At 37.8% G+C, this 144,179-nt stretch overlaps 3 protein-coding genes and 2 long non-coding RNA genes across 6 annotated transcripts; 2 read left to right on the forward strand and 3 right to left on the reverse strand.

The window, feature by feature from the left end:
• Window positions 1-6,237: 6,237 nt before the first annotated feature.
• On the reverse strand, window positions 6,238-67,910 carry LOC127555678 (selenoprotein N-like). 2 transcript variants are annotated; one of them, XM_051988186.1, is made up of 12 exons: window positions 67,692-67,910; window positions 24,355-24,640; window positions 23,916-24,061; window positions 20,490-20,702; window positions 19,615-19,739; window positions 16,298-16,435; window positions 15,252-15,327; window positions 10,116-10,304; window positions 9,159-9,264; window positions 8,833-8,945; window positions 8,623-8,721; window positions 6,238-7,428 (listed from the first exon to the last, which is right to left on the reverse strand). In XM_051988186.1, the coding sequence occupies exons 2-12, from the start codon at window positions 24,437-24,439 to the stop codon at window positions 7,261-7,263; spliced, it is 1,458 nt and encodes a 485-aa protein (XP_051844146.1). In that variant the 5' UTR covers window positions 24,440-24,640; window positions 67,692-67,910; the 3' UTR covers window positions 6,238-7,260. The 2 variants fall into 2 exon arrangements, with proteins under 2 accessions (XP_051844146.1, XP_051844144.1); XM_051988184.1 differs by lacking the exon at window positions 67,692-67,910 and adding an exon at window positions 24,812-25,121 and having other exon boundaries at window positions 24,355-24,466.
• Window positions 7,884-10,032, forward strand: LOC127555681 (uncharacterized). The gene is made up of 3 exons (XR_007952259.1): window positions 7,884-8,523; window positions 9,093-9,251; window positions 9,691-10,032. It is a non-coding gene; the product is annotated as an uncharacterized LOC127555681 (long non-coding RNA).
• Window positions 49,352-68,038, reverse strand: LOC127555680 (selenoprotein N-like). The gene is made up of 12 exons (XM_051988188.1): window positions 67,853-68,038; window positions 67,404-67,515; window positions 66,968-67,113; window positions 63,301-63,516; window positions 62,611-62,735; window positions 60,096-60,233; window positions 59,018-59,093; window positions 53,038-53,226; window positions 51,884-51,989; window positions 51,558-51,670; window positions 51,348-51,446; window positions 49,352-50,501 (listed from the first exon to the last, which is right to left on the reverse strand). Exons 1-12 carry the CDS (start codon window positions 68,036-68,038, stop codon window positions 50,334-50,336), a joined length of 1,674 nt encoding a protein of 557 aa, XP_051844148.1. The 3' UTR covers window positions 49,352-50,333.
• LOC127555682 (uncharacterized) lies at window positions 51,084-52,091 on the forward strand. The gene is made up of 2 exons (XR_007952260.1): window positions 51,084-51,248; window positions 51,818-52,091. It is a non-coding gene; the product is annotated as an uncharacterized LOC127555682 (long non-coding RNA).
• Window positions 68,039-80,254: 12,216 nt separating the features above from the next.
• LOC127555679 (selenoprotein N-like) lies at window positions 80,255-82,143 on the reverse strand. Its single transcript, XM_051988187.1, has 2 exons — window positions 81,229-82,143; window positions 80,255-80,756 (listed from the first exon to the last, which is right to left on the reverse strand). The coding sequence occupies exons 1-2, from the start codon at window positions 81,583-81,585 to the stop codon at window positions 80,622-80,624; spliced, it is 492 nt and encodes a 163-aa protein (XP_051844147.1). The 5' UTR covers window positions 81,586-82,143; the 3' UTR covers window positions 80,255-80,621.
• Window positions 82,144-144,179: the final 62,036 nt, after the last annotated feature.

Below are 144,179 nucleotides of genomic sequence, written 5' to 3' on the forward strand. Positions count from 1 at the left end.
GGGTAAGGTGAGTCACAAAAGCAATTTGGGAAGTTACTTGTATAGCAATTCCAATTGTATTTCATCTCTGATCAAATCCAAAGCTTCTGGACAGTATTTTTATGGCTGTCCAAATGGGTTTCTGGGATGACAAAGGGACATGTTGATGGGTACATTTCTCTATCTCCACCACTACCAGATCACGCTCAATCATTATTTCACTATTCCTTTGGTTCTCTGCTCTATTCACTTATTAGAGGCAATCTCAAAAGCGCTGAGGATTTACAGGTTGACATTACTTTTCAAAGATATCTCAATTTATGATTCCTGTTATTACCAATTAGATAGAATTCAAGAAAACAAAAAGCATTTTTTCTTTTCCAAGTGTATTGGATCCATTGTGGGTTTGCTATGAACTAATCCAGCAATTCTGGATTAGTTCATATTTGGAACTATTTGGAACCTCCAAAAAAACCCCCACTAAATTTTTATACCTTTTGGACCCAATAGTCCAACTATTGAGCGCCAAAATAGCTCCTAATGCTTTGATTTCATTTTCTTTGATTGTAAATTCATCTTTTTCATTTTTGATACTGGCAATTTGATTTTCTTTTGCTCAATGACATATTTTTATTGCCCTCCCAACATACAGCTCTTAATTTTATTTACTATTTTTTAAAATTTCAATTCTGTTAATCTCTTTGGTCTTCAGATTTTATATTTTGCTTTTGAGCGTGTTCAATTTTTCTAATTTTCTTTTAGTTGCATGCCCAATTCATTGACCTGCTCTTCTTTTGATGTATTTAAAAATATAAATTTTCCCATTAGTACTATTTTGGATGCATCCCACAAACTTTGATATGTTGTCTAGATTGTTGTCATGACATTTAATGCATTTATTGTTTCTATGATTGGTTCTTTGACCCAACCATTCTTTGGATTAAATTTTTTAGTTTTCAATTAATTTTTCTCCTGAGAGGCAACTGGATTTAAGTAACTTGCCCAGAGTCACTCAGCTAGTAAGAGTTAAGTGTCTAAGACTGGTTTTGAATTCAAGTCCTCTTGATTCTAAGGCTGATGCTTTATCCACTTTGCCATCTAGCTGCCCCTCTCCCCAATTAATTTTTAATCTATACTTCAAAAGCTCTTTACTGCATATAATTTTAATTGCATTATGGTCAAGAGAAAAAATCCATTTAATATTTCTGCTTTTCTGAATTTGTGAGAATTTCATGCCCTAGGGTGGTTTTTTTGTGTGTTTTGTAGATGCTATGCACAGCTGAGTATTAGGCATATTTACTTTTCTCATTACTTTCCTGCATTACCTCCATTCAGTATTTTCTATCATATCTAATTTTTCTAAAATTTTATTTGATGGGGTGCAGCTTTTAGGAAAATATAGCAGTGATCCTAAGATCCCCTGACCTTAAATTTTTATTGTTCTAACAATCTAATGATTCTAAAGTCTTTTAGTCTTGGGATACTCCTACAAATGTTGCTGACAGTCAGATAATCTGCTGGTCAGTGATAACCAAGTTCCTGAAACAACAGTGAATAGATCACCCCTCAAACCTATCTGTAAGCCATAGAATTAGCAAATAAGTTATGTGAACCTCTGTTCTACTTTTGTCCTATAAATTTATCTTCTTTCTCTTGGTTCTTTGTTAAATTCTTTTGGAACTTAGCTCGCTTCAACTGGTGTTACAGTTACAATAAACTTTGCCCCTTGACTTGGAGATTGGTTCAAGCCTGAAAATTCTTTTGGGGTCTCTTTTGAATCTCAACATTATTCATTTCCTTAACTTTTTAAATAAAATTTATCAAGGTCTGAGAAGGGCAAATTGAGGTCTTTTCTTCCCCTTTGTTTCCTTCTATACTTCATTTAACTTTCCTTTAAGAATTTAGAGACTATGCCATTTAGTGCATATGTGTTTAGTTTATCAAAACTGTATGTCTTTTAGCAAAATATAGTTTTCCTATTTGTCTTTTAGATGTTTTTGCTTTTGAGATCATGATTGTTACCCCAGTCTTTTTTTTTTTTTTTTTTTTTTTTTTTTTTATGTCTGCTTTGCATTCTGTGTTCTCTGTTAAAAATTAGCAAGCTTGTGAGAGGTAAGGATACAGCTCTGTGTTGCTGATTTGGAAAAGATCAGGTTGAATTGTTGGAATTGCTGGAATTCATAGTATAATTCTTTTAGACTGACTTTAAATTTAATTTTAATTTAAATTTAACTTTAAATTGCTATGTGTTAAAATTGGAAACTTAATTGGTTGTGACACAGATTGGTTCTGTTCTACCTAAATTGATTTAGTAACGCGTTCCTTCTGAGATTGTAGAACTCGGATTTGGTTTGTTATCTAGTACCCTGAATGTTATTGGAATATAAATTTCCAAAAAAAATGAAATAAAAATGACATTTCTGTGGATCTAGAGCAGGCTAACAAGTCTGCAGAAATTAAATTAAATTACAGAACTGTTAAAATCATTAGCAGATTCTGGGATTTTAAATTGAGTTGGTCTATTCTTTTTAAGTAGGTCTGTTTTACATGATTAAAAGCCTTTTGAGGGAAACTTTTGAAGGGAAAAAAACCCTCTTTCCCCCAAAAAACCAAAACCAAAAAAAAAAAAAAAACCCAAAAAACAACCCTCTGGCTTTTTCTAAGCTTTTCAGGTTTGTGGAATCGATCTTGGCTAAGGAGGTATTCTTGGCTGACCTGAATTCTTCTTGGGTCTGCACTGGTGCCCCAATGTCTTTGACATGGGCCCCCTCTCAGCATTTCTGGCATAAACAGTGAGATAGTCACTGGGTCACAGACTCGTAGCCAGACACCTGGGTCCAAATTTCTCCAACCCTCTTCCCCCAGGATCTTAAGAGTCTGCCAATTTCTTAAAACTCTGTGGTAGGACTTGAAAGGACAGTTTTCTACCCCTTTAAGTTTGGGGCTGTGTTTAAATTGGAATTCTGATTCTGAAATTGAATGGGATAGTTACTATTAATTTGTGCATACTAATATTGGGAACTTATTTATTCTGGTATAAGACTTTAGAAATGTATTGTTACTAGAAATTTAAATCTGTATTTGATTTTAAGTTAAAATTTTTGATTCTCTGGTAACTTACCTAAAGAGGTCACATGTTTGTAAATCCTAATTTAATCCTAAAATGCTATGTTGCTTTCTAAATTATATATTAATTTGTAAACATCTCATGAGCTGTACTTTAACATTTTGTCAGCCCAGCTGGATATGTGATACAAATTTTGTGAAATTTGATCCAAAGCTATTTAGAATATTAATCTTAAGGTTTGTCTTGCTTTCTCCCTTTAAATAAAAGCAAGAAAATTTGCTGTATGGGGATATGTGTAATTGAAGAACAAATTGTATCTAAAATGTAACATTTCTAAGATAAACAAGGTATTGAGATGTCCCTCTGAAGGAATGTAGCCTGGCTCCAAAATAGGTTTTAATGAAATGACACGTTTGGGGAAATATAGGGGGAAGTGGGGGGAAACTTTCCCCTGAACTCTGCTTTAAGAGGGTAAGTAGAATAACAAATTATACCTAAATATGGATTGGTAGAGATTTTTCAGATAAATGGAACACATTTTACTTCTAAAGTTTTATAAAAAATAATGGGGAGGAATTGTAAATTGAGGGGCAATTCCATACATCTGTACATCTGACCTTATCTGGAAAAGTGGAAAGAAATCAGATTCTTAAGAAACTGATTACTAAATTGATATTAGAGACTAACTTGCCTTGGGCCAAATGTTTGTCTATGGCTTTGTTAAATTAGAACTGTTCCCAAAAGTGATCTGGGAGTTTCCCCATGTGAGACTGGTTTATTTGGGAGGAGAAAGGGAAAGCCCATCTTTTGAAAAAAAAGTTTTAAGTTTTTAAGGAATTATATACTGGCTGTGTCCTCATCCTTTTTGAGCTGTTAGGAAACAGGGATTGCTAACCTGTGGAGTTTGCAGTTTGCAAGAGAATGAGCACTAAGTCCTGGAAGAAGCTGAGTGGGAAGGACCTTACCAGATATTACAGATAACTAAGATTGTAGTCTGTAGGCTTTGAACACCAGGCTTACAAGACCTGTGGAGGAACCTCAAGAATGGATTGTTAAGGACAACTTATAACCTTTAAAATTGACTTTGCAATTAGGAATGTTTTGGTGAGAGGTGTGAATATTTGTGCTTTGTGGAATTTAATATTGGTGTTGTACCTGTTATATTTCCAAAAAAGTTTATAGGGACTCAATTGGAGGAAGTTGAATGAACATCTTTTAGCATGAATATTCTGATAAAAGTTTTATGTGAAATTAGGATATTCTATATTGTGTTGTTTAATTGGTTGTATTGAGTCATCTTAAAGTTGTACCCATTTAAAAGGACTTGTGAATAATAGTTTGACTTTGTCCCTTTGAAAATGTATAAACTGACAATATGCAATTTATCATTTTCCTATGTATTGAGCATTTTAAAAACAAAATGATTTGTGTAATGTTTAAATTAAAACCATCTACCTAGGTATGAACAATAAGCTGTGAATTTTCTAGGATGAATCTCTGTTATCAATGTAAGGTCAGAGTCAATATCTATGTAGAATATGTGATCCTTGCGAGCTAAATTCACCTAAAACTGTAATTAAATTTGAGATAAAATCTCTTAGGACTGTAGCTGATATTTGGAATTTTAAATTCAAGATATTGTCTAATGGATCAAGCCAGTGATCCCTCATCTAAAAGGAATATGACACAGACTACTCAGAAGAAAGTGATCTTGAATTGTTACAGGTGGAGATTAGTTTATCTGGCCAAGAGTTGGGAGGACATTCTTGGCCTCCACTTAAGAGTGGGATCTTTCTGATTTAAGTTTCCCAGTAGTGTTCCTTTGACTAAGAACCCACATGATTATTTCTGAGTCTGGCAATTAGCCAAAGATGCTTTATTCTGTCATGTGTTCTCAGGCTGAGGCCTGAAGGACCAGTTATTGATTATAATCATGTCCCTGCTTTTTCCTCTTTAGAAAATTTCTATAATCAGGAGAAGTGTTCAGTAGATGTAAGATCTTGCAGTTTCCCATCTAAAAATGTGGTCATTATATCCTAAATAAGTATTTGACCTAGTCATCTACTGCTAGATATATCTGTTTTAGCATTTTTGTTGCTTTTGTGATGGGCATTTTAATTTGTGAAGGTTATCTTCTCTAATTACTGGGGATATAACTGGTTGAGATGATAGGTAATCCTGCTACCTGAGCCCGAGAAGAAAACTGGGATTATAAAACTCCATTCAGGAGATGTCTGTGGAAGGCTATCCTCATAACACTTAGTGGGGTCCTCCTATTCCCAATCTGTATTATGCAGGTGATTAGAATGAAGGGCAAGGAAGGGAGGAAATTATCTGATTTATAACTAATATTCCCATGAGAGAAGGCTGTTTCCGGAGAAAATACTTTTGCCTTGGCAAAAGATATAAAGACATCAGAAAATTAGCACATGTCTGATTCAAACTTGGACCTCACCTTTTAACTTTAAACCCTTCGTAGTTTTAGTTTGGAGAAGCCTGTTGGAGACAGGCTTTATGGTTTCTCCTAATAGTCCTCAATGGAGTTATGTCTCCCGTATGCCACCACTAATTACCAATATGGCTTAGAAAACTGTCCAAAATGATTAATAAGGTAGTAGCTATAGTCATGGGATTAGCACAGTTGATGTTGCTCAAGAGACAAGGGTGAGAACCATAGTCTCGGGGGATAGGTCAGACCCTGAAGTGAAGTTAACCAGAAAGTAAAAAGAAGCTTTCAACTGATGAGAGGGGGAGGGGGAGAAATTGAAGTGAACTGTGAAATCTGTCTCATAAGATGGAGACTGTGTTCTAAAAATTGACTGAAGGTCAGCTGTGCTCCAGCACAACTTTTTCTCCAGAAACTGTGTGGTTTTCAAAGAACTAGATCTTGTAGCCCTTTTCTTTGTCAGACTTTAGCCTCATTTTGGCATTGCAACACCCATAGAAGGTAATTTAGTAATTCTAAAGATATTGTTGTCATTTATCACTTAGAATTTAAGGTCATTTGTCTTGATTAATCAAGGCAAAGATCAAGCCTATAGGGAGCATTATCCTAGACCCATATATAATCATTTTTTGCTTACTATACCTTTTTTCTTCTTGTCTTACTGCTTGTTGGGAGGGAGATGCTCTTCTTTCTCACAAGATTGTAATAAAATTCCTTTCTGCTTTTACCTTGAGAAATTTTGATTTATTTGAACTGGTGGTCTTTGTCCCATACATGGGAACACATAATTCTTGCCATCAAAGAATTCAATGTGAATGAAATAAAATTCTCTTGAGAGGGATTATCAGTTCTGACCATGAAAATTGCAATGTTTCTATTGATGTATAAGTCCCTAACCAGATCTTACAAAAAGAGAGGAAGTTGCCAGCCAGAGAAAAGCAACCAGGCTATTTACTAGGACAGACATTTTATACTTGGAGGAAAGGTATTTATCTCTTAATTGGTCAAAGAAAGTGTGGAAAAATGATGGCAGGGAACTTACTCCATAACATCTCTTCCCACAAAAAAAGACTGCTTTAAAGTCCTGACCAAGAGAAAAGAGAACTTTCTCCTCCAGTTGAGACTGTGAAGACATTAAGCTTGATCCATCTGGGATTTAAGATCCAGCCATCATAAAGCACAGTCACTGGAAGGAAATAGAATCTCTTTCTCCTACTCAGTGGAGCTATCAAAAATTATCTTCAAACTGTGTGGAATATTTAATTAATTATATTTCACATTTACATAATGAGGTTGCAGATATGTCCTGGTCTTGGTCACTTCTTTGTGGATGCATTAGAGGTGGCCCAGAGGAAGGTTGGAGAATGAGGTTATTACCAAGAAGCAAAAGATAATTTGGTTCTATGCTCCCTTAAAAAAACAAACAAACATTGCTGGCTTCTAAACTCTTAGGGAGGTTACAGCAACCTTATGTCACATGGCCAGAAGGAACTCTGCTACTTTTAGGCACTATCATCAGGATCCTGAAATTGCAGGAGAGATCCTGAAACATGGAATCTTTGGTCACTATTTCGTATTTCAAAGGGAATGATATTGGCTGCTTTTTAGTAGAAAGAGAATCAGTGACCTTGAAATGAACTAAAGACCACTTTGACTTTAGGGTCACATCTACATTTCTTGTTGTATAGGTAGGGAAATGTCAGCTCTGATGATTGGAAGAATCTTGCTTGATTAGAGAATCAAGTCCCCAATTCCCATAGTCTGGGCTTTAGGGCTGGAGAAAGACCTGAGCTCTGAGGAGTCCTTCTCTCAGGAATTCTTCATAGATCTCTGGAGATTTCAAGGACATAGGAGAATAGAAGGCTATGACTTTTTCATTTTCCTGGTGTCCCGGAGGAGTCTTGAACAAGAAATCATTAGCATGGATGTTGTTGACCTAGGAAAAAGATGAGGGGTGAGGGTGAAAGAGAGATAGGAAGGGAGAAAGAGAAGGGAAGACAGGAGAGACTGAGGAAGGGAGGAAAAGGGAAAGGGGAGAGGAAAAGGGAGAAGGAGAAAGATAGGGAGAGGGAGAAGGAGAGGGGGAGGGAGAAGAAGGGAGGGGGAGAGAGAGAAGAGAGAGAGAGAGTGAGAGAGAGAGAGCGAGAGAGAGAGAGAGAGAGAGAGAGAGAGAGAGAAGGGAGGGATAGAGGGAGGGAAGAGAAGGAAGGAAGGAAGGAGGAAGGGAAGGAAGAAGGAAGGAAGGGAAGGAAGAAGAAGGGAGGGAAGGAAGGAAGAAGGGAAGGAAGAAGGAAGGAAGGAAGGGAAAGAAGGAAGGAAGGGAAGGAAGAAGGGAGGGAAGGAAGAAGAAGGGAGGGAGGGAAGAAGAACGGAGGGAGGGAGAGAGGAGAGAGAGAGGGGAAAGAGGGAAGGGAAAGAAGGGAGGGAAGGGGAAAGGACTCTGCCAGCACCACAGGATTTAGTTCCCAAGTCAGAGGAAGGAATTGAAAGAGATTGGCCAGAGCTCAGGGAAAAGAAACCCTTCTAGTTTTTCCTCATTCAATAATACTGTATTTGTTGCCAGAGTAATTCCCTAAAACATCTCTCACAGGTTTCCCTGCTCAATGCCCAATTTATCTGGTCTTCTTTTTTAAATATGATAAGAGTGAAAAACACTAAATTCACTCAGACTTGGGTTTTCAGTTTTCTATCTAACCCACACTATAATTAGCTTTTTTACTGTAGACAATTTGCTTAATTTCATGTCTCTTCTCTAAAGCATTTTGCAAACCTTAAAGAACTATAAAATGTACTCATCACTAGATCCCACTGAAATTGTTTACAATCTCTCCTCCTGTTAACAATCCTTCCATACCAGGCCCAGTCTTCATGGTTCCCTGCAGAGGTCATATTCATTGCTACTTTGGCTCCTGCGACATCTTTGTCTGGATGATTATATCTCAGTTTCATCTATGAAAAGCTACCACCCTTTGAAGGCCTAGATCAAAGTCTCACTGCTTGTATAGGACCAGCATTCTTTTCTACATAATAGGTACTAGAACAAATTCTCTTTTGGGAAGGGGGGGTGGTAGAATGGTCTCCGCTGAGTCAGCAGAGGTTAGGGGAAGGTAGGTTGGGATGAGACACAAACCACTGTTCCATTGGGTAGGCAGACCAGTGATTCTACAGGGAACTCGTATTTCTCCAAATGCAGTTGAGCCAGCTTCTTATAGAATTCATTCTCTTCATTCTGAGAGGAAGTCACAGTTGGAGAGGGGCCCTGTTATTCCATTTCTTGGACTTGAGGCACTTCCAGAAAATTCTCTCAGAAGTCCAGCTCCCTCCCTCCCTTTATATTTACCAGTATCTTTTCTAAGTCCTCAAAAAGAGACCAAGTGCTGATGAATCTCTCATTAAGGAGGGTGAGGATTGATGAATTTTTCAGGACAATATTCCGAAGAGTGTGCCCTGAACCTGTTCAAAGGAAAGTTATTTAGGGAAAATAGCTTGAAATAATAGTAGTCTGTAATATTGGGGGACAGTTGTAATATCTATTTTCCTTTTGAAACCCAGCATAGAAAGCCCTTACTTGCCCACTGAATTCCCCATCCCTCCATCTAGGGCATATGGTATGAGACCACCAACTTTCACCCTTAACTCTACCAGGAATTGGCCAAGATTCCTCACCTCAGCAAGACTGGTCATCTAGAGCTCCCCACAAAATGACTGAATGCACCAGCTTCTTCTCAGCTCTAGCTCTGTCAAAAGCTTTGGTGAAAGGTAAATACTGGACCTGAGGAAACAGCCAGCACAGAGGGAAAGGCTGAGGTCTGCTTGAATGCAGGGATGGGGAGTGGTTATACTTGATTCTAATACAGGTTGGGAGCAAGATGGGTAGAGTGAGGCAAAATCCACCCTCCTATCACAAGAACTCTGTTTAACTATGTTATGTCTCTAGTTCCTTTCCATGGTAAAGCCGCCACAGAGCTCTGAAAGGCAAATACATCATTAGGAACTCCTGCCAGGGTCAGATTGTATGGTGGGAGAAACAATATGAACTTCTCAGTCTCTTAAGGCCTTCCACAATCTGATTCAGATCTCTCCTTTTCTCTTTAATTGCTATCATCTCTTTATATGCATTTTATCTTAGACAGACTGGTATCTGTCAATCACATTACTAATGCTTGAACTCAGTATCCTATCTTCTGCCTCTGTCTAGTTGGATCAACTTTCCTTCAAGTCCAAAGGCATCGTTCCATCATATCTATCTCCAGGAATCTTTGCTGCTCACCTCAAGTATCATCTCTTCTGTGGCATCTTCCCCAGACCCATCAGTAGTCAATATTCCCTCCCCTCTCAAATGATCTGTATTTACTTATTTGTGAATAATTTACATCTTCCAATGCAACATTAGCTTCTTGAAGGCAAGGACTGCTTCGTTTTTGTCTCTGGATCTCCAGTACCTAGCCCAAAGCCTTCCACATAGTAGGCACTCAAAAAGTAGGCTGAATTGAATTGAACCCTAAGAACCTCAACTCCTCACACTCAATCTCTTCCTATAACAATGTTCCCCTCAAGATCTTTGTTTTAGCTAGGAGCACCAAACTGGAAAAGGCTACCTTTCCTCTCTTTAAAACTCCTCACCTTCTTGAAGTCATACATAGCTCTTTCTAGCTGCTGGGCAGCTTCTTCCCTGCTCAGCTCCTGCTGCCACAGAATATCCTCCATTTTAAACTGGACAGCCTCCTCTGAGGGCAGACAGCTGCCAGTTTCATTACTCTTCTCATCCTGGATGCTAGATGGCATTGAAGGGCCAGAGGCCTCTAGCTCCATCTGGGAAGAAAGGACAGGGAGAGCTTAGTCATCTCAAGGAATTCTTTGGATTATGGACCATTTTTAAGGACCTGAGAAGGGACATGGGAGATACAGCTTTCCAAAATTTGCACTTTTGGTCCCGTGAATAAGTTTTTATGTAGAGAAAAACCCAGTTCTAAAGTTATAAATAGCAACATGTCTGTCAATTTGCAAATATGTGATTTCTTATTTTAAGGAAGAAAGGATATGCATGGTTTAGTGCAAACTTAATTGCTCTAGTAGAGTAGAGCTTAAACTTTCCCACTCTTGATCCCTTTTTGCCTGAAGAATTTTTATTGAACCCTGTATTTATAGGCATATAAAATAATTATGTAAACCACACATTTACTGATAATAGATCATATTTTTTGCCTTCCTTATTCTAATTACATTACTCCACATGGGATCGCAACCCACAGTTTAAGAAAATTTCTACCAGAAGATGGTGGGCTTGGAGTGGTATTTTCCTGCGAAAAAAAGAGTATAACCTTCATTGCATCAGCAATGGTAAGAAATAATTCAGATTTCTGTTTTTTGCCTCCTTTGAAGCTCCATTCTCACTGAAACCCCAATTTTTAAAAGTAGAGACTATGACAGCTATAGAGGTACAAAGGAAGTTGCTGAAGGAGGGAAATCACATCTCAGGAAGGGGCATTTGAGGTGTATATTTTGCCAACTTTTGGCTTACATGGGAATATTAAGCGTGGGTCCATTTGCTTTTAGTCTCAGAAGATTTAGGATATAAGTCCCCTCTTCACAATAGTTGTGAGACAGCTACAGATGATTAGTAACATATCAGAGAGTGGGGAGATTTTAATTATAAACTATACCTCTTATTATGGAAATTTGTGAGGGAAGAATATTTTGTGTCATGTCTCTGGGAATGGAGCAGTATGAAGAAAAAGTTATAAAGACAACACAATGGTAATACTCCACTCTCCAAAATAGTTTAATGTTAAACAGAGTCTAGCTAGAAGACTTGGGTATGATTTTATTACATTTGGGTGATCTCAAACGAAGAATGGAAGGATGATATAGAAGAATACACTGAAAAAAGGAGGAAAGAGAAAAATAATGGGTAAGATTATTTCTCATAAGTGGGACATATAAGAGTTTACACAAATGATTATACAACCATTGAGTGTGGAGTGGGTAGAAAACTCAAACTTTATTCTCTCATCTGAATTTGTAAGAATAGAAATACTCATATAGTTGGATTTCCTTCAGCAAAGTAGGAAGAAAAGGGGTTAAGAAAGAGGGGGAATAAGAGGGAGAAAAGATTAAGGGAGGCAGTACTTAGAAGAGAGACTCTTAAGAAGGGACAGTTAAAAAGAGAAGGATAGTATAAGAGAATAAAATGAAGACAGGTACACAGCAGTATAAATATGAATGTGAAGGGTGTGAGCTTATTCCTAAAATGGAAGAGGATAGCAGAATGGATTGAAAAACCGGAATCTGACAATGTTGTTTACAAGAAATATTGAAACAGAAAAATACACACAGAATTAAAATAAAGGGCTGGAGGAGAATCTATTATTCTTCAGCTGAAGTAAAAAAAAACAAAAACAAAAACAGGTTTAATAATCATGATCTCAGATAAACAGCAAAAACAGACCTAATTAAAGACAAATAGGGAAGATCCATTTTGCTAAAAGGTACAATAAATAACATATCAATATTGAACATATATATAACAAATAGCATAGGATCTAAATTCTTAAAGGAATGATACATGAGTTACAGGAAGATGAAATAGAAATTAAAACTATAGTAATGAAGGATCTCAATTTATTTTTCTTACCTATCTCATACATCTAATACAAAAAAATAAGTTATGGAGATGAATAAAATTTTAGAAAAGGTCCATATAATTGACACTAGGAAAATACTGAATGGGAATAGAAACAAATATCTGATAATCAATGCATGCCATCTTCACAAAAAGTGACCATTAGAAATGTAGGTGATACTCATTAGTTGGGGAATAGCTGAAGAAGTTATGGGATATGAATATGCTGTATGAAATGATGAGAGGAGTTCAAAAGAACCTAAGAATAATTTCACGAACTGATACAAAGTGAAGAGAGCAGAGAATAGATACAATAGTATCAATATTGCAAAAACAACTTTGAAAGACTCTAGAATTCTAATCAACCCAATGACATTTCCAAAGGACTTGGATGAAATATCCTATTACCTTGAAATGGAGGGTTGATAAGATTCAGAGTATAGCCAAACATATTCTTCTCTTTTACATTATTTTTAGGAACATGGCTAGTAAGGGAAATTTTTTTGCAAAACTATATTTTTTAAATTATTTTTTGCTGAGGCAATTGGGGTTAAATGATTTGCACAGGGTCACATAGCTAGGAAGTTTTAAGTGTCTGAGGTCAGATTTGAACTCAGGTCCTCCTGACTTCAGGGCTGATGCTCTATCCATTTTGCCATCTAGCTGCCCCAACTATATATATTTTTAATGAGTTTTTGTTTTTCTTGACTTTTCAATGAGTGAAAGGAGAGGAGAAGAGAATTTGGACTGAAAATAAAAATGAATCAAAAAAAGTTTTCAATACCTTAAAAGTTTCTGATTTCATTAGTGTGGTTACCTTCTCTAATCTGGCAATGAGTACTCAACTGGCAGCCTTAGCAAGCATTGGTTCCTTCTATGCCATTGACCAGAAGAGCACTTCAAAGTAGATAATGTGGGTATTTTATGTATTGCAGTAAGGTTTACAAAATGTTTTGCATGCTCTTATTTGTCCCACAAAAACTTGGTTGGTTGGACTTAATATTTTCCCCCCTTTTATAGATGAGGAAACAAAAAGGTTAGGTTATGATTTCCCTAAATCCACATAGCAAACAGGCAATTTAAACCAGGACTTCTGACTTCTTTTGTTACAAAGCCTTCCAAAGGAAGAAAGGGCAAAAATGCCAAAATCTGTACTGTGACAGTTAGTACACAGGCAAGTTAAAATAGAGTGATATCAAAACATACAGCTTTTTTTTTTTTTTCATTTGAAAGCTTCATCCTGAGATGAGAGTGGAGCCCAAAGTAATAAATAATTGCATGCTGCATGTTTTTCTATTGACTTCCCACAAATCCCAGGATTCACTTGTTTGTTTATACATTATATTACCCTGATAGAATGTATCTTTGTATCCCAAATTCCCAGCACATATAAGGCGGGTAGATAGTATAGTGGATGAGGACCTGGACTTGGAGTCAGGAAGACCTAAGTATGAAACTGTCTAAGACATTGGCTAGCTACGTGAGCTTGGGTGAGACACTTCTGCCTTTCTTAGCTTTACCTCAATTTCTGCAACTGTTAAGTGAGAATAAAAATGGCATTATATCCTAGTGTTACTGAGGTTCAAATAGAATCAACATATGAAAAGCACCTTGAAAATTGTAAAAGTGTTATATAAATCTTAGCTGTTACTATTATTATTAACAACAACCACTAATGCTCTTTAGGCTGGATGGTTAAGATTAGTATAAGACTTTAAGAGATCTGAATCTCTCACTGGCTCAGTTTAATGAGATGTAATCATGTCCAAGGCATCAAGGATTGATTCTCTCCCTGAAGAAATGGGATAAGGGTTGCTGATCTTCATACATCTAATAAGAAGAAAGTACTTCACACATATTGCCTCATTTCATGCTCATAAAACATCTGGGAAGCAGATACTACAAAAAAATCTCCATTTTACCAATGGAAACTGAGGCTCCACAGTAAGGTTCAGACACTTACCCAAGGATAATTTGCAAATGACAAAGCCAGGACTTGAGCCTCAGATTTTTTTGGACTTTTTACCCACGACCCATGGCAGAGCATGTCCTACTAGTTAGCCAACAATCCCTGACTGGGGAACATCCTAGAGCTCCTGGTAGAAAGGCTTTAGAAGGCAGTCTGGTCTGGAGTGGAAAGAACACTATCCAAGGACAGGTTTGCACTCTACCTCTGCTGCCCAAAAGTTCATCTCTGACAAATCTATTTAACTTCTCTTTGGGCCTTAGTTTCCACAGTGCTAATACAACTTCCAGGTCAGATCCTGGGAGTGGGCAGTTTCCAGAGAGTAGATGAACCAACATCACCACAGCTATGATTTGCCTGGACCAGTTTTCTTAATATGAAGAATGGTACGGGAAGAGTCCTAGTCAGAGCACCTGGGCTGAACTCCTGAATCCCATTCCACTTCTCTATGTGACTATGGTAAAGCCACTTAGCCTGTCAGTCTGTTTCCTCTTCTCTACATGGGGATAGCAGCATTTAAATTACTCACCTCACACGGTTTTAGTGGGTCCAGACTTATAAAAATGGGCCATTCTTATTCACAATTATTCCTAATGTTCAACTGCGCTTCTACAGGCTAAGGCTGTGGAGCCCTATGCTTTGTCATCCCTCTGCATCCATAAGGGGAAAGCTGGCAGGGAATCTCTAGCCTCACCCTCCAGTCCTAATCATACTAGATTTGGAGTAGCATAACTAGGGAAACACTCCTAAAAGTTAGGATGGGAATATAATGATAGGAGACTAGTGAGAAAACTCGTGCTATATCTGGTTCAAGTGTTAGATATAAGTGATGTGAAAGAGGAAGTTTAATCAGACCATTCAGTCTTACTGTCAGAACTTTTAATCACCCATCCTGCCCCCTCCCACAACACCTCTCTAATTCCCTCCTTATTCCCTAAATCCTGCCCTTGCTTCCTTCCTCATTTCCCCTCTGACTTTAAAAAAGTTCATGACAACCTGAAGCACATTGCTTAATCATATTTGGTTTAGTTTATGAGCTATTTCATTTAATAAATAGCATCCTATGTCCTGTGATGTCTTCTGAGTTTTGCACATCTCGAACTACTTCTTACCTAGTAACATGAAAATTCATTTATATTATACTACTTCTTAAGGACAAAGTCAGACATACCTGAGGGAGATAACCAAGATCCACATGTGGATTCAGTAGGGGCCCATGCAACCACTGCAAACCCACGTTCAGAGACCTGATGAGAGAAGTGGTATGCTGGGAAAGGATTGCATGTTGGGGATAGAGCACTGATAGGTCAGATTCACTCATACAATGGAATCAGAGCTGTATCAGGAATATTTTCATTTGGGATAAAAATAGTTGAGGGAAGAAGGGAGGTAGGGTAGGTAGCTTTGAGGACAACCTGGTGTAATGGGGAGAAGGGATGACATTTCCCAAATAGTAATGGGGGAGGCCCTTTCCCCCACTTTTCCTTGTTTCCCACAAATCTGAATGGGGAAAGAGTTGAAGATGACAGCTAGGGAAATACTGTTAGCTGGAGGAATAGCACCAAGAATGGAGACATTAAAATGTACAGGAAGGGATTATCAGAATAGAGGGGATGCACAAACATTTTTTAAAGAAAGTAATACTTCAATAGGAAGGAAGAGGGAGATTGAAAGGCTAGATTAGAACAAAACCAGGGACTGAGCTATGTTCCCTTGTTATCCTGAGGATGAACAGTGAGTGAAAAGTGGGTACATGGGGCTTTGGGTTAAAATATGGTTATGAAAGATTTACTTGCTATGTACTCCCCCCATCTAAGTTTTCTGAGGTCAAGTTCTGAGTGTGGGAACCCTTTAGATCTTACAGATTTTGGGTTAGAGCTAGAGGATTAGAGGGCATCTCTCCTGTTCTCAATCAATTTTTGAGTACAGATTGTGAGGAGCATTAGGCCTTCCCACCTAGGTATAAGGATAGGTTGGTGCTGTCAAGCAATCCTTTGCTTTTTGGGGTCCCAATATAATGCAAGTTATTTATCTGGGATTGTAAACACTATTTCCCCCTTAATTTATTGGCTTTCCACTTTATTGGCTCTGAGGACAGGAAAAAGGGGAACTGAAAGAGATGTTGACAATAGTTGTCCTCTAGGCCTTAAGCCAGAGCCTCAAACTCCACTAAAAGGACATGTATCTGATGGGGCCCTCTCTACCACAGAATCCTACCTTTCATTAGGTACAAAGAGCTTGAAGTCCTGGACATGGTTGCTATTTTTGGAGAGGATGATGTGTCCAGTGAACTGGCTTGGACAGAACCAGAAAGGGTAGTGGAGTGGTTGGTTGAGTTGGAATTCTGCATGAATCCTGTGGGCAGAAGAGAAAGAGAAGAGAGCAAGCAATGTTTCCCTCCAGGTGCGAGAATGGGAATAATAACACAAGAATTCACTAAGCCTCAGTTTATTTGTAAAATAAATGGATAGAACTTCAACTCCACAACCTCTTAAGGACCTGTCCAATTTGAAATCTTTATACTGTGACCATTGGGCTTCACAGAATTCAGAAGGTTTTGATAAATCAGTAGAAGAAAGGAGCTTGGAGAACCTGAAGAGCATAAAAGGAGAGAGTACCCAATGAAACAAGGAGGAGGAAGACCACTGGAAATGAGAAATAACATCAGGAGGAGGGGGCTTTTAGGAACAAAGAGAGGGAAAGAAGGAAGGAGGGAGGGAGAGATGAAAAGGGAGATGTGCACACAGTCACACACAGAGAGAAAATGCAGGGAGTCATCTCCACCTGCTGGTAGGAAGAATATATTGAGTATTTAACACCATTCAGCCTATGAAGCAATTGGATGATGACCCAATCTTAGTGTTCAGGCACCAAGGGCCAGGTCAGTGGGTGTTGTACCAGACAATCCCAGATTTCTTCAGGCCAATCACTTCCACTTAGTCTCTCGAAGAGCAAATAACGAGGGGCAAAATAGATGAATCCTGGCTTTTCCGCACAACCTTCCACTTCTCTGGGCCCATATGAGCAGCAAAAAGATTTCTACTGACTTTTGACTTTCTCCAAGGTCATCAGTGATCTGTTCACTGGTAAAGCCAGTGACTTCTCATTCATCCTGAATCCTCTCTGAATTATCTGTTGCCCACTCCTTCCTCTTGGATACTCTTCCTTCCTAGGTGGTTGTGATTCTTATGTTGGTCTGACTTCCTGCTCTTTCTCAGTTTTTTTGTTAAGATTACTGTGCATGAATACCTCCCACCTTTGAGGTATTGAGTGCACCACAAGCTTCTTTTCTGGGCCCTCTTTTACTTTGTTTCCTTCTTTTATTATCTCATCTACTCGCAATGATCATCTCTATACAAATGACTCTTGAATCTTTCAAATAAGTTCCAGTTTGTTATCACCATCTTCTTGCTAGACATTTCCACCTTGGTGCTCCATAAACATATATCCCACAGACTTAACATGTCCAAAGTTCTCAGTATTATCTTTTCTCTTAAACCCATTTCTCCAAACTTTCCTACTCTTTTAAGGAAACTACCATCCTTGCAGTCTACTAGGTTTGAATCATATAGCATCACTTCACCTGCCCTGATCCAATCAATTGTAAATTTTATTTCCATATTATCACTGGTACCTATATACATTCCTCCACTCACATGGCCATTACCTCAGTTGAAGCCTGCATCACCTCTTGCCTGCACCACTACAATGGCCTTGTAGGTCTCCCTGCCTCCAGACTTATTAGTCCATACTTTATACTCAATTGATATTTGTAAGACACAGATCTGACCATATCACTGTCACGGTCAAGAAGCTTTTTCAGTAGCTTTTTTTTCCAGGATAAAACATAATCTCTTTTGTATTTGGTATTTAAAGCCTTCTACATACTAACTCCTGACTTTAAAAAATTTTTTTAAATTTACAAAACATATGAATGGGTAATTCTTCAACACTGACTCTTGCAAAACCTTGTGTTCAAATTTTTCCTTCCTTCTCCTCCTTCCTCTTCTAGATATACATGTTAAATATGTTGAAATATATGTTAAATCCAATATATGTATACATATTTATAGTTATTTTGCTGTATAAGAAAAATTAAATCAAAAAGGAAAAAAAACTAGAAAATAAAATACAAGCAAACGGCAAAAAGAGTGAAAATGCTATGTTGTGATCCATAATCAGTACCCACAATCCTCTCTATGGGTGTAGATGGCTCTTTCCATCACAAGATCATTGGAATTGGCCTGAATCATCTCATTGTTGGAAAGAGTCATGTCCATCAAAATTGATCATCATATAATCTTCTTGTTGCCGTGTATAATGATTTTCTGGTTCTGCTCATTTCACTCGGCATCAGTTCATGTAAGTCTCTCCAGGCTCTCTGTATTCATCCTGCTGGGTCATTTTTTACAGAACAATAATATTCCATAACATTCACATATCATAATTTATTCAGCCATTCCCCAATTAATGGGCATCCATTCAGTTTCCAGTCTCTTGCCACTACAAACAGGACTGCCACAAACATTTTTGCACATGTGGGTCCCTTTTTCTCCTTTAAGATATTTCTGGGATATAAGCCCAGTAGTAACACTGCACAGTTTGATAACTTTTTGAGCATAGTTCCAAATCACTCTCCAGAATGGCTGGATCTGTTCACAATTCCACCAACAATGTATCAGAGTCCCAGTTTTCCCACATTCTCTATAGCATTTCATCATTATCTTTTCTTGTCACCTTAGCCAATCTGAGAGGTGTGTTCTATCGGACTTTTTAGACTAACTGCACATTACTTATCCCTATATGCTTTACACTGCACCAAAAGAAACTTATTGATATTACATCCTATCTTTTACATCTAGTCCTTTGTTCAAACTGTATCCTATACCTGGAAAATTTTCTCTCCTCATTATCAGCTGATGAAATTCCTAGTTCACTTATAAATATAAGTTGCTTAGAAGGGATGTGGGTTGATACTTCTACAATACTCCTTTGCAATGGTGGGAGATCTGCAGAGGTGGTATGTCGAACATATTTTTAGACTTTTTATATGTACTGATCAGTTTTGCCTATTTTTAAAATTTTCTTTAGAAATATTTGTTATATGGGGTGGCTTTCTGACAGGAATGGGATACTGGGAGAGGTTTTGGTCATGTAAAGAATGTCCATGAATTTATTTTTCTTTCAGGGATAGTTCAAGTGCTACCTTCTACAAAAGGTAGATCCATTGACTTATTTAACATTTTTTCTGTTTCCCTTGCCCCTTATAGACTTTAAGATCATTGAAATAAAGTATTGTTTCATTTTTGTGTTTCTATTATCAGCACTTAACACTGTACCCAGAACATAGTAGACATTTAATGCTTGTTGAATTGAAGTGGTTGGGATGATCTCCAAAAGAGATAATCTATGATAACTGGAGCAGACAGCTGCTTTGCATTCTACAATCATTCCGATTCCCTGTTGTATAAGGCTATAGTTTTGCCTCTTTTCTTCTTACTTGCACAGGAAAGCCAAAGGTAGGAAATACTCACCTAAAAGTAACAGTGTAGTAGGAGTCACTTATGGCTGTAAGGCAAGCCACTGTGCCTTGGGGTCCGAAGCGAGTCTTCACAAAGGGCCTTGGATGGAACATGCTTAACAATTTGTGGATGATGACCTGTGGGAAGGAAGAGCCTACTTCATCTGGACCCTTTCTCCTCCTGGATTTGACAAGAGAAAAATGACTACAATGATACATTTGTACTAGATGAGGATGAATTTGTTTCCCCTTCCCATTTTTCAATAGATTGAAGAGATTATTCTGAAAGACTTTTGATATTTCTTTCTTCCCTTGATCCTTGAGCTGTGGAAACCATCTGAATCTAAGGCACCAAATCCTTGAGAATTGTTGAAGAACCAAGCTCAGGAGAAGACCTGGGTAGTGTGGAAGTAGGGAAACTGTTATTTTGATACTAAGGGAAGGGGATTCCTGGAGTTTGAGCCTGAAACATCAGTGGGGAAGAGGGAAGAATGTGGAGGAAACAGTAAATAGGTAACGTCAGGCCTGAACAACAGAATGAGCATCTAAGTTGAGAAGGAATTCAATCTGATCAAGGCCGGGGAGAAATAAGGTCTGAATCTTTAGATCAAATTTAAGGCAAAGTGCTACATAGTGGCTCTGGAACACTTTTATGTTTGGGGAAATAGAGGTTTAAAATGCATTGGGATATGCCTATAATAGGAAAATTAGCTTGGAAGATAGACTGAATTGAATTATTTCAGCCCTTATCCATTAAATTATTCCTCCAAATCTCACACAATCCAATCTAATTCAGCCCACCTTCTCCAAATTTTATTTCCCAGCTATAAAGTAAAATATTGGCTATAGAACTTGGTTTCAACACAGGGTCCAAGGTTCCTTCCTTACCTCCTTGCCTTTGGGAGGTGGTGGATAGAAGCGGTTGTCAGAGAGGTATACACCTGTAGTAAGCACTGTGTCTGGAATGATCCACCAGACTTCACCCAGCTCCATGTCATTCCTTGGGGGCAGGAAAGCTTTGAATTGGCTGGCAGAGAACACATTGGATGATAGTGCAGGGTTTGTCCAGTTTTTTAGCCCAGAAAGAATAATGTCAGAAATCTGGAGAAGAGCAATAAGTAGAGAATGATGAACTAGGATCCAGTTGAGATCAGGCCTTTGAGATTCTCCTGAAAAGAGGTACAGAACATTTGTGTTCTCCAGAGCATAGATCTACATGAAAGGAAATAAAGGACTAGAGGAAGCCTTATTTCTTTAATTAGTTGGAGAACCCTGATGTCCTCTGGCACTGATGCTATTTGACCACATGAAGATACCAGCTCCTATCACTTCATGCCTGGACTGTTGTCAATAGCCTACTGCTTGGTTTCCCTGCTTCAAGTGTCTTTCCATTCAGCTGTCAAAATTATGTTCCTAAAGAACAGATCTGACCATGTCACTATATCCTGTCCCCAACACCTTTCTTTCTGACCATTTAAACCCCAGTGGTTCCCTTTTACCTCAAGGATCAAATATAAAATCTGCTGTTTGGTTTTCAAAGCTCTTCATAATTTGTCTCCTTTCTACCTTTCTAGTCTTCTTGTACCTTACTCCCCTGAACATAATCTAAGATCCAGTGACACTGGCTTCCTATTCCTGAAACATAAGATCTTCCTACTTTGGGTTGTCCCCTTACGTCTAGAACTCTCTCCCTTCTCTTCACCTCCTGGCTTCCTTCAAAACTCAACTAAAGTTCCTTCTTCTGCATGGTTTCTTCAGTCCTCCTTAATCTTAATGCCCTTCTTCTGAGATTATCTTCAATTTATCCTGTTTGTGCCTAATTGTATTAGTTTTCTTAACTAGATTGGGAGCTCCTGGAGAGGAATGACTGGCTTTGTTGGGAGTGTGGGATGGGATGTAGGAGTTTTCTCTTTATCTCTAGCCTTTGGCACTGGGCCTGGAATATAGCAATTGCCTAATGCTTATTGACTTGACACAATGTGCTTTGTAAACCTTAAAATACTGTATACCTTGCAATCATTATTATTATTTGTAAAGAGACCAGCAATTCTGCTGTTAACTGAAAAAGGAACTAGAGTTGGTTAGATCCTTTCAGTCTTGTCCCCAATTTTTTATGGGGACACAATGGAACCTCCTAATATTACCTTAGCCTCATAGTCCCCCTTTGTATTTTGGCCAAAGGGAATTTCTGGATGATTTGAAGATTTGCAAACTGCCAGCCATGGGTATGACAGGACAGAAAACATTTTCTAATCCTAAATCACAGAGGACTCTGGGATCAGGGAGCAACAGCCCAACAAGTGAAAAACCCTTAATCTTATTTTGCTGGCTTTTGCTACCCACAGTAACCCTAGGTTAGTCTTGTCCTAAAATAGCTGAACTCTCCCTTTGGAAGCGAAGTTGTTGGAGTAGGTTCTCCAAACCTAATGCTCTTTCCAGCATCTCATGAACAAGGTAAAAAAAAAAAAAGTGAATCTATACAATTTACTATAAAAAAATGTTGAGAGATAGTAGATAAGATGCAAAGAAAATGCTAGAAAAGGGAGGCAGGCCAGGGGATTACTGAAATCTTGGAGGACAATTCATTTTAGCAGTTTCTGAAAGAATGGATAGATTTCAACATCTAGAGATTTAACATTTAACAAGAACAAAGAGAAGAGCATTACAAAGGCATAATGAGGAATGTGTAGATTGTGTTTAGGGGTCATGGAAATAGCAAAATGTGGAAGACTTGGACTTTGAGTCTATTTACCAATTGTGGAATCATGGGCAATTCATAATTTCTCTTTGTCCCAGATTTTTCAACTGTGAAATGGGATTACTACTTATTTGTCAATATCATACAGGTTCATTAGGGAGGTAGGTAAAGACAGTCTGTCTTGGAGGTAGGAAGATCTGATTTCAAATCATGTTTCAGATACTAATAGTGAGTGCCACTAGGCAAGTCATGTAACCTAAGTAAGTTTTCTCATCTGCAAAATAGGAATAGCCCCTCCTAAATGACCAATAAAGAGACTTTGCAAATTTCAGTGTGAAATATAAAAGTGAGTTTTTGAAAAAATTATACTAACAAAATGTATGAATTATTTTCATTGGTCTAGTTTACTGGAATGCAGGCTGCATGGAAAGTTGTTATTGAGAGGGCTACAAAGGCAGATTGGATCCAGATCAGAGTACTCCATTCCTGGAAACTTAGTTCATTACTATCTTATATTGGGCATTATCTTTCCCAATAGGAATCCTGTCTGCAATTTGTTATCCCCCAGAGTGGGATAGGGACAAACAGGAGGGTTACACAATCCTTCTCTGTAGGAGAAGAGCAGATAATTAATGTGTAAGGGCTCAGGAGAGGTTTCTGTTGAAGAGGCAAATCACCAAGCCCTCATTAGCCTATGTTCTTGTCCCTGTTCTGGTCTTAGGCACTAACTACACACATCAGTCTTCCTAACACTTGTTTTTTGAGCGATTGTACTGACTCTTGGAAAAGGGACATATCTGCCTTCTTCTATCCCAGGACTTGAAGCAGAAGGTGAAATGTTGGCAGTCTGTAGTCAACCTTTCAATCAAGACCTAAAATAGCAAAGTCTCTCTCCTCATTTCTCACACTTTCAGAGAGAAAGGGATCTCATTCTGTTGCCTTTTTTCTGCTTTCTCCACTTTGCATTTTTGAGCAGAATTTTTCTTTTTTCTTTTTCTTTTTGATGGATTTGGTTCTTAGAAAAATACTTCCAATCAGTGAAAGTCATGATAAAGAAATTGGATGATCAAGCTAAGTAATGCTTTTTTGTTCAAAAACAACTTTTGAAACAATAAAATTTTCTTTTGCGATTTTTAAATTGCTTCTAAAGGTTCTCCCTAAAGAAGAATCCATAAATGTTTTGAGCAATTGAAACCCTGGTAGAATATGTGGCAATGTGCCACCCCATCTTTGCTCAAGTTATTTACATAGATGCCTTGCTTGATCCATGTCAAGCCTCCAGAATCTTCTCTCCCCCCTTCTCCACTGATTACAGCATGAGAATCCCCTGTACTGATGACAAGAGCCTGGTTTCCTTGTTTTGCTTGTTAAATGAATTGTCCCCAATTTAGGTAGCAGAAGTCTGGGAATATGGGAGCACTACTTGGTCAAGAAGCACAGAAGTGTTCTATATGGGATCAGGACTGCTCTAGCTCAGGACATCCCTTTATGTCCCACAGGGTCCAGAGTCTGGACCCTTCATCCAGAGCCTCTTGAGTCTGAATTCTCACCTTCAGGCTAGTATCCCTGCGCCTATATTCTAAGTCCCCCAAAGCCCTCTGTCTCCCCCCACTTACTTCTTTGAAACCACTTTTACTGTTTGACATGGTATCTAGTAGCAGAGGCTGGAATCGAGCTACTACAGTCAACTTCTCCTTGAGAGAGGACTTCTCTTCCTTCATCAGCTCCTGGGCCTTCTCAAAGTCAGTGAGAGGCTTTATCACTATGGGACATAGACGTGTTAATAGTCTTTCTGCTCTGGGGGTGTGTATGTGGGGGGGGGGAGAATGGGAGGTGCATGGACTTATGCGTCATTGCCCCCTGTTTCTCAGGAGAACACCGGTACCAGATGACAAAGCATTTCTAGTTTATCTTTCACCCTGGAAAGAATCAGGATTGATTGAAACTTATTGGGAAGAGAGGGCAAGGAAGAGGGAAGGAGCAGCAGTCTCGGAAGGATCTCTGGCTGATCAGTCATCCCGGGTCTGGCCCGGAGCCTCCCTTTCCTGCCACTACCTCTCAGCATCTCAGCAATGGGCTTGAACTCCTCGGCGCTAATGTACATGTCCTTATTCACGTCCAGAGCGGAGAAGAAGAACATAGTCTTCCTCCGTGTCACGGCCGACTCCTGTTTCGGGGCAAAGGCGCAGATGAGAGGGGCTCCGACTCCCCGCGGTCCCGCAGTCCCCGGGGATCCCGGCTGGATCTCAGGCCCGCCTCCCGCACGGGATCTGGGGGGCCGTGTTGGGGGACTTCCGTCCAGCTGCTGGACGTCAGGAATTGGCTCTCAGAGACTGAGGACCTACGCCCTCTAACCCCCAACAGCAGGATGAAATCTTGAGTCTGTGCCCCCAATAGCAGCTGCTTTCATCCCGGGGCGGGGGCGGGGCTTGGAGGGGCGGGGGCTGGGCGTAGTCCCCTCCTCCCTCTCCCGCTGCCACTCCCCAGATCCCGCCCCTAGGTTGGGCCTGACCCGCAGCCCTTCGGCCTGGGACTCCCTGGAACCCAAGTAGCCCCGGGTGGCGATGGCCAGTAGCGACCCCAGCACGGCCGCCAGCAGCGCCAGGTCCCGGGGGCGGCGAGGGCGGTGGCACGGACGGGCCGGGGGCCGCGGAGGTAGGCGGGGCCCCAGACTCTCGGGAAGGTCCATGATAGGAGGCCGCGGCTCTGGTTCTGGCTCCTCCTCAGCTGCTCCGGCTCCAACTGCTGACCAACGGCCGGGGGCGGGGCTGAAGGCCGACTGAGGGATGGGCGGGGCTGGCCCTGAGACTGAATGACAGCTGTGGAGGATTAGAGGTGGAGACTGAGGGAGAGCTAGGCAGGGAGGGGGCGGGGACTGACTCAGACTGACAGCTCGAGGGGCGGGGCCTTAATGAAGTGATTGACAACAGGTGGAGGCTGCCAGATAGGTGCGGGGTAGGATCCTTGAATAAAATGCGGGGACGGATGGACAAGGACTGACCGACCGATAATTTGGGGAGAGGAAGAACGAGATAGTAATTACGGGTTGTAGATGGGCGGGCCAGATCACTAAAGAACAGCTGTCGTTTATCAATGAAAAAATGAAGTAAAAAAAGAAAAAACAAAATAGAAAAGAAATTTGAATTCATTTTCTCTGGTCAATTACTGTAAAAGTCTTTACAATAGATTCTTGACCTATTTGTGTAGTGGATCTCTGACAGTATGGAGAAGTCCTCTCTCAGCATTGTGTTTTCAAGTGAGTACAATAAAATGCACAGACACAGAAAGAAAAACAATTATGTTGAAATAAAAATGTAATTTTTTCCCTTTCAAGTTTGTGAACCCCTGAAATCTTTTCATGGGGTTTATGGACCATTCTTACTCTATTCTTGTTTTTTGTTTGTTTGTTTGTTTTGTTTTGGTTTTTTGTTTTTTGTTTTTTTATTATAGCTTTTTATTTACAAGTTATATGCACGGGTAATTTTTCAGCATTGACAATTACCAAACCTTTTGTTCCAATTTTTTCCCTCCTTCTCCCCTTCCCTTCCCCCAGATGGCAGGTTGACCAATACATGTTAAATATGTTAAAGTATAAATTAAATACAATATAAGTATACATGTCCAAATAGTTATTTTACTGTACAAAAAGAATCGGACTCTGAAATAGTGTACAATTAGCCTGTAAAGGAAATAAAAAAATGCAGGCGGACAAAAGTAGAAGGATTGGGAATTCTATATAGTGGTTCATAGTCATCTCCCAGAGTTCTTTCGCTGGGTGTAACTGGTTCAATTCATTACTGCTCTATTGGAACTGATTTGGTTCATCTCATTTCTGGTGATGTCCACGCCCATCAGAATTGATCATCATGTAGTATTGTTGTTGAAGTAAATAATGATCTTCTGGTCCTGCTCATTTCACTCAGCATCAGTTCATATAAGTCTCTCCAGGCCTTTCTGAAATCATGTTGGTCATTTCTTAGAGAACAATAATATTCCATAATATTCATATACCACAATTTATTCAGCCACTCTGATTTGACCCTCCATTGATGGGCATCCACTCAATTTCTAGTTTCTGGACATTGCAAAGAGGGCTGCCAGAAACATTCTTGCACAGACAGGTCTTTTTCCCTTCTTTAAAATCTCTTTGGGATATAAGCCCAGTATCTTATTCTACTCTTACCTTTCAACTTTCCATTCTAGTCACTCATTTCCTCAGCTAAAGATCTCACTTAAATGAGGAGGCTCCCTTTTTGTGCACTAGCAAGGAGAGTTTTCCTTTGTTCCTTGGTTTTGCATTGATGAAAGTATTAACAGGCAAATTGTGTTGTTTTAGTGGACAACTGTATGAGGGATGGCAGGAGTCAGGTGTGGAGATAGCAGGAGTGAAGCAGTCTGGTCCTTTTTTGTGGCTTCACAGTGAGGAGCCTAAAAAGGGAAAAGCCAGGGTTTAGAGCCAAAAGCTTCTTCAAAGAAGTAGGAAAGGAGAGGTAGTGTTTCTAAGCTGTCTTATTTCCCCTGGAAGAATGTAAACTCCTTAAGGGGAAGTTTTGTTTGATTTTTATCTTTTATCTTCAACATCCAGTTAATAAATGGTTTTTGACTGGAAAATGGTTATGGACTGAGTTTTACCTGTTAAGTTTCCATTACCTGAGGATGGGCAATACAGAAATCAAGTTAGAAATTGAACACTCTCTGTCTCTGTCTCCACAATCAAAACAATACATGGCTCTTGATATCAGACTTGCTACCTGTCTCATCTCATTTAGGCATTCTCTTTCAGTATGTATGGACACCTTAGCATAGAAAGGATCTTGGTGGGGTGAGTTAGGTTGTAGGGAATAGAGAAGATGGGCTTCTTAATAAATGCTTATTTATTGACTGATTAGCATCATCCCAGTTGCCACTTGGAGGAGCTCTGAGCCTGAGTAGCTTGGCTGGGTCTAGATTGAAAGACACATGTGCTGTCTTTGATTAGCTGCCCTTACTCTTCTTGCTTTTTGTTTTACTTTTCAGTCGGTCATATTAATTAAATATATATGATGTAAATTGTGTCTCATTTGACTTTGGAGGGCCCTGAGGCTTTGTCCCCTTTTTGAGTGAGCAGAAATCTATTTTATGAGCAGATCTTGACAGGGGAGAAGGGCTGGGGGCAATTTGAGCTGATCAGACCAGGATCTCCCAATTGAAACGAAATTACTTTGAAGGCTTTTTCAGACTGAATTTGAATGAGGATCTGGCTATCAGTGGGGTGGTGGTGATTTGCCTTAAAAAGTCCCAGCCTGAGAAATATGCCCTCTCATAGATTCTATGGCGCCTGGGAGATCAGGAATCTCCCTTCTTTTACAGATCAAAAGGGGACACAATTTTAGAGTGATAATTTTACAGATTAAAGGGAACACAGTTTCACTCCCCCATCAATTACATAGCCAGTCCTTACTCCCAAGAAGCTTACATTCTTTTGGGAGAAAATAGCCATATTTATTCCTTGATGTCCTTGTGATTTTAAGTTTTCTAATTTGTTTCATTTCTCCAATTTAATTTTCATATCTGTGGAAAGCAAATGCCCATCCATTTCTCACACATCCCACTTTTTTCTTTTTAATAATTTTGTCTCCATATCCTTTTCTAACCTCTCACATTTGGCTATTTTTTTTACATCTCACTTCATAAAAAGTCTGTTAACTTCTGCACAGATCTCCTTACACAGGATGGATAATTAATCCCTGAATTCTCTGCTAATTCTTTTGATAGGGCTGTACTAGGAGTGAAACTACTTCTAATTGTAACATATGTTTCTCCTCTTCCTGCCAATAATCTTTCTAGAAGCATTCTATTTTCCCATGCCATTCTGCTAGTGACATCTCATTATTATTCTCATCACTACTTCTCTGGTGTAACTTATCCAATAATATTTACTCACCAGAATAGGAATGATCCAAATACAGAACTAGATTTCTAGCCTTGAATTCATCATCATCCTTGACTTAATTCTTCCTGATTCAGTCTTTCTTACTTCATGGAATGCCATGGTAAAAGCCAATTGGATTGGTGTAAGGTGCCCACTCAGTTCCCGGGCAAAGCAGGTTTGAGAGTGTTGTCTCTACAATACTGCCCAAGGTTTGCTTGGGGTATACTCATCTGAGAAATTGCCAGAGTTACCCTCAGTTACGTTCCAGATTTGGGTACATGCCACTATAGTCCCTAGATTTTGGAATCTTTCACCCTGACATGAGAGGCAAGCTGATTAATCTCCAGACACAAGGGACTAGCATTGCAATTCTGTTATTTTGTGGAAATTTCTTTCTTCAGGCTCTTTTACAAAGTACTTTAATAATTCTACCCAGGCAATGGTGTCTATCACTTGCCTTGAGTCCTTAACTTGATTCCAAATCTTCTTAAGAGATCTATACCGATTACACGTATAACCAACTTATTCTTTAATCTTCATTTTCTAAATGTTTGGCACCTGTAGCAAACCAAACCTTATTCCAAATGACAGGCATTCCCATAAAAATCTCTTTCTCTATTAGGACACAATTGTACCTACTTATCAAGGCTGGTCAAGTCTTTATAATTCTATAATTCGACAAGCATCAAACTAAATTGTTTATGCAATATCCTTTTCCAGTGATATTAACTCAGATCTTACTCTGATCTGATATCCCCATGCATCAGGGGAATAGCATTAATCATACATAACCTCCTCCCTTCACAGGATTGATGGACTTCTTACAGGGAACCCACCCAGACATTGGGTAGTTTGGGGTCCATTCACCAACTAGTTCCAGTTCCTTCCCAAAACAAATGGGGCCCAAAGTCTTTTGGAATATGGAGCAATGATCTCATCTTCTGAAACTGTTTCCTGCTGAGAATGGACATTGAGCTGGGGCATCTTACAAGGTCCCATTTGAAGGGGCTTGAGGTAATTGAAGATCTAGTGGGTTGATTCATACCCTTGAAGCTGACCAGTACAACTGTCTAATGCCGGACATTTGAAGTTGAGTTTCTCAAAGCCTAGCAGAAAACAAACCTAAGAAAACTAGAGAGAGAGAGCAAGTACAAAGAAAGAGCAGAACTCTCATTCCCAGGAGGTGTGCTTATATTTTCCCTGAAGATTTTGTAAATAGATATCATCTCTTTTAAAGACTACATTATAAATAAAATTGACTTTCCTATTGATGAAACAAAATATTCCATAAGTTACATCCCTCTAAGAAAACTTGAGTAATTAAAATCCTCTTCTTTAATCATACAAAAGAGATTTCAACTTCAGTTTCAATAATCAATAAAATAACAGGTCCCACAAACAGTTGTATCAATTGTTTTTACATTTACATAAGGCCCTTAAAAATTTTATTTCACATAGACCCATACATGTAGCAACAAATAGATGATTAGGCCAAATATTCATTTACTTCATTATAAGATATAATGACTACATATATTGAGATCGAAAATAGCAAAATATTACATACTTTATCTGTGCTCATGGCTTCCACTGACCACCTACTCTGACTATAGAAATTTGTTACAAGAGGAAAAAGCAGAGGCATGATAATAACAGCATCAAAACTGATCTATAAGGCCTTAGTCTGAGGGCACAAGTTGACAACCAATCATGTAATAACAATCCCAGTTTAGCCAATCCAGCTCTTAAATGGTGGGTTACTAACTTAATAATTCATCAGATAATCATTCCCAAATTCGAAACTCAAAACAATTAAGTTATAATCTTAAGTGATTTTATCTCAATAGCAATTGGTTTCACTAATCTGGTCTTAAATTTTAAACTATCCCATGTGCCTGTGGAGCAAGAAAGTTATAGGTCATATTCATTAAACAATGAGACCATGATACACTTAATAAATATTATATGATTTGCTGAGTGGGTTTTTAAGTAACCACTTTCAAAGAATTTGCAGTTAACCAGAAATCTAACAAAGATCTCTTAGAAGTTCCTTGCATTGCTAAGCAGTAGAATTTTTGAGCATCACAAATGACTTTGCCTTAAAACTTTAGGCCATAGATTTGAAAAATAAAAATAAACATTCAGTCATCGGCACTATGAAAATACAAGCTATTCCTTCAAACAGTAGAAGAAATTAATGTTAAAGTAATTTCATTTAACCAGAAAGGGGGGTAGTGGCAGAAGTTGGGGAATTCCAGTGAATGGAATTGTTTTTTCACTTTTAAGGAGCAGCCATACCAAGTGAGGTAAGGGTAGACTAAGCCTTCACCTTTCTAAGTCAACAGATTTTTCTTTTTCCCTTCCCCTATGCTACATGGTGTCTCTCCTAACTTCACTATGTTTTCCCACCCCACTTCCACTAAGGAACTTGGCCCTTTCTATCATTAATTATTAAACCCCCTTTCTATTCTCTCCTACTCATATTTCATATTCCTGGAGGTGTCTATTATTTCCCTCCATTTTTGGGTCCTGGAGCCACATCTTTTGGTACCTGCCAAAATATCCTGCTCCTCTCTCTCTCTTCCTGTTTTCCTCTCTCTTTCCAACAATTTATCAATATTCCTTAACAATTTCAGGTTTCAATATTATGCCAATAATCCCTAACAATTTAATTAACAATTTCACAATTTTCATAAGTGAGAGCCAAATAGACATAACATAGCCTATCACAAAATGTAAATGTCATTTATAGTTAAGTTTCCAATTTTAACATACACACAAATTGAAAAAAAATTTTTAAAAATCAATACTTCAACTTGTGAGATTCTAACCGTAAGTTCTATTCAAACTACCAATTGCTTTTGCAAATCAATCTTTCTTGTCCTTTGTTTTTAAGATCATCCTTTTTGTCAACTTTAAGAGTTACAATCTAGGTAATATCTAACTTTGGATCAATTTTCATAAAACTTATACATATGTCAAGCAGAGCTGACTAAATTTTAAAGCATAGCTCATAATTTTTACAAATTACCCAATATACAATTTAGTAAGCAACATATTTCATCTAATTAGAAGATACAAACATATGACCTCTTTAGATAAATTACCAGAGAACTTTGGTTTAAATAACCTTTTTTATAAAACTTCAAATACATATTTAAACTTCTAGTAGCAATACTACAATATTAATGCACATATATTTCTAAAATCTTATTCCTAAATATTTGAATTGAAGGTAATTCTATCATATACAATTTAAATTTAAATACAATAATTTAGGTTACATTTTTGAACTTCTCTTCCCCCTCAAAAATTCCATTCTTCTAGACTACCTGAAATCTCTGAAATAGCAGTAAATTATTTGAGACCTGAGATGGAAACATTGGATTCTGAGAGCAAAATGGAACTGGCTCCTATTGATGAGGTTAGGTGGTAGTGAGAGTTGTTAAAATCCCGTTATGGTCAGCAAACAGGTTCTTCATGAAAGAATTCATGAAACCCGAAATATTAATTGGCAAAAATGAAAGTTTATTGTTGGACAGGAAGCCAGTTTTGCTAAGAGACTGACTTCTATAGTGGCAAAGTCCTATTAGGGAAATTCTCCTCACTGAGAGGAGAATGCCTTCTCAGCAGGCAGGGTCCTAGCAAGTTGTTTTGGACCTTCTGCAAAGAGTGAGTTTAGAAACTGCCCTTTAAAAGGAATCTTGAGGCTTCAGGTTGAGAAGGAAGCCAATGTTTCCAGGCTTAGATGCTTATCAGTATCCAGCCCAGATCTCCTATTGGAATTAAGAACACTTCAAAGGGTTGCTTTTTGACCAAGATTTCTAATTGAATCAAAGGGTCTGGCATCCCTGAAAGATAACTTCTCTGGGGGGACACTCCAAAAGGGATCATAGATCAAAAGGGAACACAGTTTCAGAGTGCTAATTTTAAAGAGAACAGTTTCCCTCCCCTTCACTATCTCCCCCCCTAAATCTTCCCTGTGTGGACTGCTGTTCCCAAACTACATAGAAATAGACTACACCCTTTGGGAGACTCTAGAGTCCCCTGAGAAGCTAGAACTCTGGGTATTGGGGAACATAGGGACCCATCTACAGAGAAGCTGAGGCTGACTCCAGAGCATGGGGTTCTAGGGGGGCCTGTTATTCTTTGGGAAGACTGTACCTGACATAAATTCACACACAGCAGTCCTAGTCATTCTCAGTCCCCTCTAGAGAGAGAAGCTTGAAAGCTTAAGAAAAATTCAGGTTACTTTGCATGAAGATACACAAAACAAAATTCCAAAATGACCATTTCTTTTACTTTATAATTCAGCTGACTGAGAAAAACATAAAAGACAAAACACAGACTTACATTCACACATAAACCCAACCTGCTTTTAAATTCCTTTCTTCTTACTCTTCCCATTACATGTAGCGGGTTCACCCCAATTTTGCAATTTATTTCTTAACTTCATGCTTCAGTTTATCGGGGTTAGACTACTCCTTGCCCATTTTCAATTATGGAAAGGTCACTTCCTTCCTTCAGTCACCTGGAGAGGCTTACAAGGCATTGCCCCTTTCACTGATCACTGTCTCTCCAATAATAATGCTCCCAGGGCCCCAGTTCATCTCAGTTTACTAGGTACTGTCACTTTTGCTGGATCACTATAACAATCCCAGGATCCCATTCAGCTTTTACCTGTGGGTTATATGTGTATATCTTACATGACTGTTCCTCTCACTAGATGGCTGGGCTTTCTCTCTCTTAGTCTGTCAGAGCTTCTTTTAGTTCCTGCCCTGGCCAGTCCGTCTCTTTGGGTTCCCCCTTTCCCAGAGCGAGATCTCCCCTGACAAGTCCAAAGACTATGGGGGCCGCTCCCCCAACAGACACCTGCCTTTGGGAGTGAGGAGAGGGAATCCCTAGTGAGGGAGCATAAGTCCCAGACCAGCTCCCAGAAAACTGTGGGGGACAGCTACCATTAACCCAAAATAATTCAAATAGCTGTTTCTCAGAGCCAGAGCAAAAAGCAGTTTATTCAGTTCCTGCAGGAAAAGGGTGTCATCTCCACCAGTAGAGTCTAGTAGAGTAAGGCAAAGGACAGGCAACAGAGCCAATTTTTTTTAATATCCTAAACTTGGCCCAGTTGTCCCTGACTTAGTATTAGGGCTCACAATCTGTCACAAGAAGCCTCTTTACCCTCAGGGTACTAGAACAGAGGGACTATGGATTACAAAGCAGTTTGTGTGAGATTAAGCAAGGATAAAAGCAGAGGGAGTTTTCCTGGAATTGTGGTCTTAACTGTGGCAGGAGACAGTTTTCTGAGAAGGCCTCACTTCCATCCCACTTACTACTGTTGCTACTGCAACTACTATAACAACTGCAAGATCTGTTACTCTAGTCAAAGAGGTCAATGTGACTCCTTTTTAGGAAAGCATCTTTCTAAAAATAAGTTTTTATTTATTTGGTTAATTATTTCCCACTTACATGTACTTTTAAAAATTCATTAACTTTTTTTTTTGAGTTTTAAATTTTCTTTCTCCCACCCTCACTCCAATCCCTTGAGAAAGCAAGCATTACATTATTGATTATACATGTGAGTAAACAAACTTTTTCTTAGGGAATCTGTGTTGTCTCTTTAGATCACTGCTATTTTTTGCAAGTGATCACAAACCACCCAGAGAGTCTTCTACAATTAAGAGCTCTTTACTTTACAAGACTTTCCTGAAGGTTAGGATATTTCCAAGGGTTGGCTCTGGATGGTTGATTATTCAGTTTTTAGTGGTAGCAGTTATACTTCAGAAATGGCAAGACATTACAAATCAGGGCTTGGTTGTCTGTTTTGTTGATTGTCCAGACTTAAGAAATTGATAAGAGATATTTATAGTTTCTTACAAGACCCCAGGATATACCTCAACTAGGTCAATTAAACTGAGCTCTTTTAGAACATCTGGGTATATTTTTTCTTCCATTTTTAAAAAAACATTTTTGAGTTACAGATTTTATCTCTCCCTCACTTCTTTCCTTCCCTCCCCCTCTCTGAAACAGTAAGCATTCAGATATAGATTATACATGTAAGTGAATTAATACATGTAAAACTTTTCCATATTAGTCATTTTGTACAAGAAGAATCAAATTTTAAAAAAGGAAATAAATAAAAAATAGCATGCTTCAGTCTGTATTGAATCAATATCACTTCTTTCTCTGGAGGTGGATAGTATGCTTCATCATTAGTCCTTTGAGATTATCTTGATCATTGTACTAGTCAATGAATTATATTGCTGTTACTATGTAGAATTTCTGGTTCTGTTCAATTTACCTTGCATCAATTCAATGTCTTTCCAGGTTTTTCTGAAATCATCCTACTTGTCATTTCTTAGCATAATAATATTCTATTACAATCACATACTACAACTTGTTTAGCCATTCCATAATAGATGGCATCCCTTTAATTTCCAATTCTTAGCCACCACAAGAAGAGGTGCTATAAGTATTTTTGTACAAATAGGCCCTTTCCCCTTTTTTGGTTTTCTTTGTGTGATATAAAGAGTATGCACAGTTTTATAGCCCTTTGGGCATAATTCCAAATTGCTCTCCAGAATGATTGGATCAGCTCACATTAATAGTGATTTATTCTTTATTCTTACTAAGTCCTCCCTTACTTTAGACTTTATTTTCTCTGAAACCTTTAGATCCTTCACATTTTCAGTCTGGTGATCATCCTTCTTGACAGAGAAGTGGAGCAAAACGAGTTTGTTTCTCTTAGGTGATCCTTTGCCACATTACTGGGAGGTCTGAAGACACTGGAAAGGTGAGCTGTCATTGTAATTCCTGCCAGTGATTCTAATTATTTCTTGCTTTCCTTTTTGCCAACTAAAAAAACCCCTGTTTGCATTTTATATTATTTTCTCCATTCTTAGCCCACTTTTTCTTTTAGTTTCTCTGACATTGTTCTAATCAGCATCATGCTGTTCCATGTTTAGTTCCATGTTGAGTTAAATGTCCTGGCTCCTATCTTTTGTGAAGTTGATTTTAGTGAGGGAATTAATTCTTGATCCTGTATTTTCTATTTCATTTTACTCTCTGTTTTTATTCTATAACCATATTCTGTCTATGTAACCATATAAACAAGATATGTAACTATATCTGTACTATGAAGTTGAGTGAAGAAGCTCATTTTGTCTCTCTCTCTAAAGACTTAAACTTGCCAGTTAAAGAACAAACAAAGTTGTTCTCATAAAACACATCAGCATTTCCTGCAAAATTTGTAGGGTGTCATTGAGAAGCTTGGATTACCTGACTTTGTCCTGTCTTAACAATTAAGGTGATCTTATATCATTTCCCATTTGGCAGTAAGGTTGCCCCTATCAGTAATCTTAGGATGCAGCTAGGAAACATAAAATTCACCGAAACATTTCACAGAGGTAGAAAGAGATGGCTGTCATCCCACCTGGGGTAATGCTTGCTTTCTTTGATGTAGCCAATGCACTTAATTATACTTTCACCTCTGTAATATTGATTAATTATATGATTTTTGTTCCTTTTTTGTTGTTCTATGCTTACATCAACAGAATTTTTTTAAAATGTCATTTAGATTGGATTAGTCTAATCTGGGAATGGCTACAGCAAAACAGAGCAGGCTAGAGGCAGATGTGTTGGGGTACAAAATAGTGGTATAACTATTTCATAATGAGGAAAATGATTTGCAAGCAAGGAACCACTCCCCCCCCCCCCCCTTGAGAAGGCGGGCTTCACATGTTGGGGTAAGGCAGTGCTTATATACATAAGGGGGCTGGACATTGACATAATCATTTTTAGGTCTTGAGACAGTTCTCATGAAACAATACAGACGTTCTTGTGTCCTGTGGAAACAGTTATTGTCTCAAAAACTGGGGGCTGTGATTATTTTGTGGGGTATAAGAACCAGATGTATCTGATGAGAATAGTGGTGTAGTACTGGCAGTTACATGGAATAGACATTGTGAACATATGATGGATGGCTCTAGGAAATAGGAGCTAAATCCCTCAGTGAGCACCTGGTATTGATCCAAGCTATATACTTGGCAGAGATTAGGTCATTCAGAACACAAAGGATTATTGTTATGCCAAGCTCAGAGCACAATTTGCTTGCTGGGCCTTAGCTCTAGAAAACATGATATCTCCAAATATTTTGACATTTATAAAAATGTATTATAACCTCAATCTGAGGTCTTCTGGCTGGAGGCAGGGCCATTTGACTCATCCTTTATTATCAGGCTAAATGCATCACAAACTTTGATATGTTGTCTAATTGTTGCAATGATATTTAATACAATTATTGTTTCAATGTAGAATTGGCCAAATGGAAAAACAGGTACAAAAATTCCCCAAAGAAAAGAACTCATTAAAAAGTAAAACCGACCAAAGGAGGTCCAAAGCTCACTGAAGAAAATAATTCCTTAAAAATTAGAATTGGGCAAGTGGAAACTAATGACTATGAGATATCAAGAAACAATTAAAAAATCGAAAGAATGAAAAAATAGAAGAAATTGTGAACTATCTCAATATTAGAAAAATAATTAACCTGGAAAATAAATTTAAGAGAGATAACTTAAACATGAACATAAACCTGAATGCCATGATTAAAAAAAAAGCCCAGACATCATCTTTGTTTTTTTAAGTTATGCATGTATAATCATTTTCTTTTTTTGTAAGTTTATTTTTAATATACATTGCTTTATGAATCACATTGGGAGAGAAAAATCAGAGCAAAGGGGTAAAACCATTTGAAAGATTAAAAAACAGAAAAAAAGTGAACTTAGCATGTGTTGATTTACATTCAGTCACTTTAGATTTTTTTTCTGGATGCAGATGGCATTTTCTGTCCCAAGTCTAGTGGCATTGCTTTGGATCACTGAACCACTGAAAAGAACCAAGCCTTTCACAGTTGATCATTGCACATTCTTCCTTAGCCTTTCGGAATATCATATTCCAGGCCCTTCGATCTTTTAATGTGGATGCTGCCAGATCCTGGGTGATCCTTATTGTGGCTCCTTGATACTTGAATTGGGTTTTTCTAGCCGCTTGCAATATTTTTTCCTTCATCTGAGGGTTCTGGCATTTGGCCACTATATTCCTTGGTGTTTTGATTTTAGGATCCCTTTCAGTGGGTGATCGATGAATCCTTTCAATGTTTATTTTTTCCTCTGTTCTTATGACTTCTGGGCAGTTCTCTTTGATAATTTCCTGGAAAATAGTGTCCAGGCTCTTTTTTTCATCATTCTTTTCTGGAAGTCCAATGATTCTCAGATTGTCTCTCCTGGATCTGTTTTCCAGGTCTGTTGTCTTCCCCAGAAGGTATTTCACATCCTTTTCCATTGTTTGATTTTTTTGGATTTGCTTGACTGATTATTCTTGTGTCCTCGAGTCATTCAATTCCACTTGTTCAATTCTGATTTTCAGTGAAGTGTTTTCTTCACTCACTTTTTTAAGATCTTTTTCTAGATCATTGCACATTCTTGCTGTTATTGTGTGCAATGAATTCCTGGTTCTGTTCATTTCACTCAGCATCAGTTCATGTAAATCTTTCCAGGCCTTTCTATTATCATCTTGTTCATTTTTTAAAATAGAAAAATAATATTCCATTACTTTCATGTATCACAACTGGTTCGGTCCCCAATTGATGGGCATCTACTCCTTTTCCTATTCTTTGTTACCACAAAAAGAGCTGCTAAAAACATTTTTGCACAAGTGAGTCCTTTTCCCTCCTTTATGATTTCCTTGTATACAGTAATTTTCAACATGTTTTCACATTTGTCGTATTATAAAAGAAAAATTAGAATAAAAGGAAAAAAAACCACAAGAAAGCAAACAAAAAAAGGTAAAAATAGTATATTTCAATCTGCATTTAGTCTTCATACTTCTGGAGGCTGATGACATTTTTCATCACAAGTCCATTATAGCCCTTTGGGAATAGCTTCAAATTGCTCTCCAAAATGGCCGAATCAGTTCACAATTCCAATAATAATGCAGCAGTGTTTTCAGTTTTTCTGCATCCCAATGATCATTAGTTTTTCCTGTCATCTTAACTAATCGGATAGGTGTAAAGTGGTATCTCAGAATTGTTTTAAGTTGCATTTCTCTAATCAATAATGATTTAGAGCATGTTTATATGATTATAAATGACTTTAATATTTTTATCTGAAAATTGTTCATATCCTTTGACCACTTATCAATTGGGGAGTGACTTTTATTTTTATAAATTTGATTTAGTTCCTCTATTTTATTCTGAGCTTTTTTTTTTTTTTTTAATAAATGAAACACTGGCTGTAAAAATTGTTTCCTAGCTTTCTAATTTCTTTCTAATCTTCATTGCATTCGTTTTGTTTGGGCAAACCCTTTTTAATTTAGTGTAATCAAAATTATCCATTTTTGTATTTTATAATGTTCTCTATATCTTGTTTTATCATAAATTCCTCCCTTCTTCAAAGATTTAAAGATAAACTATCCCTTGCTCTCCTAATTTGCTTATAGCATCACCCTGTATGTCTAAGTCATGAACTCCTTTTGACCTTAGATTGGTATTGGGTGTGAGATGTTGTCTATGCCTAGTTTCTGTCATACTATTTTCCAGTTTTCCCAGCAGTTCTTATCCCAGAAGTCTTTGGATTTATCAAGCAGAAAGTTACTGTGGTCATTGACTACTGTGTCTTGTGTAGCTTACTTACATCCCATTGTTCCGCCACTCTATTTCTTAGCTAGTACCAAATGGTTTTGATTATTGCCCCTTTATAATACAGTTTTAGGTCTTATTTTCTTGACCTTTTGTTCTTCCAGTTGAATTTCTAATTCTATAAATTTTTTTGATGTAGCAATTTGATTTGTAAGGTACCGAATAATCAGATTAATTTAGGTAGAATTGTTATGAGCAATTGATATTTTTCCAATTGTTTAGATCTGAATTTGTGTGAAAAGTAATTGTGTTCCTATAATTCCTCAGTTTGTCTTAGCAGCAGACTCCTAAATATATGATATTGTCTACAGTTATTTTAAATGGGATTTCTCTTTCTATCTTTTGCCAGTGGGCTTTGATGGTAATATATAGAAATCCCAATGATTTATGTGGATTTATTTCACATCCTGCAACTTTGCTAAAGTTGTTATTTCAAATAGTTTTTTAGTTGATTCATTTGGAATCTCTAATTATACAATCATATCATTTGCAAAGAGTGAAAATTTTGTTTCCTCATTGTCTATTCTACTTTAACATCATCTTTCAAGAAGGAAAATGGCCCTGATATTTAAGAATCAGAGATTAAAATAGAAATGAAAAGAATCTACTGATCACCTCCTGAAAGAGATCTCAACATTAAAACTCCCAGGGATATTATAGCCAAATTTCAGAGCTCCCAAGTCAAGGAGAAAATATGGCAAACAACCAAAAACAAAAACAAAAACCAAACCCCAATTCAAATATCATGAAGTCAGAATAACACAAGATTTAGCATTTTCTACATTAAATAATCAGAAAGCTTATAATACGATATTCTGGAAGGCAAAGGAGGTAGATTACAACCATGAATCACCTACCCAACAAAACTGAGTATAATCCTTCAATGGGAAAAATAGATATTGAATGAAATAGAAGACTTTCAAGCTGAATTGAAATTTTACCTTTCAAATATAAAACTTAAGAGAAGTATAAAAAGGTAAATAGAAAAGAGAAACTGTAAGGGTTTCAAAAAGGTTAAACTGTTTATATTCCCGAAGGGAAAATGATACTTGTAAATCCTAAAAACTTTCTCATTATTACAGCAGTTAAAGTGTATATAAAGGATATGGGTATGAGTTGAATATGATGGGATAATTATCTAAAGAGTTGAAAAGGGTGAATGCAGTGAGAGAAGAAGAAAGAGAATGGCAGAATGAGGGATAAATTATATCTCAGATAAAAGAGGCATGAAAGAGCTTTTACCATAGATGGGAAGATGGAACAGGTGGGAAGGAATAAGTAAACTATACTGTCATTGGAAATAGCTCAACGAAAGAATAATATACTCACTCTGTTGGGTTTCCCTACAGAAAACAGAAGGGGAAGGGAATAAGAGAATAGGTGGTAATGGAAATGAAGGTGGAGTGAGGTAGGTAAAAGACAGATGCAAAATGCTTTTGAGGAGGAACAGAGTGAAAGGAAAGACAGAGAAATAAAGACAAGCAGGGGAAAATAGGATGAAAAGAAATACACAGTAATCATAACTGAAAAAAGTTTCACAGCAAGGTTCTCTGATAAAGATCTTATTTTTCAATATATAGAGAACTGAATCAAATTTATAAAAAACAGAGCTATTCCTCAATCAGTTAATATTTAAAGGATATGTAAAGCAGTTTTCAGATAAAGTAATTAAAGTTATCTATAATCTTATGAAAAAAAATGTTCTAAATAACTAATGGTTAAAGAAATAAAAACTCTGAGTTACCATAATATACTTATCAAATTGGATAATATGACAGAAAAGGAAACTGACAATGTTGGAATGGATATAGGAAAATTGAGCTTCATACACTGTTGGTGAAGTTTTATTTAGTCATTCTGTAGAGCAATTTGGAACTATAGCCAAAAGACTATAAAACCATGCATACTCTTTCATCAAACAATACCATTACTAGATCTGTATTCCCCTCTCCCCTAAAGGAAAAGGACCTATATGTAGAAAAATATTTTTCTCTTTTAATGGTGGCAAAGAACTGAAAAGTGATGGGTTGTTCATTAGATGAGGAATAGCTGAAGAAGCTGTTTTATAAGATTGTGCTATAAAAATTACTTGCAAGTTGTTCTCAGAAAAATCTGTAAAGACTTATATGAACTGATGCAAGGTGAAGCAAATAGAACCATAACATTATACACCATAATAGTGCAATATTATATGATATCCAACTGTGAATAATAGCTATTCTCAACAGTATCAACTTGATCTTCTGAAGGATTTAAGATGAAAAATACTATTTACTTCCAAAGTTAGATAGATAAGTATGGTATATGAATGTTAATGTATTATTATTATTCTGTAATGATCAGCAATTTGATTTTAGAGAGGCTTGTGGAGACTTACATGAACTGATGCTAAGTGAAATGAGAAGAATCTGAAGATCATTGTACATGGCAACAAGATTATACAATGATCAAATCTGATGGATATGACTTTTCTTAACAATGAGATGATTCAGACCAGTTCCAATGATCTTGTGATCTATCATTCCAGATAGAGGCTGAATGCAGATGGAAATATACTTTTTTCTTGTTTTTCTTTTTTATTTGTGTTTTCTTTCACAAAATGGTGATATAGATATATTTTTCACAACTGCATATGTATAACCTATATCAAATTGTTTGCCTTCCCAATGGAGGGAAGGAGGAGAAAAGGGAAGGAGAAACTTTGAAACTCAATTTTTAAAAAAATAATTATAACTTTTTATTGACAGAACCCATGCCTGGGTAATTTTTTACAACATTGTCCCTTGCATTCACTTCTGTTCTGACTTTTCCCCTCCCTCCCTCCATCCCCTCCCTCTTTCCATCTCCTCCCCCAGATGACAAGCAGTCCTATACATGTTAAATATGTCACAGTATATCCTATATACAATATATGTGTGCAGAACCAAACAGTTCTCTTGTTGCACAGGAAGAATTAGATTCAGAAGGTAAAAATAACCTGGGAAGAAAAACAAAAATGCAAACAGTTTACATACATTTCCCAATGTTCTTTATTTGGATGTAGCTGCTTCTGTCCATCATTGATCAATTGGAACTGAGATCTTCTCTTTGTTGAAGAAATCCACTTCCATCAGAATACATCCTCATACAATATCGATGTCGAAGTGTAAAGTGATCTCCTGAATCTGCTCTTTTCACTTAGCTTCAGTTCATGTAAGTCTCTCCAAGCCTCTCTATATTCATCCTGCTGTGAATTTCTTACAGAATAATAATATTCCATAACATTCATATACCACAATTTACCCAACTATTCTCCAATTGATGGGCATGCATTCATTTCCCAGTGAAACTCAAAATTTTAAAAAAGAACATTAAAGTTGCTTTTACATGTAATTTGGGGGAAATATTAAATCAGAAAAAAAAATTCAGAGGCTATGTAATTTGGTGGATATTTATTCAGTAATGATAATTCATTGTCTTTGGTACTTTTTAGCAAAATGTAGTTTTCTTTATACCTTTTAATTAGTTCTGCTCCAGATCATTTTTTTAAATTAAAGCTTTTTATTTTCAAAACATATGCATGGATAATTTTTCAACATTGATCCTTGCAAAACTTTGTGTTCCAAATTTTCCTCTTCTCTCCCCTTCACTACCTCCCCTAGATGGCAAGTAATCCAATACATGTTAAAATATGTTAAAATATATGTTAAATTCAACATATGTAAACATATTTATACAATTATCTTGGTACACAGGAAACATCAGACCCAAAAGGAAAAAAATGAAAAAAAAACAAAATGCAAGTGAACAATAACAAAAAGAGTGAAAATGTTTGTTGTGATCCACATTCAGTTCCCACAGACTTTTCTCTGGTTTACATGGCTCTCTTCATCACAAGATCATTAGAACTTGCCTGAATCATCTCATTGTTGAGAAGAGCCACATTTTTCAGATTTGATCATTGTATAATCTTGTTGCCATGTGCAGTGATCTCCTGGTTCTTCTAATTTCACTTAGTATCAGTTCATGTTAAGTCTCCCCTGGTCTCTTTAAAATTATCCTGCTGATCATTGCTTGCAGAATAATATTCCATAACATTTATATACCAGGACTTATTCAATTATTCTCCAACTAATGGGCATCCACTCAGTTTTCAGCTCCTTACACTACAAAAAGGACTGACAAAAACATTTCTGCACATGTGGGTCCCTTTCCCTCCTTTACAGCTTCAGACACTTATTCTAATTCTGTAGCTTTATTTTAATTGTGTTTCTTGTAAATTGTTAAGATTCTGGTTTTAAAATCCATTCTGGGATGTTCCATTTTATGGGTGAGTTTATACCATTCTCATTCACAGTTATGATTTAAAACATTTTTTCTATTTATTAAAAAAAGAATAGAAGACAGACAGGAAAAGAAAAAGTAAACAAAAGAGAACATTGTCATGTGCCCAGCAGAACATCAGGAAGGATTAAAAACATATAACAATAAAGCACCAATTTAAGAAAGGATATATAACAGCATATTCATGAATATCCATCTTTGCTTCCTCATAAGTTGTTCTTATGTTCTCTGCTGTGCATTTTTTAATGTTATTCTTTTTTCCCTCTTTCATTCTCCTTCCCATCTCCCCAAGCTGACTATATTTAAGCACAGCTATATTTATATATACATACACACATATACACATAGATACACCTGTCTACCTCCACACACAGAGACATCCATTCACACTCACATACACACATATGTACATTCACAGCTATCCACAGATCCACATACTTATGCATATATAGATATAGATATATAGGTGTATATACATATACATAAGTATTTACTCATATGTAAACATTCATCTAAAACAGTATTAGTATGGCTGATATATGTAGATTTCTCTCTTCATTGAATCTTTAAGTTTGATTGATAAAGATTGAATCTTTATCAAAAATCAAGGATTGTTAGCTATACTTTTTTTCTAGTAAATTCTTCTCCTGATCCGTATAGTGTTTGTGTATCTTTCTTCTTTTCTATTCCTGCTAACTTGACTGCTCTAATTCTGCTCTTTAACTTGCCTTGCTTGCTATTGCTTAACCTTGTCTTTTCCCCAACTCTTTGCTTCCCCCTCCATCCATCCCACCTCCTCATAGATTTTGGAGGGTGCCACATCCTTCGTGGTCTATTTGTAGTGTTGTCATTTGACCTATTCCTGATTTGAGTAGATTTTCAGAACTATATTTTCCTTCCCCATTTAATGCCTCTGTGCCTATTTTTTCTCTACACCTCATTTGCATAGCATAATTACTATTTTAACATTTTCCTAGGTGATTTTGCTTTTTAGTCAGATTATATTCAACTCTATCCCAATCTTTTTGAGCTATCCAATTGCTGATGTCTAACATATGATGTGCATTTACATGTAAAAAATAATTTGTCCATATTTATGAAGTCCAGGTTAGCTCCCTGGAGGTCTCAGGATCAGTCAGAGTCAGGATAAGTAAAAGTCCTTGGTCTTTAGGGGGAGAAGTGAAAGAAGCAGGCAAACTGCCACGAGGCTTGCCAAAAATGTATCCTGGATTCTCGAGTCCAAAGTCACCAACTTCTCTCCTCACCTTTTCCTGCTGCAAAAATCACTCACTCTTCTCTCATCCCGCCCTCAAATCTTTGTCTACGATTATCTTAACACCAAACATTCAGTTAGCACCAGTGAGAAGAGCCATTTATCCAAAACATATGCTGATAGTCATTGTCTCACATCAAATAGGTAATTAGCCTTAAGTGCTTGTCTGAGTCAAGCACACCTTTTTCAGAGTTTCAGCCCTTTACACATATTAAGTTTCTTGAAATTGATCTTTGATATTGAATTTTATGTGTTAAATTTTCTATTGAGTTAAGATTTGGTTGAAAGTTCTGAAAATCTGTAAGTTTTATTGAATGTCTACTTTTTTCATTCAGTATTATGGATAATTTTGCTGGATATTTTTGGCAGCAGGCCTTGTTCTTTTGATTGTTGGAATATATAATTCCAGGACCTGCAGTTTTTTATTGTTGCTACTGATAAGTCCCATACAATTCTAATTGTAGTTCTAGCATGTTTGCATTGTTCTCTTCAAAATTTTCTCTTGGGGGGTTTCAAAATTTGGCAATGATAATCCTATGTATTTTTCACAAAGGATCTCTTTGAAGTGGTGATTGGTGGATTTTCTCCTATTTTCTACTTTCCCCGAATGTTTCATCACTCCAGGACAATTTTGTTGTATTATTTCTTCTATTACTGTGTCAGTGTTCTTTTTTTGATCACAGCTTTCAGGTACTCCAATTATTCTTGTATTTTCTTTTGATCTGTTCTCCAGATGTTTCATATTTTTCTTATTTTTCCATTCTTTATGTTGTTTTATTTCTTGGTTTCTTATAGCTTTATTGCCTTCTCCTTGCCCACTTCTAATTTAGAAAAAGTTATTTTCATCTTTCTCTTTTCCAGTTGGTTAACTTTTTTCATACTCTTAGTTTTCTTGGATGATTTTTATTTTTAGTTTTTCCTCAATGTCTCTCATTTGATTTTTAAAATTTTTGAGTCTATAAATTCTGAGCAGGGAGCCATTTCACTTTAACTCTAAAGAGAAAGCAGCTTTTACTTCAATGTCCTCTGAAGATGAAACCCTTCTCTCCTATAGTAAGTTGGATTCTTTGATGTTTCATTAAAAAAATGTTAATGTAAGAACCTCTAATCATAAGGTGGGGGGATGGTGCCTCTAGTTTCACTTCAACTCTCCCCTTTGACCTGGAACCCCAAACCAAAACCTCCACCCTCCAGCAAGTACTTCTGTGCTATGTTCTTTTTTGTCCAGGAATGTATCTGCAGCACAGCTTGGCCTGGAATTCCTAATCAGCAGAGGTTTTTCTCAATCTTCCTGAACTCAGATCCTGGACTCCCCATGAAGTCCCTGAGGTGAAAGTTTCTGTGGTTCTTGCTGAGGGTCCAACCAAACCTAACTAGCCCAGAGTCCCCCACCTAGTGTTTCTGCAAAGTTGCCTGGAGGTGTTTGCACTTCACACTGGTTAATTCTGGTCTAAGGTTTTTTAGATCTTTTTGGGTTGTGCCAGGAATCCAACCCATTCTGCCCCAAGTCTTGATTTTTCACTAGTCTACGTTTACCCTGAGGAACAAATTTGTTCTGTGTGGGGAAAATCTGGAGACCTTGAAATTTACTGACCTACTCCAACATCTCAGAATCCTCCCTTATGAGTGTTATATACTTTCCTCCACCTTTTCTTTGTTGATATCTTTAGGAATCTGTTTTGTTTCTGATTAATGCCACTCTTAATCTACCCCTATTTTTTCCTTTCATTTCACCCTTTCCTCTCCTATTTCCATGTTGGGCTAGATGTGTTTCTATACTCACTGGTGTGTTTTTTTTCCCCTTCTTTAACCAGTTCAGATTAAAGTTCACATTGCCTTTGCTCCTCTTTGTTGTGTAAGTTCTTTACATATGAATATTATGTGAAATATTTTCCCCTGGTGTTCTTAAACTCCCAGTGAATTATTTTCCCCACCCTTTTCATTCTTCTGAGTTCACCCAAACATAACAGAATCCTACTCAGGCCCGCTTTAATTGTACTCAAGTCCCCTGGCAATCAAGTTTGTAGGAATTACATATATCAAAATCCCATATAAAAATGCAAAAAATTTAGCCTTGTTAGTCTTCATCTTCTTAAACAGGTCAGCAACTTCAAATGGGACCTTGTAACTAAATGGGGGGGGGCTGTGAAATTAACAGTAAATGTTTGATTTGTATACCTATTTTATATATCTGGGGTACAAAGATTTCTCTGAAAAGATCATGTGTGGAAAAAAATTTAAGAATCTCTAGTTTATTATCCCTTATTTCTTATGTTTACCAAGAGAAGCAAAAACATTTCTCTTTTGTGTTAAGGGACAGTCAATTCTCCCAGTCAAGTCTCCACAACTATGGATCATAACATCTGAAAAATTTGCAAGGCAGCCTTTGCTGACACAGGTGTTGTGGACTGGGAATGAAATAAATTGGAGGCAGAGGGAAGAGGAGAGAGGCCACACAATACAAATGGCCTCTCAGAGAGGTCAGAGACCAGCAACTGCCTCTCAGTCTCCATATATCATCCTCTCACAAGAGGAGATCCATTCTGGGTTGAATTTCCAGCAGCCACTGTCAGGTGGCTCCTGGAAGCACAACACTTATTGTAAGAAATTTTCTCTTCATCTCCATCAGGAATGCTTAGAAAACTTCAACTTCATTAAGTCCTTTTTTAACCCTATAGGATTATACTGTTTTGCTGGGTAAATTATCCTTATGACTAGATCCTTTACTTTTTGGAATACATCCCAGCCCCTCTGCTTCTTTATGCTAATTACTAAATCTGGTGTGCTTCTGAGACTACTTGTTACTTACATTCTTTCTGAATGCTTTTAGTATTTTAAGTTGACCTAGGACCTCTATTTTGGCTCTACTAGTTTCATTTTGGGGGTTTGTTTTGGGAGGTAATTGATTATTTCAATTTTACTTTGCTCTCTGATTATGGATGTTTTTGATGATTTCATGAAACTTTTTATACTTCTTGATCTAATGAATCTTAAATTATCCTTTTTTTCTTTTCCAGGTCAGTTTTGTAAATTTTTTCCCCTATTCTTTCCAGACTTCTTTGCTTTTTATTTCTTGTCTCATAGAATTATTAGCATCCTTTTGGTCAATTCTAATTTTCTTTTTTAAAAATTAATTTAGTAGAAAATAGAAAAATAAAGCAGAACTTTGTCATGTGCTCAGCAGAATGTCAGGGAGAATGCAAAATATAACAATTTTTACCAACTAATTTTCAAGTTTTCTTCAGTAACATCTTGTACCTCTTTTCTCAAGTTTTCATATTTTTTTTAGCTCTTGTTTTTTCTCTACTGCTCATTTGATTTTAAAAATGTCCTTTTTTCACCTCTTACTTGAACTCATCTAGGAATTATTGAACAAGCTTTTTTTTTTTGAGGCTTTGCTTGCAATTTCTAGTCATTTTTCCCCTATGTCTTGAACTTCCCTATCACCATAGTATCTTGTTATGGTGGTATTCTTTTATTCTTCATTTTTTCAGCTTCCTGACTTGGACTTCTTGACTTGGTCTCTGCACACTTCGAGGGGAATGTCTAACTTCTTGTTTCTGAGGACTTTATAGCTCAGACTGTGTCCCAGCAAACTCTTAGTGCTTCCAAAGCAGTGTATTTGGGGTAAGGTTTGTCCTCTACTCTCATGGTCTGAGCTTTGAAAGTTCCTGACCCAGGTATGAATCTTTCTTATTCCACAAGGAAACTTCTCTTTAGAACTTCCCCTTTGATCTGAATTACTTGTCTGGTTATTCCACTGATACTTATATACTGAGATAAAGGCTAGGGATGAGTACATGTGACATCAGAACAAAAGTTACATTTCTGGAACTCATTCCTTGCTTAGTACACAGCTCACAGTTTATGGCTTACTTCATGCTTTGGGTTTGTGTCTCAGAATTGGGTAGTGGATGATATAGATGCTAAATACTACTTGCTCCATGCCAAGAAATCATTCATGGATTCTTTGGGATTTGTCATGGTGCTTCTTGTTAAGGTGCCACCATTTCTTTCCTTGCCTTTGGAAAACTTTGTGTTGTGTGTCCTGTAGGCCAGAATTATTCCTAGTATCTGCAGAGAATTTTTTCTCTTCCTAATTTACCCTGTGTGGGACACAACCCAAATTAAAATCAGAAACTCTCAAGAGTAAGAAAAAGCAAAAAGGGATTTTTTTTACATTCTTGGGATAAAAGGGCAATTCCTAACTGACAAGACGTAAAGTTAAAGGAGTGCAAAACACAAACTGCAAAACACAAGATTAAATAGAACAGAAGCACTCCTCTCCCCTGCTCTTGACATTTTCTCCTATTGTCTGGGAGATCTAGGCTTATATTCTAAACATGGAAACCTATCTCAGAAAAAAAAATTGACTTTAAAAGAGGTACTTAAATGCTAATTAAAAAAATGGTGGAAAACTGGAGGGAAATGTTCATTCAAAACAATAGAACACCTGAAGCTTTTTAGCTATAGCTTAACTTATTGCAAAATCTCAAGTCATAATTAAAGCATAGGTTGAAGCCACATCCTTATGAGTTTTCATTCATTTATCCCATATGCTATGGGCTAGAAAAATGATTTTCTTAATTTTTCCAAGTTTTGGTACATTTTCTAGATAGTTGGAAGCTATGCTGACTGCTTGTTACTTCCCTATTTGTTTTGGACTCTGGCCTTAAGTTTAGAAATGAATGCTCATTAAATGAATGGCATAGAGACATAAGGGAAATTTATTCAATATACTTTTTTGAATGGATTGGGATGGAAGTGGGGATGATTAGGAACTTCTGCTAGATTTTTTAAAAGTTAAATATATATATATATACATAAGTACTTAGAAAACATGGAGGAAACATAATTTTTACCATCAAATAATTTTCAATGCAAATGAAATAAAATTCTCCTGAGAGGGAGGTGAACATTCAAAGGCATCAGTTCTGGCCATGGAAACTGCAGTGTTTCTTCTATTCAATATAAGTCCCTCACCAGATTTTACAAAAAAGGAGAAATTCTCCAGCCAGAGAAAAGTCACTAGACTGTTTACTAGGACTGCCATTTGATACTTGGACTAAGGAATAAGACTAACTCTACTTGGTGAAAGTAAGCAGACTGAAATGATAGCAGGGAACTTATATCTTAACATTTTTTTCCACAAAAAAGAATGCTTTAGCATCCTAATCAAGAGAAGAGGGAACTTTTCCCCCCAGTTGAGACTGTGAAGATATCAAGCTTGATCCATCTGGGATTTAAGATCCAGCCATCATAAGGCATAGTCGCTGGGAGGAAATAGAATCTCTCCTACTCGGTGTGGAGCTATCAAAAATATCTCCAGACTGTGTGGAATATTAAATTCAATTAATTATATTTTACATATACATAATGAGGCTGCAGATATGTACTGGTCTTGGTCACCCTCTCTGTGGATGGACTAGAAGTGGCCCAGGGGGAGGTTGGAGAATAAGGTTTTGATCAAGAAGCAAAAGACAATTTGGTTCTCCCTTAAAAAAATATTCATGGTTTCTAAGCTCACACGGAGTTTCTTTGAGGTTACAGCAACCCTAGTCATATGGCCAGAAGGAAATCTGCTACTTTTAGGTACTATTATCACAGATGTTGAATTGTAGAAGGGAGCCTAAAACATGGAATCTTTGGTCATTATTACAGTTTTCCAAGGGGGTGATATTGGTTGCTTCTTAGTAGACAGATAACAAACAGTGATCTTGAAATGTACCAAAGACCACTTTGACTTTAGGGTCACATCTACATTTCTTGTTGTATAGGTGAGGAAATGCCAGATCTTGATTAGAGAATCAAGTCCCCAATTCCTATAGTCTGGGGCTTTAGGGCTGGAGGAAGACCTGAGCTCTGAGGAGTCCTTCTCTTAGAAATTCTTCATAGATCTCTGGAGATTTCAAGGATATAGGAGAGTAGAAGGCTAAGACTTTTTTCTTTTCATGATGTCTTTCAGGAACCTTGAACAAGAACTTGTTAGCATGGATGTTGTTGACCTAGAAAAAGGGGCAAGAGAATCAGTGAGAGAGAGGGGGAAAAAAGAGGAGAGGTGAGAAGGAAGAGAAAGGGAGGAATGAGGAAAAGAGAGAGAAAAGAAAAGTAAGAGAAAAGAAGAAAGGAGAGGGGAAGAAGAAGGGATGAGGGGAGGGAAGGGAAGGGGAAAGGAGATAGGCATAGTGACTCTGCTAGCACCACAGGGTTTAGTTTCCAAATCTTAGGAAGGAATTAGAGATTGGCCAGAGCTCAGGGAAAAGAAACCCTTCCTAGTTTTTTCTCATTTAATAATACTGCATTTGCTGCCAAAGTAATTTCCTAAAACATCTCTCACAGATTTCCCCTGTTCAATGGCAGCCCAATTTATCTGGCCTCCTTTTCTTAATGTGGTAGAGTGAAAAACACTGAATTCATCACTCAGATTTGGTTTTCAGTCTCTTTAACAATTCACTTAATTTCACATCTGTTCTCTAAAACATTTTGCAAACCTTAAAGAACTATAAAATGTACTCATCACTAGATCCCACTGAAATTGTTTACAATCTCTCCTCCTGTTAACAATCCTTCCATACCAGGCCCAGTCTTCATGGTTCCCTGCAGAGGTCATATTCATTGCTACTTTGGCTCCTGCGAAATCTTTGTCTGGATGATTATATCTCAGTTTCATCTATGAAAAGCTACAATCCTTTGAAGGCCTAGATCAAAGTCTCACTGCTTGTATAGGACCAGCATTCTTTTCTACATAATAGGTACTAGAACAAATTCTCTTTTGGGAAGGGGGGGTGGTAGAATGGTCTCCGCTGAGTCAGCAGAGGTTAGGGGAAAGTAGGTTGGGATGAGACACAAACCACTGTTCCATTGGGTAGGCAGACCAGTGATTCTACAGGGAACTCGTATTTCTCCAAATGCAGTTGAGCCAGCTTCTTATAGAATTTGTTCTCTTCATTCTGAGAGGAAGTCACAGTTGGAGAGGGGCCCTGTTATTCCATTTCTTGGACTTGAGGCACTTCTAGAAAATTCTCCCAGAAGCCCAGCTCCCTCCCTCCCTTTATATTTACCAGTATCTCTTGTAAGTCTCCAAAAAGAGACCAAGTGTTGATGAATTTCTCATTAAGAAGGGCGAGTATTGATGAATTTTTCAGGACAATATTCCGAAGAGTGTGCCCTGAACCTGTTCAAAGGAAAGTTATTTAGGGAAAATAGCTTGAAATAATAGTAATCTGTAATATTGGGGGACAGTTGTAATATCTATTTTCCTTTTGAAACCCAGCATAGAAAGCCCTTACTTGCCCACTGAATTCCCCATTCCTCCATCTAGGGCATCTGGGATGAGACCACCAACTTTCACCCTTAACTCTACCAGGAATTGGCCAAGATTCCTCACCTCAGCAAGACTGGTCATCTAGAGCTCCCCACAAAATGACTGAATGCACCAGCTTCTTCTCAGCTCTAGCTCTGTCAAAAGCTTTGGTGAAAGGTAAATACTGGACCTGAGGAAACAGCCAGCACAGAGGGAAAGGCTGAGGTCTGCTTGAATGCAGGGATGGGGAGTGGTTGTACTTGATTCTAATACAGGTTGGGAGCAGGATGAATAGAGTTTTTTTTAAATAACTTTTTATTGATAGAACCCATGCCAGGGTAATTTTTTACAGCATTATCCCTTGCATTCACTTCTGTTCCGATTTTTCCCCTCACTCCCTCCACCCCCTCCCCCAGATGGCAAGCAATCCTTTACATGTTGAATAGGTTACAGTATAGGATGAGTAGAGTGAGGCAAAATCTACCCTCCTATCACAAGAACTCTGTTTAACTATGTTATGTCTCTAGTTCCCTTCTATGGTGAAGCTGCCACAGAGCTCTGAAAGGCAAATACATCATTAGGAACTCCTGCCAGGGTCAGATTGTATGGTGGGAGAAACAATATGAACTTCTCAGTCTCTTAAGGCCTTCCACAATCTGATTCAGATCTCTCCTTTTCTCTTTAATTGCTATCATCTCTTTATATGCATTTTATCTTAGACAGACTGGTATCTGTCAATCACATTACTAATGCTTGAACTCAGTATCCTATTTTCTGCCTCTGTCTAGTTGGATCAACTTTCCTTCAAGTCCAAAGGCATCGTTCCATCATATATATCTCCAGGAATCTTTGCTGCTCACCTCAAGTATCATCTCCTCTGTGACATCTTCCCCAGACCCATCAGTAGTCAATATTCCCTCCCCTCTCAAATGATCTGTATTTACTTATTTGTGAATAATTTATATCTTCCAATGCAACATCAGCTTCTTGAAGGCAAGGACTGCTTCGTTTTTGTCTCTGGATCTCCAGTACCTAGCCCAAAGCCTTCCACATAGTAGGCACTCAAAAAGTAGGCTGAATTGAATTGAACCCTAAGAACCTCAACTCCTCACACTCAATCTCTTCCTATAACAATGTTCCCCTTTTCTCAAGATCTCTGTTCTTTTAGTTAGGAGGGCCAAAAGCTGGAAAGGGCTGCCTTGAGAGCTGTAGCCTTTCCTCTCTTTAAAACTCCTCACCTTCTTGAAGTCATACATAGCCCTTTCGAGCTGCTGGGCAGCTTCTTCCCTGCTCAGCTCCTGCTGCCACAGAATATCCTCCATTTTAAACTGGACAGCCTCCTCTGAGGGCAGACAGCTGTCAGTTTCATTACTCTTGTCATCCTGGATGCTAGATGGCATTGAAGGGCCAGAGGCCTCTAGCTCCATCTGGGAAGAAAGGACAGGGAGAGCTTAGCCATTTCGTGAGAGTTATGGTCCTTTGTTGCTGAACTCAGTTCGGAATCCAGTGGCATATAATGGGGTACATTTAGAAAAATGGTTTTCTTGCTGATCATTAATTTTTGCTTCAAACAATTCTGCTAACCTCAGGGAATGCATTTTACCACAAGGGAGTTGTCCCTAATATCTTTATACCAAAACAGTCCTTCAAGAATATTTTGTTTGCTCTCCAAAGAAATCTAGGCACTTATCTTTAACAGACTTAAGGGGGACTCAAATAATGAATACTTCTTAGTCTCAGGAGTGAAGGAGGATTATTGCTATTCCTTCATTACAAATTTCCAACCAATTATGGTTCTCTTCACATCAGCTATGTTCCCAATCATGTTTCTCTTAACCCTATGGTGTCACTTATCCTGTTTTGTTCTTTGTTTTATACTCCTTTAAACTTATATAAGGGGAGATATCCCTTTGCTTGAGGTTTCTTGCTGGAAACTGAGGCATAGACCCATCTTATGCTCAGGTAATTAACCATGATAATAAATATTATCTCAGAGGAACATGACTCAATTTACCTTTTTGTTAAATTAGGGAATAAACTAAGTAGAAAGATTAAATGCCACTTTTCCTGAACAAATTGCAATCAAATTATATTTAATTTTTAAAAAGCCTTTGAATAATAGATTAAAAATTGAAAACTAAAGAACTTAATCCTAAAGAATGGATGGGTTGAAGGAGAAATTATACAAATAATATTTTTTATTAAAGTTCATGACAATTAAAAAATATACTAAAATTAAGTACACTAAAGTACTATGTGTGAGAAAATTTATATCTCTCAATTCTTATATCAATAAAAGATAAAGAACACTTTCAATGAACTGGGTATGGTTCTAGGGAGAAAAAACAAATCAGAGCCCCCAATTAAACACCAAAATAATAACCTTGAAAATCAAATATAAGATTAACAAAACTGAAAAAATCAATAAAACAGATAAACTGTTAATTTGATTTTTTTATAAAGAGGAAAACTAAATTACTAGTATCAAAAATGAAAAAGGTAAATTCACAATGAAGAAAAAATTATTAGCAGTTATTTTGCGCAACTATATTTTTTAAAAAACTGACAAAAAATCAGATAAATCAGTATTTAGAGAAATACCAGCTTTAGAGAAACATCAGATTAATAAAAGAGGAGATAAAATGCATAAACAACCCTAACTTTTCTATTGACAACAACAACAAAATCCAGGACCAAATGGATTTACAAGTGAATCCTACCAAACATCTGAAGTATAACTAATTCCAATACTATATAAATTGAAAAAAAAATAAGGAAGCCTATCACATTCCTTTTATGACACAAAAATGATCCCAATGCCTAATCCAGGGCAGTCAAAAGAGAGAAAGAAAATCATAAACAAGCTTCCCTAATGAATACTGATGCAAATATTTAAACTAAAATAGTAGATTATACAAATTATTATAAAAATTATAAACCATGATCAGATTGGATTTATATAGAGAATGGAGGGTGATTGAAGATTAGGAAAAATATAAGCATAATTGATTATATTAATAATAAAAACAACAAAAATCATATGACTGTGATTCAATGTCTGCACAAAAAGCTTTGGACAAAATACAATACCTATTCCTGTTAGAAATACTAGAAAGCATAGAAATAAATGGGAGCTTTCCTTAAAATGATAAATAATATCTATCTAAAATAAGAGCAAGCATTATTTGTAAAAGGCTAATTTAGAAGCTTTTGTAATATGATCAGGGTAAAGCAAGAATGTTCATTATCCCCATTACTATTCAATATTTTACTAGAAATAGTAAGAAATAGTAAGTTGAGGTAAGAAAATTAAGAAATTGAAAAAATAAACACAGACAATAAGATAACAAAATGACCACTTTTTGCAGATGACATAATGGCTGGCTTAGAGGATCCTAGAGGTTCAACTAGAAAACTAAAAGAAAACTATGGCAAAGTTTCAGAATATAAAATAAATCCATGCAAATCATCAGTATTTCTGTATATTACCAACAAAATCAAGCAGGAAGAGAAAGTAAAAGACCTTTCACTTAAAATAATTATGGATAATATAAAATATTGAAGAGTGTACCTGCCAAGAACAGATACAATAACTATATAAAAATAACCACAAAATACTTTTTACATAGAGATTTCTATAATTTAAAAATTTACTTACTCATGAATAGTCAAGTTAACATATTAAAAATGATAATGCTATATAAATAAATTTATTCAGACTCATACCAATTAAACAACAAAAGAAATTAAAACTATTATCATTTAATAATTGATTCTATTTTATAATTTACCCTATTTAGTATGATTGTCCCATTTTGTCTAATTGCTTAGTACACATTTCTCTGACTCTTGAGTCAGGTTTTCCTCTGAGTTATATTTAAGTTACAAGTTAACTTGTTATCATGCTTAAAAAGGTATACTATACTATCCATTCTTGTATATTTGTAAAATTCTTATTGCCCTAACAAATTTTTCTAAATACTAGGGAGTCTCCTAATTCAAGTCTACTAACAAAGTCTGCAAGATGTTGATGCATCCAATAAAACAATGAACATTCCTTAATTGTTAAAGACAGATTGTCACTAGCCCATTTTCTTTAAAATAACTAACCATGTTCTCCCCTCCTTGCACAATGCTATTTACCTTGTTAATCAACTGTATTGTTTTCCAAAACTACCCAACTCTGTATTATTATATTAAGACTGGTGAATTCTATATCAGAGTCTTTGGTGTTTGAGGGAGGCCATTGATTAAATTTATTGGTTACTGTTAGCCTAACCAAGAAATTGATCATGCTCAGACCATTGTATCTCATTTGATTATAATTTGCAAATGTAATGCTACCAAAGAATTATTTTATAGTACCAGAACTCAAATTATACTACAAAGTTGTAATCATTTTAACAACTTGGTAATGGATAGGAAATCACTTAATTAGTGAAACCGACTAATTCCATAATTTTCACAAGCAAATGAACATAACCAAATGTTTGAGTGGGGCTAGGGGGTAGGGTGGGGTGATGGTGGAGGAAGAGGGCAAGCATTCACTATTTATCAAAAACAGCTGGGAAAACTAGAAAAGTAGTATGGCAGAAACTAGGTATAGATTAATATCTTACATTGGATATAGCAAGATATACTCCAAATGGATACAGTACTCAGACATCATAAGCAAATTAGTGGGATGTAGAAAAAACTTCTCATCAAATATATGAATAGGGGAAGAGTTTGTGATCAAACAAAGAATAGAGAAGTTTACTGGAGATAAAATAAGACAATTTTGATTCTATAGAATTTGTACATATAAACCCAATGCAACTAAAATTAGAAGAAAAGCTGGAAACTGTGGGAAAAACCCTTTGAAGTGATTCTCTTTGATAAATGCATTTCTAAGATACCTAGGGAACTCAAAACATCTAAAAATAAAATGTTTTTCCCCAGTTGATAAACTGTCCAAGGATATGCACTGGCAATTTTCAGACTTAAAATTCAAACAAGTAAGTTGAAGTAATAACAAAATTCATCTGGGAGAACAAGGTCAAGAATATCAAGGAAATCAATGAGAAAAAAGGAAATATGTCTGGTAGAACCAGAACTCAAATTATACTACAAAGTTCTAATCATTTTTAACAATTTGGTAATGGATAGGAAATCAGTTAGTTAGTGAAACAGACTAATTCCATAATTTTCACAAGCAAATGAACACAACTTTTTTTGTAGTGGCCAGAGAATTAGAAAATGAGGCAACATCCATAAGTTGGGGAATAGCTGAACAAGTTATGGTGTATGAATATGTTGGTAAAAAATGATGAAAGGGGATGAATGCAGAAAAATCTGAGAAGAATTTCATGAACAGGTACAGAATAAAGAGAGCAGAAATAGGAAAACAATATATACAATAGAAACAATATTGTAAAGACAAACAACTTTGAAAGACTCAAGAATTTTAATCAAGTGACTAACCACAATTCCAAAGAACTTATGATGAAATATATAATACCTTGTGATAGAGAGCTTATGGATTGTAGTATATTCTCTTTATTATTATGAACATAGCTAATGTGGAGATTTGATCTGCATGATTCCATATATTTTTAATAAGTTTTCTTTTTGCCTTTTCAGTGAGTGAAAGAAAGGGAGGGGAGGAAGAGATATTTTGGAACTGAAAATAAAAATGAATCAAAAAAGTTTTCAATGCTTTAAAAGTTTCTGATTTCATTAGTGTGGTTATTCCCTCTAATCTAGCAATGAGCATCTTTACATTTGGCTAGTCTTCAGACAATAATACCTAATTTGTCATGCACCCTAGACCTAAAGTCTTTCTAGTAAGACTTGCCAGAGGCTGTACTTTGCTGACAGCCTTAGTAAGCACAGGTTCCTTCTAGGCCATAATTGGAACACTCTGAGAACAGAATAAAAATGTGGATATTCTATGTATTGCAGCAAGGTTTACAAAATGTTTTTCTATGATCTCATTTGACCCACAAGAACTTAGTAGCTTGGATTTAATTTTTTCCACTTTTTACAGATAAGGAAACAAGAAGCTTAAGTTGGGATTTGCCTAAATCCACATGGCAAACAAATAATTCAAATCCAGGACTTCTGACTCCTTTAGTTCCAAAGCCTTTAAGGGGAAAAGGAAGGAAAGAGCAAAAAGGCCAAAGTTTGTGCTGTAGCAGTTAGTACATAGGAAGTTAAATAAGAGTGATATTGATGTATGTAGTCATTGTCCAAACATACAGCTTTTATTTTTCATCATTTGGAGGCCTACTCCCAAAATGTGAGAGATTGGATGGAACCCAAAGTAATAAATGATTGCATGCTGCATGTTGTTGTGTTTATTCACTTCCCACAAACCCCAGGAATTCACTTGTTTATATGTTGTATTCCTTTGGTAGAATGTATCTTTGTGCCTCATATTCTCAGCATAGATAAGGCAGCTAGGTAGAATAATGGATAAAAGCCTGGACTTGGAGTCAGGAAGCCCTAAGTATGAAATGCGTCTCAGACATTGGCTAGCTAAGTGAGCTTGGGTAAGACACTTCTGTCTTTTTTAGCCTTACCTTAATTTCTGCAGCTGTTAAGTGGGGATATTAATGACACTTACATAGTGTTATTGAGGCTCAAATAAAATCAACATATGGAAAGCACTCTACAAACCTCAATGTAAAAAAATGGTTCTTATTACCATTCTTATTCATAATTATTAGTAACATAGCAAACTTCCCAGGTAATATTCAGTCAAACTGAGATCTCTTGAAGACCTTAGCTTCAAAAGGCCAAAGTCTCTCTCTGTATCCAGGGCCATTTGCAGTTGTTCTGATCTATATCTGGCCACTGGACCCAGATGGTTCTGGAGGGGAAAAGTGAGGCAGGTGACCTTGCATAGCCCTCTTCTCACTTAAATTCAATTCACTTGCTGTCATAGCAACCCCTCTCTGATGTCATGGTCCTCTTTGAGAACAAGGGACAAACAACAACACAGGTTAAGTCTGATCAGCCTGTGCTTTGTCATCCCTTTGCATCTATAAGGGGAAAGATGGCAGAGGATACTCTGTAGCCTCACTCTCCAGTTCTAGTCATACTAGATTTGAGTTAATGTAACCAGGGAAACCTTTCTAAGAGTTAGAATGGGAATATGATGGCAAGAGGCCAATGAGGAAAAATATAATCAGGTTTGGTTCCAAATAAAAAATATAAGGACAGAGTCAGCTATACCTGAGGAAGATAACCATGATCCACATTTGGATTCCTCAGGGATCCGTGCAACCACTGCAAACCCACATTCAGAGACCTGATGAGAGAAGTGGTATGCTGGGAAAGAATTGCATGTTGGGGATAGAGCACTGATAGGTCTGATTCACTCACACAGTGGAATCAGGGCTATATGAGGAATATTTTCATTTGGGACAAAAATAGTTGAGGGAACAAGGGAGGCAGGGTAGGTAGCTTTGAGGACAATCTAGTGTAATGGGGAGAAGGGATGACATTTCCCAAATAGTAATGGGGGAGACTCTTTTTCCCACTCTTCCTCATTTCCCGCAAATCTGAATGGGGAAAGAGTTGACGATGACAGCTAGGGAAATACTGTTAGCTGGAGGAATAGTGATGAGGTTTGTTAAAGCACTAAGAATGGAGACATTAAAAAGTACAGGAAGGGATTATCAGAGTAGAAGGGAAGGCCACATAGCATGAGCATGTTTAAAGAAAATAATACTTCTTCAATAGGAAGGAAGCGGGAGATTGAAAGGCCAGATTAGAACAAAACCAGGAACTGAGCTATGTTCCCTTGTTATCCTGAGGATGAACAGTGATTGAAAAGTGGGTACATGGGGCTTTGGATTACAATATGATTATGAAATATTTACTTACTATCTACTCCCCCATCTAGGTTTACTGAAGTCAAATTCTGAGTGTGGGAACCCTTCAGATCTTACAGATTTGGGGTTACAGCTAGAGGATTAGAGGGCATCTCTTCTGTTCTCAATCTTTGAATACAGATTATGAGAAGCATTAGACCTTCCAATCTAGGTGGTATAAGGATAGACTGGTGTTGCCAAGCAGCCCTCTGCTTTTTTGCCCTGGAGTCCCAAAATAATGCAAGATTTATCTGGGGTTGTAAATACCATTTCTCCCTTAATCTATTGGCTTTCCTTTTTACTAGCTTTGAGGACAGGAAAAAGGGGAACTGAATGATGATGTTGACAATAGTTGTCCTCTAGGCCATAAGCCAGAGTCCCAAACTTCACTAAAGGGATATGTGTCTGATGGGATTCTCTCTACCACAGAATCCTACCTTTCATTGGGTACAAAGAGCTTGAAATCTTGGACATGGCTGCTATCTTTGGAGAGGATGATGTGTCCAGTGAACTGGCTTGGACAGAACCAGAAAGGGTAATGGAGTGGTTGGTTTAGTTGGAATTCTGCATGAATCCTGTGGGCAGAAGAGAAAGAAAAGGGAGCAAGGAATGTTTCCTTCCAGGTGTGAGGATGGGAATACTATGCAACAATTCTCTAAGCCTCAGTTTTTTTTAATCTGTAAAATAAATGGATAGAACTTCAACTCTACAACCTCTAAGGACCTATCCAACTTGAAATCTTTGATACTATTACCATTGAGCTTCAGCCAGAATTCAGAAGGTTTTAATAAATCAGTAGAAGAAAAGAGCTTAGAGAACCTGAAGAGGGAAGGAGAGGACATAAAAGGAGGGAGTACCCAAAGGAACAAGGAGGAGGAAGGCCACTGAAAATGGGAAATAACATGAGGAGGAGGGGATTTTTGGGAGGAAAGAGAGGGAGAGGAAGGAGAGGAAGGAGGGAGGGAGGGTAGAGGGGAAGACAGACAGACAGACATACAGAGTCACACAAAGAGAGAAAATGCAGGGAGTCATCGCCTGCTGGTAGGAAGAATATATGGAGCACTTAACTCCATTCAGCCTATGAGGCAGTTGGATGATGACCCAATCTTGGATCTTCAGGCACCAGGGGCCAGGTCAGTGGGTATTGTACCAAATAATCCCAGACTTTCTTAGGCCAATCACTCCTACTTAGTCTCTCAAAGAGCTAATGACAAAGGGCAAAATAGACGATTCCTGGCTTTCCTGCACAACCTTCAACCTCTCTGGGCCTATGTGAGCAGCAAAAGTAATTAGATTCTACTGACTTTCTCCAAGGTCACCAATGGTCTATTCATTGGTAAATCTAAAGACTTCTCATTTATCCAGACTTCTCTGAACCATGTAATACTGTTGCCCACTTCTTCCTCCCAGATATTCTTTTTCTTCTTATGTTATTGTGACATTTTATGTTGGTCTGACTACTTGCTCCTCCTTACTTTTCTTGGTAAGATTATTGTTCATGAACACATGCCCTTGAGGTTTTAGTGCATCTCAGGCCTCTTTTCTGAGCTCTCTCTTTTTTTCTTTATGTTTCTCTTTTTCTTATCTCATCAACTCTCAATGAGCATCTCTATGCAAATGACTCAAATTTTCCTTTTTTTTTTTTTGAATTCTGCATTCCAGTTCATTATCACTAAGCTTCTTGCTAGACATTTTCACATGGTTGTTCCAGGAGCATTTCAATATGTCCAAAGCGCTCAGTATTATCATTTCTCCTAAACTCACCTCTCCTCCAAACATTTCTACTACTGCTGAGGAAACCACTATCCTTGCAGTCGCATAGATTTGAATCACATAGCAGTCATTCTTGACTCCTCTTTCCCAATTCTTGCCCCTGATCCAATCACCTGAGTACTATAAATTTTGTTTCCACATTATCAGTGACAGTGATTATACAGTCATTACCTCAGGTGGAGCCTGTATCACCTTTTGCCTGCACCACTACAATGGCCTTAATAGATATCCCTGCCTTTTTAAGCTCTTTAGTCCATATTTTGTATAATTACTCAATTTATATTTGCAAGGCACAGGTCTGATCACATCACTGTCCTGATCAATTTTCAGTGAATTTTTTTCAGGATAAAACATATTATCTTTTCTGTTTGTCATTTAAAGCCCTCTATATGCTAGCTCCCACCTGACTTTCTAGACTGATTACACATTACCCAAGAAACTTGTTGATACTTCCAGTAAAATAACATTTTATCTTTTATATCTAGTCCTTTGTTCAAGTTGTAGTTTATCCTTGGAAAACTTTCTCTCCTCACCATCACCTGATGAAATTTCTTAGTTCATTTAAAAATATAAGCTGCAAAGAAGGGTTGTGAGATGATACCCTCACTCACTCCTTTGCAGTGGTGGGAGAGCTGCAGGTAAGTATGTTATGTATTTTTTCATATTTTTGGATTTACTGATCGGTATATATTATATGGGATGGCTTTCTGGCAGGGGTAGAGAGGGGGATACTGAGAGTTTGGGCCATGTAAAAAAGTCAATAAAATGTTATTTTTAAAGAATTTGAGGGACACTTTCTAAAAGATTTCCTGTTACTAGTACTTACCACTAAAAAAATAAACTTCTTGTTATTTTGTATCTCTTTTATATTAATTATTTACACATTGTTTCTGTCTTCTCTGCCTACATCACATACCCTCATAGAATGTGAGTTTCTTCAGGTAACGGATTGTTTCATTTTTGAATTTGTAATACCAGCATTTAGTATAGTGCCTAGACTTAAGGCTTGTTGAATTGAAGAGGTCTGATCTCTAAAAGAGACAATCAATCTATGATAACTGGAGCTAAAAATTGCTTTGCATCCTATAACTATTCTGGTTCTCTGTCCCATAAGGCTATAGTTTTGCCTCTTTCCCCCTTACTTGCCCAGGAAAGTCAGAGGTGGGTAGTAGTATTCACCTGAAAATCACAGTATAATAGGAGTCACTGATGGCTGTGAGGCAGGCCACTGCACCCTGGGGCCCAAAGCGGGTCTTCACAAAGGGCCTTGGATGGAACATGCTCAGCAGTCTGTGGATGATGACCTGTGGAAGGTAAAATCCTAGCTTACCTGGACCTCTTCCTGGGGAAGTGACCTCAATGGCACATCTGTACTAGGTGGTGAGGAATTTGTACCCCCTTCCCACTTTCCAATGAATTGAGGAAAAACTATCCAGAAAGACCTTGATATTTCTTTTTTCCCTTGATTCTTGAGGTGGGAAAGCCATCTAAGATCTAGAAAGCAAAAAATCCTTGAGAATCGTTGAACTAAGCTCAGGGCAAGATCTTGATAGTGGGAAAGAAAGGAGACAATTCTGCTGCTGCTAAATCATCCAAAACAAATTCTTGCAGCTTAATCCTGGGATAGTTGGGGACAATAAATGGGTAAGAAGTCAGGCCTGAATAATGTGCATCTAAGTTTAAGAAGGATTCAGATCGTCTAGTAGTTAAAGACTTAGGAAAAGTTAGCACTGAATCATTAGATCAAACTTTTCAGGCAAAAATGCTAAATAGTAGGCCTGGGATAACTGAGAATCTGATTTCTAAGCTTCTGGAAACCACAGGGCCTAGGGCTTGATCCCAAGCAGGTCTCCAAGGTTCCTTCCTTACCTCTTTGCCTTTGGGAGGTGGTGGATAGAAGCGGTGGTCAGAGAGGTATGCACATGTCTTATTAATCATCATGTCTGGAATGATCCACCAGACCTCACCCAACTCCATGTCATTCCGTGGGGGCAAGAAAGCTTTGAATTGGCTGGCAGAGAACACATTGGATGATAGTGCAGGGTTTGTCCAGTTTTTTAGCCCAGAAAGAATAATGTCAGAAATCTGGAAGAGAAGAGCAACAAGTAGAGGATGGTGAACCAGGATCCAGTTGAGGTCAGACCTTTGAGATTAGACTGAAAACAGTACAGGCACATTTGTCTTCTCCAGAGCATAGATCCACATGAAAGGAAATGAAAGGCTGAGGAAACCTTTAGTTAGTTGGAGACACCTGATGTCCTCTGGCATTGATGCTATTTGATCACATGAGAATACCAACCCTTATCACTTTATGCCTGGATTATTGTCATTAGGATTGGTCTCTCTGTTTCAAATCTCTCCCCACTAGTATAACCTCCATTCAGCTGCCAAACTTATGTTCCTAAAGAACGGATCTGACCATGTCATTATATCCTGTCCCCCACTTCTCCCCTTCTCATCATTTAAACCCCAATGGCTCCCTTTTACCTCAAGGATCAAATATAAAATCTGCTGTTTGGCTTTTAAAACTCTTTATAATTTGTCTCCTTCCTACCTTTCTAGTCTTCTTGCACCTTACTCCCCTGAACATAATCTAAGATCCCAGTGATACTGACTTCTCTATTCTTGAAATCATGATCTTCCTACTTGGAAAGTGGGAAGGGGGTACAAATTCCTCACCACCTAGTACAGATGTGCCATTGAGGTCACTTCCCCAGGAAGAGGTTGTATCCTCATGCCTAGAATTCTCTCCCTTATCTTCACTCTTGACTTCAAGACTTAAATAAAGTTCCTCCTTCTGCATAGTTTCTCCAGTCCTTTGTGTCCTTCTGAGATTATCTTCAATTTATTCTGTTTGTATTCTGTTTGCACCTGATTGTATATTTTCATAATTACATTAGGAGATCCTGGAGAACAAGGACTGGCTTTGTTTGGGGTGTAGGGTAGGGTGTGGGAATTTTCTCTGTATCTCTAGCATTTAATACTGGGCCTAGTGTATAGTAGATAATAAATGCTTATTGACGTGATATATAATGTGCTTTATAAACCTTAAAACACTTTTATATATATTGCAATCATTATTACTATATGTAGGGAGACCAGCAGTTTTGCTGTTCACTGAAAAAGAAACTAAGGTTGACTAAGACCCTTCTTTCAGTCTTGCCCCCAATTTTTTTATGGGGACACAAATGGAACCTCCTAATAACTCCAACTCCATTGAGCCCACTTGCATTTTGGCCAAGTGTAGTTTCTGGGGTGATTTTAAGTTTTGCAGTCTCTAAGCAATGTGTATGATAGGACAGAAAAGCATTTTCTAATCCCAAATTACAGAGGACTCTGGGATCAGGGAGCAGCAGCCCAACAAGAGAAAAACCAGTCCCAAGCTTAGTCTTAATCTTAAATTTGCTGGTTCTTGAATCTTAAATTTGCTGGTTTTTGCTAGGCACAATAACCTAACTCTTGTCTTGCTCTAAAATAGCTGAATCTTCCTCCTAAAAGCAAACTTGGGTCTGCCAACTCCAAACTTACTGCTCTTTCCATTATCCCACGAAGAAGAGGGAAAAAAGTGAAGCTATACAATTTACTATAAAAATGTTAAAAGATATTAATGAGACACAAAATGCTAGAGAATGGAAGACAATACAGGGATTATTGGAGGAAAGTCATTTGAGCAGTTTCTGAAAGAATGGTAGGATTTCAACATGTGGGAATTTGACAAGAACATCCTATATGCAAGGAGAAGAGCATTACAAAAACATAATGAGGAAATTGTATTTAGGGTTCATGGAAATAGCATGATATGGAAGATTTGGACTTTTGAGTCTAGGCTCTGCTATTGTGAGATCATAAGCACAATTTCTCTTTGTCCTATATTCAGCTGTGAAATGGTTACACTACTTGTATTGCCAATATCATACAGATTCATTAAGAAGCTAGGTGGCATAGTGAAGTGGGCTTGTCTTAATGGTAGGAAGATTTGAGTTCAAATCATGTCTCAGATACTACTAGCTGTGTGATACTAGGCAAGTCATGTCACCTAAGCCTCAGTTTTCTCATCAGCAAAATGGAAATAGTAGCACCTAAAGAATCAAGTAACAAAGAGACTTTGTAAATCTCAATCTGCCATATAAAAGCTAGCTTTTCTTATTATATTAACATATAGATACAAATTATCATTATTGTTAATCTAGTTTTTTGAAATGCAGACTACATGGAGAATTCTTTTTGAGAGGGCTACAAAGATAGGTTGGATCCAGTTCAGAGTACTTGGTTCCTAGACTCTTAGTTCATTACTAACTTATACTGGGAATTATTTTTCCCTGTAGAAATACTCTCTACAATTTGGTTTTTCCCACAGTGGAATGGGGACAAGTAGGAGGCTACACAGCCTTCCCAGGAGAAAAGCAGATAATTAATGTGTAAGGGCTCAGGAGAGGTTTACTATTGAGGAAGAGGCAGAACACCAAGCCCTTCAATAGCTTATCTCAGGGGTCCTCAAACTACGGCCTGAGGGCTAGATGCAGCAGCTGAGGAAGTTTATCCCCCTCACCCAGGGCTACGAAGTTTCTTTATTTAAAGGCCCACAAAACAAAGTTTTTGTTTTTGCTATAGTCCCGCCCTCCAACAGTCTGAGGGACAGTGAACTGGCCCCTTATTTAAAAAGTTTGAGGACTCCTGACACTATCTCATTGTCCTTGTTCTGGTTACTTCCTAGGCACTAACCACACACCAGCTTCCTTATCACTATTTTTATTTTTGAAGGATTGTACTGACTCTTGGGATTGGGACACATTGTAGGTCTGCCTTCCTCTTCTGTCCTAGGATTTGGAACAAGTCTCTCTTTTCCCCTCATTCAGGGATCCCCCTCTGTTTTCTTTTTTTCTGCCTTCTCCATTTTGTATTTTGAGCAGAATTTCTTATTTGTTTCTTATGGTGGATTTGATTTTTAGAAAAACACCTCAAATTTGGGGAAGCCAAATATAGTAAAGAAGTTTTTTTTAAACAATAACAGTTTCTTTTGTGATTTTTAAATTGCTTCTAAAGGTTCTCCCTAAAGAAGAATTCATAAATGTTTTGAGCAATTGAGACCCTGGTAGAATATGTGGCAATATGCCACCCCATCTTTTACATAGGTGACTTGCCTGATCCATGTCTCTTGTTTTTGAGGCCTCCAGAATCTTTTCTTCCCCTTCTCCACTGATTACAGCATGGGAATCCCCTGTGCTGATGACAAGAGCCTGGTTTCCTTTTTTTTTTTTTTTTTTGCTTGTTAAGTGAATTGTCCCCAATTTAGGTAGTAGAGTTCTGAAAACATGGAGCACTACTTGGTCAAGAAGCACAGAAGTGTTCTATATGGGATCAGGACTGCTCTAGTTCAGGACATCCTTTGTGTCGCACAGGGTCCAGTCTAGTCCTTCACCCAGAGCCAGAATTCTTGAGTCTGAATTCTCACCTTTGACTTCTATTCAGTTTTCAGGCTAGTATCCCTGCCCCTATATTCTAAGTCCCCCAAAGCCCTCTGTCTCCCCCCACTTACTTCTTTGAAACCACTTTTACTGTTTGACATGGTATCTAGTAGCAGAGGCTGGAATCGAGCTACTACAGTCAACTTCTCCTCGAGAGAGGACTTCTCTTCCTTCATCAGCTCCTGGGCCTTCTCAAAGTCAGTGAGAGGCTTTATCACTATGGGACATAAACGTGTTAATAGTCTTTCTGCTCTGGGGGTGTGTATGTGGGGGGGGGAATGGGAGGTGCATGGACTTGTGCGTCATTGCCCCCTGTTTCTCAGGAGAACACCGGTACCAGATGACAAAGCATTTCTAGTTTATCTTTCACCCTGGAAGGAATCAGGATTGATTGAAACTTATTGGGAAGAGAGGGCAAGGAAGAGGGAAGGAGCAGCAGTCTCGGAAGGATCTCTGGCTGATCAGTCATCCCGGGTCTGGCCCGGAGCCTCCCTTTCCTGCCACTACCTCTCAGCATCTCAGCAATGGGCTTGAACTCCTCGGCGCTAATGTACATGTCCCTATTCACGTCCAGAGCGGAGAAGAAGAACATAGTCTTCCTCCGTGTCACGGCCGACTCCTGTTTCGGGGCAAAGGCGCAGATGAGAGGGGCTCCGACCTCCCCGCGGTCCCGCAGTCCCCGGGGATCCCGGCTGGATCTCAGGCCCGCCTCCCGCACGGGATCTGGGGGGCCGTGTTGGGGGACTTCCGTCCAGCTGCTGGACGTCAGGAATTAGCCTCTCAGGGACTGAGGACCTACGCCCTCTAACCCCCAAGAGCAGGATGAAATCTTGGATCCTTGCCCCAGCAGACGCGAAAAGTAGCTACTCCCAGGCCAGGGGCGGGAGCGGGGCTGGGGTCCCGTCCCCTCCTCCCTCTCCCGCAGCCCCCGATCCCGCCCGTAGGTTGGGCCTGACCCGCGGCCCTTCGGTCTGGGTCTCTCTGGAGCCCACGTAGCCCCGGGCGGCGAGGGCCAGCAGCGACCCCAGCATGGCCGCCAGCAGCGCCAGGTCCCGGGGGCGGCGAGGGCGGTGGCAGGGGCGGGCCGGGGGCCGCGGGGGTAGCCGGAACTTTCTGGGACCCGGGAGCTCGGGAAGGTCCATGATAAGAGGCCGCGGCCCTGGCTCCTCCTCAGCTGCTCCGGCTCCAACTGCTGACCAACGGCCGGGGGCGGGGCTGAAGGCCGACTGAGGGGTGGGCGGGGCTGGCCCTGAGACTGAATGACAGCTGTGGAGGATTAGAGGTGGAGACTGAGGGGGGGGCTAGGCAGGGAGGGGGCGGGGCCTGACTCAGACTGACAGCTTGAGGGGCGGGACCGGAATGGAGTGATTGACAACAGGTGGAGGTAGTCAGGTAAGCGCGGGGCAGGATCCTTGAATAAAATGGGGGGAAGGATGGACAAGGACTGACCGACCGACAATTTGGGGAGAGGAAGAACGAGATAGTCATTACGGGTTGTAGATGGGCGGGCCAGATCGCTAAGGAACAGCTGGAAAAGGGTTTTGCCCGACACTGACTGCCGTGGTGGTGGTGGGGAGGTGGGGTGGATAGAGGCTGACTGGAAAGCGGGGAGCGTATTGGAGATTGACAGTTTAAGAAGAGAGAAGTACCGTTTTCTGCTCTGGTTCAATAAGAAAGTCTAGAAGTGCTCCAGGGGAGGAGTCGGGAGGCCGTTTCAGCGTGGGCCTGTACATACGTCTCTGTCCCTTCCCCACTCACTGACCAAAGCTCGGACCCCCTCTTGCTGAGAGCAGCATTTTGATCTCCATCAAGTCTTTCGTTTGCAAGTTAATTGTCCCCAATTTGGTAGCAAAGATCTGGGCACAGGGGTGTAGGGCATTCTTATATTGTGGATCATACATTTGGGAGTCAGTCAATATATTTAAGTCAGTCAAATACAAATATTGTGCTCCAGGCACTGTGCTATATAAATACTGGGAGATGCTTTAGACCCCCTGATCACTTCCCATTACTGGTGATTCATTTGAGGAGAAATAATAGTTAACAAAAGAAATTTATAGTGTTGCAGGTCTAGGTACCACCTTTTAAAAAAAGTCTTATATTTGTCAATAGCTTTTGTTTTTACATCACCTTTATTTCTGAATATAACTTTCTATAGCTCCCCTCCTGGGGGGATTCATCCCTTCTTATAAAGACTAAAAAAAGCAAAAGGGGGAAAGTGGTCAGTAAAGCAATGATCTGTGACAGGATAGGCAAAATTCCATACCCACAGACCTCCACTTCAGTTAAAAAAAAAAAAAAGCAAGGAAGGAGGGCACCACATGGTAAGAGGGATGCTGTTGCTCTAGAATGGATCCAGGGAAGGAGAGACTAGATTGGTGGAGAAGAAGAGGAGAGAATTTGAAATTATTTCATTAAAGGAATGGTTAAAAGAAGCAGGAATGTTTATCTTGAAAAGTGGAAGAGACTCAACTTCCCTGATCACTTCTTATTACTGATGATTCATTTGAGGAGAAATAAAAATAAAAATAAAAAATTAACAAATAACTTGTAGTATTGACAGGTCTAGGTACCACATTTAAAAATCTTATATATAAACTCTTCCTGAGTTTAGATCCAGCCTCAGACTCTTTCTAGCTATGTAATCCTGGGCAAATCAACTGTTTGTTTGCTTCAGTTTCCTCACCTATAAAATGAGCTGGTGAAGAAAAAAAAAGGCTTGTGTTTTTACATCACCTCTATTTCTGAATATAACTTTCTACAGCTCCCCTTCTGGGGGTGGGAGGGAGGAAGACATCCCTTTTTATGAAGACTAAAAAACAAAAGGGGGAAAACAGGTCAGGAAACATCTGTGACAGGATAGGCAAGATTCACAGTCCTCCATCTCTGTAAAGAAAGCAGGGAAGGAAGGTACCCCATGTTAAGGGGAATGATGTTGATCTAGCATGGATCCAGGGGAGTGGAGACTAGATTGTTGGGGAAGAAGGAAAAGAGACTCAGAATTATGCCATTAAAGAAATGATTAAAGGAAGTAGGTACGTTTATCTTGCAAAGTGGAAGACAAGGAAGTACAAAAAAACTTCAAATATGTAGAGGGTTACTCTATGGGAGAAGGAGTAAGTAGATTAACAGATGTCAGAACCAAAGAGTAGAAATTAGGAGGCAAGTATTGCGGTAATGTAAAGAAGGACTTGGTAATAAGTAGAGCTATGTAAAAATGGAATATCAGTCAGCCAACAAACATTAAGGGCTCACTATTTGCCAGACTGAATTAAGTGCCAAGGGTACAATAATTAAGTGCCTATCACAAGCTAGGCAATGTGCTAAGCCTAGGAAAGTTTTCTTATTCCAGTCTGGCACTGCATCACCTCAATGCTCCTCTTCCTGAGTTCAGATCCAGCCTCAGACTCTTCAATTAATGTTTGTTTGCCTCAGTTTCCTCACCTGAAAATGAGCTGGAGAAGGAAATAGCAAACTGTGACGACAGCACTAGCACCCCAGACACCCCAGAATCAGCTGGAGTCAGGATAAGCAAAAATCCTTAGTCTTTATTCTTGGTCTTTAGATGCAGGATTGAACAGGATGGAAGCAAAATCTCTGTGACTGCCTTCTCCCTCAGCTACGGCAAAAAGTGACTCTGGCTTGTCTTACTCCACCCCCTAGTCCCTCCTCCAATCCGCTATACACCAATCATTGAGCCAGCACGGATAGTGGAAAGAACCATTTTCCAAGCATATACCCATAGAGTATTGTCCAACTGGTAATTAGCCTTAAATGCTCAAACCGACCTCAGTACATCAACTCAAGAGTTTAAGCTCTCTACAGCAAACCATTTCAATTTCTCTGCCAAGAAAACCTCAAAAGGGATCATGAAAAGTTGGAGACTGGAAAAAAAAAACTAAACAAACTGTTAAGCATTGAACAGACCCTGCCTTCAAGAAACCTACAATATAAGCAAAGTAGACAACACACAAATGGAAGCTGAAAAGTGAGGGAGAAGAAATTCCCACCACCCAGTGGCGGGAATATGATGAAGAAATGCAAAAGAATGAAGCTGGTGGGAAGGAAGAAGTGAGGGGAGGGATGTGGTTGCTGCTTCTCTGCTATGTGGAAGCCTAAGGATAATGGAGTGTTTGAATTCAGGGGTTCTGAACTGCTGACCAGATGTCTATATCAATCCTAGGTCCAAGTGCATAGAGGGGTATAAAATTCAAGAAAACTAGAAAGATAGTATGGGTCCAGGTTGTGAAGGGCTTTAAAAGAGCATTATATATAGATATAGATATCTATATTTAGATATCTATATATCTATCACTTTTAGGACTCTCTATCCCTAAAATAGTCTGGGAGATGTAATCTAATCTAGAGCCTTTTAAATTTTTTCCATTTGTGAGCTTTTTTTGCCCAAGAAATTTTTATTTGATCTTCAGAATAGATCTCTATTCAGAATAGTTATCTCTATATCTATATATCTAGAGTTTGGAATGATGTGGCCAAACTGTGCTTTAGAAAAATCACTGTAGCATTATAGAGTGGAAAGAAATTTGAGACGGAGCTCAACCAGTAACTTCTGCAATAGTTCAAGTATGAGGTGATTCATCAGAAATAGAAGACTGAGAATATCTCTTCCAAGCTCTTGCCAGTTCTGCTTCTAATTCTCTACCAATGAGGAGAGTCCTATGCAAACAAGCTTGAACCCCAGGTTGCAAAAATATTTTGAAGACTAAGATCCAGAAATACTAGCTTTCTACATATGACATTTCATCTCTCTCCTTAGTTCATTTCGACTAGCTTTTCATTTGTCTAGAAATTCTCTCCCTTCTTATCTCAGCCTCATGGCTTCCCTGGCTTCCTTTAAGACTCATCTCAATCCTAAAGGAGGGAAAGGGACCCACATGGGCAAAACTGTTTGTTGCAGCCCTTTTTTGTAGTGGCAAGAAACTGGAAACTGAGTGGCTGCCCATCAGTTGGAGAATAGCTGAATAAGCTATGGTATATGAATGTTAATGGAATATTATTGCTCTGTAAGAAATAATCAGCAGGATGATTTCAGAGAGACCTAGAGAGACTTACATGAACTGATTTTAAGTGAAATGAGCAGAATCAGGAGATCATGGTACACAGCAACAACAAGACTATATGATGATCAATTCTGATCAACATAATACTTCTCAACAATGAAACGATTCAGACCAGTTTCAATGACCTTGTAATGAAGAGAGCCATTTACAGCCAGAGAGAGGACTGTGGGAACTAATTGTGGATTGCAACATAGCATTCTCACTCTTTTTGTTATTGTTTGCTTGCATTTTATTTTCTTTCTCATTTTTTTCCTTTTTGACTTGATTTTTCTTGGGCAACAAGATAATTGTATAAATATATATGCATATATTGGACTTAATTATATTTTTACCATGTTTAATATATATGAATTACTTGCTATCTAGGGGAGGGGGGGGGAAACTGGAACACAGGGTTTTGCAAGGGTTAATGTTAAAAAATTATCCATGCATATCTTTTGAAAGTTAAAAAACTTTAATTAAAAAAAGACTCATCCCAAATCCCACCTTTTACAAGAAGTGTTTCCCAGTCCCCCTCAAAGTTAGTGCCTTCTCTCTGAGTTTGCTTCCCACATGTTCTGTATATATTTTGCATGTACATAGTTTTTGCATCTTATTTTCATCAAAAGAACATGAATTCTTTGATAATAGGGACTTTTTCCCTTTCTTTGATTCCTCAGCATCTAGTCCAATACCTTGAGCATAGTAAGTATTTAATAATTTTTGTTGGTTGACTGACAAGAGTGCAGCTTTTTAAATCTGTGTTTCATCACTATTTTAGGGTCTCACAACTGAATGTGGGCATTGTGAAATTGTAAATGTTTGATTTGTATACTTTTTATATACCTATATTCTGAAGGTCAAATAAAAATTTCTTGGGCAAAAAGGCTCGCAAATGGAAAAAATTTAAAAGGCTCTGGATTAGATTACATCTTCCAGACTATTTGAGGAATAGAGAGTTCTAAAAATGATTTTCCAAGGGCCTATTTAGGATTGTAGCTAGATCTCATTGGATAACCTTAACATTCACTACCAGAGCATGAGAAATCCAACAGAAACAAACAAACAAAAGACTAAAAGTCTAATAACTATGCATAAAAACAAGGGAAGATCTAAATAAGTTCACACATATTCATTGCTTATGACTTGGCTATGCCAAAGTATTAAAAATGATAAATTAATCCATAGATGTAATACTATAGCAATCAAATTATTAAAGGCATTTGTTGTTCTTGTTCAATCATGTCTGACTCTTGGTGACCAGACTTGGAGTTTTCTTGGCAAAGATACTGGAGTGGTTTGCCAGTTTCCTTCTCCAGCTCATTTTACAGATGAGGAAACTGAGGCAAGCAGGGTTAAATGATTTGCTCAGGGTCACACAGCTAATAAATATCTGAGGCCAGATTTGAAGATAGTCCTCCTGACGCTAAAGTTGGCACTCTTTCCACTGTGTCACCTAACTATATCAAGGGCATACCTTATAGAATTAGAGAAAATAAAGGCAAAAAATATGAAGAAAAAAATGATTGAGGACCTAGGAAAGTAATAAAAATATGATTTTATGATCAACTAAATAATGATGAAGTCTTTTAAAAAACAGAACAGGAATAAAGTAATTTGTAATTCTTCTTGGCTCAAATAGCTATAGAATCCTCTACTATGAGTAATTTTGGATCTATGCCCAAAGGGTCATAAAACTGCTTTGACCCAGAAATACTACCATGAAGTCTACATTCCAAAGAGATTTTAAAAAGTACCTATATGTATAAATATACAGCAGCTCTGTTTGTGGTAGCAAAGAATTGGAAACTGAGGGCAATGCCCATCAATTAGGGATTGATTGTACATGTTGTGGTATATAATTGTGATGAAATCCTATTGTGCTATAAGAAATGGCAAACAGGAGGGACTTGCAAAATAACCTGGGAAGATTTACTTTTTTTTAAAATTAATTAATTATTTTTAATATAACTTTTTATTGATAGAATCCATGCCAGGGTAATTTTTTCACAGCATTATCCCTTGCATTCACTTCTGTTCTGATTTCCCCCCTTCCCTCCACCCCTTCCTCCAGATGGCAAGCAATCCTTTACATGTTGGATAGGTTACAGTATATCCTAGATACAATATATGTGTGCAGAACTGAACAGTTTTCTTGTTGCACAGGGAGAATTGAATTCAGAAGGTAGAAATAACCCGGGAAGAAAAACAAAAATGCAAGCAGTTTATATTCATTTCCCAGTGTTCTTTCTTTGGGTGTAGCTGCTTCTGTCCATCCTTGATCAATTAAAGCTCTCTTTATCGAAGAGATCCACTTCCATCAGAATACATCCTGAAACAGTATCGTTGTTGAAGTATATAGTAATCTCCTGGTTCTGCTCATTTCACTTAGCATCAGTTCATGTAAGTCTCTCCAACCCTCTCTGTATTCATCATGCTGGTCATTTCTTACAGAACAATAATATTCCATAACATTCATATACCACAATTTACCCAGCCATTCTCCAATTGATGGGCATCCATTCATTTTCCAGCTTCTAGCCACTACAAACAGGGCTGCCACAAACATTTTGGCACATACAGGTCCCTTTCCCTTCTTTAGTATTTCTTTGGGGTATAAGCCCAGTAGAAACACTGCTGGATCAAAGGATATGCACAGCTTGATAACTTTTTGAGCATAGTTCCAAATTGCTCTCCAGAATGGCTGGATGTGTTGACAATTCCACCAACAATGTATCAGTGTCCCTGTTTTCTGGGAAGATTTACATGAACTGATGCAAAATAAAGTGAGCTAAATCAAGAGAACACTGTACAACAATAACTATAATACTGTACAATTATCAATTGTAAATGACTTAGCTATTCTCAGTAACACAAAGATCCAAGACAGTTCTGAAGGATTTATGATAAGAAAAATGCTGTCCCCTACCAGAGAAAGAACCGATGCAATCTGACTACAGATCCAAGCATACTATTTTTTACTTTCCTATTTTTTTGGGGAGGTCTGTATTTTCTTTCACAGCATGACTTATATGGAAATATATTTTGAATGATTGCACATATATAAACTATATCAAATTGCTTGTCTCCTCTATGAGGAAGGAGGAGAAAAAAGGGAAGGACAGAATTTAGAACTCAAAATTAAATGACCCCCCCCCCAATGTTAAAAATATTTTTGTGTGTAATTGGAAAAACATTAGAAAAAGAAGTCTCTAAGGGTTCTTGATTTATTTGCATCAGTAGTTCATTTTAGCGACCTGGAGCGTCTCAGCATTGTGTTTTCAAATGAAGATAATAAAATTCATAGGAATACAAAGAAAAATAATTATGTTGAAACAGAGATGTAATTTTTCCCATTCAAATTTAAGAACTCTCTGAAATCTCTTCATGGGGTTCATGGATCACTCGTACTCTGCTCTCACCTTCAACTTTCCTTTCCAGTCACTTATTTCCTCAAATGGAGAATAACTCATTTATCCCATGGCAACCTGTGACAGATTCTTTTCCTAACAGAATGAGGAGACTCCTTTTCTGTGCACTAACAGGGAGAGTTTTCTTTTGTTCTTTGGCTTTTCACTGATGAAAGTGTTAAGGGGGAAGTTGTGTAGAATTATAATGGACAACTCTATAAGGGATAGCCCAGGTTAGGTATGGAGATAGCAAGAGTAAGGAGATCTGGCCCATTTTTGTGGTTGTCACAATGAGGGGTCTAGAAAGGGGAAATCCAGGATTTAGAGCCAAAAGCCTCTTCAGTAGGAAAGGAGAGGTGGTGTTTCTAAGCTGCCTTGTCTCCCTTGGAAGAATGTAGGTTTCTTGAGGGGAAGGATTATTTCATTTTCATCTTTTATCTCCAACATCCAGTACAGTGGTTAATACATATTTTTTTGAAAATAGTTATGGACTGAGCTTTATCTCTTAAGTTCCCCTGATCTGAAGAAGATGGGTAATACAGAAATCAGATCAGTGTGAACTCACACACACATACACATGTAAACACCAGCTTCTTAAACTGTGGTCATTACCCCATATAGGGTCTCATAACTGCATGCGAGGATTGTGAAATTATGATTAGCAGTAAATTTTTATTCCTATTTCATATACCTACTTCCCTGGGCTCATGTAAAAAAATACCTGGCAAAAAAGGGTCACAACTGGGAAAAGTTTAAGAAGCCCTGCTCTAAACAACCAAAATAATGCATGATCTGATCCCCTATCTCATATCTTTGGGACTTTCTCTTTCAGTATGTAAGGACTTAGCACAGTCTCTTGGGATAAGGGTGGCAGTCAGTGGATAACAGAGAAGATTAGCTTCTTACAAAAGGCTTGTTTATTGGCTCAATAGCAATCATCCCAGTTACCACTTGGAGGAGCTCTGGTCCTGACTAGCTTGGCTGAGCCTTTTAAGCACCTTTACTCCTTTGTACTGCGTTTCAGCTAAAAGACATTGAAGATGGTTTGCCATTTTCTTCTCCAGCTCATTTTACAGATGAGAAACTGAGACAAACAGGGTTAAATGACTTGTCTAGTGTCACACAGCTAGAAAGTGTCAGGTCAGATTTGAATTAAAAAAGAAGGGTGTTCCTGTTTCTAAGCCCAGTACTCTATCTTGTACTACCTAGCTGCTCACAAAGCCCCACCAGGGCCAGAATGGAACATTATGTGTCCATGTCCTGAAGTGTTAACACTTATTAATGTGGAGGAGAAGAGGTCTCAATTTGACCCCACTGAGAAGAAGCTAACCAGGAAAAGGATTCCTAAACATAAACGAAAAGGAGAGGAATCAAGTGGCAATCTGGGGACCCCTTATTTATCCAAATAGTCTCAGGAATTTGGAATCATGAGATATTAGGTCTGTTTTCCTCCCTCTGGATGGGGATGAGGTGGGAGTAGTTTAGGATGGTTAGGGTATCCTCATTTCTACCAGTCCATCTCCCATCCCACTTTTGGGCTATATAAAAATAGCCTCTTTAAGTGCTATATAAATGTTATTACCACTACTCTTCCTACCCCTTCTACCTCAACCCTCACCTTCATCATTACTACTATTGCAGCACAATCTAATAATCATCAAAGAGATCCATGTGACTAATTAGGCATGATTTTTTTTACATCTTTTATAAAATAACTTTTATTTGTTTGATTAAATATTTCTCAGTTACATATACATTTTTAGGGAACCTATGTTGCCTACAAGTAATTGCTTTATTTTTTGTGAGTGATCACAGATCACCCAGAGTCTCTTGTACAATGATGAGATCTTTGCTTTATAGAGACCATTTTTGAAGATTGGAATATTTCCAGGAGTATTCCAGATCCAGTTCCAATTGCCTGAAAATGTAAATTAAACTTGAACATGTGTGAACACACACACACACACACACACACAATTTGCATTTGGTTGACTTCAGTCTTGAGATTCCTTGGAGAATACCTTCAGCAGCTAAGCAAGGATATTTATTTCCTCTTTAAATTATTTATTCTTATCTTTTACAAGTTACTTTAAAAAGTTTTAAATAGTATATTATTTTCCCAATTGCACGTAAAGATGTTTTTCAACATTCATTTCTGTAAGATTTTGAATTCTAAACCCTTTTGTCCACCCCACCCTACCCCATCTCCACTAGCAAGCAATGTGATACAGGTTATACATGCACATTCCTTTTTCAACATATTTCCATATGAGACATTCTGGGAAAGAAAAATCAGAACAAAAAGGAAAAACCATGAGAAAGACAAAAAAAGGTGAAAATGGTGTGCCTTGATCCACATTCAGTCTTCACAATTCTCTCTATGGATGTGGATGCATTTTCCATTCAAAGTTTATTGGAATTGCTTTTAATCACTGAATTGCTGAGAGAACTGTCCATCATAGTTGATCATCATACAATATTGCTGTTGCTGTGTACAATGTTTTCCTGGTTCTACTCACTTCACTCAGCATCAATTCATATAAGTCTTTCTAGCCTTTTCTGAAACCAGTTTGCTCATCATTTCTAATAGAATAATAGAATACCATAACTTATTCAGTCATTCCCTAATTGATGGCCATCCACTCATTTTCCAATTCTTTGCTACCACAAAAAGCTTCTACAAACATTTTTGCAGGTGTGGGTCCTTTTCTCTCCTTTATGATTTCCTTGGAATATAGACCCAATAATGGCACTGCTGGATCAAAGGATATGTATGCTTAGTTTTAAAGCCCTTTGAGTTTAGTGTGAACAAAGACATTTACAGGCTCTTCCAGAACCTGTGATGTACTGGGCTGAGTCAGTTGACCCCAGCTCCTTTAGTACACATAGGTATATTCTTACTAACTTTTCTTTTATCTTGGACTTCAATTTCCCCTGAAATCTTTTAGTCCTTCCCCTTTTTGAAACAGTGATCATCCTTGACAGAGAAAAGGAGCACAAGAGAAGCTGAGTCATCTAGATGTTTCCTTAGGTCATCCTTTGCCATATTATTGGGAGCAAGATACCTTGTGACCTGAAAAGACCTTGGAAAGGTGAGCTAGTTGTTGTGACACCTTCCAGACAATGATTCTAATCCTTTCTTGCTTGTTTTCTAGCCAGGACAGAGCTTAGAAAATCCTGTTTGTGGTCTGTATCATTTTCCCCAATTCTTAGCTCATTTCTGCTTTTAGCCTCCCTGACATTGTTCTAACCAACATTATGCTGCTGTTTCATGTTTTCCAGGGCTAAATGCCCAGACTCCCATCTTTTGTGGGGGTACTTATGAATTGTGAGCACATTAATGAATTTCCTGAAGTCACATCAACCTCAATTCTCCCACTTTTAAAATGGGCCTATTATCCAACTACCTGGAGACCTTTGTGAAAATCAACAATAGATCAACAGAAACAGGTTTGCAAAGTGATCAACTTATATTTTCATTTGATCCTTGTAATGTCCTCATGAGAAGGTGCCATTTTTATCTCCACTGTGCAGATCAGGACACGAAGGCTGAGAAAGATTAAGGACCTTGCCCAGATTGAAAAACTATCTGGAGCAGTATCTGGGGCAAAATTCAAACTATGCTATTAGCCACTTCTAATATAGGAACCCAAATTGTAAAATAAAAATTAAAAGTCTGCATTATTCTTGATATAGTTGAAAAACTACTCAAAATAGGAGTCAGGAGAGTTGAGAACTAGTCCAACTTCTTAATATGGAAGAAATTGGGGGAGCCGCCTGTCACTAATGGATTGTCCACCGGACTGTAAGAGCCAGGATCCTAGGAACCATGTCTTAGCTTTCCTTAGTGAAGCACGCAGAAGGGAAATGTTTGGGGAATGTAAATGCAAATATTTGTGAATGCATGGTAAATGACTATGTCTTTGGGCATGTCCTCCCCCCTTTAGGCTTTAGTTTATTATTTTTTTAAAGGTAGAGTAGGGATGGGTAAAGAAGAAAGTGGAACACATAGAAAGACTAGGCCTGTCACTTCATTGGTGTAGAGAACTCCAGGATGAGGAGTAAGTAATCTTAATAATGTCAGCTAGCAATTATATAGTGTGTGCAAATATCATGTCATTTTATATTCAAAATCCTGAGAAGTAGGCACCAATTTTATCTCCATTTTGCAGTTAAGGAAACAGAGGCAGAGAGTAGTGACATGACTTGTCACGCAGCTAGGAAGTCTCTAGGTTGCATTAGAGTTCAGATGATCCTCAATTCATCCGGCTACCTAGCTTCCTCCCCTAGTACTTTCTTTGCAACTTGTCATCTTACAGAGATTCCTAGCATGCTGAAAAGTGACTCACCCAGAATCATATAGCCTGGATCTGTCTGTCAGAAGCAGGACTTTTAGATTTTCTTGTGCGTGGAGGTCAGTTTTCTATCCATTAAAACATATTGCCTCTCAGTTGGAGAAAGAATATATGATAATATTTCATATATCTAAAGAGAGTTTTAGGCTTTGTAAAACATTTGTCTCCCAACGTTCTTGTTCTAAGTCTAATCTTTCCTTTTTTAAACATTAGGAAATTGAAGCTCAGAGAGGTTAAGTCACTTGCCGAGAATGACACAGCTAGTGTGGGATGTGAATCCAAGTCTTTTGGAGTCTATATCGGAGCTTTAAGCTATTGTATCACACTGACTCAGATGATGGTTCACAGGTGAATGAAATTCTCTTATAAGGGACTTCTATGTTTCTTTCTGGGTCTCAGTTTCCTCAACTGTGAAATGTGATATCAAGACCATATGAAACTCTAAGAAGTCCCTTTCTTGCTCTAGGATTCTACATTTTCCTTTATGTTGTTCCCACGCCAGGACTGTGGGAAAGAATACAGATGAGGTCCTATTTATACTTATCTCACTTCCAAAGCTTTTATTATTTACATATTTGTAAACTGCAATCATAAAAGTATCTGAAATTCCATTTTGTGAGAGCAGCTGAGATCATAATAAAACCTAAGACAAAAGGAGCTTTGAGGATCTGAGAAAACTAGTCATTAGCTTGCCTTGATTCTTCCAACATGATTACTTTCTTTCCTCAGTGATAGTGACCATTGATAATGATTTCCAGCATTTAGGTCCAGAGATGATCTCATAAGTCCTCTCATTTGTCCTCAGCGGGGAGATGGGATATTCCTCAGATGGGAAAATGAAGCTTTAGGTAAAGAGGATGTGACAATGTTTCCTTTTCCCTCATGTTCATCCATCCACCTCTAGTCTCTGTTGATGTCCCTTAGTTTCTCAGCAATGGGTCTGAACTCCTCGGGGCTGATGGACAAGTCCCTGTCAGTGTCCAGAGAGGCGAACAGGAATTGGCCTTCGGTCCCCAGAGACTTCAGTACTGCCTCCTGAATTAGAGTAGGGAGACAGACAATAACGATAATAATAATGATAATAGCAATAAGAAGATCACTTTGAAACTCATTTTACATACATAGTAATAACTAACAGTTTACAGTTTTAAGCATCTCTTTAGATGCCCCACAAGAACTCTGGGAGGTTGGTGCCTATTATCAATCCCATTTTACAGATGAGGAAACTGGCGCCAAAACTATGCTGTCTGACTTGGGGAGGATCACAGAGCCTCAGTGGGTGTTCGAGGCAAGGGCTGGAGCTTCTCGGGGCTTCCGGCTGGGCAGAAGGGGGCGTGGGTGAGGTGCTAGGGCTGTGGCGGGGATGGCGTGGGACGGAGTTCCTGGAAACCCTGGTCCCACCCAGTGCCCAGGACTGGTCTCCAGGTTGCCTCGGGGACCCGAGAGGACGCCGATCCCAGCCCGGATGTCCCCGGTCATGGCTCCCGCTCCCGGGGCTGGGGCTGACCCGCTGCGCCCTCGCCTGAGCCTCTCGGTAGCCCGCAAAGCCCCAGGTGCTAGCAGTGGCAGCGACCCCGAGGAGAGCCAGGAGCAGCGCCAGGCTCCAGAGGGAGCTGGAAGGGGGAGCTGCGGGCTTTGGGGGGCTGCGGCCTGGGCGCCGGTGCCGCGCCATGGCGGGGGCTTCTGCTCGGCCTGCGGGAGGTCCGGACGGACACCAACGGACCGGGGCTGACGTGGTGGTGCGCGTAGAACGGGAGTCAGGCAGGGATGGAACGGAACGAGAACCAGCGGGAGTAATAGAATGAATGCGGGACCAATGGGGAAGGGCTGTTGACAGTCGAGGGAGAAACAGAATGGAGACCATGGGGGAAGGCTGGAAGGTATTGAAGACTAAGGGGACAATGGATCGGAACTCAAAGGGGGAGAGGGGTATGGGAGGGAGAAGAACAGACCACTGGAGAGGAATGAATGTGTGAGGGGAAGGTTAGAGAGAGAAATAGAAATGGAAGGGAAATCAAGAATGGAGGAGAAAGGACTGGGTCCTGTGCGAATTAGAACAGAGAAGAAAGAGGAAATGGAATAAATTGAAGAACAATAGAGAAGAGGGATAGAACAGAGAGGTCTAATAGGAGTGGGTGGCATGGGGGCCAAGACCATGTGGTGAGAGAGAAAATGCAAATGAGACCAAGAGGGATTTGGATAGGGACAGAGGTGAGGGCGGTCAGGAGTGGCAGAGAAAAATGGGGTTGGGGAAGCCTCCTGGTGGTGGTAGGAGATCAGGAATAACGGACATGGTAGGGACTAAGCCCCAAGGGCTCTCTTTCATCTGGACTTCTCTTTCACTTCATCTGAGAGCCAGGGAAGTTCCTAGAGTGCCGTGTCCCCCACTCCAGGATCATAATCCCCTAATCCAATTTGATTCTTCCTCATTCTGATTAGATTGGGTCTCCTCCCCGTCTTTTTCCTTCTCCTCTTCCTCCTTCCTCTTTCTCCTTCTCCTGCTACTGCTGCTGCTATTACTACTACTACTACTGCTACTATCACAATTACTACTATTACTACTACTACTACTGCTACAACAACAACAACAACAACAACAACAACCACTACTACTACTACTACTACTACTACTACTACTATTACTATTACTATTACAACAACTACTACTAATACCACCATCACCTCCACTGCTACTATTGAATGGGTAGGGATGGTGGTTAATAAAGACTAAAGGTATCAATGAACAAAGCAGGCACTCACTGATCCAGTCTTCTCAATACCCCCATGATCTATGGATTGTGATTGGTCTTTTGAGTTAGAATCACCCCAAAGAACAGATGTGGGCCCTTGAAAAGGAAGGAACAGAAGATATCTAAAGCTATTGCAAGGAAGAAGATGGGGGGAGGGGATCCACAAGTTTAGAGAGGCCCATGTGTAAGAAAGAAGAATATAGTGAACCCCATGTATCATGAGGACCTCTTGTGTGTAACTAAAAGGGAGACAGAATAAACCTACCTTCCTTCTTTCCCCTAACTTTTCCTCAAGGGAGACTTTCATTTTAGCTGGTAGGAGAAGCAGGAAGTTGGGGATGGAGGTCACTTTGCTTTCCTCAGGAAGGAGTACTGGACTAGAAGTTTATTAGTCTTTTCCCTTAAATATTATTAATTTAGGGGATATGATTGAATACCATTTAATTTTTAATCTCTGTCATTTTTGGGGGGATGAGAGAACCCAAGCTCTATATTCAAAGATTGATCCCTTTCCCACCAAATACCAGTTTCATAACTAATACACACAGAATAACAAAGAAACTCCTTTATCCAAATCATAGCAGAACAGAAATCAGAGAAGATACCCACAGAATATATGTATATATGTATGTATATATGTATACATACCAAATAATACAGAATGATGGAACTTTCCCACTGGGAGTGCTATAACTCAGCTCAAACAAGAGAAAGAATCCTGATCTCACCCTAAGGCAAAACTCCCCAAAGTCTCTAGAGGGATAAGGACATGATAGAGACTGCCAGCTCTCTTCTTGTTTTCCAGAGTCTTTCCCTTCAACAACTTGAAGTAAGATTAGTCCCTTCCATCAAGCTGGAAGTGGACTTTACTATCAAAGAAAACTTGAAACTTCACAAGCTCCAAGGTGTGTGTGTGGGAACTGCCCTTTGGAGAATTCCAAAAAAAGACTGGCTGAGAACTGAAGCTTTTACCTTTAGCCAACTCCTTCCTTCCCCTTATGCAGTGCAGGTCATTCATTTTTACCAAGGAGAGTATCCTATGCCAATAGTTTTGGGACAGGGTTATATTCCTTCCCTGGGCCAAAACTCTGCAGTTCCTTGCAAAGATCAGCTGAGACAGATCTAAAACCCACAAGTATATAATGTAAACAAAAACATCATCTCTTAAAAATAATAAGGATGATTTCCCAGGCAACCCATTTTAGGTACTACTGAAACTAAAATAAAATAAATTAACATTAAAAGCATATGCAAAAAAACCATCAACCAAACAGCACATGGTGACATGATACAGACTATACATGGTACTGCACACAGGTATGCTATATACCTCTAAGTACCATACAGAGGATACTGCCTGTGAAGATATTATATTGACAACATGCAAGATAACACATGCACCTTTTGGAAGTACATACATATCCATGTTGTTGTTGTTGAATCATTTCAAGTGGTCTCTAAATCTTTATGACTTTGTTTTGGGAGTGCTTTGCCATTTCCTTCTCAGAAAATACTGAAAACAGCTTTATTCCTGCCTTCTCTTAGGTATTGAAATCTGGTAGAATATATACTATGCAGGTCTAGAACTAAAGACTACAGATGAAGGCAAGCAGCATAAGTGACCTCCTCAGGATCATGCAGTCAGAGTCTAATGCCAGATTTGAATTCATGAAGAGGAGTCTTCCTGCATCCAAGACCAGAACTCTATCCACCATGTCACCTAACTGCCCTATGTATATCCTGCTACCCAGAAATTATTCAAAAGCAGTAAGCCTCATTGATCAATGATGAACAGAAGCAACTACACCTAAAGAAAGCTCACTGGGAAATGAATGTAAACTGTTTGCATTTTGGTTTTTCTTCCCGGGTTATTTCTACCTTCTGAATCCAATTCTTCCTGTGCAACAAGAAAACTGTTCGGTTCTACACACACATATTGTATCTAGGATATACGGTAACATATTGAACATGTGTAGGACTGCTTGCCATCTGGGGGAGGGGGTGGAGGGAGGGAGGGGAAAAGTCGGAACAGAAGTGAGTGCAGGGATAATGTTGTAAAAAATTACTCTAGCATGGGTTCTGTCAATAAAAAGTTATAATTATTAAAAAAATAAAAAAAGATAAGAAAAAAGCAGTAAGCCTCATTAATTAGTAAAGCAAAACTAGCTAGCTAATACAATATCAATAGGTCTACATATAATAGCATGAATATAACACAAAGCATAGTCAAAGGAACATAACAGCAACATAAAAACAAGCATTCTTAATCATGCAGAAATTCACATGTACAGCAGTAAATGCATTCAATTCCATGAAAAACACTTTAATCTCTAACAGATTTTTATCTAGATAATTATCTAGAGATATGCATGTTTTCAAATTTACCTGCAACATCATAATTAAGCTTAGTGATTAGTAGGCTTTGTTCTCATAATATTGATTGATTTCTCACTTCCTGTATCTGAGCTAGTTGGTATGGGCTGACCATCAACATCATTGTAGAATTGTTTAGTTTGACAACCATTCCAATTTGGCTATCATGGACTGAATATGTACTTATGAGTTTCTGTAGCAGTTTGGGATGTGAAAGGAATTGCCTCTGTTCTCCCATTGATAATACAATTTCCTTCACTGGACTTCACTTTAAGTCTACATATCTGTGTCAGAAAGTCTTTGTACAGCTAGTGGATTATTTCTTTTTGTCAGTCTTTTCTTATCAATTCTCTTTACCTGTTCATCAGGAAATCCAACTGATTCTTCTGTGATCAATAAGTGATGGTGGTGAATAGTTAGATGGGAACCTCTCCATTCTCTGAGATCATTTTGTAAACTAATATGCTGTCAAATCTCATTTACTTTGTATAGCTTAGCTTTCCAACAGTATCCTAATTTGAAACTCCCTTAAATGATGAAAACAGTTTTATTCCTGCCTTCTCTCAGGTATAGAAATCTGGTAGAATATATACTATGCAGGTCTAGAACTGAAGACTACTGAATGTTCAGCAGGCAACTATTTTGCTCCCATGGCATTGTGTACTAGTCCATTTTAGCCTTTTGGTTCAAAATTTAGATTGAATCTTTTCATTTTTCTTAGGCACTATCACTATGGATGATGCATATGACCTGCTGGATTGTACATCCATCGTAGGGGAATCCTCTGATCTTTCTCTGAATGATCAAGAATCAGTGAATTGTATCTCACTGTTGTATCTCAAGTATATCCCACATCCCACTCCTGCAAGGAAACATCTCTTCTTGCTGAGTTCCAATTTCAATCTATCATTCTACTTTTGTGGTACTAGTGAGTCCCCAAAGTTAAACCTCAGGATTTAGCACAGAAAGTGAATATTTAGGGCTTCTGTGATGTTCACCAGAATCTCTTGCCTCTATTCTCTTGTACAGCCTTTGCACAGTCTTCATGGAATATCAAAATGTGTAGGAACTGGGCTCTAGTTTGTTGCTTACAATATCTTGTTAAAATATTGAAGACTAGTATTATTTCTAATTAGTACTGACTATTAATGAATACTGGAGGGTTTAGACATACCAGATCCAGAGTGTCCAATTTTTGTTGACACCGATAACTTCCTTGGAAAATTTCAAGTTCATTTGGCTATATCTCAGGTATAGATAATGTTTATCATTCAAACCACTAAGTCCAAGTCCCTGTTGTAGGCTTTAATGGTATTTTACCCAAATACCTGCCATAAAAAGATGGAAAAATGATTGTAAATTGTCCAGGACAGCATTGCCACCTACATTTTTGATTGTTATATTTACTTATGCACAAGGTACTATGAGTCTAGGTGGAATAATAGACCCATTGGGAACTGATGATGAGGTCAATGTGATTGTCCTTGGACTCCAAAGTGGCATCTTTTTCTAACCCTGTTCTGATTTCTTGAATTTGGATCAGAAGATTTTAACTTCTTCATGATCAAGACTGTGTTCTCTTTGTCAGCACATTCAATGTAAGTATGTCCATCTAATCCACAATTATAATAGAAGGTGAACTTGTTAATCCAATGATTACCTGATGTTCTTATGATACTACCTTCCATTTGCTTGGTCCTCTACCTCTCCAAGTAGATTGGGATTCTGTACTGTTCCATCTCTTAACTGATTGTCTCTGATTCTTTTAGTTCAGTTCACTACTTGTGATTCTGTATTCTCCTGTGCCTCTGTGGCTTACACAAGAGAAGTCTTGGAGTCTGCTGATTCTGAGCCCTGTGGATTATATTTATCCTTGAAACTCAGAGTTCCCATCGCACTTCTACCATTATTGGCAATGGTTTTTTGTATCTACACACATCTGATGACATCAACTACATGAAGCTCATGTATTCAGCCTTAATTTTTTTCCAATAGCATTTCATTTTTCCAAATGCATGCAAAGATAGTTTTTTTTTATTTCCTGGTTCTTTATTATGCAAATAATTTTCACCTTTTCCATATTTTTCTTTCTTTCTTTTTTTATAATAACTTTTTATTGACAGAACCCATGCCTGGGTAATTTTTTACAACATTATCCCTTGCACTCATTTCTGTTCTGATTTTCCCCCCCTCTCTCTCCACCTCCTTCCCCAGATGGCAAGCAGTCCTATATATGTTAAATATGTCGCAGTATCTCCTAGATACAATATATGTGTGCAGAACCAAACAAATCTCTTGTTGCACAGGGAGAATTGGATTCAGAAGGTAGAAATAACCCAGGAAGAAAAACAAAAGTGCAAATAGTTTGCATTCATTTCCCAGTGTTATTTCTTTGGGTGTAGCTACTTCTGTCCATTATTGATCAATTGAAACGGAGTTAGGTCTCTTTGTCAAAGAAATCCACTTCCATCAGAATACATCTTCATACAGTATCGTTGTTGAAGTATATAATAATCTCCTGGTTCTGCTCATTTCACTTAGCATCAGTTCATGTAAGTCTCTCCAACCCTCTCTGTATTCATCCTGCTGGTCATTTCTTACAGAACAATAATATTCCATGACATTTATATACCACAATTTACCCAACCATTCTCCAATTGATGGGGATCCATTCATTTTCCAGTTTCTAGTCACTACAAACAGGGCTGCCACAAACATTTTGGCACATACAGGTCCCTTTCCCTTCGTTAGTATCTCTTTGGGCTATAAGCCCAGTAGTAACACTGCTGGATCAAAGTCATGCACAGTTTGATAACTTTTTGAGCATAGTTCCAAATTGCTCTCCAGAATGGTTGGATGTGTTCACAGTTCCACCAACAATTCCCACATCCCCTCCAACATTCCACATTATTTTTCCCTGTCACTCTAGCCAATCTGACAGGTGTGTAGTGGTATCTCAGAGTTGTCTTAATTTGCATTTCTCTGATCAATAGTGAGTTGAAACACTCTTTCATATGAGTGGTAATAGTTTCAATTTCATTATCTGAAAATTGTCTGTTCATATCCTTTGACCATTTATCAATTGGAGAATGGCTTGATTTCTTATAAATTTGGGTCAGTTCTCTATATATTTTGGAAATGAGGCCTTTATCAGAACCTTTAACTGTGAAGATGTTTTCCCAGTTTGTTGCTTCCCTTCTAATCTTGTTTGCATTAGTTTTGTTTGTGCAAAGGCTTTTTAATTTGATGTAATCAAAATTTTCTATTTTGTGATCAGTAATGGCCTCTAGTTCATCTTTGGTCACAAATTTCTTTCTTCTTCACAAGTCTGAGAGATAAACTATCCTATGTTCCTCTAATTTATTTATCATCTCGTTCTTTATGCCTAGGTCATGGACCCATTTTGATCTTATCTTGGTATATGGTGTTAAGTGTGGGTCCATGCCTAATTTCTGCCATACTAATTTCCAGTTATCCCAGCAGTTTTTATCAAATAATGAATTCTTATCCCAAAAGTTAGGATCTTTGGGTTTGTCAAACACTAGATTGCTATAGTTGACTATTCTGTCTTGTGAACCTAACCTTTTCTACTCATCAACTAATCTATTTCTAAGCCAATACCAAATGGTTTTGGTGACTGCTGCTTTATAATATAATTTTAGATCAGGTACAGCTAGGCCACCTTCATTTGATTTTTTTTCATTAATTCCCTTGAGATTCTCGACTTTTTATTGTTCCATATGAATTTTGTAGTTATTTTTTCTAGATCATTAAAATATTTTCTTGGAAGTCTGATTGGTATAGCACTAAATAAATAGATTAGTTTAGGGAGTATTGTCATTTTTATTATATTCGCTCGGCCTATCCAAGAGCACTTAATGTTTTTCCAATTATTTAAGTCTGACTTTATTTGTGTGGAGATTTTTTTGTAATTTTGCTCGTATAATTCCTGACTTTCCTTTGGTAGATAGATTCCCAAATATTTTATGCTATCAACAGTTATTCTGAATGGAATTTCTCTTTGTATCTCTTGCTGTTGGGTTTTGTTGATGATGTATAAAAATGCTGAGGATTTATGGGGATTTATTTTATATCCAGCTACTTTGCTAAAATTATGAATTATTTCTAATAGCTTTTTAGTAGAATCTCTGGGGTTCTCTAGGTATACCATCACATCATCTGCAAAGAAGGGATATCTTCTCTTGGTAACTATTTGTGGGTTTTTTTTTTTCAGTCAAGCATTAATTCAGAGGCTTTTCATGAAATGGATTCTGAGAGAAAATGCGGAACTTACGCAGCTGTGTGTCTCCTCTCTGCCATCTTGGCCAGAAGTCCCCCAAAGATAGTTTTCAACATTTGCTTTAGCAAAACATGGTGTTTTGAATTTTTCTCCCTCCCTCTCCATTGTTGAAAAGAGCCTTTTTATAGCAGTTGATCATTACATAATCTTGTTGTTACTGTATACAATGTTCTCTTGGTTCTGCTCACTTCACTCAGAATCAGGTCATGTAATTTTTTCCAGCTTTTCCAAAATCAGCCTGCTCATCATTTCTTGTAGAACTATAGTATTTCATAACATTCATATACCTTAACTTATTCAGCCATTCTCCATCTGATGGGCATCCACTCAGTTTCCAATTCCTTGCCATTACAAAAAGGGCTGCCACAAACATGTTTACACATGTGAACTCTTTTCCCTCTTTTATTATTTCTTTGGGATACAGACCCCAGTAGAGACATTTAAATTGTACACTCTCCCACTTCTTTCCTCTTTTTTCCCCAGTATCTTTAAAATGTCCACATTCTTAAAGTATGACTTTATTCCTGATCTTAGGAGACCTCTATTTTTTTTTTTTGGATGCAAAAGCAAAATAGTATCCTTCAATTATTTTAACTCTCATCTTTTTTAAGGGATAGCTCCAAGTGTTATTCCTCCCCTTCCTAAGGGAATCTTAAGCCTTCAGGATGGCACCATAAGGCTTTTCCTATTTTGACAAGGAGACTCATGGATTGTTTGATGCTTGTCTCTGAAGATGCAATTCTTTTCCTACAGGAGTGTGATACATAGAAGCCTGTTCTGAATTTGAGGATTCAGAACAGAGAGAAAGGTAAGACTTTTCATTTAAAGGGGGAAAACATATTCATTATTTATGATGTGTTTTGAATGTTTTATGTGTTTTCTGCATTTCCTATGGGGAAAATAATGGCTCTCCTGTTTCTCATATCCATTGTTACCCTGAGTGCTTGTTATGAATATGGAGACCAGACCCAAACGATATTTGAAATACATTCTGATATATTCAGAAATGGATGGGGCCAAATGGAGGCAAAGTTTGATTTTGTGGGGGGGATAGTCCCCAGGATTTATTCTAGTTCATGAAATCTCAAATCTTGGGGTTCTGGATCATGCAGTATATATAAAATGAGAGAATTGGACCAGACAATGAGTGTATTAGTTGAGAGAAGATAGAGCTCAGTGTCTTTTCTACATGCATATAGTAAGGCTTAGTGATTTTTAAATGAAATCAGTGTAATAGAAAAGGCTACTTGAAGAAAGGAATGGCAATAGTGGGATGAGTTTTAATAGGATTTTAATAGATAGGAAGAAGGGAGGAAGAAACAATTCTGAGCAAGGAAATAGTTTAAGCAAAGTTTGGAATGAACAGGCTGCAACTCAGTTCATTTCATTTCAATTCAATTCAGTTCAAAGACCTTTGTGAAGTTATTCTGGAGATCAACAGACAAAAAAAGAGAAAACGGTCCCTGCCCAAATGAATAGTGCAATGGAATTTTAGGAGAGAAATTTCAATGAGGGGGAGGAATCAGGAGTTAGCAAGGTTTGAGCTCTGGATTTGAACAGAAAGAAAGCTAAAGATTCTTTAAGATAAAAGGGGGAAGGGTATGTATTCCAGACCTGGAGAAGGTGTTAAAGGCTATAGGAATGGAGACAGTTAACAGTCATGAAATCTATAAGTTATCATTCAGCATAGTGAGTTAGGGAAACAGGCCAGTTTGTCTGGAATAGAGATCAAAAAAGGGGAAGTAATAAAATATAAATTAAATCTGGAAAGGCAGGTGGGAATCAGTTTATAGAGAGCCTTATTTTTTAAAATTCAGTTTTATTTTATTTTCAGTTTCAGATGCTCTCCCTTTTTCTCTCTTCCTTTCCCCCACCCATACCCATCGAGAAGAAATCCAAAATCCATTATAAATATGAAGTCATGCAAAACAAATTTTGTGGAAAGCTTTAAATGCCAAGGAAATGAGTTTAATTCTATCCTAGAAATAATAGGAATTCATTGAAGATTTTTGAGCCTGTGATTGACATTATTAGACCTGTGAAATATTAATTTAGAAATATTAGCAATATTAATTTAGTATCAGGAATATTAATTTAGAATTTATGTAGAGCATAGATTGAAGAGGGGAGAGAGTAGAAATAAAGAGGCTTATTAGGTGACTAGAAACTGTTCAATTGAGAAGTAATAATGATCTGACCTAAGGCTGAGTGAGTAGAGAGAAGATATTGGATGAGATATACATTGTGGAGGTAAAATGGATCAAATTTGGCAAATATTGGGGATGGGGGGTGGAAGGAGAGAAAATCATGGGGGATGACACCAGGCTGTGAACCTGTGTGCCGGGAAAGATGGAGGAGGGATGAGTTGGGAGGGGTATTTGAGGAGCTAGAGAGGTGATAAGTTATTTAAGACTGGAAGCTCCTTCAAGGTTGAAACTGTTTTACTTTTGTCTTTGTAGCCCCCAGGATCTAGCACGTATTAGGTGCTTAATAAATGCTTGTTGGTTGATTGATGAATCCCATCTTGTTTTTTAAAATTTTTATTAAAGGTTTTTATTTTTTAAAACATATGTATAGATAGTTTTCAACATTGTATCCCCAAATCTTGTATTCCCCAATTTTTTCCCTTCCTTTCTCCCATCCCTTCCCATAGACAGCAAGTAATCCAATATATGTTAAACATGTGCAATTCCTCTATACATATTTCCACAAATATCATGCTGCACAAGAAAAATCAAATCAAAAAGGAAAAATTGAGAAAGAAAATAAAATGCCAACAAACAACAATAAAAAAGTGAAAATACTATTTTGTGATCCATACTCAGTTCTCACAGTTCTCTCTCTGGCTGCAGATGGCTTTCTTCATCACAAGACCATGGAACCGGCCTTAATCACCTCATAGTTGAAAAGATTCATATCCACCAGAATTGATCACTGTATAATCTTGTTGTTGTTGTGTATAATGTTCTCCTGGTTCTACTCACTTCACTTAGCATCTATTCATGTAATTCTTTCCAGACTTTTCTGAAATTAACCTGCTCATCATTTTTTATAGAACAATAATATTCCATAATATTCATATACCATAACTTATTCAGCTATTCTCCAATAGCTGATGGGCATCCACCGAGCTGATGAATCCCATCTAGGACATGTGTTTGAGATCCTTATGGAATATCTAGATGTAGATGGCCATTGGAAAGTTGTCATTATGAGGCTAGAACTCAGGAGAAAGACTAGAGTTGGATATATATGGATCTGGGAGTCATCTGCAGCGAGTTGATACCTGAACCCATTAAAGCCAATTAGGTCCCTCAAAGAGATGGTACATAAGCAGAGAAAGGATTTTTTATGTTATATTCTCCCCAAGAGCTCCATTTGCTCTCCTATTACATTTGGGGACCTGGAAAAGAAAATATCTCAGGAAAGAAATTAATGTTCTGAGCTCCCAGATAAAGCATCCTAGGGTTTTAAGGGGCCTTAGGAATCATCTATTCTAATACCTCATTTTTACAATGGAAAAAACTGAGACTATGAGGCGAAATGAAAGATAACTGGTAGCAGAACAGACACTAGAACCTAGTTATTCTGCTTTTTAGTCTAGCACTCTTTTTTAATACATCCTGCATCCCTAGCCTTGAGCAATTGACTGCATAGCTTCAGGGGAGAGCATCTCCATCACTTCTATCTTTCTGTGGTTATTATCCATTGATAGTCACCAAAACCCATCTCTATCCCATTTCAAGACTTATGCTCATCACTTCATTGCCCATGCTGTCATCCCAGGTTCTCAGAAAGGTGTGCTGAGTGCTTGTAATCTGGTCTTTAAAAGGCTTGTTATCAATAATGTCTTAAGTATGACAGATGCTATTTAAGAAAACAAATCCAGACAAAAATTCTATTCTTTCTGGGAGTAAAGCTACAGAAGCATAAAGTCGATTAGGAAGAAAAAGACTAATGAGTCCAAGTCCAGGAAAACAAAGGGGAGTATTTTTTTTCCCAAATCACTTCTGTATTGAATTTTCCCATGGGGAAAATAATGGTTTTCCTGTACCTCATATTCATTGTTACACTAAATGCTTGTTATGAATATCGAGACCAGACACAAATGATATTTGAATGATATTATGATATTTTTCAGGAATGTTTGTGGATGGGGGCAAATGGAGCCAAAGTTTGATTTCGTGGGGATAGTGTCAGTATCACTGTGGCACATACCGTAGTGGAACTAACAGAACCATAAGACCATAGAATATTAGCAGAATTGAACTACTTGCAGGAAGCACCCACTGGAATGGCTTTAAACAAAAAGTGAAATCATTGGTTATGTGTCTTCTATTCTGCCCAGGTATATGACTTTGTGCTTTTTAGATTTCCTTTTCTTAGACTTTTGAAGCCCAGAGCCACTCTTACCACCTATGCCAATTTTTAAAGAAATTTTCTTCTAGCCTGGGGTCAGTTATCAGCTATGGTGGGATGATGAAACTGATATATGTAGGAAATGATCCATTACTGGCTGAAGTGATCAAAGAGAAAATGGGGATGGTAGAGAAAACTTATCACCCAATGATAACCTCTTAGCCTTTAAAAATTATTCTTAAATTCAATATCAGCTCCACATTCTCTTTCTTCAATTTCTAAAACCCCTTCCTATTCAGGAAGCAATTCTCCCCCTCAAAAAATCATTACAAAAATATAGTCAAGTAAAAACAAATTACTGTGTTGGCCATGTCATCCACACACACATATACATATTCATACACACATATGTATATATTATTCAGTCGAATCTGACTTTTTGTGACCCCCCATATAGGGTTTTCTTGGCAAAGATACTGGAATGTTTGGCCATTTCTTTCTCCAGTGGATTTAAACAAACAGGGGCCATGAATTGCCCAGGATCACACAGCTAGTGAATATCTTACACTGGATATGAACTCAAATCTTCCTTATTCCAGAGCCAATGCTCTTTCCACTGAGCCATCCAGTTGCTTCTTATATGTATACATATATGTATATACTCATGTACACATACATATACACACAGATATGCATGCACTTATAAATGTATACAAATATACATGCATACATAAATACAAACCCCTCAATCTGTACTTTGCATGTATCACTTCTCTTATTTAGAGATAGATGGCATGTTTCACCATGGGTCTTCTGGAAATATGGTAGGTCATTGTATTTATCAGCAATTTTAAGTCTTTTTTTTTTTTTTGAGGCAATTTGGATTAAGTGACTTGTCCAGAGTAATAAATCTCCTGACTCCAGGGCTAGTCCACTGCACCACCTAGTTGCCCCATTCTTAGGTCTTTCAATGGACAACTTCTTAATCTAAAAGAACGCTTTAAAAGCCTGGGAGTTTTCTTTTTTTCTTCCAGCTCCTGGATCTTTCTTATGATTATTAAGATATTAAATTCAGATTAATTTGGGATTTAGGATCCAGCCAAGGAAAGTATTCATTAGGAGGAAACATAAATTATACCTTTCATTTCCACTTCTCTCTCTCTCTCTCTCTCTCTCTCTCTCTCTCTCTCTCTCTCTCTCTCACACACACACACACACATTAAAACTGTTCCCTTGCTTGGAATTCTTTTCTCTTCCCATCTTTGTGCCTATTAAATCCATGGATTCAATGATCATTTCTACACCGGTAATTTTTAAATCTGCTTATCCAGCCCTTATCTCTCCCTTGGTAAAATTATGAAAAAGTGTGATGCAGGAGAAAGCATGCTGAAGCTGGAGTGGAGTTCAAATCCTGTTCATCATTCTTGAGTCTCAATTTCTTCCTCCATAAAATAAAGGGATTGGACCAGATGATCTCAAAGATCTCCTTCAGCTCTAAATCTATATTTCTATTGATCCTATGCCATATGAAGTATAAATAGGAAAACATACACCTGGAGAACAAAATTATTTTTTATAAATTTTATTAATATCTTTTATTTTTATATCATCATAATTCCCTCCCCCAATCCCTCCATCTTCCTCTTTCAGAGAATGATCCCATAAATCAAACACTATTTTTATACAGAAAAAAAAGAAAAATCAGTACAAGCAACAAATGAATTGAGATAGTCTGAATACATGTGCAATGTGTAATAAATATGTGCCTCCCACCTCCATGGAGATCCTCTCTAATCTCAGAGTTACCTCTGACTCTTCCATTTTCCTTTACTCCTGCTCCTGTTTCTTAGCAGTAATTAAGTCTTGTGGATTCCATCTGCTTAAAATTTCTCACATTTTCATTCTCACATTCTCATCACTCTTCTTCAATAATTCCAAGTTGGCATATGAATGGTTAGGTTATTTCATGGTGCCTCCTCAGTATAGATCCTAATAGTCTCTTGTCTGGACTATTGCAAAAGCATCCTAATTGATCTTCCAGCCTTGTCTCTTTTGTTTTCAATCTATCATTCATACAGATGCTAACATAATCTTCCTAAGATTTAGATCATGACTCTCCTTAAAAACTTGCATTGGGACTTTAGTAATTAAATATTTATAAAAAGATCCAAGTTTCCAAAGTATATAGAGAAGTGCCACACATGTGTACATGTGTTTATATGTGTGTATTGCCAAGAGCCATTTCACCCCCCCCCCCAAAAAAAGATAGAAAGTTTTCATAAGAACTGAAACCTAAATGTAACCACATGAAAACATACTCCAAATCACAAGTGATAAGAGAAATACAAATTTAAATCATTCTGAATTTTCATCTGTACTCAGAAAATATGAGAAAAAAATAGGAACCAACAATTTTGAAAGAACCAGGGAAATTAAGTCACTTTTTAGTCATGTCTGGTTCTTCCTGACTTCATTTGGGATTTTCTTGTCAAGATACTAGAGTGGTTTGCCATTTCCTTCTCTTGTTTTACAGATGAAAAACTAAGGCAAACTGGATTAAGTGACTTGCCCAGGGTCACACAGCTAGTAAGTGTCTGAATCTAGATTTGAATTCAGAAAAATGAGTCTTCCTGACTCCAGGCTAGGTGCTCTGTTCAATGTACTACTTGTAGTTGCCCTGTCATTGGAATACAATACATGATTAGTGGCACCATGAAATGATATAATAATTTATATACCAATTTAGAATTATTTAAGAAGAATGATGGAACTGTCCATACCTTTTCAACCACTGGTCCCACAACTACACATATATCCTAAGGAAGCCAAAGGTAAAAGATTGATAGATATCAACATTTATTTTAGCACATATTGTGGGGAATTAGAAGTAAAGCCAAGTATTCACCCATTAGAAAATGGCTAGAAAAACTTATGAGATGCCCTACAAGAGCCTCTCCTGTCTCATCTGCATCTACTCTCCTCTCTTAAATGAATGGGTCTAGAGACATCTTTGTCCAAATGTTCTTATAGACAATTGGTAGCTCCCCTGTGGTAGAGCCTTCCCAGCTCAGATTGGTCTGATTAACCACAGGCACTCACGTGGTACCTTTACTGCAACACAGTAATGTCATTTTGGTCCTCTTCCAGACTGAAGAACAACAATCTTTTTTTTTTTTTTTTAGGATTGGTGGCAGTTACTGCCTTTTTCTTTTCTTTTTTTTTTTTTTACATTTCTTTTTTTTTTAATTTTTTATTTAATAATTACATTATATTGACACTCATTTCTGTTCCGATTTTTTTTCCCCTCCCTCCCTCCACCCCCTCCCTTAGATGGCAAGCAGTCCTTTATATGTTGGATATGTTGCAGTATATCCTAGATACAATATATGTTTGCAGAACCGAACAGTTCTCTTGTTGCGTAGGGAGAATTGGATTCAGAAGGTATAAATAATCCGGGAAGAAAAACAAAAATGCAGATAGTTCACATTCGTTTCCCAGTGTTCTTTCTTTGGGTGTAGCTGCTTTTGTCCGTCATTTATCAATTGAAACTCAGGTCTCTTTGTCAAAGAAATCCACTTCCATCAAAATATGTCCTCATACAATATCGTTGTCGAAGTGTATAATGATCTCCTGGTTCTGCTCATTTCACTTAGCATCAGTTCATGTAGGTCTCTCCAAGCCTCTCTGTATTCATCCTGCTGGTCATTTCTTACAGAACAATAATATTCCATAACATTCATATACCACAATTTACCCAGCCATTCTCCAATTGATGGGCATCCATTCATTTGCCAGTTTCTAGCCACTACAAACAGGGCTGCTACAAACATTTTCGCACATACAGGTCCCTTTCCCTTCTTTAGTATTTCTTTGGGATATAAGCCCAATAGAAACACTGCTGGATCAAAGGGTATGCACATTTTGATAATTTTTTGGGCATAATTCCAGATTGCTCTCCAGAATGGTTGGATTCGTTCACAACTCCACCAACAATGCATTAGTGTCCCAGTTTTCCCGCATCCCCTCCAACATTCATCATTATTTTTTCCTGTCATCTTAGCCAATCTGACAGGTGTGTAGTGGTATCTCAGAGTTGTCTTAATTTGCATTTCTCTGATCAATAATGATTTGGAACACTCTTTCATATGAGTGGTAATAGTTTCAATCTCATCCTCTGAAAATTGTCTGTTCATATCCTTTGACCATTTATCAATTGGAGAATGGCTTGATTTCTTATAAATTTGAGTCAGTTCTCTATATATTTTGGAAATGAGGCCTTTATCAGAACCTTTAACTGTGAAAATGTTTTCCCAGTTTGTTGCTTCCCTTCTAATCTTGTTTGCATTAGTTTTATTTGTACAAAGGCTTTTTAATTTGATGTAATCGAAATTTTCTATTCTGTGATCAGTAATGGTCTCTAGTTCATCTTTGGTCACAAATTTCTTTCTCCTCCACAAGTCTGAGAGATAAACTATTCTATGTTCCTCTAATTTATTTATAATCTCGTTCTTTATGCCTAGGTCATAGACCCATTTTGATCTTATCTTGGTATATGGTGTTAAGTGTGGGTCCATGCCTAATTTCTGCCATACTAATTTCCAATTATCCCAGCAGTTTTTATCAAATAATGAATTCTTTTCCCAGGGGCTTTGGGTTTGTCAAACACTAGATTGCTATAATTGACTATTCTGTCTTGTGAGCCTAGCCTTTTCCACTGATCCACTAATCTATTTCTTAGCCAATACCAAATGGTTTTGGTGACTGCTGCTTTATAATATAATTTTAGATCAGGTACAGCTAGGCCACCTTCATTTGATTTTTTTTTCATTAATTCCCTTGAGATTCTCGACTTTTTATTGTTCCATATGAATTTTGTTGTTATTTTTTCTAGATCAATAAAATATTTTCTTGGAAGTCTGATTGGTATAGCACTAAATAAATAGATTAGTTTAGGGAGTATTGTCATCTTTATTATGTTCGCTCGGCCGATCCAAGAGCACTTAATATTTTTCCAATTATTTAAGTCTGACTTTATTTGTGTGGAGACTTTTTTATAATTTTGCTCATATAATTCCTGACTTTCCTTTGGTAGATAGATTCCCAAATTTTTTATGGTATCAACAGTTATTCTGAATGGAATTTCTCTTTGTATCTCTTGCTGTTGGGTTTTGTTGGTGATGTATAAAAATGCTGAGGATTTATGGGGATTTATTTTGTAGCCAGCTACTTTGCTAAAATTATGAATTATTTCCAATAGCTTTTTGGTAGAATCTCTGGGGTTCTCTAGGTATACCATCATATCATCTGCAAAGAGTGATAGTTTGGTTTCCTCATTGCCTACTCTAATTCCTTTAATATCTTTCTCGACTCTTATTGCCGAGGCTAGTGTTTCTAATACGATATTAAATAATAATGGTGATAGTGGGCAACCTTGCTTCACTCCAGATCTTACTGGGAAAGGTTCCAGTTTTTCCCCATTGCATATGATGCTTACTGATGGTTTTAAATATATGCTCCTGACTATTTTAAGGAAAAGTCCATTTATTCCTATGCTCTCAAGTGTTTTTATTAGGAATGGATGTTGGATTTTATCAAATGCTTTTTCTGCATCTATTGAGATGATCATGTGGTTTTTGTTTGTTTGGTTATTGATATAGTCAATTATGCTAATAGTTTTCCTAATATTGAACCAGCCCTGCATTCCTGGTATAAATCCTACTTGGTCATAGTGTATTATCCTGGTGACAATTTTCTGTAATCTTTTTGCTAATATTTTATTTAAGATTTTAGCATCAATATTCATTAGGGAGATTGGTCTATAATTTTCTTTCTCTGTTTTCAGCCTACCTGGTTTAGGTATCAGTACCATATCTGTGTCATAAAAGGAGTTTGGTAGGACTCCTTCAATCCCTATTTTTTCAAATAGTTTATATAACATTGGAGTTAATTGTTCTTTAAATGTTTGGTAGAATTCACATGTAAATCCATCTGGTCCTGGGGATTTTTTCTTAGGGAGTTGATTGATAGTTTGTTCTATTTCTTTTTCTGAGATGGGACTGTTTAGGATATTTACTTCTTCCTCTGTTAGTTTGGGCAAGCTGTATTTTTGGAGGTATTTTTCTATTTCATTTAAGTTGTCGAATTTATTGGCATAAAGTTGGGCAAAGTAACTCCTAATTATTGCTCTAATTTCCTCTTCGTTAGTGGTGAGTTCTCCCTTTTCATTTTTAAGACTAACAATTTGATTTTCCTCTTTCCTTTTTTTAATCAGATTTACTAAGGGTTTGTCTATTTTGTTGGTTTTTTCATAGAACCAACTCTTAGTTTTATTAATCAATTCAATAGTTTTTTTACTTTCAATTTTATTGATCTCACCTTTTACTTTTAGAATTTCAAGTTTAGTGTTTGACTGGGGGTTTTTAATTTGTTCCTTTTCTAGCATTTTTAATTGCAAACCCAATTCATTGACCTTCTCTTTCTCTATTTTATACAAATAGGCCTCTAGAGATATGAAATTTCCCCTTATTACCGCTTTGGCTGCATCCCATACATTTTGGTATGATGTCTCATTATTATCGTTTTCTTGGGTGAAGTTATTAATTATGTCTATGATTTGCTGTTTCACCCAATCATTCTTTAGTATGAGATTATTTAGTTTCCAATTATTTTTTGGTCTACTTCCCCCTGCTTTTTTGTTGAATGTAATTTTCATTGCATCGTGGTCTGAAAAGGATGCATTTACTATTTCTGCCTTACTACATTTGAGTTTGAGGTTTTTATGTCCTAATATATGGTCAATTTTTGTATAGGTTCCATGAACTGCTGAAAAGAAAGTGTATTCCTTTCTGTCTCCATTACATTTTCTCCAGAGATCTATCATATCTAACTTTTCTAGTATTCTGTTTACCTCTTTGACTTCTTTCTTATTTATTTTGTGGTTTGATTTATCTAATTCTGAGAGTGCAAGGTTAAGATCTCCCACTATTATAGTTTTACTGTCTATTTCTTCTTGCAGCTCTCTTAGTTTCTCTTTTAAGAATTTAGATGCTACCCCACTTGGTGCATATATGTTTAATATAGATAGTGCTTCATTATCCATGCTACCCTTTAGCAAGATATAGTGTCCTTCCTTATCTCTTTTAATTAGGTCAATTTTTGCTTTAGCTTGATCTGAGATCAGGATGGCTACCCCTGCTTTTTTGACTTCACCTGAAGCATAGTAGATTTTGCTCCAACCTTTTACCTTTAACCTGCATGTATCTCCCCGCTTCAGGTGTGTTTCCTGTAAACAACATATTGTAGGATTCTGGCTTTTAATCCATTCTGCTAACCGCTTCCTCTTTATGGGGGAGTTTACCCCGTTCACGTTTATGGTTAGAATGACCAATTCTGTATTACTTGCCATCTTGTTAACCCCGGTTTATGCTTTCCTCCCTTCTTTCCCCTTTCCCCCCCTTCCAAGTATTAAGCTTGTGAGCACCCCTTGCTTCTCACAGCCCTCCCTTTTTAGTGTCCCTCCCCCCGCCTTAGAGTTCCTCCCCCTATCTTACCCCTTTCCCTCCCAGTTCCCGTATTCCCTTCCGCTTAGCTTATTCCTTCCCTTTCCACTTTTCCCTTCTCACTTTTCAATGAGATGGGAGAAGTTTCACCATAGATTGAATATGTCTTAAGATTTTTCACTTAAAGCCAATTCTGAAGGCAGTAAGATACCCACTATATTCATCCCCCTCCATTCTTTCTCTCAGATATAATAGGTTTCCTATGCCTCTTCATGAGATGTACTACCCCCACTTTACCCTTTTTCTGGTACAATGTCCTTTCCACATCAATTTCTAGAACAAGGTATACATGTATTCTTTATACATCTATATAGTCAAAATATAGTTCCCAAGATTAATCTTTACCTTTTTAGATTTCTCTTGAGTTCTATATTTGTAGATCAAACTTTTTGTTAAGTTCTGGTTTTTTCATCAGAAATAGATGAAATTCGCTTACTTCGTTGAATGTCCATCTTCTTCCCTGGAAAAAGATGCTCATTCTCTCTGGGTAAGTTATTTTTGGTTGCATACCAAGTTCCTTAGCCTTTCGGAATATCATATTCCAGGCCCTTCGATCTTTTAATGTGGATGCTGCCAGATCCTGGGTGATCCTTATTGTGGCTCCTTGATACTTGAATTGGGTTTTTCTAGCCGCTTGCAATATTTTTTCTTTCATCTGAGGGTTCTGGCATTTGGCCACTATATTCCTTGGTGTTTTGATTTTAGGATCCCTTTCAGTGGGTGATCGATGAATCCTTTCAATGTTTATTTTTTCCTCTGTTCCTATGACTTCTGGGCAGTTCTCTTTGATAATTTCCTGGAAGACAGTGTCCAGGCTCTTTTTTTCATCATGTTTTTCTGGGAGTCCGATGATTCTCAGATTGTCTCTCCTGGATCTGTTTTCCAGGTCTGTTGTCTTCCCCAGAAGGTATTTCATATTTTTCTCCATTGTTTGATTTTTTTGGATTTGCTTGACTGATTCTTCTTGTCTCCTCGAGTCATTCAATTCCACTTGTTCAATTCTGATTTTCAGTGAAGTATTCTCTTCACTCACTTTTAAAAATCTTTCTCTAATTGTCCAATTGAGTTCTTTTGTTCTGTGGAATTTTTTTCCATTTCGCCAATTTTGTTTTTTAGAGAGCTGTTTTCTGTTTCCAGTTCACTAATCCTATTTTTCAAGGATTTTACTTCTTTATCCACTCTCTCTTTAACTGACTTCTCCAGGCTCTTTTCCCATTTTTCTTCTAGCTCCCTTGTGAGAGCCTTTTTAATCACTTCTATGAGGTTCATCTGTGCTGAGGAACAGATGATCTCCTCTTTTGGGGATTCACCTGGGGACTGCCTGTTTTTAGTCTCCTCAGGATTTAGAGTCTGCTCTCTATCTGTATAGAAGCTGTCAAGGGTTAAAGTCCTCTTCAGCTTCTTGCTCATTCTGTCTATTAATCAGAGACAAACTACCAAAGAAAAACAGAAAAAACTGGAGTCTTTCTTTGGGGGGGGGGCTGGGTGTGTTATCGAGCTTCCTCTACAGACTGCAGGTGGCAGCAGTGAGGCACTAGCAGGACTGTGCTGCGCCTGCGCTCTGAGATCCCAAAGCGTGCTGAGTCACTGAGGGGGGGGGAAGGGGGGGGCGGCCAGGTCCCGAGAGACTCCAGCTGTTTGCGGTTGTATTCTTCAGCCCAGGTGTTTTTAGCTTCTCTGCTGGCCGTTGACTTGCTGCAGGTTCCAAACCTGTAGCGAAGCTCTCCCCGCAGAGACGGCTACGATCACTCCCCACCCCCTCTCAGCTCTGCTCCCGTGCTCTCACTGCCGCTGCCCGCCGCCTGCGCCCGATCTAAAACTGCCCCAGCCCTCCAGTAAAGACAGACCTTTCTTGGCGGATCTCAAGGATGGCTTCTCTTGGTAACTATATGTGGGTTTTTTTCAGTCAAGCATTGATTCAGAGGCTTGTAATGAAGTGGATAGTGAGAGAAAGCGCGGAGCTTATGCAGCTGTGAGCCTCCTCTCCGCCATCTTAACCGGAAGTCCGAACAACAATCTTACTAGTGGCCCTATTAATGTAAGTTTCTTGTTTCATTGTTTCATTTATAAACATGATGCCTAGTATAATATCTAGCTCAGAGTAGGCACTTAATAAATGCTTGTTGATTGATTGATTAAATGCATCCCCTTCTCAGCCAGCCTTCAAAGTTTTTGCCTTCCTTCAAAGCTCAGCCCAGGTGCCACATTTTCCCTCTTTAATTATAAATTTCTGTGTATCCTAAATCCCCCTTCGTAGAAATGTAAATTCCTCAAATGAAAGGATAATTTTTTTATTATTTCCTAATACCTAGCTTAGAACCTTGCAAGTGAATATTAAACCTTTTTTGTTTTCTGAACTGAATTGGAGAAGGAGAATCACAATTTGATTTGGCAAATCCTATTGAAGCCTTGGGGTCTCTATTGGTTTCTTTAAAAGTCAAGCCTTGACCTCAAAGCCTTCCAGGAAAAGCTGGGCAAGAAAAAATCCTCAATGACTGGGTTTTTAATTTTCAAATAGGGACTGGTATCAAATATTGTTTGGGATTATTAAAATTGAAATACCTATGGGTCTAACTTCTCCCTTATACCCAGGGGAAATCTCCTCACTCAGTCTGGACTGCCTATAGTTATAGTATACAGAAAATAAACTTTCTGTAGACATGTGCTTTATTAGATATAGCAAAGACTACTGTCATGTTCCTTTCAGGAGTTCTTTGTCCAATAATCTCCCCAAATCCTTCCTCAAAATCCTCCCAGCATTCCTTTTTTAGGTGTCAGAGGGACAACTTCAAAGCATTCACTTCAGGTTGCCTTGCCTTCTCTCCAACCCAGCACCTGACCAGTCCTGATTTATTTTTACAACTCTCCTGGCCTCTGATCTTTCCATCATTTTAGTCTCTCATAGTCATTTCTGTCACCCACAAGACAGCATCTTAGGAGGCCATAACCTGTGACCCCTGTCACACATAGCTGAACTACATTCTACTCAAATGCTCCACTTTACTGCATGACAATGAAAGAAGAATTTAGCTTCTCAAGAGAAACAGGTAGAAAAAACAAATATTACACTTTACATGTGCACCTAAGGGTTTCCTCCCTGATCTGTCTTCTTGTCAGTTTCTTCCTATCATGAGCTTGTGTCTATTGCAGTCCTGATGGCCGAAGAGCAAAAATGTTATCATTTATACAGTGATAGCAATGTTTTAGAGAAAAACTGAGTATAGAGGAAATGCTGATTAATACCCAAGATAAACTTGAAACAGAGGACCAAAAATTAATCTTGCCGCTTGTCTCCTGTCAAAGAGGTGATGGGCTTAAAACAGCATGAAACATACATTCTTTTTAAAATTTCTTTTTTATTTTATAGTATTTTATTTCCCCAAATACATGCAAAGATAATTTTCAACATTTATCTTTGCAAAACTTTGTGTTCCAATTTTTTCTCCCTCTTCCCCTTCCTCTCCAAGATAGCAAGCAATCCATTATAGGTTAAACATGTGCAATTCTTCTAAACATATTTCTGTATTTGACATGCTGCACAAGAAAAATCAGATCAAAAAAGAAAAAACACAAGAAAGAAAAAAAACAAGCAAGCAACACCAACAACAATAACAAAAAGGTAAAAGTACTATACTTTGATTGATACTCAGTCTCCATAGTTCTCTCTCTGGATGCAGATGGCACTTTCCATCACAAGTCTATTGGAATTGCCTTGAATCACCTCAATGTGAAACATACATTCTTGATGGGGATGTATTATGCAGAACTGCACATGATAATTTTGAGGGTTTAAAAAATATTTTATACAAAGGGGGTGTGGCACAATAGGAACAGTAGGAACGAATGATAATTTAAAAAATGGTGAACATCAAAGCCCTCTATTATTACTTATTTTTTCCAGACAAAGCCTTGGGGCAAATAATAATTGGGGGCAGGAAGAAGTCACACAATCAATCAACAAACATTTATTAAACATTTACGATGAGAGAATATTGGTTTCAGAGATATTCAAATATAGGATGAATGAATCCATAAGAGATGCTAAGAAAGTAAGGTGGCACAGTGGATAGAACATTGCAACCTGACTTCAAATCTAACTTCAAACATATTTTAGCTGTGTCACTCTGGGTAAATAATTTATCTTCTGTCTACCTCAGTTTCTTCACTTGTAAAATAGGTATAGCAATAGAACCCTATCTCCCAGGGTTATTGTGAGATTTAAATGAAATAATATTTGTTTTATAAATCTTGGAGTGCTATGTAAATGCTAATTATTATTATTTTATTTTAATGGGGACTTTTAGTTATTAATTGATCTTCCTTCTAATCATTCTTTTTATAATGGAGATTTTCTTTCAGTTATTAATTGAGGTTCCTTCTAATCATTTAAAAAATAATTGCTTTTTAAAAATAATGTCTTCCTTAGACACACCAAGATACTGGAGCATCACAGGTTAGGATATTTGCATGTGTCCAAAAGGTGTCCTTTGGTATTGAGGGGGAACTTCCTTTCAACAGAATCCAGGCAGAGAAGCTTTGTGGAGAGACAGAAGACCCAAGTCCAAATGCAGTTTCAGACACTAGCTGTGTGATCCCAGGCAAGGCATTTTTGTTTACCTCAGTTTTCTCACCTAAAAAATGGGAATAATAATTTTTTAATTTTTGATTTTATTTATTAAATTAATGAATTTATTAAGATTTAATTAACTTCCCAGAGTTGTTGTGAAGATCAAATAAGATAACAATTACCTGGAATATAGTAGGTACTGTATAAATGTTAGTGGTGATGATGATGATGATGATGATGATGATGATGATGATGATGATGATTGTGTTAAGTGGCCCATCCAGTCCTATGTTTCTGCTAAGCCATCAAAGATAAGGAGCAGGAAAAATAAAGCACTGAGGAGCAGAGATTAGCTGCTGATCAGATCTAAGCAAGAGAGCTCCATGCAAGTGTGACTGGGACAGGTTGAGGACCAGAGAGCAATAGGAAATAGCGGGTGGGGGGACTGGTTAAAATGATCACAGATAGTCTGCAGCCCCTTTGCTTCCCCTTATTTACTAGGAGTGCTTCCCTTTTTTTTCCGAAAATGTCTTGTCCAATCACTTCCTACTTGAGAATCTGTAGAAACTTCATTTACCTGTCAAATCATTCCTCCCCCACACTTGAATTATCAAGGTTTTCACCCATCTGAACCTGCTGATCTCTCCAACCTCATATCCTGCTATGAACCAGGCCAAGTCCTTCCCAGGTCACCTTTCTTCCTAGGTCTGGTCATGCAATAGAGATGCCTGGAATTTCCTGCTCTTTTTCTCTCCAAATCCAAAACCCCTACCTAGTGGCCAAGGTTTAGGTCTCTGTTTCAGAGCTTCGTAGCAATGTGACTGTGGATAAATTACTTACACAACCATAAAATGGGAATAATCATAATGGCATGACCTAACTCATAGGTTTGCTGGGAGGAAAGTATTCTGTAGATGTTAAAATGATATAGAAGTGAGTTATAATAATGGTATTATATTATATATTTTTACTATTATTCTAATAGTACTCACTTGAGGGCCTAGAACATATATTTTGTTTCTTTTTCTAGGTATTGAATTATAATGGCTGAGCAAGTGACAAAAATAGGAAGATGGACTGTCAGGGATGATAGGTGAGGCAGCATGTTCTACAATCCCATTGGATAGACAGATGATTATTTCTAATTGAGGCAGCAAGGGACCACAATGGACAGGCTGTTAGACATGGAGTCAGGAAGATCAAGTCGTGTGACCTTTGGCAAATCCCTTTACTACTTGCAGCCATGGTTCCCCCATCTGTAAAATGGGGATAATAACAGCACCTCCTTCCCAGCTACTATAACTATCAGAGAGTACTTTGCACACCTTAAATAATTTATAAATGCTTTTGTTATGATGATTGATAGTGATGATTACTTGTTGTTCAGCTGTTCCCCCATTTGGGGTTCTCTTAGCAAAGATACTGGTGTGTTTTGACATTTCTTTCTCCACCTCATTTTACAGATGAGGAAACTGAGGCAGAAAGCAGTTAAGTGACTTGACTAGGACACTAGCTGCCTTGAACTCAGGTCCTTCTGTCCCCTGTACCACCTACTTGTCCATTACTACCAATAGACTAATACCCAGCTTTTATCTGTTCACCACTAGACTAACTGCTATTTAATACAAAATTCAAGAGGAGTTGCTTGATCTCAGCTCATCACAAGATATTTCCTGCATGTCATCATCGGCCTTTCATCTAATGGCCAAGAGCTCCATGAGTCTTGACGTTTATTAAGAGATTGTCTAAACCATCTTATGAGATCATAAGGAAATTCCTTAATACCTAGTTCACTCTGTTGATTGATTAATTGGGTTAAGGATGGATCGCCATGCTTAGAATTGAAATCCCAACCAGAACCCCATGATCTCCAGGAGGAGCTTTCTTCTCTAAAGGCAGCTGGAGAGTAAGATTTAAGACAACTGGCTCCTGCCCAGAGCTACCAGGAAAATGAGTCAGCAGTGTGAATTGGCAGACAAAAAATTTGCTGCAATCCCTGGTTGCATTTGGAAAGATGGCATTTTCAGGAAGAGGGAGGTGATAGTCCCTCTATACTGTGACCTTGTCAGACCTCTCCCGTGTGCTGTTCCAGGCATCCTGGCTTCAGAAGGATTCTGATAAGTTGGAGAATATCCAGAGGAAGGCAATCAGACAGCTAAAGAGCCTTGAGTATGTGATATATGAAGACTGCTTTCAGTGAAGAAACTGGAGTAGACAGATTAAGTGACTTGCCAGGGTCACGCAGCTATTAAGTGCTAGAGACTGGATTTGAACTCAGGTTTTCCAGACTCCAGATGCATTGCTCTATAGTAAAAGACTCCAAGTTCAAAGGAGATTACCCTTGGTGAGTCAAGGAGAGAATTTCTTTCTCTTTCCCACCTTCCCAATTGACCATATTATTGGAGAAATTGAATCACTAGGAAACAGCTTATCCAGCTAGAAACAGAGAGAGACATAGCAAATATAGGTAAAAGATCTGAGAAAACGCTCCATATCTGGAAGGTGGCAAGTCTCAGGGTGTTGCCCTGAAGGAGCCAAAGGAGGAGAGGGGCTGCCCTATCTCTCACTCAATCAAGGAGGATGAGTGCACATGGCTGCTTCTCTCTTGTATGTATTTACTTTTTTATTTAGGAGAACAAGTTCCAAGATAGACATGTCAAGGCAGCAATCTTGGGAGTTATCAAGATCCAGAGATCCTATCAGAGGTCCCATTAGTGACTGGGATCAATAGTAGAGTTCACTGAGGCCAGTAGCACCAGTCACAGGACTCAGGGGTATTTTTTTGGTGGTTGTTCTTCATTTTTTCAGTTATGTTTGACTCTTCATGATCCCATTTGGGGTTTTCTTGGCAAAGACAGTGAAGTGGCTTGCCATTTCCTTCTCCAGCTCATTTTTATAGATGAGGAAACTGAAGCAAACAGGGTTAAGTGACTTGTCCAGGGTCCTACAACTAGTAAGTGTCTGAGACTAGATTTGAACTCATGAAGATAAATCTTCCTGGGTCCAAGTCCAGTGCACAATTCAAGTGTCAAGAAGTGACTGAGCAGTAATTTTGAGATAGAAGTATCCAGGTAATGACCTTGTGAATATGTTTTGCAAGGTCTGGAAAGATTATAAAGTGGGAGCTAGGTAGCCTGGCCCAATAAGAGACTGGCCCAGCCTAGCAGTGGATCAATTCTTCCAACTAAGATGTATTACTTTGCAAGAGGCCAGCCATGTGGAGTGACTACTCCATTTTTGACATCCTACTCTGAAACAAACTTTATGAAGACTACTCAAAGGGAGAAAAGGACTTCCAGAGTAAGGAACTAGGAGTATCCCTTTAATGTATCCTAACACCATTATACTATCAGTTTGAGTCTATTTCCCCAGGGATCTTGTATGTGCAAAGGAAGGAGGATTTTTTTTTCCCTTTCACACTCCTGGGGAAATGTTCTTGGAATAGCAATTGCTCTGGTCTCATTATCTCTGAGCAGTTCTGACTATCCCTCCTTCCCCTCAGGATACTAGGGCTCATTTCCTTGGCCTTTCTCAGAGGCTATTAACTCAAGTTTCCATTCTGAAGTGTTTGCCCCTTCTTAGCTACCAGTGAGTTATGCCCCAGTTCCATTTAAGCAAAACAATCTCGATAACTTTTTACAATATTTCCTTTAAAGGTTAGTGAGAACAGAAGCACAAAAATTTCCCTCCAACACCCTGGAGGCACATCCACCCCTATATCACCTTGATTTCTGAAGAGAGTAAACTTAGATTTAATGCAATTTATACACAGCATTGATTTTACCAAGTTCATAGCATAGCTATTGTATCTGTCTATATCTCACCTACCCCTTGGCTAGATCCTGAGGACCAGATCTTGCCCCTCGGGGCTTCATTTCCACTTCTAGTTCATCTGATTGCCATGCCCATAGTGAACTCTACTTTTGGTTCTCCTGGTGGCTCATTTTCTTCTGAAGTTGACAAAATCACAACCATCTTCAGTGTCCTTAACCTAGAAATGGGATAGAATGAATACATCAAAAGCAGGAGCAATAACAAATCTACATATGTTTGGTTTCCTGCTTTCTTTGGGTGAGAGAGACCCAGAGATCCTCAACAGTTTTTCCTTTCTCTCCAATGCTAGCAAAAGATGAGGGTCTTTTGAATATATTCTTGTTTTGGCTCTATAACCAACCAATAATCCATAAACTCTTCTTGTGAATAGCAGACTAGAAACACCTATAGGAAATCCATGCACACTCTAATTCCAGAAGCAAAGCACTTCTGAAGCAAAGTATTTCCATTAGAGATCATCACTTATCTCTGGAAGCAGGCTCTACAGCTTCTTCTGCATGGGAGATTATAACAGCTGACTATTTGTTTACCAGCCCTTCTTTCCATTTAAATATACCACCTTAGTAAATATTTTCTATAAAAGCTAAATGAAGTCTGGTTGCTTACTATAAATGTAAAACACATGTGGAGGCTTGTGACTAATAGCACTAGAAACCTAACCCTTCAGGGTTACCTCTAGGACCTTTAGGTCCTCCTTCTGAGGATCCCATCCTGTGAGATGGGATAGAAGTCCATTGTATTAATTACCTGCAACAGTTCCAAATCCAAACTATTGATGAATTCCTTCTGTGAGAATGGATAACCTTTCCAGGATTGTCCTTTGAAAAGCTTGACTAAAACCTACTAAAGGGAAAAAGTAAGAATTTATCCGGGGAAAAATATGCATAATTTTGGGGTTTGGAGGGACAATGAGAATCCAGAACATTCCTTGGGAACCAGCATGGAAATTCTAATTTTCCTTAGATCCCATATCATCTATTTAATTTCTTATAGTTGCATTAATTGAGCCCAACCAGAGACTCAGCACCCTAAAACTTCATCCCATACTTCTTCCCATCCCATTTTTATTCTTCCCGGAGAACCCTAAATAAGATAGAATTTTCTAATTTGTTTTCCACTTTGGTTTACTTGTCTATTAAATGACAAAAAATAACTTGTGACACTGCTGGGATAAAGAGAAAAGCAGGGGTCCTTGGAGTACAGTTTAGGGTAAGCTTACTGATACTTGACCCTACACTCCAAAGTCAGCTGCATAGATTTAGCCAACAGGTATTTTATTCAGACTGTTAGGATTGGAAAAATAGCTACTTAGGATTTCAAGCCTAAACTTTTCTCTCCTAGAAGCTATGAGAAATGATGGAATTTCCTAAGGAAATGAACCACTATGCACATTTTTTGGCCAAAGGAAATCACCATTTCTATATGTGTGTGAAATTCAGACTCACTTTACTGCTTGAGAAAGTGATTGAACTTGAAAAAATTCCTCTCTAGTTATAGTTTATTGGAAATGACAGAAAAAAAATGAGGCGAGGAAGAAAGCCAAGAACTAAAACTCTACTGTAACAGACGGGAATGGAAATGTGGGTTAATGGGATCCCAAGAAGAAGAAAGCAATTTAGAGGAGAAAGAAAAGTAAAAAGAGATCCTGAAAACTTGAAGCTAAACAACGGTCCTGACTTTTTGGCTGGTGACCTGTGTCAGTGAAAGGCAATATCAGGAGAGGAGGTTAAGTAAGGAAAAGCTAAGAACTGAACTGATTAGCCTAGAATGACCACAAAACAAGAATTCAACAGATTGAAGATACAGTCTGAAGAGCTGGAAACTAGCTTTATGCTTTGACAGTTCACCAGGTACTATGAGTAGGAAACATCCAAGACAATTCTGTCTTCCCAATACTGTCCCACCAATAGCATCCATTGGCACTGTGAAGTGTCAATCTGGAAGTAGATCTTTACAAGACTGACCCTGAGTTTTCTCTTCCTTGTATACTCTGTCCAACATTTTTACTAGCCAGACACTAGTAACATGCCAATTAAATTGGTAATTGAAATAGAACTGGAGAGAGATTTGAATAAGTTGGAAAACAAATTGTGATTGGGGGAATGATGAGCCAGTTAATGGTATGAAATTCAACAGAAATAATCTGTCCTAAATTTAAGCTGAAAAAAGGAAGTGCATAAATATAGAGACACACAGCTAGATGGTGATTTGGATGGCCTGGAGTCAGGAAACCTGAATTCAAATCCAGCCTCAGACACAAATTTGATGTGTCATCCTGGGTAAGCCACTTTACCCATTGTCAAATGTAAAATGGAGAAAATAATAGGACTTATCCTCCAGGGTTATTGTGAAGCTCAAATGAGGTAGTATTATAAAAACATTAAGCACAGTGCCCAGCACATAGTAGGTATTATATAAATGCTTATTCCTTTCCTAAGGTTCTGCTATATATTGGCTACTATATAAGATTCTAGGGGATATAAGGACAAAAATTTTTAGATTTTTAACTTTAATTTTATTTATCTAATATTTTCCCCATTACATTAAAAATAAATTGTTTTTACATTTGTTTTTAATTTTTTGAGTTCTAAGTTCTCTCTCTTATTCCCACCTCCAATTAAGAAACCAGTTGTGAAATTATGTAAAACATTTCTATAAAAGTCAAGTTATGAAAAAAAATCATGCATCTCCCCCCTTAATAAAAATAAAACCCTCAAAAAATTAAGTTGAGAGAGAAACAAAAGAGAGAGAGAGAAGAAGAAGAAGAAGAAGGAGGAGGAGGAGGAGGAGGAGGAGGAGGAGGAGGAGGAAGAAGAGGAGGAGGAGGAGGAGGAGGAGGAGGAGGAGGAGGAGGGAGAGGAGGGAGAGAGGGAGAGGGAGGGAGTACTTCAATCTGTGTTCAGATACAACCAGTTCCTTTTCTGAGTATGGATAGGATTTTTCATCATAAGTTCTTCAGAGTCATAGATGATTGTACTACCGAGAATAGCAAAGGCTTTCATAGCTGGTCATCCCAGATTATTACTTTGTATAGAGTATATTTCATTTTGCTTGAGTTCATGGAGGACTTTCTAAATTTCTTTTTTTTCCTCTGAGAGCATCCCGTTCATCATTTTCCAGAAAGTAATAATATTCTATCATAAACACACACCATAGTTTATTGAACCATTCCCCAATTGATGGGCATCCCCTCAATTTCCATTTTTTTCTCTGAAAAGAGTTGCTATGAATATTTTTTGTGCATATAGATCATTTTCCTTCCCCCCCATTCTCTTTTGGTATTCATGCCAATTAGTGATATATATATATATTTTTTTAATTTTATTTTATAATAACTTTTTATTGACAGAACCCATGCCTGGGTAATTTTTTACAACATTATCCCTTGCACTCGTTTCTGTTCCGATTTTTCCCCTCCCTCCCTCCACCCCCTCCCCTAGATGGCAAGCAGTCCTATATATGTTAGATATGTTGCAGTATATCCTAGATACAATATATGTTTGCAGAACCAAACAGTTTTCTTGTTGCACAGGGAGAATTGGATTCAGAAGGTAAAAATAACCCGGGAAGAAAAACAAAAATGCAGATAGTTCACATTCATTTCCCAGTGTTCTTTCTTTGGGTGTAGCTGCTTCTGTCCATCATTTATCAATTGAAACTGAGTTAGGTCTCTTTGTCAAAGAAATCCACTTCCATCAGAATACATCCTCATACAATATCGTTGTCGAAGTGTATAATGATCTCCTGGTTCTGCTCATTTCACTCAGCATCAGTTCATGTAAGTCTCGCCAGTCCTCTCTGTATTCATCCTGCTGGTCATTTCTTACAGAACAATAATATTCCATAACATTCATATACCACAATTTACCCAGCCATTCTCCAATTGATGGGCATCCATTCAATTTCCAGTTTCTGGCCACTACAAACAGGGCTGTCACAAACATTTTGGCACATACAGGTCCCTTTCCATTCTTTAGTATTTCTTTGGGATATAAGCCCAATAGAAACACTGCTGGATCAAAGGGTATGCACAATTTGATAACTTTTTGGGCATAATTCCAGATTGTTCTCCAGAATGGTTGGATTCGTTCACAACTCCACCAACAATGCATCAGTGTCCCCGTTTTCCCGCATCCCCTCCAACATTCATCATTATTTTTTCCTGTCATCTTAGCCAATCTGACAGGTGTGTAGTGGTATCTCAGAGTTGTCTTAATTTGCATTTCTCTGATCAATAATGATTTGGAACATTCTTTCATATGAGTGGTAATAGTTTCAATTTCATCATCTGAAAATTGTCTGTTCATATCCTTTGACCTTTATCAATTGGAGAATGGCTTGATTTTTTATAAATTTGAGTCAGTTCTCTATATATTTTGGAAATGAGGCCTTTATCAGAACCTTTAACTGTGAAGATGTTTTCCCAGTTTGTTGCTTCCCTTCTAATCTTGTTTGCATTCGTTCTGTTTGTACAAAAGCTTTTTAATTTGATGTAATCAAAATTTTCTATTTTGTGATCAGTAATGGCCTCTAGTTCATCTTTGGTCACAAATTTCTTTCTCCTCCACAAGTCTGAGAGATAAAATATCCTATGTTCCTCTAATTTATTTATAATCTCGTTCTTTATGCCTAGGTCATGGATCCATTTTGATCTTATCTTGGTATATGGTGTTAGGTGTGGGTCTGTGCCTAATTTCTGCCATACTAATTTCCAGTTATCCCAGCAGTTTTTATCAAATAATGAATTCTTATCCCAAAAGTTAGGATCTCTGGGTTTGTCAAACACTAGATTGCTATAGTTGACTATTCTGTCTTGTGAACCTAACCTTTTCCACTGATCAACTAATCTATTTCTTAGCCAATACCAGATGGTTTTGGTGACTGCTGCTTTAAAATATAATTTTAGATCAGGTACAGCTAGGCCACCTTCATTTGAATTTTTTTTTCATTAATTCCCTTGAGATACTCGACTTTTTATTGTTCCATATGAATTTTGTAGTTATTTTTTCTAGATCATTAAAATATTTTCTTGGAAGTCTGATTGGTATAGCACTAAATAAATAGATTAGTTTAGGGAGTATTGTCATCTTTATTATATTCGCTCGGCCTATCCAAGAGCACTTAATATTTTTCCAATTATTTAAGTCTGACTTTATTTGTGTGGAAAGTTTTTTGTAATTTTGCTCATATAATTCCTGACTTTCCTTTGGTAGATAGATTCCCAAATATTTTATGCTATCAACAGTTATTCTGAATGGAATTTCTCTTTGTATCTCTTGCTGTTGGATTTTGTTGGTGATGTATAAAAATGCTGAGAATTTATGGGGATTTATTTTGTATCCAGCTACTTTGCTAAAATTATAAATTATTTCTAATAGCTTTTTAGTAGAATCTCTGGGGTTCTCTAGGTATACCATCATATCATCTGCAAAGACGAAATGCAAATTAAAACAACTCTGAGCTACTATCTCACACCTATCAGATTGGCTAATATAACAAAAAAAATTACAAATGTTAGAGGGGATGTGGAAAAATGGAGACTTAGTGGAGTTGTAAACTTATCTAATCATTCTGGAGAGCAATTTGGAACTATTCTGAAGGACTCTAAAATTGTCCACACCTTTTTGACTCAGCAATACCACTGGATTCCAAAGAGACCAAAGAAAAAAAGAAAAGGTCTACATGTACAAAAATATCTATAGCAGCTCTCTTTGTGGTGGCAAAGAATTGGAAATTAAGGAGATGTTCATCAATTGAGGAACAGCTGAACAAGTTGTGGTTTATGATTGTGCTATAAGAAATGAAGCAGGATACCCTATGATCCAGCAGTGTTACTACTGGGCTTATATCCAAAAGAGATCTTAAAGAAGAGAAAAGGACCCATATGTACAAAAGTATTTGTGGCAGCCCTTTTTGCAGTGGCCAGAAACTGGAAACTGATTGGATGCCCATCAATTGGAGAATGGCTGAATAAGTTATGATATGTGGATGTTATGGAATATTATTGTTCTGTAAGAAATAATCAGCAGGAGGATTTCAGAAAGGCCTAGAGAGACTTACATGAACTGATGCTGAGTGAAATGAGCAGGACCAGGAGATCATTATATACTTCAACAACAATACTATATGACGATCAGTTCTGCTGGATGTGGCTCTCTTCAACAATGAGATGAACCAAATCAGTTCCATTTGTTCAATAATGAATAAAACCAGCTACACCCAGTGAAAGTACTCTGGGAAATGAATGTGAACCACTACATAGAATTCCCAATCCCTCTATTTTTGTCCGCCTGCATTTTTGATTTCCTTCATAGGTTAATTGTATACTATTTCAAAGTCCGATTCTTTTTGTACAGCAAAATAACTATGGATATATATACATATATTGTATTTAACATATACTTTAACATATTTAACATGTATTGGTCTACCTGCCATCTGGGAAAGAGGATGGGGGGAAAGAGGGGAAAAATCGGAACAAAAGGTTTTGCAATTGTCAGTGCTGAAAAATTACTCATGCATATATCTTGTAAATAAAAAGCTATAATAATAATAAAAAAAGAAATGAAGCAGAATGGTTTTCAGAAAAATCTGGGAATATTTACATGAACTGTTACAAAATGAAATGAGCAGAACCAAGAGAAAATTGCATAGAGTAACAGCAGTATTGTATAATGATCAGCTGTTGAGTTAAGACAATTCTAAAGGATTTATGATGAAAAATCCTATCAAGCTTCAGAGAAAGAATTGAAGGAGTCTGAATGCCGATTGAAGTTTGCTTTTTACATTTTTATTTTTTCTTTTTGGTCTGTATTCTCTTTTACAACATGCTAATATGCAAATATGTTTTACATGATTGCATATATCAAAGTACTTGCTTTATCAAGAAGTGGGGGAGGGAGGGATGGATGGAGAGAATTTGGAATATATAAACAGTTTTTTAAAAAGAATGCTTAAAATTGTTTTTTCATATAATGAGAAAAGGTACAATAAAAACATTTTTTAAAAAAAGAATGGTTCCTGAAAAGGAAGAAAAGATAAAGAAGGGTTATCCTACCATCCTTGAAGTAGTGAGTGAACAAGCACATATGGTTGATGTTTAACAATCAGTCTTCCATGCATTCTCTACCCCACCCCCAAAGGATGCACAAAGCACGTTTAAGTTTAATGTGCATAAGTTTAATGTGTATCAGTTTAATGTGCTTCATCACTTTCTAAATTTTTAGATAATCAGTCAAATAATAAATCAAGCCTTGATTCATAGCATTTGCAAATTTTTGAAGTGTAAATGCTCACACTGAAGATTTAACAGTCAGCTCTCCTGGGTCAATATGAACCAGCTTCAGCACACCCCTAAAATCAACATTTATATGCAGATTTATGGAATGGACTTCAAAAAACATTTTCCCTGGGCTTTGAAGGAATTTCTATAAGGGAAAAAAAGGGAGCTTCAAATGTATGAATTGACACCAGATTTAATAAAGCTGCCTGGACCAAAGGAATAAGAAATGTCCTATATTGTATCTGAGTATGTTTGTCCAGGAAATGCAATGAGGATGCAGAGTTAACAAGATACATGCCTTGGCTGCTCTTTCATTCACATTTGCTATGGATGAAAATTAAATGGAATTTCATTTCAATAAAAGTATAGACTGGTTGCCTTTTTTAAAGGTTTTTTTTTTAAGGCAAGCAGCATGAACACAAATAGGAGATTACTAAATATATTCCAGGTCAATACAAAGATATTTTTCTGAGGATGGAGATTTTGATAATTGGGAGAATTATGAAAAGCTTTTGGTAGGAAAGGACTTTTGAGCTGAGGGATGTCAAGAGGTGAAGGAGATTTTAGGAGAGTTGCTGACTAACTCCTCCATTTTAGACCACTTCATCCTGGCATGGAGGTGGCCCTGAGCTCTCTGAGGCTGTACAAAAGCAGAACACATTACCTTCTGCGCCAGTAGAATAAGTCCCACTAAGCTGAGCTTTAGATCTGAGCCAAAGTGTGTCATCTCTGAATCAGAGACCAGCTTGGCCAAATTCAGAGAGACTTCTCATCAGAGGCTTGGCTATTGGGAGAGGAGGATTTGTCGCCATGGAGCCATGGAGAGGTGGTACTCTCCATTGGGAGGGGAGGGGAGCCTTGAAGTTCTGAAGTAATCATAGACAAGCTGAACTGTGCCCAGAGGAGGGTGACCAGGTGACTCAAAGTCATTTCATTCAAGGGTGGGTTGAAAGGAACTGGCAATGTTTAACCTGGAGAAGAGATGATTTAGCAGGAGGTTTTGGCAGCTGGCTTAAAATATTAAAGGGCTGTCACATAAAAGAGAGGAAACTTACTTTGTGTGACTCGAGAGGGTAACATAATTATCAACAGCTGCCAGTTTTTCCTTATTACAGGTAAGAATTTCCTAATAATTAGAGGTGTTTGGAAATGGAAGGAATCCCCTTGTGAAGAAATAATTTCCCATAGGTATCCAAGCAGAGATTTATTAATAATAATGGTAATAACAATAACAAAAACATAATGATGGTTAACATTTATGTAACACCCACTTTATGACAGGGACCATGCTAAGTGTTTTACAATTATTATCTCATTTGATCTTTAGAGTAACCCTGGGAGATAAGTACTTTTATGACCCCCATTTTACAGTTGAGAAAACTAAGGCCAGGAAATAGTAAATAACTTGTTCATAAGATCACAGAAGTAAAGCTGAAAGAGACCCCAGAAGCCATTTAATCTAAGTTTCTTATTTTAGAAGTGAGGAAAATGAAGTGGAGGGCCCTACCAAGGTCACACAACCAGGTCTTCTGATCTCCAAGCTAATTCTTTTTCCTGTACCAGTTTCTAAGATCCCTTCCAATTGTGAAGATCCTAACTCTCCACATCCAATGGGGAAGAGAAATCATCTCCTAACTCAGATTCTTCACATTAGATCAGGGCCCCATTTATTTCCTCAGGAAGAGCAGTCAGCTGCTTAGTGCTTTTCTTTTGGGGCTAGACATTGTACTAGGAGGGAGAAAGACATAATGTAGTGATGGTCTTTTTTCTAAACCTCTCCTTGTTCATTAAAGCAATAAACTCTTCTCTTAAAAATTAATTTATATTTAAAAAAACATTAAGGTTAATTTTTTCTCCATCTCAGCCCTTTCCCTGGTCCTTTCAAACAAGAACAAAAAGAAGTATAATCAAGAAAATAAAATTCCCATATTGACCATGTCCAAAAATTTGTCTCATTTTACATATTTATGTCCATCATCTCTCTATCAGGAAATGATTATCATCATCATTAGTACTCTAAAATTGTAGTTGATATAAAATTGTGTAGATCAGAGTTCTTAAGTCTTTAAAATTGTTCATTTTATAATTTGATACTATAATATCAGTTTTGAATCAGTTCATAAAATCTTTCCAGTTTTCTGTGAAACCATCTTCTCATATGTCAATAGGATTTCATTCCATTCTTACACTATTTTTTTCTTAGCAATTATCAATTGATGGTCTTTCCCTTGGTTTTCAATTCTTTGCTGCTATAAATATTTTTGGATATAGAGACTTTTTTTCTCATTCTTTGATAAGTTATGCTCTTTTCAAAATTCTATTTCTCTTGGTCTAAGAATCTCAAAAAACCAAAGTTCTGCCTGACTTCCATTTTATCTCTTGATCTCCTCTCAAAATCCTTAGCATCTCACATCAGAATTCATCCTTTGGAGACTGAATTGGGGAACTATTACTTGTTTTACTTTTTATGTTACTCCTCCCCTTTTTGCTCTGGTTCTCATCTTCTTGAAGGCATATATGACTGATGTGTCTCCTAACTCTATTCCTGTTGTTCCTAGCCTCAAAAGGCTTTTTAGAGGACAGACAGCTGTTGGACACATCTATCCTTTTATGATTTATGTATAGCCCTAAGGAATGTGTGTGTGTGTGTGGGAACAGGGATGGTTTAGGAGAGCTGATTGTTAAATTGTCAATGTGAACATTTATACCTCAGAAACTGGCAAATATTACAAAGAAGGGCTTGATTTATTGTTTTGTTAATGATAAAGATTTTAAAAAATGATGAATAAAATAGTAATAATGCAGATTAAACCTAAAAGAGTATTGTACATATATTTTGTTTTGGAGAGCCAATTGTTAAACATTTACTATCTCTCCCAACATGATTCATAGAGCAATGTGTATTTAAAAAGTTAATATGCATGTAAAAACAGAAAAAAATTTTAAAAAATTACTATCATGCTCCTGCATGTCGACACTACCCTGCATAGATCTTATAGTCCAAATCCTGAAAAGATCCAGAATAAGAACGAGAGGCAGAATGATGAAGGAGCAAGACCTCTGAACTTGTGATCAGGAGAGACATCACTTTGGACCTTGTCTCTGGCGCTTATCAGTTGTGTGACTGTCAACTCTGTCAAATGAGCATAAGATTGCCATAGTGACTATTTGTTCAAAGTTGTTCTTAAAACAATATTGCTGATGCTGTATATGATATTTTTTAGTTCTGCTCACTTTGCTCTTCATTATTTCATGCAAGTCTGTTATAAATGCCCAAATTAGCTACAAAGGATTTATGAAGTATGACACTATCTGCATTCAGAGAAAGAACTGATAAATTGAAGGATGCAAAGAATGATTATTTATACAGACACGTGTGTGTTTTTGTGTCTAATTATAGCCATCTCAAAGGTGGGAAGAGCTGAGAGAGATGTCAAGGGTCTGGATTGACAATTGGATGACCTTTCAGGTCCCTTCCTCAGGTCCAATATTTTGTCAACTTTAGATCTGCAGAAGAATATCACCAGGGTATATATTTGTGTTATTTTCTCCTGCAATCTGAGGAGGCAGGAGTTATATGCATACAGAGACCTTGTCACAATTCTTCCTTATGAACAGTTCTAAAGCTAATATGTCAGCTAAACTTCTCTGGGCTTAGAGTAGTGGAAGAGAGATCATTAGCTAGATAAGTAGGAGAACAATAACTAGCAATTATGATATCTGGGAAAAGAACACAGGACGATGTTTTCAAATAAACCTTGGTGAGGAGACTATGGGACAATAGTGGGGAAAGGACCCTTGAACATAGCCCCTGAGGGGGAAGACAGGGATTCCAGCTTACTAATTTTAAGACATCATGTTGCCAGTGATAGGGAGGCTCCGCCTATAGAGCAGCAAGATGCTCACAGGAGCTCACATAATTCAAAGCCACAAAGGCATAAGGGCAAGAAATTAAACGTACTTCTGGTTTCTTTTGATGATTTATTTTTGTTGATTCATTTCCATGCAACTAAAGGAGTCAAAGTTCTACCAAAACATATATTTATTTATTTTTAATTTCACAATCTTTAATCATCCTTTAAAATTTTTGCACATTTAAATTTTGGTGCCTTAGAATAAAATCCCAGTTGTCTAGCTCCAGTGTAGTAGGAGCAACATCTGTTGGAGTCCCTGTGACATAAACCAGACTAGTTTCTCCCCCTAAAAGCTAGGAACATTATACTTGAGACTTGCTTGTGTCCAGAATATCATTTTCTGATCCCCTAGGGCATATGTAAAAAGCAAGGCTCCTCAGACTTGATAGATATCCCACTGCTGTGCTAGTCAATACATCCTTCTGACTAGACATGTTTCTGTTTGGTAGTCTGTATGACTACCTGAATAAATAAATGCCATATCTTTGCTATTTTCCTTCATATTATTAAGTAAACTGCTGTAATATGTCTGTGTCCATGTGGGTTGTCAAAATATATAGATGTATCTTGTAGGTGACATAGAGAGACATAATCAGAGGTTAATCCAGCTTGGCAGAGAGGAAGAATAACACAATTTAAGCCTTCCCTGTCCACAGCATAGCTGGAAGGTCTGAAAAAGCCACATGAATATTGCCACCGACTGGGAGCTTTTTGTCCAAAAGGAGGTGCTCCTGAAGGAGGTAACGAGCATGCATGTTTAACTTGTTCTTTTTGGTCCCATATAATAAGTGGAAAAATGATTAGGCTCTTAAAATATTCCAGGCACCATACTAAGCATTATAAGGATAGCCCCTGACCTCAAGGAATGTATATTCTAATAGAGAAAAACAACTCACAAAAGAAAATTGGAAGAAGAGGATGGCATGTGCATGTTGCCATAGCTTGTAAATGGCTGTGAGATGGCATAGAGGGCTGGTTCTGGGCAAGCTATCACCTATCAGAGTCTGGGATCCCAGAGTCAGAATCTTGGTTCCAATGGGAGGAGGAGATGGCTAGAGTGCAGATAGATGGTTTGGAAATGTCTGGGAAATAGACTGTCCCATGTGCACATTCAGTCTGGGTAGAAGGAATAAAAGTGTTTTGTTACAGGAAAGCCAGTCTGCGTCACTGAGTCAATGGAGTCAGGTAAAAGGACAAAGCTAGGAAGGTAGAGGGATGCACAGAAACCAAATCCTTGATATTTCTGAGGATCCACAGTCTGAATTTATTAACGAAATACTGCCTATCCAGAAGCCAAATACATACATGATTGTAGGGGCTGACTCCCTTTTTTGACCCAGGGTTTTTCAGTGGGCATGTGTGAGCCCCATCAAATTTAGAAGACCAGGGAAATATGGTGGGGGAGGTGGTCTTCCCTGATTACAAACAATCTTTGGGTCTGCCACTTGGGGGAGCCCTGAGATTCCCTTTCTTCCAAGGTGATATGAAAATGGTACTTCATGAAAGCCCTCTGTCACCAAGGCAGCTAACTGGATTTCTCCATGTTCTTCCCAGGAAATCATGGGAAATTATCCTACATCCCTTCCAAATTTGAGTTCTGAGTTTAATTTTGGACTTGTTTGGTTTGAGATATCACTGGGAAATGCCATCACCAATTAGTTAATCAACCAATAAGCATTTATTAAACATCCACTTTGGGTCAAGCAGCATGATAGGTGCTGGGGAAGCAAATAACACACACACACACACACACACACACACACACACACACACTCCCTACCCTGAAGGGCCTAATGAGAGAGACAACATGAATATAAATACATTTATAAAGGATAAATATATGCAATGGAGCTTTGGCCAGTCAGTGCTCCATTACATAAGTAGGATAAATTAAAAATATTTCCGAGGTACTTCAATACAAGGAGACTATGGGTAGGGGGAGAAAAGGAGCTAAAGGTTGAGAAAGGCCTGGTGTATTGAATGATGCATAAGCTATATTTTGAAGGAAGAGAGGTATTCTGTAAGGCAAATGTTAAGGAGGAATGCATTCCAGGTATGGAGGATGGGCAGGACAAAGGTCCAGAGGTGGAAGATGAAGTATATATAAAGAGCAGAAAGAAAACCATTTTTGTCTGGATTACAGAGTGCAGGAAAGAGCCAGCAAATTTAGCTTGAAACTAGGCTGACTTCATCATGTCCATGTATCACTAACCCCACCCCCAACCCTTTCAACATCTTTTTGTGTGTTGTTCCTCACCACTAGATCATAAGATCCTCAAGGACAGGGACTATCATGCATATATACATATAAACACACACACACACAAACATATATATACGTATATGTCTATATATATATATATAATGTATATTATTCTGAATGATTTTAAAAGCTAAAAAGAGTCCACATTTCATCCTAGATGCAGTAGGGAGCCACTGGAGATTATTGAGAAGAGAAGTGATAAGGTCAGAAGGTTAGCTTTGGGGTAAGTAGAGACTTAAGGCAGGACTTCCAAATAGAAGGGTATTTCAATAGTCTAGCCAAAGGTGATGAGCTTGGATTAAAGTGGTGGTTTTATAAGTAGAGAGAAGGGATTTGAGAAGGAAAATGTTTGGAGATAGAAACAGCAGATTTTGGCAAAGGACTGGATCTGTGAGGTAAGAGGAAGTGAGGAGCTTAGGACACCTTGTTGATTGGAAGACTATAATGTCTTCCATCAAAATAAAGAATTTTAGTAGAGGACTGAATTGGGGGGAAGATTATGCGTTCTCTTACAGCCATGTTGATTTTTCAGTTTGAAATGAGTATCCAGTTTGAAATGTCCAATAGGTGACTGAAGCTTAGGAGAGAGACTAGAACTGCATATAGAGATCTGTCAATACTCAGCAGAAATATGATCATTAAATCAGCAGGAGATGATGAGGTTCAAAGTTGAGAGAGTAGAGTATTTAGAATAAAGCTTAGGAGAACACTTAAATGATATGGTGATGAGCCATCAAAGGAAATTGAGGAATGATCAGGAGGACAGGTAGGGGGAGAACCAAGAGAGATGAGGGTCATGAAAATGCAAAGAGGAGACACTCAGCAGGAGGATAAATTGGCCAACAATGTTGAAAGCTGCCAAAAGGTCAAAAGAAATGGAGACTGAAAAAATACCATAAAGTATGGCAATGAAGGGATCATTAATAACTCTAGTTGTTGATGGATTACAGAGAGTGAAGGAGGGAGTAAGAGTAAAAGAAAGAGGAGATAGCAAGAGGAAGTGGGTTTTTTTTTGGACTTTGGTTGAGAAATGGAAGAAGGATATAGAATAAGAGCTTTAGGGAATAATAGTATGTAAAGAGAGTTTTTTCTTTAAGAATGGGGAAGCTTAGGAATGTTTGAAGACAACGGGAAAGGATCTATTGGAAAAGGAGAGATCTAAGATTAGAGAAAGTAGGAACAGTAATAGAGACACTCTGATGTAGAAAATTAGAGGGTACAGTATCATGGCATGGTGGATAAAGAGTCAAACCTGGAGTCAGGAAAACTTACCCTCCTCAGACACTTACTAACTGTGTGACCTGGACAAGTCACTTAATGCTGTTTGTCTCAGTTTCCTCATCTGTAAAGTGAACTGGAGCAGGAAATGGCAAACCACTCCAGTATTGTTATCAAGAAAATCCCAAATGAGGTTGTGAAGAGTTGGACACGAAGGACTGAACATCAACAACATAAGATCAAGGACACAAGTAGAAGGTTGAGACTTTGCTAGGAGAAAAGTGACAATTATCAGAGAGTAGAAAAAAAGAAGAAACAGTAGGGAATAATATGAAGAGTTTTTATGGTCAAATGGTCAAAGAGGGCATTTATGGTGAATGACCTCAAATTTCTCAATAAAATAAAAGGTGAGATATTTAGCTGAGGGAGTGGTGAGAGGGTGAAGTTTGGTTGGCTTGAGGGAAGGAGAGAAGGTTTGGAATAGTGAGGGAGTGAGATAAAGAATCTATTAGGGAGAAATAAAAGGACTGTTATGACGCAGTGAAGCCCACTTGAAGTTAGATCCCACAAACGGGTAGTGTAATTAGGACACTTGTTTACATGACTCCCATCAAAGTCATTCAACAGAATGTGAGTGGTAGAGGAGGAAGCATATGGTGCATGAGACCCAGAGCTGGAATTAGGTAAGAAATGAATGGGTAAAGGATTAAGAAAGGGATTAAATAGTAGAGGTCAGTGTGAAGTTGAACTGATTGGTGGAGACAGTGGAGGCAGGAAGTGAAAGTCATAACAGGAGTAATAGCCTTTGTGAATACTGAGGGATAGAAAAATTGGAGGTTCTGCTGAGGGCACAGAATAGGTTTAGAAGCAGTGAAGCTTAGGGAGAGATGGAATGATAGGAGATTATAGTCAGATGGAGGAATGTCATAGACTTTATCAAGAAAATGGAACACTTTCCAGCTCTAAAATTTTATGGACCATGGAGACATGCAGACGAGTTAGAAATATAGAAGCATATGATTATAATATAAAGTTGGAAGTGACCATCTAGTTCAATTTCTATATTTTATCAAAGAGAACCCAAGGCTTGGAGATGACACGTGATCTGTTTAAGGTTACGTCCCACAGGTTTAAACAGGAAATGTCTTGGGGTTCTTTGACTTCAGATCCAGTACACTGTTCTATGCTACTGTGACGCTGGCCAGAGTGCTGAACTTGGAGTTCAGGAGACCAAATTTTAAGTCCTGCTTCTGATACTTGTTAGTTGCAAGCCACTAAATTCTTAACCTTATTATGTTGAGTTTTTAAAGTCACATCTATTTCTTTGTACCCTATTTGTGGTCTTCTTGGCAAAAATACCAGAGTCATTTGTCATTTCCTTCTCCAGCTCATTTTATAGATGAAGAAACTGAGGCAGACAGGTTAAGTGATTTGCCCACAGTCACACTGCTAATAAGTAACTGAGACTGGATTTGAACTCACAAAGAAGGGTCTTCTTGACTTCAGGTTTGGCACTCTGCCTTATGGAGTCACCTAGCTGAGTCTTGTAATATTTGTTTGTAAAATGAGGATAATAACACCTACAGAGTTTAGTGGATAAAGACTGGGCTTTGGAGTCAGAAAGAAGAGTGGAATATAAATATTGCTTCTGATATCTGCTGACTCTGTGACCCTGAGCAAGTCACAATGCTACAGGTCTCCTTTTAAGATTCTTAAATTGAATAGTCTCTGTGGGTCTCTATTGGTTAGGCTCCCAGGGAGTTTTCTACACTGAGGAAATTTGTGAAGACTCTTTGTGAAGCACTGATGTTACAAGGCATGGAAAGTGCTGCTTTAACCTTCAGCAGTGATGCTATGATGCAAGTTTAGAAAGGGTTAATAGAACAGGCTTAGCAACATTATATGAGTGCAGTATTTTTATAGATCAGGATTGGGAGGGAACAATTCACTATCTGTCTCTCTGTGTCTGTGTGTTTCACACACCTCTCTTTCTCTGTCTATCCTCCCTTCTGTCTCTGTCTCTGTCTCTCTCTTTCTCTGTATGTCTCTTTCTTCTCTCCATTTCCCTCCCTTTCTCTCCCTCATTTCCTTTCTTTCTCTCTGTCTCTTCTTTCTGTCTCTTATATTATTTTTCTTTATCTCCCTCCTCTCTCCCCCTCCTTCCTCTTTCCCTTCCTCTCTCTTTTCTTCTCTCTCATTCTCTCTTTCTTCCTCCCTCCTTTATTCCCCTCTCTCCTCTATCTCCTCTCCTCCTTCTCTCTATTTTCTCTCTCCTCATTTCATGTCTCATGCCCCCTCTTAAATGAATTCTAGTGGCTCCCCAATACCTCCAGGATCAAATATAAAATACATTGACTTTTTAAAGCTCTCCATATTCCAGGCCCTTTCTACTTCTCCAGTCTTCTTATATCTTCTTTCCCTACTTCCATAATCTGTGATCTAGTGACACTGGCCTTCTTGCTGTGCCTCCAACTCCATATTCTGACTTTATTAATTTCACTAGCTGTCCCTTATTCTTGGGATGCTCTTCTTCCTTATGTCTGTCTCTTGGCCTCCGTGCCTTTCTTTAAACCCTATCTATAAATCTACCTTTCACAGGAAGTTTTTCACAGTGTCTCTTAATTCTAGTTCATTTATTCTGAGATTATCTCTGATTTATCCCATTCCATACCATCTGTTTTTCACAGTCCCTCTTAATTTTCATTCCTTTCTTCTGAGATTATCTCCAATTTATTCCATTTATGTCTTATTTGTATTTAGTTGCTTGCATACTGTCTACTTCATTAGTCTGTAAGCTCCTCCAGAAAAGAAATTGCCTTTTGCATTTCTTTGTATTCCCAGTGTTTAGTACAGTGCCTAGTACACAGTAAGTACTTAGTAAATGCTTATTAATCTGACATTCACATATTACCCATTAATATACAGGCTTTTAAAATATTACACTCCTTTATCCATTGTCTTTTCCAGTAACAATTCTCTGCTAGCTGAGCCTCATATATGACAATCCATTTCCTGACTCTCTGCTTTTGCCTAGGATGTTTCTAGGCTGAGGATGAACTCCATCACCTCTGCTTTTCAGAATCTCTGAGCTTCCTATAAACCTCAGCTCAAATGTTACTTCCTACACCAGGCCTTTCCTAATTCCTATGTTATTCATGCATTCAAAGTAATTGAAATTACTTTGTATTCCTTCTACATGTTCTCCTGATTCCCATCCCCACTCCCCAAAAAGAGTGTCACCTCCTGGAAGGTAGGAATTATTTGATTTTGGTTTTTTTATCCTCCAAACCTAGGATAGCTCTTGGCACTTAGCATGTTGAATTTATCGCATTATTCCAGTTTCCTCTGATGTTTTAAACATCAGAGACGGAGGAATTAAGAACAGAGACTGTGGACAGAACTTTTCCCTTTATTTCTAGGAGTGAGCAACTGCTAACAACCAGATAACGAAAGCTTGTTAGAAGATGGAGTCTCTGGTAAAAGCTCCAACTTACACTGCATACACAGAATGGGCCTGCAGAATCCTTATAATAGCTACATTCATAAAGGTTTTAAGTTTTCCAAAGCAGTTTAACATACATTAACTCATTTGAGCTTTATCACACCCTGTGAGGTAAGTGCTACGTACATGATGTTCTCCATTTTATTGGTGAATAGAAAGATTAAATAATAAGAAAGGATGAGAAAGATTAAGTAATTTGCCCATGATCCCATTAACTAGTAAGTGGCAGAGGTAGGTTTTTAACCCAAATATCTTTCCATTACAACACATTGCCTCTATACCCAACTCTCAGTCTATACTATGCTGACTCAGCATATCTAATCCAATAAACATATACTAAGCACAGAAATACATTTAATAAGTGTTAGGCACTCTGATGTGATTAATAAAAAGTAAAATTAAAAAAAGAAATGCCTTTATGAAGTTCACAATCTAATGGGAGGAGACAGCACAGAAAAGCAGGCAGGAAAACAGGTGTGTGTGTGTGTGTGTGTGTGTGTGTGTGTGTGTGACAGAGAGAGGAAGAGAGAGACAGACAGAGAGAGGGAGAGAGAGACACACACACACATACAGACAGAGAGAGACAGAGACAGAGACACACACACACACAAAGACAGAAACAGAGAAGGGGGGAAGGAGAGAGAGAGAGAGAGAGAGAGAGAGAGAGAGAGAGAGAGAGAGAGAGAGAGAGAGAGAGACATGTAGGTGTATGCAAATAAAAAGGTATTTAGTATGGGGAATCTTATTCTGTAAAGTTGAAACCAGATGAGCAGCAGATACAAAATGAAGTGAGTTAAGTCCAGTTTCTGCTCTCTATTAAAGAAGGTATTGGGATGAGTTTGGCACTTTGTCTTCCAGCTCTTTAATCCAAGGGGAAAAGAGGCTGAGGGAGGGGTGTCAATCAAGGCTTGAATTAGCAGTATAGTGTCAAGATTAGAAGTAATGAATTTGGCATCAAACTTTTTAGCGTAGGGTTACAGGAGTGCAAATAGCCTTAGAGAGAGAGTCACTGTTGGTCACCTAAGGTAGAAATTCCAAGGTACAAAACACCTTTATGGATTTTCAGAAACAAGACCTAAGAAATAATACATCCAATGAACGAATGGCTGTATATTTAGCATAGTGCCTACTTTGGGCTTTAGCCATAACAGATGCTTAATAAAATAATGAAAATGCATTTTGTACCAAGAATTTGTTCAGAAAGTGGAGTGTTGGAAGTGACTTGAGTGTGAGTAAGGGAATATGTATATGTATATATATACATATACACACACACATATATAGGAGGGTTGAAAAGGAAGAAGAGTAGGGAATCCTGGGAGAGGTTCTTGTCTTTATCATAAGGCTTCAAATGAGAAGATCAGTTAGTCAGGCCACTTCATGTTAAAGGTGAGGTCTGGACAGGAAACTTGCTCAAAAGATCACACAGTAATGCCAGAATTTAACCCTGAGATTTCTAGCCCTTAACTGAGATAATGTGGCATGTTAATTAAACTTGGAGGCTGGAAGACTTGTCTCTAATCCAGTCTCAATACTTAATTAGCTTTATTCACTTAATCTCTATGAGCCTCAGTTTCCTTTTCTGTAAGATAGGGATAATAAGATACTGAACTCCACAGATGGTTGTAAGAATTTAGTGAAAAAGTGTATGTAAAATATTTAAAGCATATGAATCTTAAAGTGATGAAGAATTCTGACTAATTGTTATTATTGTTGTTCCACAATATCAGACTGAGCATGACGTGTGTGTTGCTCTTACTGCACATTAAAGAATCTTGGTTGTTAAAAGTTTTTTTTTTTTAAGTTTTATTGATAGAGAGAATTTTCTCTGGGAGATATATTGAAGAAATCAAAGGGCCAGTCTGGGAGAAAAACGTTTTATTGATGTATTTTGATTTAAAAAATATATTTCAGTCATTACTGGGAATGCAAATCTGGAAAAACTTAAAGCCTTCCTTGAATTGAACTTTTTCTTGTAATAGAGAAAAACAGTTAAGCAAAGCACCTTAGGATAAGACTGTGAGCACCTTGAGACCTGATTTTTGTCCTTTTTGATTTGGCACACAATAGGTTTTTAATAAATGGACTGACCTATGATTGACATCTTTTTTCCTTCTCAGATTGCCTTCCAACCACTCCATATCACTCCATATCCAATCACCCCATATCCCAATTTATGTGTATGGTTGCTCTCAATTCAATTGAATAAATTATTTATTAAGAGCTACTGTGTACCAGACATTGTGCTAAATGCTAGGGATACAAAAAAAAAAAAAAAAAAAGGAAAGGCAGTTCTTGCGCTCAAGGAACTTAGAATCTAATGAGAGAAGCTAAAACATAAAAGGGGAGGAAGGATATTCTAGGGCATGATGTTCATTGGAGTCCAAATCAAACAGACTTACTGATGGAGGATAGAAAGTCACCTTCATTAGAGTGTAGTGTAGCCTGCTTAAGGAAAGTAACTTGGTTTATCTTTTCTTTATATTCTCAATACTTTGTCACTACAGCTCTGTTTTCACCAGTCTAGGGGACTCCAGGAGGAGATAAACCTCTTTACCAATGCAGGTTGGCACCTTAGCTACAACTTCTAAAATACACCATTGCCTAGAGCAGCAATTCTCAAACTTTTTGGACTCATGACCAAATGTAAAGAATGTAAAGACATCCTTAAAAGTTATCGTGGATGTCCCCTCCAAACAATTTTTATGTGGATTATATTTATTTATATTTACTGTATCAGAAATGAAAACATCAGAAATATTATGAAATTAATTTTGACTATGAGGTTACAGGGTCCCAGGGACTATAAGGATCCCTGGATCACACTTTAAGAGCTTTTGAGTTTGAAGCAAAGCTTGAATATAGGATCCTGACTTCATGGATACCGCTCTATTAACTGTTCCACATTGACTCATCATGTAAAGCAACTGATTGTTTTTTTCCTTAATTAAAGCTTTTTATTTTTAAAATATACACATGGATAATTTTTAGCATTCATCCTTATAAAACCTTGTGTTTTAATTTCCCCCATTGCTTTATCTCACCCCCTCCCCTAGATGGCAAGTGACCCAACATATGTTAAACATGTGCAATTCCTCCGTACATATTTTCACAAATATCAAGCTGCACAAGAAAAATCAGATCAAAAAAGAAAATAAATGAGAAAGAAAACAAATACAAGTGAACAATAACAAAAAGAGTGAAAATACTACGTTGTGATCCACACTCAGTTCCCACTGTCCTCTCTCTGGCTGTAGATGACTCTCTTCATCACAAGATCATTGGAACTGGCCTGAATCATCTCATTGTTGAAAAGAGCCAAGTTCATCAGGATACATCCTCATATAGTATTGTTGTTGAAGTATATAATGATCTGGTCCTGCTCATTTCACTCAGCATCAGTTCATGTAAGTCTCTCCAGGCCTCTCTGAAATCATCCTGCTGGTCATTTCTTACAGAATAATAATATTCCATAACATTCACATACCACAATTTATTCAGCCATTCTCCCACTGATGGGCACCTACTCAGTTTCCAGTTTCTTGCCACCACAAACATGTGGCTTCCTTCCCTCCTATATGATCTCTTTGGGATATAAGCCCAGTAGTGACATTTCTGGGTCAAAGGGGATGCACAGTTTGATGACCCTTTGGGCATAATTCCAAATAAGCAACTGACTATTGATTGCTTGATTTACAAATTCTTCCTGAGATGTTTATTGCTCCAACCTTCCTCCATGCAAAGAGAGGAAGGTAGCATGCTCCCATTGTCTGTTTTACTTTTATTATAGAATTGGCAAATAGCTACTTCCTTTGATCTTCGACTTGGCAGCATGTAATTCTGAGACTCCCAGTGAGGACTTGGGAGGATGGACCATCCCTCCCCCTTCGGGGCATCATGGATATCCCTTTCAAATGCTAGAATATGAAACTCCACCTGGTGAGCTTCTGTCTGGGGCATGGCCATTTTGTTTGGTTTTGTTTCCACTCATTTGCTGTTGGCTCTCTTTTAATGAGATTTCCCTTTACATCACTGGATTATGAGTATATTCTTCTTTTGATTCTTTTTCTTTTTTCTACACCAAACCCTATACATTTTTCTTTGGGTTTCTGAATTTCTCATATTTGTAATTTCTTGCAGCACAATAACATTCTCTCATAATTCACCTAGAAGAAATTCATCCCCTTTGACTCTAATCATCTGAGCCTCTAAATGATGAGAGGACCACTGAGTTCTCTCAGATGCACATGATCACCCCTCAAACCTGGACTCATCCATTTTGACACCGATGCTCAATCACCTTTTCAGGAATGAAAACCTAAAACAGGTAAGTCAGCCATGGCTCGGGTAGAAGCTCACCAGGTGGACTCTCCTAGCCATTTGAGAAGGACAGCCCTGATATCCTGAAGGGGCTTATCCTCCCAAACCCGCACTGGGAGTCTCAGAGCTACATTCTACCACCTGGAAGGTCAAAGGAAGAGGCTGGTTGCCAATTCTATAATGAAAGTAGAACTAAGTGAAAAGGCTCCGACAAAGCAGGGAGATTTATGAAGCTCCATAAACATATTGTGTAGAGAGGTGGAAAAATGAGTTTGCAAATAAATGAGCTCCAGGGTGAGTAGAATTCAATTTAGTTCAACTCAAACATTTACTAAGCACTGACTCTGGGCCAAATGCATACATTTAGAGTACAAAGATAAAAAGAGAAATGGCCCTCCCCTCAAAGAGCTTACGGTTCTACCTGTATCAGTTTGTGTTAACAGTTCAGAGTAAAACCAGCAGAAACTTTCTTCTACATGAGAAGCATAATGGTGCATACAAATTTAAAGGACCTTTTATAAAATGAGACTGCCAAAGGTGATCTCAGAATTTTTTCTGAATTAGTTTTCCCTCTTCCTCAAGAAAGGTGTGGATGCTCCATGTTGACTTAGGAAGCGATAATGAGCCTCACATTATATGTATATGTATACACACATATACATAAATATACAAACTATATAGACACACATACACATGCTATATACATATATGATAAAATATGTTCACATACATGTATATATACACATATGCATACACACATATGAAACCTTATCATGCATACCTCTATTTATCAGTTCTTTCTCTGGAGGAAGATAGCATCTTCCTTCCTAGGTTCTTTGCAGTTGATTTGAAAATTTATAATAATTGGAATAGCTTAGGCATTGACAGTTATGCTTCAACAAATATTGATGCTACTGTATACAGTGTTCTCTTGGTTCAGCTCATTTCATTCTTCATTATTTCATATATATTCCATGTTTTTTCTAAAATCAATCTGCTAATCATTTCTTACAATACAGTAGTATTTTATCATAATTATTTGCCAATATGTTTAGCTATTAATGGTCAATGCTGTGTAATTTAAAAAAATTAAAAATTGCCAAAAATATAATATTTAACTAAAACACTTATCTAGCATATGTTATCTCATTTGATTCTCCAAACAACCCTTGGAGGTAGGTGCTATTATTAGCCCTATTTTAGAGAAGGGGACTTTAAAGCAGAGGGGACAAGGTGACTTGTCTACAGTCACCTAGGTAGTAAGTGTCTGATGCAGGATTTAAACTCAGGCCTTGTTGAATCCAAATTTATCCATCATTTAATGCCCACTCTACCCTCTTTTTAAACCAGAAGAATCAAAATAATGCATAAACTGAATTCAGCTTAACATGCATCATCTGTATCAGGCACTGGCAACACAAAAGCAAAAAAAAAGGAAATAGTCCTTGCCTGTTCTTCCTGAAATATGAACATAGATTCTTCCTGAAAGAAACAAATATCAAATAAACATTTCTATGGTCCCTATTAGGCCTGTTCAAAATTCTTCCATTTTTGGCCTTCTTCCTCTTCTTCTTTTTTTCTTCTTCTTTTTCTCCTTCTCCTCCTTCTTCTTCCTTCTTTTTCTCTCTCTCTTCCTGACACAATTGAGGTTAAGTGACTTGCCCAGGGTCACACAGCTACGAAGTGTTAAGTGTCTGAGGCCAGATATGAACTCAGGTCCTCCTGATTTCAGGGCCAGTGCTCTATCTACTGTGCCATCTAACTGACCCCATTTCTCCTTTCTTTTTTCCCTTTCCTTCCTTCCTTCCTTTTATTTTTTCATATATTATAATCACTTTATACAATTTTGCTGGTTTGATTCCATATTGCCTCGTGCAAATCCTTCCTTATTCCTTTTACATTAATATTCCTTTACATTAATATGCCACAATTTATTTAGTTGTCTGCAAAGTATTGGGTATAGAACATGTTCCCCAATTTTTTCTATACAAATCAAGGAGTTATGAATTACTCTATATAAGAAGGTTCAACTTTCCCTTCTTTTGCTATTTCTTGGGTACAGTCCCACTGTACTGGGTCCAAAGGTATAATCAGCTTTATGATTTTTAGTGCATATTAATTTACAGAGATCATGTAGCTAAGTGATGCCTCTGTTAGCTCTTTCTCTGAATTAGCCTTCTCCCTCTTCAGTTAAATAAAGAAACAGGATCATAGGAGCATAGAAATGTGAAGCTACAAGGCAGCCTAAAGATCATTTAGGCCAAGTCTCTTTCTTTACAGATGAAAGAGCCGAGGCCCCAGAATTGAAACAATTCACCAAAGTCACGTAGTTTCTCAGTGACAAAGAAGACTCTAAATCCCTATTCTTTTTAAAACATATTTTGTTTCTTTTTGTTGGAACCATTTGTCTTATTGGTTTCTGAACTTTCAGCTGCACATAAAAGGAAGGCTATGGGCTTGCTGAGCGCATCTGTCTTATAATGACCAGATTATTCATGGCTGTATTTAGAGATACAATAATTTTGGTCCTACATTTGGTCCCACAAATTGGACATTTAGGTGACATGACATTTTCAACAAGTGTGAAAAATAACCTGGTGAAGGTCAAGGGACTTCCTGAGTCAGTGTGGATGAGAAATAGAATGCTATCTTTTTGAAATCTAAAAATTTCAGGCCAAGAATGACAGTAACAGAATTTTAGAAGGATTAGAGAAGGATCTCAGCATCCACCTGTCTAGCTCACATGCAAAAGACATCCCTAATATAACATATTCAAGAAATTGGCATATGGCTTCTGCTGGAAGACCTCCGAAGGGGAGCCTACCATACTCCTGGGAGTGTATGCTACTTTGGGGACGCCTCTAATTATTGGGAATTAACCAGCAGAATGGGTGGAGGAGAACAATTTGTTCAATGGCCATGAAGGAGGCTGAAGCAGCTGTGAGGCACTTAGAGCTTTGTCGGATAGCAAAGACTCAGTGCATCCTGGACCTACCAGTCATTTTGACTTTTGTCCCACTGCAGGACTTTGTCCCAGGATAGTGAAATAGTGAGGTTGAGGGTCTGCACAGCCCTTAAATCCAATTCACATGCAAGTCAGAATTTCACCCTTTGATGTCATTGGTTTTCTTTTAAAAAGAAGGATCAACAATAACAACAGCAACAATTGTTGGGAAGTATTTTCCTGACATCAAGCCTCCATTGTCTCTTGATAGCTTACTCTTATTCCACCGCTTTCTGTGACCAGTTACAGGTCTTGTCCCTCTGCTCCATAATATGTCTTCGGATACTTGAAGGTGGTTTTCAAATTTTTCTTCTTCACAAAGAAATCTTTTCTTCTTCCACTAACCACATGTATTTCTTACAATGGATTGTCCTGTGGCTTAGACTCAAGGCCTCCAACAATCCTGGTTACCTTCCTTTATAAGCTCTCCAGTTTATCAATATTCTCCCTGACTTGTGGTGCCCAGAAAGGAACAGTCTAGATTTGGTCTCACCAGAACAAAGGACAGCAGGAATATCACCTCCTTATCTTGGGAAACTGAGCCTCAGTGTAGGTCAAAGTTGCATTAACTTTTTGGGGGGCAGTCCCATATCACACTGCAGACATAAAATAGTCTGCTAAGAACCAAAACCCAAACTCACTCGGGTATTTTTTCAGATAAAATCAAGTCTAAACATACTTCTTTCATCTTGTACATGATGAACATGGGTTTTTTTTTTTTTGAGCCAAAGTGTGAAACTTTTATATTTACTCAATGAAATGGAGCTGTGATCTTTCCAAGGTGCATATTTCCTCCAAATATAGCAGCCAAAACATAACCATGTCAGCCCAACCTTTTGAACATGTTTTTCCATAAACTGGCCACAGAGGACCCACCCAATATGTTGTATGTGTTGGCTGATTTCTCTGGAGGATATCAGCAGCATATACTGGTGATCCACTGGTTATCCCTAACTCTGTCCAAGTGACTAGTCAATTTTTTTGATCCTATATTTCTTTGATAACATAACAGTGGTATATTACTTCTTTATGCTTCCTCACTCTCTTTATTCATAACATGTTATAATCTGTTCATACTCACTGTATATCTCTCTCTGTTTCTCTTTGAGTGACTCAATTTTAATTCATTGGGGACCGTCATCTTTCATAACTCACAATTGTAAAATGTTTTGGGAAAGTATTTGTATTAAAAGTGTGGTTTTTTCCCAGGAAGAAGCTTGGGGCTAATGGATAACTGGATTTTCCAAAGGCATTCTAGCCTTCCTTTCTTCTTGCTCAAGTCTCGACCAAGTTGCAATGTCTGTTCAAGATACATGCATACTGATGTACCACCTTTGTGATAGACTATTTAGCCAACTGCACTTACCAATTTGTTCATCATACAGTCATATCCACTTTGTTTTTCCTGTGTACATAGTTAGATCAAAGTCTTTTGAATGAATATATCTCTCATGTAGAACCGAAAACTTTACATTTATGTCCATTAATTTCACTTTACTAATTTTAGCACAATGTTCATAGGATCATAGACTAATAGGATCATAGATTTAGAAATAGAAAGACTTAGAGACCATAGAATCTAACCTCCCTAGATATAGAGAGGCATGTGACTTGCCCAGTGTCACCTATCAACTAAGTATGTGAGATGAGATTTGAATACAGGTCTTCTTGACTTAAAATTCAGTGCTCTTTCTACTATGCAGCATTGCCTTTTAATGAACTTATTTATTAAGACCTTTTTGGATCCTACCCCTGTCATTCATTGTGTTAGCTATCCCTCCCAGATCTGGGTCATATGTAAATTTAATATATACACCATTTATGCCTTTACCCAAGGCACTGATGGAGGTATTTAACAGCAAAGGGACAAGAATAGATCCCTGGAGCACTCCACTGGAGATGTTTTTCCTTAGCTGGCACCCAGCCGTGGTTTTCTATGTAATTATATTACTATCTTGTCTACAGATCTCCATTTCCCACAAGATTAGCATAAGATATGTAAAAATTATGAATTAAAGAAAAAGATAATGAAGTTTGATCTATTCAATAGCAGCAGTACCATCAGTTAAAAAAATATATCATAGCCTTAGAGCTAGAGGGAACCTTGGAACATAGACTTTAGAACTGGAAGGGATCTGAGAACAGAAAATGTCAGAATGGCAAAGGACCATAGAACAAAATACAGAAGGTATATAGGACTTTGGGCGGCTAGGTGACACAGAAGATAGAAAGCCAGACTTGGAGGCAGGAAGCCTCATCTTCCTGAGTTCAAATCTAGTCTCAGACACTTACTAACTGTGTGACCCTAGGCAAGTCACTTCACCTTGCTAGCCTCCTTGCTAGCCTCAGTTTTCTCATCTGTAAAATGAACTGGAAATGGCAAACCACTCCCTTTGCCAAAAAACAAACAAACAACCAACTCAAAACCAAACACTAAATAGAGTCATGAAGAACTGACCATGATTGAAATAACTGGACAATGACAACAAAAATCTCTATTTCAATAAGTTACACCAGCCATCCTGCTATTGGTCAAACAGTATAAATTTAGCCTCTTTTCCCACATGAAAGTCATTTACATATTTGAAGAATATTTATCATAGTTTATTTCCAATCTAGATATCCTCAATATTTCAACCAGTCCTTACCTATCATGGCCTGAGTTCATACCAAGTTTCAGTTCTTCTGACATCATCCTTATTGGGCTATTCTTTTATATTCATCCTCCTTACCTTACTTGCTCTTGCTTTAGCTCTTATATATTGTCTTTTTAAAGTTTGAGATGGTTGATGAGTTCCCTGTGCATCCACATTAGTCTCTTTAGACAGCTCCCCCTTATTTCCTCCCTGGAATCTTCTGCTTTTGTGTCTTTAGAATTGATGTTCCCTCATGCTTACAATCTGACCAGATCTATAGCACCATATTTCAGAAAAGGGATTTCTATCTAATTCAATTGAGTCTCTATAAATTTCTCGCTGCGATGTCAGATTATCCCTTAAATGTACATAAAAGCAAAATACAAGTTCAAATCTCACTGTCTCAGGAATAAATATCCAGAACAAACTTCCACGTGGACCAACAGAGACATATGTTCTGATTTTTGCTTTATTCTTGCAGTTTTTCAGCTGGTGACATCAGCTTCCCCCTGCTCCAGCTGCAGTCCCCAAAGTCTGCTTAGCAAGATTTTCCTGTTATGGTTCAATAAACTCAATTCAGTCCTTTGGTACAATTGCACTAATTTTGCTGAATCCTTTATTAGAGTGACTGGTACGGGGAGAGTGCTGGATGGGTATTCAGAGGAACTAGGGGGCAGTTCTACTTTGGAGTTTATTTGTGATCTGGAACAAGTCATTCTCTCCCTTCGACCTTGATTTCCCTATCTTTATGAAAGCTGGCTTCCCCAAGGAACCTTTTACATCATCATTTTATGTTCTAAAGTCCTATTTTGTCATTTAGTTATTTTTTTTATCACATCCACCTCTTTCAAGCCTCATTTGGGGTTTTCTTGGCAAAAATAGTGAAGTGGTTTTCCATTTCCTTCTCCAGCTCATTTGACAGATGAGGAAAAAGAGGCAAATAGGGTTAAGTGACTTGGCCAGGGTCACACAGCTAGTAAGGTTCTGAGACCAGATTTGAATTCAGGAAGAAGAGTCTTCCTAACTCTAGACCTGGTTCTGTATCGGCTGTGCCCCCCAGCTGCCCAGAGACAAAAATTTAGTCTTTGTAATAATTATAGCTGTCAATAGTCGAATGGTACTACCTTCCATGCCTATGAAACTGGCAAAAAGAGTTATGAATAATAATGATAATAGAGAGCATTTTATATAATGCTTTAACATTTATAAAGTGTTTAACATACTTATTATGTCAATTGATCTTCACCCTGTAAAATTAAAAACAATATCAAATTCAATGTCTAGGAAGGTGAGAATAAATGAACTGTCTGGTATTCTGTCCTGGAAATTCTGCCCAAAATCTGCTCTGAGGAAGAAGCAGGATGTTATTTGAAGGCATATATACTCCATCTTAGGAGCAGGGGAACAAAAAGCATATTATTCCATTGCTAGTCAGAGCTGTGAATTGGTGCAATCTTTTGGGAAAGCAATCCAGCAATTTTACTAATAGTAAGAATAGTACATTCCCATAGTATTTAAGGTTTACAAAGTGGTTTCATCACAACAACCCTACAAGGAAACTAGAATAAGTGTTATTACACCCATATGATAAATGTGGAAACTGAGATGAAAGTAAATAGCCACATACAGGGCTTTAACGTTTGCAAAATAACTCATAATATACAAGAGAGGGGCTCAATTGAAGAAATCAAGTCTTAAGTCTTCCCCACTTCATTTAGACTAAGTAACAAGATGCTAAATTGGTGAGAAAATTTTTTGTTGAATTCAGAAACTAACTTTGGGGAAAATCCTTAGTCAATCTAGAGTGACTTACGTAAGAAATGCATTCAAGTTGACTGAGGAAACTTGGTCGGGCCCTATGGGTCATCTATAAAACATCAAGTCATTTGGGTCTCAGGGATATGAACAAGTAGAGGATAGAGCACTCCAGCTAAATGTCTGAGAAGGGATTGGTTGGGGGGATGGGAGGAGTGGAAAAGTAGTCCTCAGCCTTAGCAGCCTTGGTAACTTCTGCTCACTACCTCACTACTGTCCTTCATTTGGCTGGAGGATGATCTTTCGAACTTTTAAAAGTCTGAATTTTGGATTTCTCTTCTTCCCATTCGCATCTTGGCAATAGCTGATGACCATTTCTCCACTGGGAGAATGGAAATGGATTCAAGGTTCTAAAAAGAGTCAGCAGAAGCAATATTCTACCTAAGAAGAGCTTTTTGAGCACTCCACAAAGGGAAGATAAGGAGCTTGAGACCACTTTCCCCTGGACTTTATATGTAATGGTGGGAAAGTGAATTATAGATTTTAAGGGGGATGTTTTATACCAACTGTTCTTATTATTCAATCTATTTGAGAAATGTCAGAGATAAACATGGAGGAGTAAGCCCACCAGTGGGTGCTCATGAGTATTATAAAACCAACCTTCAGCCCCTCAAGAATACCCCTAGAACTCCAAGGAGAGATGGACCCAGCCTTCCTCAGAGAATCCAACTTATCAGAACATGTGAGAGTTGGGATAAGGAACCCCAGAACTTATATGTGATACACACATGTATATATATATATATATATATATATTATACACACACATATACATACACATACATAAATCATATATATGCATCTATATACATATATTCATACACATATAATTACATTTTAGCCTAACAACAGTCTTGTAAGGTAGATATTACTATAAGTATCAGGAAAGTGACTAATCTACTCATAGAGCTAGTAAATGTTAGTGTTAGGATTTAAAACCAGGTCTTCCTGAACTCTTTCCACCACATCACACCACATTGCTTCTCTGAGATAATAACAATAGCTAACATTTGTATAATGCTTTAAAATTAATACAAGATTTTACATATGTTATTTCATTTGATCCTTACAGCAACCCTGTGTTTGAGGTAGATATTACTATTATCCCCATTATATCTCCCTTATAAGAAAACTGAGGTGGAGACATTATTTGATTTAACCAGGTATCATATTGCTTGGCTTATCAATGGATGGGGAAAGAGTTGGAGGGAAGGAAAGAATTTGGAACTCAAATTAAAACTAAAAGTTAAAAATAATTAAATAAAAAAATTAAATGTGATTTACCCAGGATTATGCAAGTAGTAAATGTTGAGGCAGGATTCAAGCTTGGGTTTTTCCTTGCTGTGTCCACTATACTATATACTCCTCTGTCCTCTCCCTCTTATTGGATGGTTCTTCTCTGAACTTCCATTTAAGGAGAGTGCCCAGGCAAGCCATGTCTCATTATTTTCTAGGATCCATTCTGGCCTTCCTCTGTATTTTGTTCTGTTCCCCAACATTCAGCTTTATTTGATATGTCATCTTTCTCCACTAGAATGTAAGCTCTTTGAGGGCAGGGACTGTCTTTTCTCTCTTTTTGTATCTTCAGAGCTTAGCACAGTTCCTGGCACATAGTAGGCACTTAATAAATGTGTATTTAATTGAATTAATAATTGACTGACTGATCTATCTAACTGTAAACCAGAGGATTTACAAAGGAAGGGATCTTAGAGATAATCAAATAAAATAATTTAAGCTCAGGCAAGTTAAGGGACTTGCCTAACGTCACCTTGCTAGTAAAGTTAGGGCCAGGATTTAAACCCATGTCTCTTGATTCCCAGTCCATTGCTCTTTCCACTAAACCATATCTGAATTATAAAACCAAGCCAGTGACCCTGCTACTATGGCTATATTTTCAAAGGCATTACTAAAAAGAAAGACCTAGTTTTACCCAGACCTTCATAACTATTTTATCTGTGACAGTAAAAAACTGGAAACAACCTGTTAGGGAATGCTTATATAACTTGTGGCATATGAATATAATGTAATATTATTGCACCATAAAAGTGAAAAAATATGAAGCTTACAAATAAATATGGAAAAGTAGCTCCAAAGGAAAGAAGAGGGAAGGGAAGGTCAGAAGAACAACATATACATTGACTGACTCTATAAAAAGCCACAAAACTTAAATGCAGAGATGAAAAAAGGATGGGCTGGGAGGGGAAGTTGTCATTATGATTTGGTTACGGTTTGTGTATGTTTTTCCTATGGGAATGTAAATAATTGGGAGTTTGAGGTTTTAATCCTCATTTTGCTTATTCAATTGGTGGTATTTATTGAGTCATAAAGTTGACTTGAAAAGTTGGTACTGGAATAATAACTGTCATTTATATAGTGCTTTAAAGTTTACCGAGCACTTTACAGAGGAATAAAGGAGCATAGAACCAGAGCTGGGGCTTTAGAGGTCAACTAGACTTACCTTATAATTTTGCAGAGATGCAGAGTGGTTTAAGTGACCAAAGTCATGCAGGAACTGAGAGATAGAATTATTATTCATACCCACTTTACATACTAGGTAACAAATGGAAGAGACACCTTTGGTTGCATCTGACTATGGGAATTCTCCAGACATAATTAGCAGTCTCTGCTGGGCATTATGTTTTAGGAAGAACACTGGCAAACTGGAGTTCATGTGGACTGGAGACCCCAAAGCTGGTGGGATAGGATGGCTGCCTTCAAGAGTCCAGTGGTGAATTTCAGGTGAATGATTATGAATTCTGCTTTTGACATTTTGAATTTGACATTTTTAGGAGACATTTAGTTTGAGGAGGACTGTGGTGATGGGCCAGAGCTCAGAGATAAGATGAAACCTGAATATATAGACTGAGGAATCATCTACAAAGAGATGTTAATTAAACCCATGGGAGCTAATAAGATAGTATAGAGAAAGTAAGAGATAGTATAGAGAGGGAAGAGGAGAAGGCTTAGAGTTTGAGGGTAATCGCACAGTTAAGGGACATTATTTGACTCATGATCTAATAAGACTACTGAAGAATGGTCAAATAGGTAGGAAAACCAAGACAGTGGTGTCCCCCAAAACTCAGGAAGTCCAAGGAGTTAAAGGCTATAGAGGGACTGATAAGAAGAAATATTGATAAAATGCCATCAGATCTAGAAATGCACCAATGCATTCATCCTGCTTGGCTCTTTCCATAAATTTGCCAAAAGAAGTCTATCCACCATGCTGGAGACCTGTAGAGCTCATGTTTTCCTGAATATCAGGAATATCCAAAGAGCACCAGAGCCATCTCATTCTTCTTCATTATCATCATTTGAACATGCCCTTTTCTCTTTCTAAAAGTATTTTCTTTAGTTGTCTGAAGAGGGGCATAGTAACTAACACTGTTGGTGAAGCTGTGAATTGGTGCAACCATTCTGGAAAGCAATTTGGAGATATGCAAATAAAATGTCTAAAATGACTATCCATTGACTTAGAGATTTCATTGCTAGGTACATATATCACAGAGATTGTTGATAAAATGTTTTCGAAAAAGGCTTCATATACAGCAAAATAATGTTAGGGACATTTGTTTTGGTGGTAGCAAAGACCTGGAAACCAAGTAGATGCCCATTGATTGAGGAATGATGTAAGGGAAGATTACTGTGCTTTAAGAAATGACAGATGAAATGAATATGAAGAAGTCTGTAAAGGTCTGAACTAACTGATGCAAAGGGAAGCAGGAAGGTAGGACATATAAGGACAATAATACTGTAAATAGAAAGAATAACCACAAAACAGAATGTTATGAAATAATATAAAGAACAAGATCTGTTTCCCAAAGAAGAGAAAGGAGAAAATGTCTCCCCCAATCCAGTACAAAAATGAGCATCTATCAATTTGGAACACACTGTATGTAGGATTCAAATTTTTCAATATTTTGATTAATTTTATCACATTTTAAAAATATTCTTGTTTTTAAAAATTCTTTGTTATAAAAGATGGCTGTGGAACAGGAAGGCAAAGGGATACAGGGGGAATGTGGTTAATGTAAAAACTAATGTCTTCCTTTATGACATTTTCCAATCCTGTTTTCCTTTGAAATTCCTCATTGTCAGGAACAGCTAGGTAGTACAATAGATAGAGTACTGGCCTGTAGTCAGGAAGACCTGAGTTCAAAACTTGATTGCTGTGTGAGCCTAGGCAAATCATTTAACCCCATTACCTTGCAACTACCCCCCCCCCCCAAATGAAGAAAACAATAAAGAAGGAAATTTATCATTGATTGTATGTTGCAGCCTGCTCACCCTTGACCAGTAAAAGCAAATTAGTGCTTGCACTCAAAAAGTTTACATTTTATGGGGGGAAAGGAAAAAGAAGGGGAAAAATGTACATAATAAAATAAATATAGAATATATTCCCCTACCACTGGGATTTTTAACTCTTTTAATGTCCTAAACTTCTTGGGCAGTCTTTTGAAGCCTAAGGACCTTTTCAAAAAAATTAGGTTTTTAAATGCTTATCATAAAATAATCAAATTACAAAGTAAATGAATTATACTGGAATGCAATTATCAACATGTTTTAAAACATTTTCATACACTCAATGCTAAGGATCCCTGCCCTTATAGTACAGTATAAGTTGCCTGAGGGTAAGGAAAGTCCCATTTTCATATTTGTATCCTTAGTATTTAACACGGGACCTGAACTATGGCAGGGGTATAATAATTCAATGCTGATTAGGCTGATTAACAAATGCAAAGTAACTCGGGGAGAAGAACTAACA

This window comes from Antechinus flavipes, chromosome 3, assembly GCF_016432865.1.
Source record: "Antechinus flavipes isolate AdamAnt ecotype Samford, QLD, Australia chromosome 3, AdamAnt_v2, whole genome shotgun sequence".
NCBI lineage: Eukaryota > Metazoa > Chordata > Mammalia > Dasyuromorphia > Dasyuridae > Antechinus > Antechinus flavipes.

Coding starts and splice junctions, on each gene's coding strand:
- LOC127555679 (XM_051988187.1), bottom strand. CDS start 81,585: ATGGTCTCCATTCTGTTTCTCCCTCGACTGTCAACAGCCCTTCCCCAT. Junction 80,757..81,228: donor CTCAGGCGAGGGCGCAGCGG/GTCAGCCCCAGC, acceptor ACTCTAATTCAG/GAGGCAGTACTGAAGTCTCT.